The 123,619-nt window shown below is 47.4% G+C and overlaps 1 protein-coding gene across 1 annotated transcript; it reads left to right on the forward strand.

The window, feature by feature from the left end:
- Positions 1–947: 947 nt before the first annotated feature.
- LOC119406379 (protein tyrosine phosphatase domain-containing protein 1) lies at positions 948–91,683 on the forward strand. The gene is made up of 11 exons (XM_049420070.1): positions 948–1,152; positions 50,629–50,775; positions 53,458–53,538; positions 63,756–63,871; positions 80,800–80,821; positions 84,757–85,041; positions 86,184–86,283; positions 87,943–88,048; positions 88,788–89,407; positions 89,985–90,284; positions 91,268–91,683. Exons 1-11 carry the CDS (start codon positions 1,067–1,069, stop codon positions 91,631–91,633), a joined length of 2,229 nt encoding a protein of 742 aa, XP_049276027.1. The 5' UTR covers positions 948–1,066; the 3' UTR covers positions 91,634–91,683.
- Positions 91,684–123,619: the final 31,936 nt, after the last annotated feature.

Raw genomic sequence — 123,619 nt, forward strand, 5'->3', positions numbered from 1 at the left:
GGAGAGAGAGAGAGAGAGCCTCGTTTTGAAACGAAATAGAACAAGAAAGCCTACGCGTCGATATATACGCGTCCAAACGTTGCGACGCTCTACACAAAAGAAGGTTGCCCCTGGTAACCGTTGTAAAGGGGGGAGGGGGGAGGTTACGGCCGCGCGCGTTGTGGCGTCAACGAACCACGTGGTTCCAGCCAACGGTGTTTCACTTTCCCGTCGCCCTTGGGAGACGAAAGGAAAAAATGGAAAAGAAAAAAAAGGGTAGCTGGCCACGCGGATGAGAGGGTTGGTAGGGAAGAAGGGGAGTCAGTATAGATGTTTGGGAGGGAGCGCGCGCTCAAGTCCGAGCACGCCGCAGTCGCCACTGCCGTCAGGGAGGCGCGTGTACCGGCGGGAGGTGGCCATAGCGTCGTCGTTTGCAGGATCGTCGCTTTGTGCAGAGATCCTTGTGCGGTGGTGTATGCATCGTGTTGTGTGCTAGAAAAGAGCAGAACCGTCACACTCGCCTTTCCGGGACGTGTGTCTTAAAAGCTCGTCACCAAGGTCTAGTTGTCGTAGACCTGGACCGAAGGAGGACTGCTGGACGGACGGAACAAAGTCCTGGTGCTTGGACTGCCTTTGAAGCTGGACACCCGGCGAACTGTCACTGAGGAAACGTTGGATGCTTGAGCCTTGACGACGTCGCTAGTAACCCTGACGCTCTCCAGAGATCCCATCGGAACGCTGTCGACTAAGAGCTCGTCCGTGAGTGTCAAAACCTTCAAGAGCTGTCCCCGGTCGCGGGGAGGATGGTGTAAATTGAACGCGGTCATCTGTGCTCCGAGTGAGTGTTTATTGACACCAGCAAGACAACAACAACAAAAGAACGAGGCATCGGCTCGACTGGTATCGTCGGGTAGGTCCAGAAGCCGTACGCGCCTCCTGTCCTGGACCTGCCGACAACCAGAGACGTTGTTTGGTCGGCGGAGGCAGTGGGCGGTGTGGAAGATGCCCGCATAGGCTGCGCAGTCGTCATGCCGGCCTTTCGTGGCCGACGATGCCGAACCGCCGACCGGCACAGCTCTAGTATGCCATGAGCGAGGACTTGGAGGCTGCCCTGCCGCCTACAGACGCAGAGGGCCAGAACTGCATCAGCTACGGAAACCCGTTGCCATCGCGGTGAGTTAACCCTTGCAAAAATCGTGCTTGGCATTCGGTTACGTCACAACAGAAAGAATATTGAGGACAACGAGGCGCTCAGTGGAGACAACATAATTGCTGTATGGCATTTTTGTAGAGTTGCGTCTGCTTCGATTGGTGTTATAAATGTTAGTAACATTCTACAAGCCGATGTTATAAACGCTGAAACAGAAAAGGCGTGAGTAAATACAAAACTTAAGTTACAAAAAAAGAAAAAAAGGTTTACACAGAACGACCTCAAATTATAGCCGCGGAACAATTCAATAGAGCGGTTACATTGCCGAAAAACAACGAAACTAACTACGGGAGGCTGCACAACTAAAACAGATGAAGCAATATGAGAAGCTTGTAATATATATATATATATATATATGGATGATGAAAAATAAAAAAAAGAAAGTTCCACAACCTCGCGGTAATCTGCACGATTCAGTGTTTTGCTGCGGATATTTTATTTGGGTCTCACTGCAAAGACCTCAAAATGGCCGTTCGCATACTTTCTAGAACATAGCTGGGAGTTACCCTTCAAGATTTTTTTTGCAAGTCATCAGTCTTTTTCAGTTTGCAGAAAGAACGCGACCAGATGACAGAAGCTAAAAAATAAACGCACACCACCCACACGAAGTGAGTCAAGTTAACAGCTAAAAACTGTTTACTAGCCGCAAGCACTGTGTATACCTACGTTTAGAGACCAGTTAACTCTCCTGCCATCCTACGTTTACAGATCTATATCACCGAAAAAATAACGCGGTTAAGCCCGGACTGTTTTTTTTTTTGTCGCTACTGAGGCTGCAACTTCATTTTTGCGTGTGAGGTAAGCAAACAAGAAATTCAGCTTTTCAGTGTTTGTTCCTGCGGTATGTTTGCACAACCCGTGCTGTTCAGAAGAAGCTTAAATGAGCGGTCCATGTGAATTTTTGTTTGAATCGAGATAGATGGCAACTGCAGAGGTGCTTCCATATGACCGCTTAACCATTCTGAGTCAGGCGTGCTGCAAAATACTAACATACACAAACTGCAGCGGCAGCACTAATCTTGACATAGGCCTCATATTGTTTGGAGAGGTCGAAAATTGGTAAATAAAATAGATAAGCAAAGGCAGAAAATTTACATCTGTAACCAAGAACCAAAAAACACATATCGCACTTTTGCAAACAGTATCTGTTACAGAACACATGAGAGGGTAAGTCAGGTATGGAGTTGCGGTTTGGGTGAAATTGTCACAATGCTTGCGAGGGCGTTGCGAAAGACGTATTATGTTTGTGGTATATTTCACAGTGATGTTCGGTGCATCATTTTTGATCGCTCTAGTTGTTTGTATACTGATGAAGCTAACAAAATTGTGACATTGTTTTTTGTTGCTTAATTAGAGTTATATCCTTTTAATACTTTTTTATAGTGTCGCAATCATTTACAAACCTTTGTGAAGAGATGACTGGTGTGTATGATGGCTTTATTCTTAAATTTTCTGCTATGTACCATTTTGTTTCAATTAAATAAATCTAATCAAAGTTGATGCATTAGATGTCATCAATACTGATTTCTTCCTTCTGCATTTGAATAGGAGTTTTCATGCCAAAGGTTTTTTATAAGCAGCGTTTCACGCCAAATGTTTTTATGACTCGTCAAAGGTTTTATAAGCCGTGCCGAAGGTTTTTGTAAGCATGTCAAGGCTCGAACCAGCTGTACTAGTGTGTTCCAGTTTGTGCAAATGTCGTCGAAAGCTAGGCCTAATCTATATGCCGCAAATAAGTTGTAACGCATCAGTTAATTATTTAATACATCATCCACTTGTTCAACTGCAATAAATCGCACGATAATGCGTGCGATTCGGCTCACACAGCAAGCGAAAGCGCGACTGCGCATGCGCCGCATGCACAGTTCCTTAGCCTATACCCTTATAACTGCGTCCAGTCGGTGAGAGATGGTTCCACTCACCCCATAAAATATGTGACGTTTTTTTTTCTTCAAGAAGAGCCAACTCCAGGAACCGAAACTGCGCTAAATTTCACGGGAGCATAAAGAGCGCATAAGTATCCTTCACTTTTAAAACAATTGTAAACAAAATGGGGCAATACGTCATTGTAATGTGAACTCAAAAAGACAGTTCCCAATAAAAAATGAGCCAAATGCTGCATCTGCTCGAAAAAAACTGAGCAAGATCCATTAAAACAGCGCTGCGTCGACAATCGGGACCAAAACAACCAACATAGACGCATCCTAATAATAATATCTGGGGTTTAACGTCCCAAAACCACGATATGATTATGAGAGACGCCGTAGTGGAGGGCTACGGAAATTTCGACCACCTGGGGTTCTTTAACGTGCACCTAAATCTAAGTACACGGGCCCCAGACATTTTCGCCTCCATCGAAAATGCAGCCGCCGCGGCCGGGATTCGATCCCGCGACCTTCGGGTCAGCAGTCGAGCGCCATAACCACTAGACCACCGTGGCGGGGCATGGCCGCATCCTATCTGTTTCATTTGTGTCCTAGTAGTTGCTTTCCTATTGTGCTTTCGTTCCGCAGTTAGTTTTTCTTGGGCGAGTTGGTACTTACTTAAGGACAGGATGCTGCAGGACATAAATCGAATATAAAGAATAAGATGCCGACTTTCCTACTTGTTTCTACTTTTAGTGTTTCCTTTCGAGTTTTGCTCTACAGTAGCATGTCCTTCTTTCGCTCCAAGATGGTATACTTGAAATAGAAGACAAATTAAGATATTCGGCACGGATATATTCCTTGAAGAAGAAAAGGCGATCCGGAACGGCGCGTCATGAAACTAGCTAAGAAGAAGAAGAAGAGCTGAAACATTTTCTGAAGGCCTCCAATAGATGCCAAGAACGAGAAAACGCTGCCTACAGTCCAGAATGGTGCGCCTCTTGCCTGGGAGGACCACTCGCTCTACAAGTACAGTTACCGCCATTACGCCCATGCAACAAATGACTGAACCGACGGAAGCACAATGGGGACATTATTTTTGCCGCAAAATATTGCTATATCGTTCATCCGGTCTGACTTACACTTCTTTTGCGAGCTAATTTAAGCCCAAATTAAATGTTACAATCTATAAAAGCCAAGTCCAAATTTCACTCCCGAATACCGATGATAGTTGGCTGATAGATTTTAGCCGCAATAAAGTTTTGAGGTATATTGGTGGCATGAATACACTGGCAAAAAATTGTTGGAGCAGGATCCACCACATTGTCAGTCGCAAAAAAACTGCTTATTTCTCAGTTTGAGTTAAAATGGACTTGGCTCTTTTAGAAAAAAAAAAAAAAAACACCACCACATATGATGTATGTTCGCTGTCAAGTGCCGTCCTTCTTGGGTGAGTTGGCATATAGTTAAATATGTGACATAAAAAGAAAACGTGAATTTCATGGCCCGAGCGTCTTTTTTTTTTTCTTTTCGTCCAAATATTGCAGCCTTCTCACGTACTCTAACTGATCAGATAAGCATGCCGAGTAAACAGAGATTGCTTCCGTGCATAATGTGTTTAACTGAGAGCCCCAGGTCTATATACATACTGTGTTGCTTTAAGATGCGGCTTAAAATTTTTTAAAGCACATCAAGCGCTGTGCCGCGGAAACTTTAATGAAGTGAATGAAGAAAAAAACTTGAAATTAAAGGCAATTCAGGAACCGCAACCCTGTTCACGCGCTGGCAATGTCAACAAGAAAACAGTTTGTCGAAACACGATATCTGCAAATACACTGCTAGGTTGAGAACATTCAGGAGACAAGAAACATGGAGTGCAACGACATAATTATAATAAACGCACATTTACTTGTGCCCGATATTTTTCAACAACATGCCACATCTCGTGCGAATTAACGGCTGTCAGACACTTCTTTAACGGCCGATTTTTGTGCGAATCTACAAGTAGCTACCGTACGCCGATTTTCCCATACGTTTGGTTACTGGCGTTCAAAACTGAGGCGTAAATACCTGGCGCGCAACTTCCAATTACCGAACACACGCCACTCTGATTACACAAATCAGCCAGCCAAATCAATCAATAAACCAGCTAAAGAGCGAGCAAGGTGCGGAAGCAAGGTATGATTCAACGATCAGTTGAGAGAATGCAACCGAGTGCTATGAACTTCAACCTGAACCCCAACTGTGCGTTCAAGAGACTGCAAAGCTAGCGCAAACACACAAGATTCGTCGAGTGTCCAAGTAAATGGCTCCTTATTCGATGTCACTGAGCGCGTGAGACTATGTTTTACGGCGTCGGATTTAGCGAACACACGTGTGACACGAAACGAGACCGATGGAGCAGTGAAGAGTTCGCGAGTACACGGCGACAATTGCCACGCATTTCGTTCGCGGTTACGACGCTTACCACGCGCTCCATTCATACCATCGATGACTCGAAGTCCCTTCCAATGTATTAACGCGATAGCGTTAAAGAACTTGTTTCGCAGAAATTCCGGTGTCGGCGTCGTTGTCCGTGAGTGAAAATTCGAGACCAGATGCAAATTAAGAAATAATAAAGAAATCTTCAATTTCAGTGGGAATCAAACATGACTTCTGCGTGCAAGCAGGCGTTCTACCACAGAGCCACGCCCGTGCTCGAAATTGCTACGAAAAATAAAACACTATATGAATATTATATATGTTGTGCGAGGAGCGTCGTTGAACACATGCATGTAATATTGCCTGGCAGAAGCTTAGAATCACACCAGGCGTCAGAACATGTGAACTGCGCACCGACTGGTTGGGCTGAAGGCCCACCGATTACAAAACACACAGGTATAATTAGTTATCATTATGAACAACAGCATCAACAACGCGTGCAGCTTCGCAAGTGCGCCTGTTGCCTTACGGACGCGTAGTGGGCACCTCGCCAAATCGCAAAAGGAAGAACTATGTGTTGGTGGGCACTTCGCGACTGTACTTGCAGTAGACATTCTAGGATAGCTTGAAACCGCCAGTTTACAGGTGCACACAGACGTTCCTTTACTTGCGTCACGGTTTAGGTGTCCATCCAGGAGCGAAGCAAGGCTAGCGATTGAGAAGATGATGCGTACAGGGTCGGATTACTCTATCGCGTTCTACTCTTGAAGGCGAAGCTCAAGCGTCGCCTTCAATCTTCCATTTCCAATGAGTGTAACACGGCATCGAGGTGGGAAGATTGGTCTCCTCTCAACGCACACCAGCAACGCGCCGGACGGCCCGGAAGAGAAATGGCCGCGGCCACCCAATGTTGCCGGCACGCAGCCAACCTTTGCGGTACCGTGAATTGTATTCCAGTGACTGTAGCGCGCGCGCGATGCGAGCGTCGCAGCGAGAGCGGAGGGAGCGCCGCACGGTACGCGCGGGCGCAGCGAGTGAGGTAACCCGTTCCTCAAGTGATACGAAGGGTACAGTACGCTATACTGTAGTTTCCTGTTGTAGATGTACCTACACCCCAAACCATGTCTCCGCAGCATTATTTGCAGCCAAGCTATAGGAATTGTACGGTCTAATGAGACCCTTAATTAATCCTAACTATACTCGGGGACAACTTTCTGTGGCAATGAAGGGAAAGCTACGGGGGCGGAGCGTCTGCACAAGTACTGCTACGCGAAGTAGTCCGGTTTGGCGCGCGTCTCGTAACGCCGTGGAAAGTGATGGCTAGCGTTGCATTTCGACGCAAACGCTGCTTAGCGTCTAAGGTACGGGTAAAAGGCGCGACTTTTAGGGGCGAAGCTCCTTATAGCGGCACCCGTTCGTCCCTCGTAGCGTAGTATGTAACCAGTCTTACGCTTTGACCTGCAAGGTGGTGCCGGTGGGAGATTTTTCCTGTGCGTTGTTGAGCAATAAAAAATTCGCAGCGTTAGCTAAAAGCCGACTTCTTCTGTCTCTCATTCCCATTAGCAGCCATTCTTTACCTCCAAGGTAGTACCTGGTGAGATTTCTCCTGTGCGTGATTAAACAATAAAAATTTTGTTCAAAACGCCGTTGATTGATGAAATAAACCAACAAAAGACGCCAGATGTTTTGTAAAAGCAAAACGAAAGAACGCCAGATGTTTCTAAAGCAAAACGAAAAGACGCCAGCTGCTTAACGAAAGACGCCAGATGTTTTATAAGCAATGGTTTTCTAAACAATGAAAATTCACAGCGTACATGTAAAATTAAAGTGCGCTTCAAGTCGTCATAACTCATCGAACCTTTAGTATAAACGCGCCCGATCTCACGTCGGTGATGATGTACTGGGCAGAATTCACGGAAGATTCACGGTTTACCGATGAACCTCCGCAGCTTCGCCCACTCATCATCATTCACTCCGTGGATATGCTGTGATTTTTCACGCACGCAAAAACGCAAAGTGACAGCGTATAAAGTAAAAGAAATACAAATATCTCGCTTGTGTGCGCTGCGTTTCGTCTCAAAAAGGTACATGTAGAAAATGAAGGAGTATTTTATATATCTCACGCAGAAAATACGGACGCAATTGTGGGACTACATTCATTAGCGGTGGGATACGTGCATTGTGGCTCTGTAGCTTTCCCTTCATTGCCACAGAAATACTGCACGGGGCAAGTGAACTCCTTCTAATAAGCGAACACTTGACCCACTAAACGTTCTTTTCCTATGCTCCCTTAAAGGGCCCCTCACCAGGTGACCTAACGAATTTTAGTTAGACATTGCACGTTGTTGCGAGCCCAATAAAGAGCATTTTGCCACAAGAATTTTTCTAATCGGTTGGTTAGAAGCTGAGAAAAACAATAATTTGTAGCGGCGCGAAACCATGATGCGAGGAGGCGAGCTGCAAACCCTTGCCGCTCGCTCCGTGTAGCCTTCGCAAGCCAAATCCCTTCCCTGCCCTCTTCGGCACGCGAGCAGAAGGATCACATAACGCATACGCATGAACACGTCATGCGCACAAAATGTCACGAGCGCATGACGTGCCCGAACCAGCCCGAACCCCCGAGACGCGAGCGGTGTTGTGGAGGCGTTCTTTGCGCTTCATCTCTGCAAGTTATGCCGAATGCGCCCTCGCAGATCACTTGGCTTTTAACCTATTACTGAGCACGAAAGCTTCAACATTTGTACGGACGCGAGACTAGCGGTGTGCCGCATGAACATCTAGTTAGACACGGGAAGATAAATGAGCCTAATGAGCGCTGGAACGCGGTAGAAAATTAGTTTCTTTGCAACGGGTGGCGTCTGCACGATGCGCAAAGCGCGAGAACACGAACGCGTGCGAAACGGAGGTAGATTAGTCTCGAATCTCGCTGCGATTCGCAGTAAAAATTAAAAAAAAGAAAACGCTCACATTTCGTTTGTGTGTTTTATTATTGCTCTCAAGTTTTATTCATCCATTCAAGCAACAAATTACGCAAACTACACGTCGTGTCAAATAATTATCGCAGTGTCACGTGCTACTGTTGGCACGTCAGAGCACAGTCGTCTACGTAGAGGAGCGACGTCACAGCACTACCATCTACATAGGGGCCGTTTTCTCATGTACGTCATCCCCTCATTCTCTGGGCGCGCGGACGCGAGAAGAAGGGAAAGCAGCGTTCAGCTTGAAATTTGACCCATTTACGCGGCGCGTAGCGTTGCAAATTTTGGCAGACGTAATCATGAACGCCCAGTGCATGCATTGCGCTCGTCAGCTCAAAATTGTCAAACCTGGTGAGGGGCCCTTTAAGCAGATATATGGGCACTTTTCTGTGCTTCATGGTATAAGTAGCCCTTATAATTGGCTTCATGGGGCTACTGATACCTTGTATGGGTACACGTAAGGGTTACTACAGCTCTCAAGAATAGCACGCGTGATAGCTCTTTTTCCTATCGACAACCAGCCACCTTGTACATCGTTCACAGCAATTCCATCGCGTACCTATTCCATTAAAATTTTCAAAGAACCTAAAGCTTCGAAAGAAGTGAAAATAATTTTGCTGGGAGCGTGGAACCTTTAACCTATTCGGTCTTGAACGCATGAACGAGATCAGAATGGAAAGAGTCAGCTCTGAATATTGGCTGGCCGGGATGAAGACTAGAGCACTGCACGGGCTCGGGCCTACCCGAAAACCCGGGCCCGGCCCGGCCCGTGGGCCGGGCCGGGCCGGGTAAAGTAGCTTTCACGGCGGGCCCGGGCCGGGCTCGGGCCTGAAGCTCCGGGCTTAGGGCCGGGCCCGGGTTTGAAGTGGCGGGCTCGGGTCGGGCCGGGCTTGGACTTTGCTCCGTTCTTAAAGGGTCGCTAAAGTGAAACACTGAATCGGTTTAGACCGATAAAGTGTACTCTGAGAACCCGAACGTCATTAATTTGACCATCAATGAGTTCATTAATAAATAAGAAAATCAAGGTCAAAGTTCCATTTTGAAATTTCGCGCTGAAATCTCTGCACGTGACGTCACGGATTTCAAACTGTATTCGTCGCATTTTGGGGACATTGGCTCAACGAAATTTCCAGAAACTTGGTATGTTAAGTCTATGACCCCCTCAGAGGTCAATGAACTTCATTTTTACCCACTATAAACTACATAGGGCCCAGTAGATGCCGTCAGAATCTATGGCGTCATGGCGTTTGCTGCGTGAATTTCAAGTTGGTGTCGTTACCTGCATTTTCCTACGAGTTTTCTTTCTTACCAAGAGTCTTGTCGCGGCGAGCGTGGTGCTTTTGGATTGGTAAAAGAGTAATTTACTGACAATAGAAAAATCGTTTTGTGCATACATATAAGTCCCACATTTTATCTCGAAAAAACGCTTTTTCTATGTGGGGTAAGCTCTTTGGAGAAGTTTTATGAGGGATAAGTACTGAACTGATTGTTCTTCTTGCATATGAGCTACTTGATTTATCTGAAACGGACGAGCTAAAGGTAAATAGACCAGTCGCTTATATGTAACATCTCGCTATTCCGTGCTAGATTTGCTTTCGTTATTATTTTATTTCCCAAATGTTACTCTGTAATCGCAGTAATAAATGTAATATAATAAAATTATACTTATGAGATGTCATCGCAAGAGCGATCACAGAGCTACAAAGCGGGGAAACGTTGTTGAAAGTTAGAGCCCCCTTCTAAAACGAAAGGACTGCATGGAGTCTCTCTCCGTGCACATAGAATCCCTCTGCACATAGAATCCCTCTAAAGACGCATTCTTTTTCTGTGACTCTGTGACGGCTCCCAGTGGTCATGTGGCGCGAGATGGACATGCACAACCTGCTTCTTGTGGCCACACTGTTAATGTCTGAGCTTTCGTCTTGTTCCGCCATATCAGGGGTCTCAAACTCACCTCAACTAACGGGCCGCATTCACGAAAGTTTACTCCCGCAAGGGCTAGGGCAATGACGAAGGTAGGAGCGTGGGAGGGGGAACAGGTTATAAAGCTACCGTCATTTCACAGCAGACCTTTCCCATATCTCATATACGGGATCATTTCTGAAGGGGATTTGGCGGCAGGAGTCCCACAACATATCGATGCCCATTGTTGCAAAATAGTGCGGAACGGAGCAGCTTGGAGCGTGCCAGACTATATCGAAGAAGAGGAAACCGAGGGGCACTGAGGGCACGTGCACGTGGCCGGGCAGCAGTTCGCCTTTAGTATTGCCATTAAACGGACGTCTCTCTTTCACGTCTGGGGAACCAGTCATTTCGTATCACCCATAATGACTAAAATCTCGACGCCGATTCTGAAATATAGCTCCTGTTTCACGGTTATGTATCAACACACGGTGACCGTAGGGGGCGCCTTACAAAAAATATCCTTTCGATCTGTGATGCCTGTGTATCTCAAGAACATACTTATAAAGAAAAAAAAAACATGATTGATCCCTCTGTTATAGGAATCGGTATAACACGAAAGTAAAACGTGTCTTCACAGACGTAGTTGAGCGTTTGTTGTGCATTGTTTCGCCCCGAGGGCGAAGGAATGAATGCTATAGCAACAAGTTGTAATGTCACGCGAAGAACGGCAAGCAGCTCGAAACTTCCAACACGTTGCTCAAGCACAAAGGACGCACGGAACGAACATGCACAGGATGAGCGCGAACTAACAACGGTCACAGCTCGACAGTTAAAGCGCGCTGGTCAAATACAAAGGAGGACGCACGAAACGAACGCACAAGTATACACAGGATGAGCGCGAATTGTCACAGTTGTAACTTACTTGTTTGTGAGCAGCGCGCCCCTTTCGCAAAAGCGGCCGCTGCAGTGTGCGAAATGACCTTCGTGCTCTCTGTAACTTGAACGCAAAGTTGCGGTGAGAGGGCAAGACGTACAAGATAAGCGCGCGCGCAGGAGCTACCACGCCCTGTAGAGGCATACGCTCATCTCAACGCGGAGGGCGACGACACTTAAAGCGCGCTGTTCGAACCCTTCGCGCCATCTCGCTAATGATAACGAAAACACGCTGATGTACCCTGATCTCTGAGTACCGCTACTGGTGAATGGTGTATATAAATAGCACGCCGTTAGTATGACGAAGAACATGCCGTTTGTGGCGGAGTCGTTTCGCGCTGTGCGCTGGGGATCAAGAGGTCGTGAGTTCGATTCCAGGTGACGGAACTTTTTCTTCTAGTTTTTCTTTGCCATATGTTAGTCTTTATATCTTTATATTTTAGAACGTCATATCCGTGACGGAAATGCGTCAGTGAAGCCGTGGTGGACCCCGGCATAAAACACTTTCGTGTTAAAAAATGGGATCAAGGCAGTCATGTGCGGGCGACGGGCCGCTAGCGAGAGGTCCGCGAGCCGCGTGTTTGAGGCCCTATATAGTGCGCTATATAGTGCGAGAGCTACATGATACTGCCGCAACAGCGTTGGAATGTGCAGGAACAGAATAGGTCCATTAAAGAAGGCGTGGGGTGAAGTATATTCGCTTGACAAAATATCTGGCTTGAAAAAGGACAATGACAGATTTCGTGCCGGGTGATGTCCCTTTAACTCGAACCATATGCATCTAATGAGTTAGCTTCGAGAAGCTTAGTCGCGCCTTTATTACCAAACTCGAACGAACCCCGAAAATATATCGAAATCGCGTCGTCCACTTCCTGCCAGTCCTAACCGCGTAGTCCAATGGCCACCTTCTACCGGTACAACATCGCTGGGAAGGCATAAGCCATTATATTATGAAAAAAAAAAAAAACGAGCACGGTGCAAACCGTGCATAACATACTCTGCTGAAATTTGCAAGGAGAAGCCCTCAAAGAGGAGGTTTATAGATGAGAAATAGTTTTTTTTTCTTCCTTTCGGCTGCTTATACGCATACACGTGGTGCGAGCGGTTCCATACCTTTACCTAGATTAGTGTATTTGCAACAACGGTCACAAATTTCGTTTTTTCCTTCTGTTTCTCTTGCTGTGGCAAGGCGCTACAATGGTGAAAACAGGTGGTACATATCGAGAAGGGTGCACGCTGGGCTTTGTGGTTACAGCATGCTATACATTTCAATAGGCTATAGAGTGCAATAAAAACAAAGTGAAGTGAGCGTTTTGTTCTCTGCCAAGCTAATCTAGAACACATGCTCTGGCGGTGCTCCGTGTTACGTGGCGGCGAAGTCATCACGCGGTCCAAATGGGAGGCTTCTATTACCAGCTCTGCGCTAGAACAGCTATATGGGCAGTCCAACGGGCCTGCGACGCAGCAGAGAGACTTGGTCTTTCTGTTCCGATGTCGGAGCGGCCCGCAACGTGCTAGAGCGCGTTCCGATGGACCATAATAAAGTTTATCCATCTATCAATCCATCCTTTGTTGTTATTGCGCTCCCTATCGAAAGTGAACTCGTGCTGCAAATCACTTTCGTTGCTATAATGTCTGCTACAAAACGCCCTTCATGATCCCCAGTGTATTTGTAGAAAAAATGGGTACGGTATACAACTGCCGAACAAACAATCATTGTATCCAATATGTCCCCTCATCTGTTTGCACCGTGAGCCCCTTTTTACCAGAAATTACCGTATGGTAAAGTATAATTGTTAGCGAAACATACGCCAACAAAGCGTAGATATTTGCCACTTAAAACACCTTGCTGTCGATTCCATGTTCGGGCAACACCACCTAGATTACTGGGTCGGGCCTCAGTCGGGCCTCATCTGTGGTCGGGCCGGGCCGGGCCGGGTAGGCGCAATTTTTTCTCGGGTTCGGGCCGGGCCCGGGTATCATCTTGAGTCACCGGGCCGGGTTCGGGCGGGTAAATTTGAACTAGTTCCGGGCCCGGGCCGAGAATTACGGCCCGTGCAGTGCTCTAATGAAGACAGCACGTCAGACGGGGCTGAGGAAGGTCCTCAGGCGCGACTCTGCGTTTGTCCACTCTGCCACCTTATAATAGGTAGTTTTAGAATAGGGTACGCAAAGATGGCGTTCTTTGGGTACGTACCCAAAGAACCTCTTCCGTCACTTAACGCAAGAAGATAGCGTACGACGCATGCGCAGTGGCGATGAACGCTAACGCAAAGCTTTGCGTACCTTATTCTAAAGGAAGGAACACAAAAGGGAGAAGGCAGTGCCTGATGTCTAATGCAACGTTCGGGTGATTGTTGCAGAGCGCTCCGGAGGCTCTGAAAAAATGATGTAAACGACCAACGTTGCGGTACTACTAAAATAAGCGGGCCAATACATGATAAGGAAGGAGTAACATGCATATCTGCTTGTTCTTGTCCTAGAGCTTTCAAGCTGTTGAATTCACCCCTTTAAAACACGGTTAGAGCACACTCAAGTGACCACCCGAATGTGCCATAAGGATTCTTTAGCGAATATCCAGTCAAAATCTCTAAGCGAAAAAGCGGGACAACCTGTATCTGCAAAATAACTTCGTAATTGATCAAGCTAAGGCGTGTGGTCATAGTACTGCAATACCTTTTTTAAAAGTTGGAACCATTCCACTTAGTGTCGCACTGTCTGTGGGATAGGCACACCTTTGACCAGCCCATGATGTAAAGTGATGACGTCATCATGTGACGTCATCGTTCGCTCGGAGGAGGGCGTCGCAAAATAGACCAGGTGGGCCATTTACAGTTCCGCTGTAAAAATACGTAGGGCTCCATAAAATACACTTGACACATATAGTCGTACATAGAGAATAATGAATAAAACCCACGGCTTACCGAGGGCGTCAGGGCTCGAACCCTCGACCTTCTGAGCATGTGGAGTACCGAAACATGCACATCTGAATTGTATATATGGCCTTGAATCCCGAATCAACCAAGTTCATTGGAGTTTCTGCATAATTTCTTTTTCATTGAGCGATCGGGGCTATGTAAAGATTATTTGTAGCCGAAACAACCAGGAGTTTTGCTATGACTACAGTGGCAACTATTTGTGAAACATTGACTGCATATATGTCGTAAAATGTACGTAGTAACGGTAATGGTAGTAACTTTACTACCTCTTAAAGGTTGCGACGTTGCCATGGAACCCACAAAAAGGTCGTAACCGTTACCAACGCGTTCGTTGTGCCATATTCATTCACGTTCTGTACATAATGGTCATAGTGACCAGTAACAACATTGTACAGTACACAGTTTTGTTTAATTCAACAGAGGGAGTCATGACAGGACGTTAAGTGAACCCCCATACACGACAACGAATACTCTACGCGATGCCTGGTTCAGGCTTATTAAGTCGTGGCAAGAGTAACCGAGTGACTGTTGTTTCTCTTCCAAGCACTTCCGGTCGAGCATTACTTCCAGTTTTCCGAATATTCAGAAAATGTTTTAAAAAAAATAGAACTGATACGAAGCCGATTGTTCTGGTTGAAGTTACATTGGCTACATGTGACATCGGAGCATAAGTTTACTTACAGTAAGGGCTAATTAACTGTCAAGATAATTAATGAAAATTGTCTGATGAGTTCATTGAAAGATCAGACGCTTTTCTTGTGAGCAGCTGCATGGTGTCGCTGCGCTCGTGGGATCGCACTAGTGACTGTCTCACGCAGGTGTGTCACGGGTTCTTCGTTTGTTTTCAAATGCGGGCGAATGACTGCGTTCCCATACTCCGCATACTTACCGCGAGGTTTGAAAACGCTGTTCGTGGTAACCGAGTTTAAGGGAATCGAGGAGTCACTGGAATATATGGAGCTTCGTATAGAATCCGAAAACTGTAACACACAGTCGCACCCCGTGAGACACGGCTATACACTTCGGAAGGTGGGACGTACAATGGTTTCATCGCTTCTCACAGCTCGCTCCGCGCGTTTCCCACGCATCCCCACGCACTGCTACCACCAAAAACGTAAACAAACAATGCTTCGAAAGCTCCTACTCCTGACAGTGCCACCGCAATCGCTTACGACACTAAAGAACCATCGCTCTCATCAGCGAAAGCAACATCATTTGCGCTACGCTTACGACAGTGTACAGTTTGTAGCCCCGTGGGGATGGACTGCGCAATCGAATAGACAACGCTTAAAGCTCACTCGCAGCAGGCCGTGCAACGACTTTGACGGCGATATAAGAGCTCGACAGTTGTGTTGCGCGGGAATGGGACGTCCGATAGCGAGTATGGCGCGCCGTATACGTGATGACAGGGACCGTTTCCATTAAAACGACCGTTCGACGTGCCTGCGCGCAAGAGGCCAGCTTCGCGACTCTGCGTTGTGTGTTGTTTCTATATGTGGTGATATACTGAGAGGGTCGTATAATCCGTAGGCATACACGTTGCGTGGGCCGGGCCGCGTAATTGATTTCCCACGCCTGCGGAAGGCCGAAAAGAGATGATGAAGCGCTTTCGAAGGGCGTGCGAAAGAAACAGTTTGAGATAATCATCGCTGTCGACTGCGTCGGCGCAACGCGCTCGATATCGTCCAGGGGAATTTCGGTCCGCACGTTACGGTGCGAAGTTCGAGCTGCTATGTGCTGCGGGTCGATTGCAGGGTGTATATATGGCGTGTGAAAGTCGGGAAATGAACGCCGGTTGGCAACAGTGTTTGGTGGATGCATGCAAACTCCTGCATCACCGGGGTTGCAATAGTAAATTTCTGGAGGCCGTAACAGCTGTGCGAACTATGCTCTTGCACAGTAAGGAGAGGGTGTTGCACACAGATTAACAGGTAGCCGCTCGATTTTCTCAGAAGAGACGTTTGGTTATCGGTGGCGACTTACTTTAGCCTATACCGTTTGCATGAGCGCCCGAGCGCGTTCACTACATTATATGTGGTTATGGACAGCTGTAATAGTCACATGCATATTGCATGGTTATTGACAGCATCTGGACAGACGCTTGCGTTAGCAAATTTCATGCTGGTGATAACATTGCCACATAGCCGCGTCATGCAGTTTAAGTGCATAACTCTTAAGCAGCGTGGGGGTATTACTGGCTTTTTTTCTTTCTTTGTGCAGGTATGTTATAGTTCAACCACAATTGCTTGTGTGTGAGGTTAGGTTAGCTTAGGCTTAGTCAATGAAGGCTGCAGGTCGTCGCGAGTAAATATTGTCATCGTTTTCGCTACTCTCTATGAAAGCGGGTATGGCTTGAAGCGCGCGCTGATCGGAAATAGTTGAATGAAAATTACGAAAAAAAAGTAAAAATAACAAAAGCTTTTTCGGGGAGAGTGGGAAACCATGCGAGAAGTCGACGTCACAAATCTTCTGCTCCAGAAATGATTGTGTATTGGAAACTGACCCTGTAGCTTCGCAGATATTTTGTAAATGCATGATGCGCTTGCCGGCATTATTTGTGATTGCGTTTATTATCGCGCACGCGCATAACACGTGCTGCCGTTTTAATTGCTTCTAAGCAACGTTAGCTGTTTATGAGCTCTATACTTTGGTCCCTGTGAGCCCTGCGAGGAGATGAACACATTCTATGCCACTGCTCATCATACCAGGCTCAACGACGTAGTATGGAAGCCAAGCTCCGTCACCTGGATTCAAGACCACTTACAGAAAAAAAGATCGTGGGACCTTGGCCTACGGTATCGCATATGCGCAAGGCCACGAAAGCCCTCTTGTGTTTCTTGAGGACTTCACGAGCGCCTGTGAACTAACAGCGCGAATTCGTGTCGTGTCGCTTCGAGCTAACTGTTCATCCATCTCTCTCTTATTCTTCTTCTTTCTTACTCTTACCCTTTCCTTTCTATTATTCCCCCTTCCCCCACCCCAAGTGTAGGGTAGCCAACCGAGCCAAAACTTGGTTAACTTCCCTGCCTTTCCTCTTCATATATCTCTCTCTCTACTCACGTCGATGTTTATTTTTTCCGCGCTTTTTCAAAATATACTTCCAATCATGAACCAATTCGCCCCAAAAACACGCCTTCACTTCAAAATATTTGCACCCTTTTAGGGCGTGCTTTTCGACGCACAACAATAATCGCCATCCGGCTTGCTTGAGTTTCTTTTCTTGAAAAAAAAAAGAAAAAAAAAACTGAATTTGCTACTTTCTTGACAAGAATGTTTTAACACGCTGATAGCGCGCACGCCGTTCGCGACCCGCCACGTAGCGTCAAAGCAAGGAAATGCACGCATTAAAGACGATTATTTTTGGGTGAAAAATGTACATTTTAAATGATGTAAACTGTTTTTAGACTGTTGATAGGCGATAGAACAGTGGTACACGTGTCTACGAGTTTACAGTTTCGGGAAAGCGTTATCCAAGTGAAAGTGTTTCTCCTCTTTTTCTTTTCTGAGAAGTGTTATGTGAACATTATAGCTAACACCGCTCCCGCTGTTCTTTCTAGAAAGCTGGAAGCCCACTCTGGTTTATTTATTTATGTATTTATTTATTTATTTTATTGATATATACATACTGCAGCGCAATGTGTGCTATGGCAGGAGTGAGTATACAAGGACACACGAAATTTTAATAAACAACAATGAAAATTGCGCAAACAGATAGTGTGGTTGTACAAGGGTAAAAGTACACAGACATGTGCTGAACACCAATGAAAATTGAACAAACAAACAAACAAACAAACAAACAAACAAACAAACAAACAAACAAACAAACAAACAAACAAACAAACAAACAAACAAACAAACAAACAAACAAACAAACAAACAAACAAACAAACAAACAAACAAACAAACAAACAAACAAAGACAACTTAAAAGCTAATACCTATAATTCAAGCTTGACTGCAAGCTATAAAGGAAAAATGTTATGCCGCAAATAGTGTCACGAAAAGTACTGTACAATTACGTAGCCTATTATTTGTAACCTTGCATGAAAACTCAGTTGCTAAATCGTTTTATCATTGTTCACTATAGCGCCCCTTGTAATGGTGCAACACTACGTAACCAGCGCCATTCAAAATAGTAATATCATGTTTATCGATTTTATGAGCTTGAGCACCGGCCGTAGGCATATCAGTACCTCCCTTCTCGTAAATCATGTGAGGACGTGTGAGATGTGGTCGTGACAACTTATCAGCTTTCTTATCGTATAAAAGTAAAAGAAGGTAATTCCTGGCTGTTTTAGACTCTCATCACACTGTCTTGACTGATCACACATGCTAATTGCAGAGACTGACGAGAAGCTTTCTAATTGGTGCGAGTGTGCATAAAACGCTGCTAAGTTGTGCGTGAAAGTGACTGCCGTTACAGTTACTTGCTTGGAAGAAACATTAGAAGAAGCTACACTATAAAGAAAAAGAAAGCACTTATTAGCCTTGATTGCCGTCCTACGACTTGAACGAACGATTAGAAAGATTACAGCCAAACGTTAAACAAGATGCCAGGATTTACTCTTCAGTGGGATGGTCAAGAGCCCCGTCTTCTCGCTGTAATACAGCTCGTCAAAGAGAACCATGAGGATCCTTCAAAGAAATTTAATGAGGGCAGAGACCTGTGGACTTCCTATAAAGAGAGCAGCGAACCCTGAATCAACACATCTCGCCTTTCTTCGCATTGCGCACTCAAAAACTTTAACAATCAGATAAGAATAACGTCAACAACAAAAAGCTTGCATTCTATTCGGACCTGTCGACATTGTCAGCGCGGAAAAAGTCGTCAGAACGCCTGATCCAGCGGGCGGTGGCGCCGCCGCCAGGAGAACGACGGCTCGCTAAAGCTCGCTAAAGTGCTTTTTGCCGGTCGTTAAACACCGTACAAACATACGGACTCTATTGTTCTTCCCTTCCGCCTCATTCCGAGCGTTCGCTTTCGTTTATACGAATTTCGTTCTTTCGAGGCCCTCGCTGTTTCGAGGCTGTTGCATCGTGCTGCTTTTGTACCCAGTATAATGTTTCTTTGTTTTTTTTTTCACGGGTTAACGACCACCACCTACGCGAAACCGAAAAAGCTGAGATCTACATAAGAAGAATAGAAACGTGGAGAAAAAGAACGCGTTAAGCAACTCAGCAAAGCGTTCCGAAGAGAAGAGTCGAGTCTCGAAGAAGGTGAGAAGTCGCCGAGACGACGAGAGAAAAAAAGAGAGCGGCTCTCTCGCGCAGCTTTTCGTCAAATGTGCTTTTCGCGAGTCTGTCCATATAATGGAGGTTAGACCATCAAGGATAGCCCGAAGCCGGTACTTTCCTAAAGCCGGCTATAAAGTAAAGGGTAGAACGAAATTTACAGGTAAAAGAAAGCGAAATAAAGTAAAAATCAAATTTTCAACGTTGCCTTTCGGGACTGTAGTGACCGGGAAATACATCTTCGCGGCGGGTGAATAGAGTGTCGCTCGCGTTACTGCAGTTTTCGTTCACGGTTCACCGACCACAGTACGTATACGTCGAGGCGTGATTTTCTTGCTCCATATAGGACACGTGTTTAAAGGACAGGTTTTCCACACTAAAAAACGAAGGAGTGCAAGGAGGAAGCTACGGGGGGAGGGGAGGGTGTGTCGTTTGTAGTTCGGTTTTTCGCAGGTGTATAGGCCCAGCGTGGGACACATGTCGGAACTTCGCGACAGAAACTACCGGGTTGTGTCTTTTACTTCGCGGTGTCGAATCAGTGGTTAGCGCGCTTTTACAACTCCCGCGGCTGTCTCCGAAGGACTAAAGAAAAGAGAGAGAGAGGAGGAGGAGAGGACAATAAAATGGAGGGAAAACAGAAGTGGAACAGTCGTCTTCGACGTCGTTGGCCCAGTGAACGGCCGAGCGTACAGTGCGCTGTGTGGGTCGTTTAAGAGAAAAGGCGTTGTCTTTCAATACGGGGCTTTGCCCGCTATAAGTCGACACAAATCCTTGCGCGGCAATCGTTTTGTGGTCGTTATGGCCCGAGGAGAGTAGGTCGGTCAGGCAGCGCCGGAAGCGGTGTTTGTCAGTCTTACGGAACACAATTGGCATTGTTCGCACGAAAACAGGCACTACTTTATGGAACGAGACAAGAAGGAGTGCGCAGACAAGGCTCTATAGCTGATATCCGACGCTGCAAAGCCCGACTGTCGACCCTTCGCAACTGCAGGCCTTGCTTGTGATAGTGGTGCAGTGCCGTAATAGATCGACGGGGATGCCGTGGTAAGGTATATTGTTACGAGTACTATAGCTCTCTTTTCATTTTGATAGTGTGTCACTTGCTAAAATCAAGTGGTGTCGTTCGACTCAGGCCAAGAGAGATTGCGTCGAAACTTTCACGACTGTTTTAGAATGTTCTGATAAGGTTGCGCGCACGACGCGACTAGATGAGTTTGTTAAGAAATGGTGGGCTCGCCATTACTTGATTTTCTGAACTCAACTTCACCCAGTGAACGGTTTCGTCTTTAGCAGTCTGGGTACCGCCTTCTTCTCCGTCACAACCCCGTGACAACATAGTGGTGGCGACAGCTGGCGTAGCGGGCTACTTGACATTTAATGGCAAACTAAAACCTATACAAGTGGTATTCAGACGGCGCAACGTAAGCCGTATTGCTGACCTATTCACATCAACCGCTGCTGCTCTGCTTGAGTTCAGCGAACCAAGATATATAGCCGAACCTCGTTATAACGAACGCTGATATAGCGAATTATCGGATATAGCGAAATAAACAAGAAACTTGGTTGGTCACGCTTCATTTCAGTGAAATTCATTCTTTCTTTAACGAAACCGAAAACGCGAGAGCCGCCGCGATATCTGCTGTAACGAAGAAATACTTGGTTCGAGCGAGGATCGAAATTTGTAAGGCAGCACAAAAAGCGAAATAAATATTGAAAGACAATTCACAACCACATTTCTTTTTAATGCGCAGCGCTCAGTGTTCTGAAAACGCGCAGTGCTGTGAAAAGAGTCGAGACGAAGTTCACAACCTCCTTCAAATAAATGTTAACGCAGTCATGCTTTGTCGAACAAATTTAGTTCCGTTGTAATTTCACCTTCTCATATTCTGGCATGCTTAGTTTGCAATGCCACAAGGAGACGGGCAAGGATTACCTCGCCCATAGGGATTATGAAGCTTAGAATAATGCCCTAGGATAATGAATAGGAATAATGCTCCTTTTGTACCTAGGATTTTTGAGCGAGCCAGATTGCCGATTTGTTAGAGCCAATTTTTATCTCTACTGTTACAACGAACATCTGATATAGCGAACTAATATATGTTCCCGATGCTACTTCGCTATAACGAGGGCCGACTCTTTACCGTGCTGGCATTACAGCAAGCAACATGGCGTCATCAGTGACGTCAGTGCATGCCTCGTATATTCAAACAGTGCTAGAAACCAGAAAACAGTGAGGGTGTAAATCTACAAGGAAAATTTCCGAAGGGTTGATCAAGGAGGCGACGTGGAGTAAAAAGACATAACAATAAATAAAAAGAAGAAATATCGAATGAGATACGTGGTGTAAGCGCTCTTGGTAATTTTTTTAGTGAGGACCCGTACTTTATGAACTGTTTGTAATGTTGTTATAAGAAACAATAATGTGTAATGACATGAATGTTTCTTTTCATCACGTCGTACTAACGCATGTATCTCACAGTCATTTTGTCTGCAAGTGCACATTTGTTGGGCGTACAATCCCCGCGGCAAGAAAGGCCTATTACCTTATCAAAGTGCCCTTTCGAAAGTTATAAAAAGAAGCATAGCAACCACGTGCTTGAAAGCAGCTCTTCAGAAATCGTGCGTTCATCAAGTGAAAGCCAGCGCCGGTGCACAGCTCAATCGGTTAAGGGAAGCTGGATACCCTTCGGGTTTGATTTAAATGGTTTCAGCAGCCTGATGGCAACGCATTGCAAGGTGCGTGGATGCTACTGCAAGCTCAGTGAAGCAAAGTTTATAGGCACAGAAAAAAAAAAAGAACGGAGAGAGAAGTAATAGAGGCGTATTACATAAGGCAAAGGGGCGACGCCTGGGTCAGCACGGCTGCACCGCAAAATAAAGAGCTAAGTTTTCTCCGCAGCATCTTGCGGTGCCTTGGTTGTTAAGAGAGAGAGAAAAAAAAAAACTGACGCGTGCGCACATGAGCGTGTGTTCCAGTAAAACTCGTTCTTGGCCTAGTGTGTTCGATATGCTCGAAAATAAAAGGTTGCGCGAAAATAAGACACGTTCACAAGCGAGGGCACAGGGACAAGCGCCATCTCTTACGCTTCTCTTGCGCTTGTCCTTGTGCCCTCGCTTGTGAACGTGTCTTATTTTCGCGCAACCTTTTATTTTCAAGCATGAGCATGTGTATTGACTGTGCTATGACATCTTCTTTCCACTGTGGAATAAAATCAGTACGAAGTTGGCGCCCGTCTTGTTCCTTAGGAGGGGTGTCGTCATGATTTCTTTACTGGGTGGGCACCCACGACAAGTGAGTTCCTTCAGGGGGGCAAGGAGGCGGGGAACTTATGCGTTGTGTTTTGACTATGTTTACACTTGGGGGGGCAAAGGGGGGGGGGGGGGGGGCAGGCGAGAATGTTGGGGGGGGGGTTCCTCAGTTTCAACAGTCTTAGCACCACTAGTGCGTATCTGGCCCAATTTTTTATCATATTTTTTTGGGCCTCACACGACTTCGGAACACGAAAGAACGACGTGTGAGGTCGTGTGAGGTCCCCCTTGGTTCTTGTTACGTGAAACACCCTCTTTATTGTTACAAATGTGATGGGGTTTTTGTTTACAGTGAGATCAAGGAAACGGCACACTGAAGCCAGGGAACGATCAGAAGCTACCGATTACCGATCCGCCGCCATCGTCCATTTTCCTTTTTCTTATTTCACACACTTTCGGTGCAGCGTTGCAATCTTATCTTCTGTGATAATTCAATCGAACAGCGGGCTTCCACACGAAGATCCCTTTGTGACGACTTCCTTGTAATACACCGCCCCCCCCCCCAAAAAAAAAAAAAATAAAAATTAACGAGCCCTTTTCCTACCGGGAAGATAGTGACAAGCGAAGCTTTGCGTGTGCATGCCTGACCTACTGCTTTTCTTTCTTTCTTTCTTTCTTTCTTTCTTTCTTTCTTTCTTTCTTTCTTTCTTTCTTTCTTTCTTTCTTTCTTTCTTTCTTTCTTTCTTTCTTTCTTTCTTTCTTTCTTTCTTTCTTTCTTTCTTTCTTTCTTTCTTCCTTTCGTTGTTTCTTTCTTTCGTTGTTTCTTTGTTTCGTTGTTTCTTTCCCTCTTTTTTATTTCTTTCTCCCTTTCCTTCTTCCTTTCATTCTTTCTCTCTTTCTCTATTTCTATTTCTTTATTTATTTATTTCTGTCTTTCAGCCTTTCCTCCTTTCTCTCCTTTCTTTATTTATTTATTTCTGTCTTTCAGCCTTTCCTCCTTTCTCTCCTTTCTTTATTTTCTTTCGTTCTATCCTTCTTTCTCTCTTTCTTTCTCCTTTTCGTTATTTCTTTCTCTCTTTCTTTATTTTTCTTTCTTCCTTTCCTCCTTTCTTTATTTCTTTCCTTCTTTCTCCCTTTCCTCCTTTCTTTCTCTCTTTATTTTGCTTTCTCCCTTTTTTTCTTTTTTTTCTTTCTTTCGAATTGCGCAATGCTCCCTCCTAACTTTTTTTCCTTCCTCCATGCCGGGAATCATACCTTCATCCACGGGCTCATCAGCGCAACACTTCTGCTGCTACAGGCAACAACGAACTTCATGCATTCATATACAGGCAACAATGAGATGTGCCAACGTCGAACGACAAGTCACCTCGATAAAATATGAAATTGCCACATCAGCCACGGCTGATGGCCGACAAGCCCACCATCGAGAGAGCATCAATTTTTGGAAAACGGCGCATACAGATACGCATGAGACCGGCGTACCTTCGAGTGCTGAACTTATTATGTACACTCGCCAGCGCCGGGTTTTTCGCCGCCACCGAAATGTGTAGCTCAAAAGGTTTGCTTGAACAACAACAACAACAATAACGACAACGACGACGACAACAACAACAACAACGACGACGACGACAACAACAACAACAACAACGACGACGACGACAACAACAACAACAACTGCAGTAGAGTTGCCGGGTTCTGCCATGTTCTGTTCTGGCTGGTTCGAATCCACAACAACAATTTGATAGCAAACCCGACAATACCCGCGTTACAAGAGACATCTTTATAATAAGAAATGTACTTATTACTTATAATAGACTGCAATGTAAACGCGTCACAAACGCCCTCTGTACACGCCTTCCACATTGCGGCGGGAAGCAAAGGACCGCCACAGAGATCACGTGGGGCCATCTCTGATATCGCCACAATTATTTCCGCTTTCCATTCTCGGCCCTTCCTAATCGCCCAAACAGGGCCTTCTCTTCTACATCTCGCCCGCTCCTACCTCCTTCCGCTTGATAACCGGTTGACGTCACCGCCTCAATTGTATGTCTGTGCTTATACCCCTTCCATCTGTATATATGTATCTATCTGTATATATATACATGAGCAGCCATTGTGGGGCTTGTCTGGCACAGCGGTGCTCTCCCGCTAATTGACCTTGACACGACACCGAGGGCAAGTGCGATGTACGCTTCCTTCTCGGTGCTGCGCAGTCTTTGTTTGTTTTGCGCCTCGGACGTTATATCGCCGACCTATTTTCGGGTGCGTGCGTGTGTGTGTGTGTGTGTGTGTGTGTGTGAGCGCGTGTGTGTGCGTGTGCGCAATGTGCCTCGTTTCTTTGTGCGTGTGTGTGTATGTGTGCGTGTGCAATGTGCCTCGTTTCCTTACGCGTGCGTGTGTGTGTCTGTGCGTGTGAGCGCGTATGTATGTGAGTGCGCGCTATGTGCTTCGTTTCTTTGTGTGCGTGTGTGCGTGCGAGGGCGAGGGGGTGAGTAGGAGAGAAGGAAGCCAGGCTTTTAATGATCACCGTTGAGGTCAGCCGTCCGTGCAATTATTTCAGGTAGAGCATCGCGTGGCTGCTTGCAGGCTGTAACAAAAGCCGGCCGTGCCCTCTGCCCGAAGAAAGCACTTTCTCGCTTCTCCGCCAGTGCGCTGCCGGAATTGTTAATGTCCATGCTGTGGCAATACAATGGTATAACTCGGTGTATTAAAAAAAAAAAAGCAAAAAAGAAAGCTAACGAAACAATTATAATTGCTCGTTAGAAGCGTCGCTTAGACGGACGGTATCAGTAGTTTTAGTTCAAGGTGAGTCATTTTAATAGCTCCGGCCACGTTAATTAGGCTACGTGCCTGCGCGTTGATTTTATTGTGTTTGAAGTTGCCTTTCTTTCGTTCTTCTGCATAGTTTATTTCACTTTAACAATAAGGTTCTTTCTCTCTTTCTCGCGCTACCTTATAAGTGGACGCAAATGATCCTTTGCGGTTTAAGATGGCTGCTGCTGGAAGTATAGGGCGATGCGTTCCTGGTTGCCTGTTGGGCCTGCTTAAGTATTCACGACTGATTGATTGATTGATTTATTGACTGATTTAACATAGCAAAGAGACACTTGGGTATAGGAGATGTAGTAATACTAATAATAATACAATAATTGTTGGGGTTTAACGTCCCAAAACCACGATATGATTATGAGGGACGCCGTAGTGGAGGGCTCCGGAAATTTCGACCACCTGGGGTTTGTTAACGTGCACGTAAATCTAAGCACACGGGCCTCAAACATTTTCGCCTCCAACGAAAATGCAGCCGCCGCGGCCGGGATTCGATCCCGCGACCTTGGGAGTCGAGCGCCATAACCACTAGACTACCGGGCGGGGGCCAACAGAAGAAAGGCCCAAGGTACTAGAAAAACACTTCAAGTCAACTTAAAGTCACATTTGAAGTCAACTTTTGTTGCACTCGACAATAAAATTTACGGGCAAAGGCAGGGTCCTTGCATACGTTCGTGCATTGCATCTATTTCAAGTGATTTGTTTCTAGCTCGATGTGATCAGGCTGTTTCCGCGCGGCTGGGTGATAATGTGTTTTAACGCGACAGGGTTAAAAAAGAGCTCGTTTCGCAGAAATTCAGGTGTCGGCGTCAGCGGCGGTGTCGGCGTCGTTGGCTGTGAGCGAAAAATCAGCTTTGTCCGTGACCAAAAAATCGAGAAAGATGCAAATAAGATAAATAACAAAAACCTTCGGTTCGAGTGAGAATCGAACCCAGACATACTGCGTGGCAAGCAGGCATTCTACCACAGAGCCACGCCATTGTCTTTTTTCTTTATTACAGAGAAGGAAACCGTTGCACATAGTAATATTACAAAAATTAGTAATCAGGCATGTTTAAACACAAATCAAACACAGGAAACCACCCTAGAGCGTCACTAGAACGTTCATAATCACTCGTTCCTGGAATATGTTTGCTGTTAATCGCGGAGGCTCAGCATTTCTGTCAAGCAGTCTTGCTCTCCAGAGACTATGCAGACCAATAAGAAAGATTAGGTCATGGGGTATTGTCCTATCCTTTGTCACATCAAGGTACCTAATGTCATAATGTTTACAGGGTTGATTTCAAAGTCTTTTTGCAGTGCTCGCTGCAGAACATGCCAAAAGAAGACTGAATCACAACAATCAATAAAACAATGATCAGTCTCAAGCAATGGCGTGGCTCCGACCTTTTTGCATGTGCAAAAAGCTGGTGCCACGCCATTGCTTGAAACTTCTTCGAAAAAAAAAAAAACACTATAGGAATGTCATCTAGTGGGAGGAGTCTCTTTAACGAATGTAATATTGCGTGGCAGAAGCGTAGAATCGCGCCAAGCGTCAAAACATGTGAATTGCGAAACGAGTGGGTGTTTTAAAGGCACTCCCATTACAAAGCACTCAGATATATTTAATCATCATTAGCAGCAAAAGCATCAACAAAGTGAACAGATGCGTAGGCTAGCATGTTGCCTTACGGACGCGTAGTGGATCCTTCGCTGATTCGCAAAAAAAAGAATGGCTTAGTGGGCACTTCGCAACTGTACTTGCAGTAGGCATTCTAGAATAGCTTGAAACAGCCAATGTTACGCGCACAGTCGTTCGTTTCTTTACGGCACGGTTGAGGAATGCACCGAGAACCGAAGCGAGGCTAGCACTTGAGAAGGCGATGCGCACGGGGCCCGATTACGCTATCGCGTTTCGCTCTTGAAGGCGAAGCTCAAGAGTCCTCCAAGTTTAAATTTTAAAGGTTTTTCGGTACGTAGGTGACTGCTTAGTTTTCTTTAGTTAGATCAATTTTGGAACCTGTGGTCAGCACTCTTGTATAATATTGTTTAGATTGCAGTAAGCCGGTCGTCGCGCCCATTCTCGCCTCTTTTAACCAGTGTTTTAGGGAACTCAGTTTCATTGCGGCATTTGCCGTACAGCATAGTATTAGGTTTTTTTTTATTTGTGGCTTCATTTTAAAGATCAAGACTTGGCGCCCACCTTAGATTATTATTGGGGAGGTGGGGGTGCCACCCCTTCCCTCCCTGCCCCAATGTTGTCACGGCTATATGCTCAGCAAGCATCGTTGCCATAGGCACTCAGGCACAACTGCGGGTGAATTCTAGCACTCCAACACGGTATTCCCAGAGGGGCTGCACTATAATGCGTTAGAAAACCATGTGCACCACCACACGCAGCAAGTGTAGTACACGCGAAACCACAAACGCACACGAAGCGCTGTGCCGCGACGTGTGCATCTCTCCGAGGAAGGATGTAGCAGTTACGGCGCTGTGGCGGTCACGTACGCATAGGAAACGGTGAGGTAAACCCTAATTCAGACTGCAACCATGCAGCAGGATGAGGCAACGCGCGAAACACCCCCATGCGCAGTGTGTCGTGTACTAATTAATTCACACCGCATATTCGTTTGTTATACCGGTATTTTCGTTTGTGCTTAATGACACCTCCATGCATGCGTACTGGGCGCTTGATTCGGCAGGACAAGGTAGAGGTCGAATGACCATTCATCATGCTCACTCTTTTAGGCGTTTTCGTTTGTTTGCCAGTAGCGTGCCGTTCTGCGAAGCTCTGCCGCGTGGAAAGTGACACGCCGCGGTCACGCTTCTGTACAGGACGCTTTCCATCGATCTTCGTTGGTGTGGTATTCTTCGAGGTCATGGTCACTTTGACTGCAAATATTTTTTTTCTGCGAAAAAAAAAAAAGCAAAGTGTACGCACAGTGTAAAGTGTCAGCACATAGGTGCAGCACTTCACACTGTTGTTCGAGCGTGAATGCTGCTACCACGGTGTTAGAACACCGTGGCTGCTACTATGTACAAAGCACAAAAAAAAGAGAGACGTTTTGCAGTATCACTTCGCATACCACAGTTCTCACCGGCAGGTGCTCTAAGAAAAAAAGAGAGTCGTGTTGCCACGTACGTGACTGTCTTTAATGAGACTCGTTGACTCTCTTTTGGGTCCCACTACTCTCAAACGAGAGTATAGTGATCTCCAAATAGAGATCACGTATATCTTTAAAGAGAGTCACATACGAGTATGTGGCTAGTCAGGACTGACAAGAAAGAGTCAAATGACCCTTCTTCTTCTTCTTTTCTTTTTTTTAGAATGTGGAGTGGCATGTTATAGCATATTGATGCGGCTGAGCTTCTTGCAAACTTGTGCGCAGAACTCTCTCCTTCCTATTTTTGTTTGTTTCCTTCGACCCTTTCACTTGTGTAGGGTAGCAGACCGAACGTACGTCTAGTAATTTTCCTCCCCCCTCTCTCTTTCCCTTCAGTTTTCGATCAAAAGCTCAGGTTCTCTCTACGTTGACAAACGCGGTCTGTTTTCGTTCACAAAATGCTCTGTACCGCGCTCCATAAAGACTCCGTGAAATATGAACGCCGCCTGATCGCGAGGAACGGCGCATGCGCGCGGAATGCGGAGCAGCGCTCCGCCCACCATCGCTGCCTCTCTCGATCTCGCGGCAGCGTAAAAAAAAAAACAAAAAAAAAAACGCTCTTCTGAAACTCGCTACTGTTTATCAAGATAAGCAAGCGACCCCCGCGGAAGCCGAAGCCGAAGCCAAAGCCGAGGAGCCGGTCCGTTCGCGTTGTGCGCCGGAATGAAAAAGAGAAAAAAAAGGAAGGAACCGGCTGCAGACTGCGTCGACACGGGCTTGGGGGAAGGCAGGCTTTGGCGGTCATATCCACGATGGAGCGTTGTGGGGGCCGCTTCGATGTAGCAGTGGCGGCAGCGCCGCGCCTCGTCGCGAGTGGTCACGCTCGAGCTCCCATCTCGCGGAGCGGGGATCGCGGAGCCCGGAATACCAATGCGTGCGCGCCCGCACTCGGCACATACAAACATATAAAAACACGCACGCTGGGCAGCAGCCGACACTTTCGCACCGAGGCTCCCGCGTGTGAGACCGGCCGCTGAGGCGCGGTTAGATTGAAGAAGAGTCGGTACGGAGAGGAGGACGTTGCGCGGGGGTCGTCGAGGTGCAGGCGTGCGTGCGGAGGACACCTCGGCATCAAGCGTGGCGAAGAAGAAGAGATGTCGCATTTCCCCGTTTGTAATCCGCTACACTGTGTATGCATAGTCTAATCGGACACATTACAGCTTGAAGCCAAGTTGTTGTTCTCCGTATATTTTGGCATCTTCAGAAACGAATTTCGGCTGAAGATAACCTGTGCGGTTGATTTTAGTATGCCATTTGATACGGTGATAGGTTACAGGGCCGGGCTTCGTTTGATAAAATCTAGCAAACTTAAATGCTTATACCAACCTATGCCATCGAAGGCCCCACAACGAAATCACCCGTGTAACGGAGAACTTGTTACGTTGCTACAATGGAAGCACTACCCGTCGCGACCGTTACAAAGAAATAACCAGCAACGATGTGCCATGAAGGTTACGAAGGTGTTTCAACACCGCAAAATTCCAACGTTCGTTGTACTAAGCGTGCGGACTATAGCCCTCGATATACGGTACGTACCGGGATTTTGTTTACTTGCCGTGTTATGAAGGGGAGAGAGTGGGAAAGAGTAGAGTAAGAGAGGGTAATGTAGAGTCATTATTACTTGCTGAGATGATGATGATGACGATGTAAGGAAGAGGAGCTTACGCTTGACGGCGGCGGCGCGGCTTGCAAAGCGTGGCGATTCTAGTCTACACCGACCTCGGGACAACGACGCGTCTGCCTACACCCTTTCTCATACACCTTCTCTCCTACACTTGGGTGTATTAGAGTTTGGCGGTGAGCTTTTTTTTTTTTTTTTAGGAAATGGGATGGCGGCGCGCCGGTCATGGGGCGAAGCGCTTCGACTAATGAATGTGCGATGAGTGTCACTAATGAAGTTTCTTTCTTTACCTTACCTATTGTTGTTGTTCTTTGGTTCTCTGGCGACGTCTATTCAATTGGAGGGCAAAGGCGTGTACGGCGGAATTGCTCAAGCACGTTTGTTCAACGGTACCTCGTAATTGATGCTTTGTTTAGCGAACGCAAGATACCCGGAATAACGCATAAAACGGGACGAGGGTTGATTAACTTCTTGGTAATTTCTGTCGGCTAAGGGATGTATTGCAGCAAATTGCTTGCGCGTGATGATCGGTTCACGCAGTTGTTTTTCAAGAGCAAGCACCTTAAGGCCGAAGCATGTCCGTCCGTGTGGCGTCCGTGTCCGTGCTTACACACCTACTCGCCCACTCGTCACGATTCACTTCGTGGATATGCGTGGTTTTAACAATAGGTTTAACAACAGGCGAACAACAATCGTAATTTCCACAAAACAATATAAAACACCTACAAGCACAAACCCTTTATACTAGTCAGCGACTTCAACGTAGACATTATGGACCTTAGGACCTAGCTTTGTCGTCGACTCTTTATGTCACTTTATGTCACTTTATGTCACTCAATTTACATTATATGGGGCAACGCTCGGGTAACGTACGGTTACTCACCCATACGATACCCAGAGCGTCGCCCACTCGTCATGATCCACTTCGTGGAGATGCGTGGATTTTTTTCATTTAGATGGGAAACAAGGTATTAGGGTGGCCGCGTTAGAGACGGATTATCAAAGAATCAGGACTATTATACTGACCTAACGAACGGCCAAGAAAAAAAAAAGTGATCAAAAACGATATGCACGCGCACATTCGACAGCGTACAAAGAATGCCCCTCCAGACGGAGTCCTAAACATAGAGGGCAGGTCGCCCATAACACCGTCTAAGGTCACCGTGAGATGCGTACATTCAGAACACAATGTGACAAAAAGAAACAGTTACGCGAGTTACAGTCAATTAGGCTTGTGTCCGCTTAAATATTGCAGGCAGCAAACACACGATGCTTAATTTGGGGGTGAGATCACGGTCCAAGCACTCCGATAAGTGTGAAGGGTCGTCTATCGAGGATGTGCAACCGATCATGCATTCAAATACGCTGTTTTCCGTACTAATAATAATATCTGGGGTTTTACGTGCCAGAAGCAAGATATGATTGAGGCGAGCCGTAGTGGAGGGCTCGGAAAATTTCGACCATCTGGTGTTCTTTAACGTGCACTGACATCGCACAGTAGACGGGCCTCTAGCATTTCGCCTACATCGAAATGCGACTGCTGCGGCCGGGATTGAACCCGCGACCTTCGGGTCAGCAGCCGAGCACCGCAACCACTGTACCACCGAGGCGGACGCTGTTCTCTATACCGCTGGTCCTCTGTTATAATATGTTTCGCTGATGTGTAGAAATCATCACACTTCAGTGCACTGCGAACAGACTCCTACGTTTCGTTGAAGCATTCCGATTAGCATCATTCGATAGCTCTGCTACGTCGATGCTTGTTATGTTCCTCGATATGAGGACGTTTGTGAAGAGTTAAGAGATGCTCGATTGTTTTTTGGTCACGACCAATACGAAGGGACAGGCGATTCCCCGCCCTGATGTCCTTTTTCTTCATTAGGCTGTGACTATATTTACATTATACACAACTTGCGTGTCCGCTGCTTCTCGCCACGGAAGAATATGGTTATCCCTGTCATATTTTACATTGAGAGCCTACAATGGCGGCGTGCACAGTCTTAATATTATTACTTTACATTCAATATTGAGAGCACCAGCCACTCCTACAAACAGCAGGCATGCTTTAGGTTATTTATAGATGGCTTGCACGTGACGTCATGGACGCAGCTTCTGAAAGGAACTGGGATTCCGCGATGGAAGATTTAATGACAAACAAGTTGCGTCTATGTGAAAACGACGGGGCAGGAACGTCTGTGTGCGTGAATAATGAATGAACATGCATGTGATGTTTTGATAACATTAATGTGACATCGGAAACGTCGCGTCCCCACATGCTGGTGCTCCAACACGGCACTTTCAGTGACGTCAGTGCAATCCATCTATATGGGTGTGCGCGAGTGAGGGAGAGAGAGAGAGAGAGAGAGAAACGCAGTTCAGTTATATACTGCGCGTCTTCAACGGAATTATTCAGACCCGCAAGGGACGACAAACGAGAAAGGAGTGGTTGTAATGACTTTTAGGGGCGAAGCTCCTCTTAGTCTAACCTTGTCACGTCTCCGTTGTCCGGCGTAACTACCTTTGCAAACTGCCCACTCCTTCGTCTTTGCAAACATCCCACTACGACCTATCACCGATCCTTTGCAAACTACCCACTACTTCGTCTTTGCAAACATCCCACTACGGTCCATCACCGATCCATCACTTAAGCGACCATAAAGCCGTTATAATGAAGGGGGAACGGAAGCCACGTCTAGCCACCACTTACGATTAATAAAATTTCTTGTATAAATATGTACAGTGTGTGTCGCGTCTTTGATGATGTACTGGGCTTTCGCTTTGATTACTTCTGGGCGAAACCACTGAAGATTTCACGGTGTAACCATGATTGCTTCAGGAGCTTCGCCCAAGCTCTTCATCATTCACCCGTGGATATGCTGTGAATTTTTTTAGTTCTGACTAAACTATGTGAGTGTTATTGTTGTTACGTGAGTACCCCACATCACCTTTATGGCCTTAAGCTACGGAGCGGGAATGAATTTAGAAATAACGAGGTGTCTTGGTAGTGTTCTTACTACCTATATATTACTGCACTAGAGAAGTTAGACTGAAAAAGAAAAGTCAAAATAAATTTTACGCCATGCCGGCGAGTGCTAGCAATACCCATGAGTTTTGGAGCATTACCTCTTCCATCTGTCCAACTTCACAGCTGGGTCATTCCATGCCAAACGTCCCAGACATTGATCTCGACACTCTTAGATTCTGTTCTAAATAATCGCGGGCAATCGTTTTAGTGCGCTACTTGCCCGCCTAGGCTATTTTTGCACGAAATTTTTTTTTCTGTCCTTTAGAGTGATTTGAATGTTGCCGTAGTTCACGAAACTCACGCTGCCAAAAAAAAAAAGCCATAATAAATACAGTACTGCAGGGAGCGCCTTAAGTCTCTGCTGGTCACTATAGGAAAGAAACGACGCTTTCTTATTTTCTCCGATTGATGTCAGCTAGTTCGTCTCGCGATGTGCTTTGTGGTGAAGCAATACAAGGATTCTGCGCCCATTTTGAAAATTAAGATTCTATTAAGTTTACAAGCACATTACATGGCTGGTTAGTTGGCAGTAAGCGTGTCAAAAAAGTATTGAGGTTGATGACCGAGCAGTTTCGAAGAGGAAAGGGCACAAACAATGAAAAATTGTGTGAAATGTCTCATGTTCAGGCGGTTCCTTAGCTCCGTAATCCTATGCCGCAGTCTGAAATCAGCTCCGATTCGACGCCAACGCGATGCCTTCAGCTAATCGTTAGGCGGCACTAAATTGATTTTCTACAATTTTTTAGAAAATAATCGGAGAGGGTCGACCGCAGCGTTTGGAACGTTTGACATGGTATGACCCAGCAATACATTGTCGTCCGGATTTGCCCCACTGCAGCACGCCTGAATCAGATGGTAGTTTTGGCCTGTGGAAACCCAAACGTCAAGCGATCCGAGTGACCCTCTACTTTGGTCTGTGGTTTATTATCGAGTATGAAATCACTACAGCTTGGGTAGTGCAGAAATACCCCGTCATCAAGCAGATAGCGAAAACGCAAAGCCGATCACAGCAGTCAGTGCCGTCTATAGAATAGAGTGGAAGCCCACGGGGCCATAACGAAAGCACCAGCGCCATTATTGGGAACGTGACCAGCAGCGCTGAAGATAGCATTACCGACCCTTGCGTAAGTGTAGGACTGCTAACCTTGGTGACATCCCCTTATCCGTTTGTTTATTCTTTACTATAGCGAATACATAGCTCCGCTTGAGCCCTGTACCGCGGTATAGGCTACCTTACGGATGAGTTTCGGTGTCGCCATGTTGGGCTGTTAACTTTGCCGTTTTGTATATTTAACAACTAAACGAACAGTGTCACGGTGGACGCATACACATGAAAATGGTTGGCTTGGTGCATTCGATGTTTCGCGGCCTTGTTGACACGTCACTAGATATACAAAAACGAGAAAACATTCGTTTGACATCCCAAGAAGGCGGCGCAAATGTGTCGAATTCAAGGTAGTCTGTACGCAACGCATTCTATTCTTCTATAAATGCTCAAATTGCGAAAATTGCGCAAAGCTCTACCACGTGACATGGGCATGTGCAAGTACATTACTCACCAGCGCTCTTCGGGATAGGTCCAACCGCTGGAGTGTTGCTGGAGTGAACGGAACCTTAATTCTCAGAACCCGCCCGGCTGATCAAACGCAGCCGTAAGAACTACTCTAGCAAAACCTGCGAGTTTTATTTTTTCAAGTACTTCGACAACTTGTGATCGATAAGAACGGCGAGGACGTTATTTTAAAGTGTTCCCGCCATGAGAAGAATAATTTCAATTTAACTTGTCGGAAGCGAGTTCTAGGAAGGCAGTAACACAACATTATGCGTCAAGTTTTTCCATAACGCGTTTGAGAAAATTTTCCTTCAGAGCAGCCTTATGCCTTGCCCAGGTAGTCGAGTCGTCGAGTGAGCCCGTTCCCTGATCACGCCGTCATGGAGAGTTCCGAGCATAGGTCGGCAAACTCACGCATGAGCCGGCTCACTCAGACTCACTCAGATCGAGCCGTGAGTCTGAGTCTGGGCGAGCAAAATTTTGTTGAGTATGAGTGCGAGTGAGTCCGGTTGAGAAAAATTTTAGTTTGGTTGACAAAAAGTTGGTGAATCTGAGTTCCGAGAGAGCCCGAAGCGCGAAATACATTTCTTGAGTGAGTCTGAGTGAGCTCCATTTTTTTTGCCGACTTATGGTTCTGAGTACATCTTTGACAAGGAAAGTTAGAAGGTACGCGTCAGCATGCGCCGCGCTAGTAGTTTCCCTTGGTAATGCGGACATAACGCTTCCTACACTCTATCCTACTATTTCACCCGATCTCTGGTTTCAACACATACAGCACATCCGAAGTAAAGATGAGAGCCAACTGACAGAACAGAGACACAGCTACAGTTTCCGTTGCTTTCCCCCACAGATTGACGCTTAAGCCCTAACCACACGTACGCGTTACAACGCGTCAGCGCGTAGCATGCCCTCTCCTTATGCGCGCACTCTCCCTCTAGAGAGAGAGAGAGAGAAAGGGCGCGCAACTTCGTGGAGCCGCGTGTCCTCTCCCTCCATAGGGAGAGCGCTCGGCGCTGAGTCTACACGCCACGCGCTGACGCGTTGTAACGCATACGTGTGGTTAGGGCTTTAAACGCGATGGCTGCATTTCGGTGTAGCGGGCCGGTTACATAAAAAGAGAAAAAACTTTTTTGTCCTTGCGTAGTGTTGCGCTAACCCAAGATGAATAGAATAAGAAGCGGCGTGGCGCGCGCGCGCGCGCACACACACACACACACACACACACACACACACACACACACACACACACACACACACACACACACACACACACACACACACACACACACACACACACACACACACACACACACACACACACACACACACACACTTTTCTTGTTTTGTAATTAATAATTTGTTAATTATGCGTATTTAACCATTGCTAAATATTGACTTTAGGCAAGAAACGGGATTTCCAAGTTCGAGAACGTCTTGCATTATTTGCGATAAAGTATCACGTGTACCATATTTTCCAAGCTGCAAAGAAAGCCCGCGAAAAAAAAAAATGACCACGTGACTAGCGCATTCGCGCGCCGCGATCGCGCTGCTCTCAAGCCCAAACCCCATATACGCGAAAATGCACGCGACAGCGATGAGCGATGCTATGAGCGACGAAACGAGCCGTTCGCGCGACGTGTCGGGTGGTCGATTTCGCGCGATCGCTCGGTTTTTCAGATTTGGAATCCGTCGCTCGTCGCCCGGAAGTGCTCTGCTCAAGCAGCCAATAGCAAAACACCGGAACAAGATGCATCAGTGACGTAATGCTGATTGTCGCCGCTTTCTTATCGACGCGCATCAACAACAACGTTCATCAACATGGCCAACGGCGACGAGCGCAACGTTGACGTTGTTGAACGCGAACGTGCCCTCATGGACGGGAACTACAAGTCCCGCGCCGTCTGTGACGCGGCTTGGCGGCACGTAGCAGCAGTGATGGGATCGAAAAAAATGCTGCAAGACAATGATAAACATTTTGTGTACCATTATTCTAGCCACTGTAGTACCATTAAGCAACAAAACATCGTATTTTACATTGCATACCGCTGACTACGGGCCACTTTTGGCACGAGTAAACGCCCTCATGCCAGCAACAGTGGAGATCGCTCGCTGAAGCCGTCGCGTGAATCTACGTCGCGTCGCTCGTCGCTGTCGCGTGCATTTTCGCGTGTATGGGGTTTGGCCTTCAACCGTGGTTTGAGCGAACGAAATCAGCTGCGGCAGCGACTCGCCGGCTCCGTTGCAGCGGTCGGCCGATATGTCGGCGGTGGTTCCTTGGCCCGCGCTCGCTACAGCTTACACCCGTCACGCGCGCCAACTGGCTTATATATAATATATATGTGTATGTATGTCTTGGCGGTTATAGTACAAACCAGAGCTCTCCGTGACGGGCATATCTTTGCACGTAAAAACCACAAGCGTACCAGTGTCGGACAAACCAGCGCAGCCCGTGAGCGTTATAGTTAACCACGCCTGAGCACCGAGAGAGTAACGTATATAGCTCAAATAATCTCGCTAACAAATGCCAGGCCTTCCCAGCACCTCTTTTTTGTCACCAAGGTCGCCCAAGCCTGCGACAAACAGTGTCCCTTCCTGTGTTATAAGTTGGGCAGGACTTCTCTTCTCCCCCGTCCACTCTCACCACGGTCACCGCCGCTGCGGTCGGCTTCCCCGCACGGCATACGGCACGCACCTCACGTCTGCGGTTTGCGCCGCCACGCGCAGCGTATACGTGTCGTTAGTACAGAAAAAGCGCACGCGCGGGCGCACGCACGCACGCACGCACGCACGCACGAATGCGAGAGCTTATACACGCTGGCTCGAGGTTTCGAGGAGCCAAGTATACCGCTTTTACGCGGTTACAGCCTCCTACCTCGTCTAGAGAGAGAGAGACAAAGGCTGAATAAAAGGCATGCAGGTTAACCAGGAAAAAATTATCCGGTTTGCTACATTGCTTTGGGTAAGTGCGGAGAGAAAGGTTAGGAAGAAAAGGAAAAGTAGAGAAAGGGTTAAAAATGCAAAGGAAGGAGTCTACGTACATTTTTTATGTATATGGTATCGTGAAGACCGCTCACGTGTGCAAGACTTGTGTTACGTCCTTGCGTCTCTTGTGTAACTTGCGGGTGACTTAAGGGTGTAACTGTAACTTACGGATGATCGCTAGAGGCTTCGTGAACCGAAATATACCGAATTTGCCTGGTTACAGCGGACCTTGTCTACACAGTTTTTGTACAGACGGGTCCACTGTTAAAGGGAACACTTGCGCGCATGGCATGTTTGGATTTCGTTCTCTTGCAAAAGCATATTGGCTTGGATATCCATAAGATTACTGGTGGTTGACAGTTCTGAGTTCTTTTGACAGACTAGTGCAGTGTATCAACAATGTTGCTTTACCCCCTAGCTGCTAGAGGGCCAGCAATTTGAAAGGTGCTCATTCGAGTGTCCCCTTTAACAGTGGACCGTACTGAACAGTATCGCGGAAACTGACGAGGTGCGTAGAACTATTGTGCTACAGAGTTTTGGCCTGGCACTATGCGCTGTGGAAATGAAATGAGTTCGCCATATACGAGATCACCGATTAAAAGACAAACAATTATTATTATTATTATTATTATTATTATTATTATTATTATTATTATTATTATTATTATTATTATTATTATTATTATTATGCGCGCGTGATCGGACAATAAAGTTTAATTCTCTCTCTCTATTATTGTTGTTCTTATTGTTATGAAGTTCTGCCCAGGGTGTCACATGGGACATGTTTTTGTCTTTGCTGCTAAATAAGTGACCAAAATTGATGGCCGATCTCCCGGAGCAGATCGGAGTCATTTTTGGTCGTTGAAGAGAACAACAACATCAGCATTAACATCATCGTCATCAAATAAACATCATCATCATAATCAATAACAACAACACAACATCATAAGAAGTAGAAGACTAACACCGACCAAAAAAGAATAAGAAAAAGACGTTTCGGCTCCCCAGACGGCAGTCATGTTCACAAACTTCTTCACAAATTTCATTGTGAACAAGGCTCCCGTCGGGGCAGCCAGAACGTCTTATTCCTATTCTTTTGTGGTTGGTGTTCATATTTTACTTTATATGACGTTACTTCCCGACCAGACAGGATTCCGTCAACTTCAACAACACAACAAGATCAACATCATCAACAACATGACATGCTCCTTTGACAGTCGTATGCAAACCAGTGTACTTCATACACGGAATATTTCGCTGCTACAGCGAGCTGCGATGTTGCGGTCCCGGGTTGGCCGGATTGCGTGTCGAAGCAAACACGCACGCGACGTCTCTGTCTCGCCGCTACGAGCACCGCAACGACTTTGGTGACGTGCTGGAGACCATCGAACACGTAGTCCAGCTGCGCAGAGTTATCGAGGCACTGAGAAACGAGCTCCTTGAGCTGCTGCCGTGGAGCAAGCGTTCTCCGCCTGCAGCACCGAAATGCTCGAAAGGCCACACGGTCATCTGGCACGCGGGTGGCAACCCGTGAAACACTGCACGCACCATCCTCGAGCAGTCCGGCCTCGCAAACAGGATAACAGAGCCGTTGTGTGGGGCCCACGCGATGATGTCACTTCAAAAGAAAAAAAAAACAAGAAAAAAAACTGCTAGGTCCACTCCGTGAAAGCCGTTGAAACGGAGAAGCTAATGGCCCCCTTTCTTCAGGCTATTGCTCTTCTATGTTTTTTTTTGCGAGTCTTTCTAAGTATTTCTATGTTTTTAGAGCATTTATAAGTATTTCTGTATTGTATCATTGCTCTTTATTTGACACTATGTTTAAGCTACGGGGCGACGACATGCTCAATCACGGCCGCGCTGGAACGCTGGTAGCGTTCCAGCGCGGCCGTGATTGAGCATGCTGGTAGCGTTCCAGTACGGCCGTAGCACACACACGCCCATTCTCCCAAAAAGGCGTCTTACTATCGTGACTGCGCTGGTACGCAAGTAGCATTGCAGCAAGCGCTGCTGCTGTACGTGACATGCCCGCGTTACGCCAACGGAAGGCGAAGGGTCGACTAAGAACAAACTTCGCTGTTAGAACTCACTCCACAAACCAATGATAGATAACCTTTACCTAGTTGCTCTGTTGTACGTGTCTAAATACTTCCCCCTTCTACGTTCGCTGCTATCCTATTTCCCCGTCGCGTTTACTCCGAAGACCAGTGTGTAAATCTTGCTGGCAAAGTCAAGTTCTCGGGTATCTGGGTTACAACGAGAAAATCCAGTTGGCGGGCTGCTCAGGAGCGCACGGTGTGGCGTCTCTGACTAACTTTACGACTCACATTACTGTGGAGAAGAGGATGCTTTCGAAAGCGAATTGCTGCGTTCCGAAGGCACCACTTAATTACTAAGGTGAATGCCTTAAATGCCTCATCAAACGCGAAATTTGACCGTCGGCGTCCCGCGTGAGCGTTCCGTGGCGTCGGGGGCGAGTAATGCAAACAATCACGTGATTACGGCACCATATGACGTCACAGATCGCCAATATTTGTGATGTCATCCTCACGTCATTGTGACGTCACGTGACCTAACGTCACATCATGACGCCATCACATGACATCGTCCCTTGGTCGTAAGTGGTCCGATCACGAAGGCTATGCAAAGCCAGGTGAGGTGACTACGGTCTTGGATGCAGCGCAAAACCACGTTAGGTGCAGAAAGCTTTCGAAGGGTGGCGGGGCAGCATCAATACAAAGGACTGAGAAGAAAAAATTGGCCGCGTATCTGCGTGCTTCACTGCAAATGTCGTCGAAAAACGATAGAGGAGCGCTGCGTTAGAGTGACTGTATATGCTACCTTTGGGTAGCGGAGTTGCGCATAGGTCTGGCTAGCAACCATGGCTATGTCGCGAAGATCGTCCGCCGGCCGCCACAGCGGCGCTGCCCATCGCGCTTGGCTTCGGTGTAGAGGGCGGAGAGCTGCGGAAGGTGGTGGAGGTGACGAAGAGGCGCCTTGAGTACTGGTGGCGGCGCGGAGCGCTACGTGTTTAGTGGCAGCTTGTTAGTGGCACCCTTTTTGTGTGGGTGTTTTTTTTTTTTTTTTTTGGTCACGCCGGTTTTGGATACTAAACTACGGCGACCCGTTAAAAAGGGCGAGACCACCAACATCATCATCATCATCATCTCACTCCGTTTTTGCAGGCGACGTGCCTACCGGGTCACCGGTCGACATGTTTGGCGTGTCGAAGACCGGTGATTTACTTTAATGTGAATGACTAGTGTCAATCCATTTAGCTGCAGCGGCGCCATCGAGAAATACAAAACTTGGCCCCAGCGTCAGCTTCTCCGCAACGCGTGGTTGCTAGCGGCGTTTGGAAGACAGATGCGCAACTCTTCTACCTGAAGGTAGCGTATGCAGTAACTACGCTCTACGTCGGGAAACGAGCTTGTGCAGAGGGCACGGAGAGGAAGGTTCTTCCCTTCCTACGTGGGCAGAGGGCTTTCGTCGGCGCGTCGCGTGTTCAGCGCATCCGCATTTTCAGCGCAGCTTAAGAAACTAGGGTCTTTAGAATTATGTATCTATATATTTTATATTAAAGGAACACACCATCTAATACTTATCTAGTGATGTTGCGCCTCAGATGCGCGTAATATTTACTTTTTGATCGACAACGTTCACAAGTATGAACAGCCGTACCAGTTCAAGCTGGGTGGGCGGTAAGCAAGTGGTTCAACTTTGGCCGGGAGGCGGAATCGAGTGACGTGCCGACAAACAGAAAGACAGACAGACCAAAATTTCTTCGTTTAAGTATCCCAAGAAAGACTATCGTCTTTAAAATAATACGGCTTTCACCTTCCAGTCGTCTTAAGTGAATGCATACGGGACCCTGTGAGTTTTCAGTCGGCCACTGAGGCCGGCGTTTTTTAAACAGTACCTTAGTGCACGGATAGCTTTTTGATGAATGTTGCCACGAAATTCAAGAATTTTTGTTTAAAAAAAAAAGTCCTGTCAGACAGAGTCCATCGACTTGGCGCGCTCTGCAAAGAGACGCGCTGGATGTCATTTTAACTCGGGATTGCTCGTGTATCGATCTCAATGAACGAAATAACGAAAAACATAAAACGAACGAAACGAACGAGTGACCACCACGCCGTCACCGATGCGCGCGCTTAGTTGATGTGCAGAACATGGCCGTTCATTGCATCAACTAGTCGCAATTTGTCACCTGGCTTTAGATTTACAACGACCCTGCGCGCGGTGGTATAGCGGTTATGGTGCTTGATTGCGGACCCGAAGATCGCGGGATCGAATCCCGCCACGGCGGCCACATTTCGATGGAGGCAAAATGCTAGAGGTCCGTCTGCTTAGATTTAGGCACACGTAAAGAACCCCAGGTGGTCGAAATTTGCGCAGCCCACGGCGTCCCTCATACTCATGTCATGGCTCTGAGACTGAAAACACGAATAATTATTAAATTTAAAACGATTTTCATGTTAGCAAGCTATCATTGAGCTTACGGCCGTATCGCCAACGTCACAATTATGGCAATCATTAATCCCGCAGTAATCAAAGTTTTAATTTCTGTTCCATTTCATCTGTACAGCTAAGCTTCTTCCAAACCGCTTGTAACACGCTAAAAAGAGAAGAGAGGGCATGCTGTTTAAAGGAAATTCTGATATTTCTCCCGCAAGAACAATGTGAATAGCTCATTAGCCAAAAAGAAGGCTTACCGACGGCGTTCTTCTAGATGTTTTGTGTCAAAGAAGTGAAAAGAAGCACGGAGTCCTCTCAACTTAGAGGAAAACTTCATTAGCGTTCAAGCCGGTATCGCTTCAACACTTCATCGGGGGAAAAAACTTAGACGGCGCCTGACTAGGATGTCAATAAACGAAATTGTTTGCTGAGTATTAAGCTAGGTAAACATTGGCTGTCACGAGGTCTTAAAATCTGACGGTGTTCTCCCCGGCACCCCACACCACACATTTCAACTAGGTTCTTGTCTCCTACGTATCACTCGAATTACCGCTTAGGGCGTCAACGCTCAGGCCTTACCTGGCATCTGCAATTAACGTATCTAGCAGTACCACGACGGAGCCAAACACGGCTCTGTCGAGTGAACGGCCACCTGGCGACAGCGGCCAACCGATCCGTGAAAGGCCTATGGCTGTAAACGCTAAGTACGCCAAATGACCAGCAATTCAAAAGTTATTGCGCTGGCCGAAAAGGAGTTTTGTAGGCCATACGTCGAGCTTAACTGGCACGACGGTCGTGCATCGATCTTATTTTTCCTTGCGCGACCTTCGTCGGCTTTCTTTCGTGGTGCATTCAGAGAGGACAGTGCTCCACGGTATAGTAATAGTAATGGACAACAGTAGTAATAGTATATCCTCAAAACTTGTGGCACATACCCACTCTGGTGGGTGGGCGACGCCGCTGGGACGCTCGTGTCTTTTTTCTTTTTGTTGCCAGTGCCATTCGTCGCCTTCGCGCTCCAATTTCTAAAGAGACGTTGTACACTGATTTGCAAAACAACCGCTCCTATACAACTCGTCAGAAAAGGCTGCTAAATATGCGAAAACAAGAGAAAGAAGAAGAAGAAAAAAAGGAAAACTACCAGTATCACCCAGAACTGCTGTCGTTTGGTCAGTACTGCGGGCAGAGGCAACCAAAATTACACGCTCCACGCTCGCTGCCCGCCCAAGCGAGATATGCGTCTTGTTAACTCGTTCTGAAGTACACAAGTAAAACACATGAAATAAATACGAAAGCGTGGAAATTGGAACGTAAGAGTGGAAAAAGAGAAAAGAAGGAAAGAAGAGCACACTCCTAATCTCGACTTACAAAAGTAGCGTTCCAGAAAAAAAAAGAAACGAAAAGAAAGAAAAAAGGAGCCCTTGTCATATCGGGAAAATGGGAACAAACGAAGCTTGGCGTGTGCATGTCTAACGTACTGATTTCTTTCTTTCTTTCTTTCTTTCTTTCTTTCTTTCTTTCTTTCTTTCTTTCTTTCTTTCTTTCTTTCTTTCTTTCTTTCTTTCTTTCTTTCTTTCTTTCTTTCTTTCTTTCTTTCTATCGCATTGCGCAATGCTCCCACCTAACTATTTCCTTCCCCCATGCCTGGAATTGGATCTTCCTCCACGTGCTCAGCAGCGCAACACTTCAGTTGCTACATGCAGCAACTGACGGCCTCGCGTTCGCATTCAGGCAACAATGAAATGTGGCCTTTATAAAAAAAAGATCAGATTGCCATATCAGAAACGGCCGATCGTCGACAAGTCCACGATCGAGAGCGCATCAATTATTGGAAAACGGCACATACAGATACTAGTGTGACCGGCGCACCTTCGGAGGACCCATTTCTGTACGCTTGCCCGCGCCGAGTTTTTCACATACGCCGCCGCCGAAATCTGAGTTGAAAAGGCTACGCTCGAAAACAACACCTTCTATGGTTACTGAGCGGGGTCGGCATAATGCCACTTAGCGCGAGGTTTCAGGTTCGATTGATTTGAGGAGTGGATTGAAAAAAAAAAAAGAACAAGAAAAAAAAACTTTCTTGCATCGTAATTTGAGCATCCATATAGAAAATTGTCCTCAAGGCGTAAATATATCAGACTATGTGTTTTCTGCAACATAATAAATGACAAATCCGGCATCGATAAAAATAAATGCATCAAACCACCACTCTACATCTCATCACGACGTGACCATTCTTTAAAAGTACGCGAATATAAGTGCCAAGCAAGTACTTTTGCAAATACCTTTTTCCCGAAAACCATACACGAATGGAATAGTCTTCCGTCGAGTATTGTTACCTCTCCCAACACAGCGTTCCCTTCAATTTTAAAAGAGTATGTTGTTACGAATATCGTCTATTGTTAACGTTTTTTTTTATTTAGCAAAGGCGGAAATGTCCTGCCCATGTTTTTTGTGCATGTATTGTATTCGGGGATTTACCCATTTGGATTTGTTTTTGTTTTGTTTTGTACCGCGCAATTTCTTTTCTTTGACGTGTACGTACTTTTGATTTGTTAACCCCCCTACAACAATGCCCCTAGACGGCGCTGTAGGTACATGCATAAATAAATAAAGAAACAGCGTTAGCGCAAATTAATCCAGATCTCCCGACTTCGTTGTCCTCCACAATACACCTTGACTGTCAGTGCCGTTAAGCCCCGCATTATAATTAAGGATAAGAGCCCGAAATAACGAGCAAATCGACGGTCTTATCATCGCGACAGTGCTGCTTACGACACCTTCGTACTCTGCTTTGTATAGACCTCCCCCCCCCTTTTTTTTCTTTCTTTCCACAGTGTTTTATCTACGCCCACTGCGTACAACTTTCACTGCGCGACCGATTTTAATTAGTGGGCGGTCGGTGCAGCGTTGGGTCGTTGTGTTCTATGGGAACGTATACTTTCTCTCTGCCGTCGTTTCAAGCTCTCTACCAACGCACATTTGCGAAGTGGGGCGGAATAGGGGGGCGTGGTCGAGACAGCTACGGCCATGGACCGGCCATGCCTCTAAAGCATTCACAGCGACGGCCCGCTTATTAAACAACGCCGTTTTCGCAACTATCCAAATCTCTTCGCATGGGTATACAGAGCGGCGCCGGCGAGGAAGCCAGGCATAGCGCGAATCGACGTGGTGTTTTGTACAGGCGCACTTCTTTTTCTAGGTCGGGCTCGCCCCGCGCAATTTTCTCTCTCTCCCTCTCTCTCTCTCTCTCTCTCTCTCCCTCTCACTGTCTCTCTGTGCCCACGTGCACTGCGTCGCACGCTAAAGAGGCAACAGCGTTACGAAGGGCGCCACCCGGACACAAGATCACCTCGGGAAGCCGTGCGCGAGAAAAAGAAGAAAAAAGAACCGAGTGCACTCAGGAACACTAATAACGGTGACGTCATCACTTTCACGCGGTAACTCGGCCATATGGGATTCGGAGAACACGTGCCTGGTTAACGGCCATGTTCGCGCTTGCATAAAAAAATGTACGCTGTGGTGGTGATCATTTCGTGTGGCACTCGACGTCACATAGTTGCGTTGTTTGTACACAGGTAAGCAACGGACAGGGCTTTCTAACGTCACAGCAGGAGACTTAGCTAAATAAAGGGTTCGAATCCCTGCGTTCTAAGTTGGCTTTATAGAATGCGATGTGAACCACGTCTATAACTTCACTGCGTTTCTCATAGTTTATGGTGTTGACTCGGGATGCTACAGTAATATAAATGACAGAGCTTATATCAATCAATCAATCAATCAATCAATCAATCAATCAATCAATCAATCAATCAATCAATCAATCAATCAATCAATCAATCAATCAATCAATCAATCAATCAATCAATCTTACAGAAACTAAAGCGGTGAGTCGATGGTAATCATTCTTTAAAATCAATCAATTTTTAAAACGATTTGTATAGTCATCAGAGACCACATTGTCCGTTGCGTGCGTCTGATCAGTGTGTTTGAACAGGGGCAGAATTCTCAGCTTGTGCATGTTCTAATAATTTGAACTTCCGGGGTTTTACGTGCCAAAACAGCGATATGATTGAGAGGCATGTCGTAGTGAAGGCCTCCGGAAATTTTGAACCATCTGGTGTTCTTTAACTTGCACTGACATAGCACGCACAGTACACGGGCCTCTATAGTCAGATATAACTTTAGAAGGCAGGAGAGGCCCCGCTCAGACGACTGAAGCGCGGCAGCCGATCGCCTCCGCGACTAAAGAAATAGTCCCGCTCATGCACGCGCCGATGTTCCCCGAAGGTGGAGCCCCCGGCCGTCCCGCTCATGACGTCATCTGGAGCGCTCACCCGTTGGTGAATGCATCGTGTGTATCCACCTTTGAGGAGGAAATGCTGCGGACTTTTAAAGTTGTATCCGACTATAGCAGGGGTCCCAAGCTCACCTGAGCTAGCGGGCCGCGGTCACGAAATTTAAGCTTGCGAGAACCGGAAAGTGATGGAGGTGGGAAAGGGGGGGGGGGGGGGGAGGTAGCCAAATGTTTGCTAACGTTGATATTTGAAAAGGGCCTTTCCCATTCGTAATACATTGGTAATTTCTAAAAGGGCACTTGGCATCAGGATTCGAGCACGCATCGATACCGTTCTCCGGGATGAGTAAAATCTGGACGCCGATTCTGAAATCGAGTTTTTGTTCCACGGTTACGTTTCAACACATGGCGATCGAAAGGGGAGCCTCAGAAAAAGATTCTTGAGACTGGTCTCGTCTGTGTAGCTTCCCGTACACAGCGTTATTCATGGCAATATGCGAGTATGAGCATACCATTCAGAAATCACAACACTTTATTCCTTGTGAAGCGCAAAGTAGCGGCTAAAGTTCTAAACACGCTGACTCGATGCCTGACAACGCTTAGCTGCGACAAGAGAAGAAATGTCCACGTTACCTTCTTGTGCGCAGACGATTCTCATGCTCGATCGCAGGTGTTATCAGTCATTTTAAACCTGAGAACTGACTTGCTCACCTTTAGCACGGACAACAGGTGTTCGCACAAGTAGGTACTTCTGAACCTGGTGGTGACACTAGTAGCCTGTCAACAAAGAGCCAGGAAACATGTATCGCGAAGAAACTCATGGATGTCTCATGATAAACGGAAGGGCGCGATAATACGGTACACAATGAAGAAGATGGACACGGGACGACGCGCTCGTCCCGTGTCCCGTGTCCCGTGTCGTCCCGTGTCCCGTGTCGTCCCGTGTCCATCTTCTTCATTGTGTACCGTATTATCGCGCCCTTCCGTTTATCATGAACCAACACCAACTCGCCCAACTTTTTATCTTACATGGATGTCTGCCACACCCGGAAAAGTAATGTGCGGGCGCCGGCCACTAGCGGTAGGCTCGCGGGCCGCGTGTTTGAGAACCCTGGATGGAAGCGAGAAGGCGGTGGTCGCATTCTCGCTTCCATTGAAATGCGACCACCGCAGCAGGGATCGAACCGGTCTCTTTCGAGTCAGAAGCCGAGCACCGTAACCACCGTACCACCGCGGCGGCCTTCTGCGCGTTCTTTCATTCTAGTTTGACGAACAAGAAGTGTAAGGTTGAATTCACTGCAAATGAGAATTTGTGTGGTTAAGGGATCGTTAAATAAAAATTTAAAAAATCTCGTTCATTTCTCAGATGTTCTTGTTATCTTGAACGCATGTTCACACTCTAAGTTACAGCAACTTCATTAAAGTCGAGATCCTGAACGCAACGCACACAAAAGCAAACCTGCGAGAATGTTCCCATTTCGTTCCGCTAGCGCCACATTGCGGTTCACTGCGCGGTACTGACCAAATCGCGCCGTAGGGCTAACTCTTTTTTTTTTTTCTTTCAAAAGAGTTTCGCCGTGTAGCGAGGGGGAAAGGCTATTTTCGAGGTCGAGTTGCTGGCACTCGTTTATTGCTTCATTGTCTGAAACGAACACGTAACGGTTGGCCGGCCCGCTCGTTCGTCGTGAAAACAAACCGCCCCATCTCGGGGCGATTCGCTTTGCGATGTAATCAGCTAACCAAACTTTTTTTTTGTATATTCAGAAAGTTGGCTTTCTCCCTCTCTAAACGTTTATACCCCTCCCTCCTTTGGCAGATCTCCATTCATAACAGACAGAAACAAACAAGGAAATAGAAGATACCCTTGCTTCTCTAATTCTTTTTTTTTGCTCATGACGTACTCAAATGCTCGTTTCAGAACTCACCAGCAAAACTAAGAAGTTCGGTGTAACACAGTACCTAATTTTTAGCGTTAGCATGAACGAGCTCTGACGACAATTATTTAGCCGTATTAACCGCGTAGTAATGTAACATAAAATGATTTTGAAACAATAGCTTTCTAAATGGCTAGAGCTATTTTTAACTATACTTTAGATTATATAGCTATAGCAATATAGCTATTAATTTAAAGCTTAATATGTCTTTAGGGTGTATTTTGAATATAAAGTGTGCACTTCGCACTTTTCTAGTAGATCTTTGTACCTACGAAAAAAACATTACAAAGAGAAGAAAAAAAAAAAAAACAGGCTATCAAGCGTTTCCCGGGAAGGACTCTGTGGCCACCCATTAGTAGAGGAAATATAAAAAAAATTTACATGAGAAATAGACTAGAAGAAAAAAAAAACATGAAAATGCGGAAACAGCAATAAAAAATCAGTTTCCCCGGAAGGGAAAACCAATGAATGCGACAGCAACAAATTGTAATGTTATACGAAGTAAGGCTGGCCGCTAACTCTTTTGGATCCGATCTCGCGTAACTCTACAAAACGCTGGTGTAGGAGAATACAGCCGCTCCAGGGAGAGGTGCGGTTTTCGCAGTCTCTTCGTGTTGAGAGCACAACACGTAGAAGGGTATACGAACCGTCTGCTGGCGCCTGCCGAGATAGCGCACGCGCCAGCGATCGCGACCGTGCCCTTAGAATCAAAGTCCGCAGTTGCCGCTCGAGCGACACCCCCCCCCCCCCCGTGTTCCTTCATGCTCCTTCAAGACGGGCGAGGCGTTTCCTCTCCGCTTGAGTAGCAATCGATGGCAGGACTCGCACGCGGGGTGATGTTATCGCATGCACCCTCCGTGCGACGGAGATGGGTAGGGTCATTTAATCTCTGTTTCAGCCACGTTCGTCGCCCCCGCTCGCGTGCCCTCAGGTGGGACATATGACGTGCGGGAGGGGGGGGGGGGGAGAGTTATCGATTTGGACCTTATACAGAACATGACGGCGATGGTGACGCCGACGGCAAAAACCCGTCGACAGTGTCCATATAACTACTATCGAAATAAAAGTTTGGCAGCATGTTACACTCTCAGCAGCATTTGAAGGCGAAAGCCGGCTGCGAAAATGGTGATGAATTAAGTTATACATTCGGAGATCAGACTTCTTTCAAGACATAAGGAGCCGCAGTGTGAGAGACACGCATGAAATTACCTGGAAGTTCCCAGTGGACTGCGTTGTTCCTCCTCTCCACAGAAGCTTTCTGCGCCTTACGCGGTGTTGCGCGACCTCCGGGATCGAGGCGCCTTTGACCAGGCACCTTTGATGACGTCATAATGAGGCGTCACATGATGACGTCATGATGACATCACAGGTTTACGCTATCTGTGACGTCATTACGACATCACACGATCATGTCATATAAGTTACGTAGGTCAAGTGTGCTTTTTTACCATTTCATTCGCCTGCGTGTTTCGCTGAAGGGGCCGCTCAAGGAGAACCTTGAGGCATTTGCCTTAAAGAGAGCTCGGCGTGTGCGTGGCATTGTATAACGTAGAGTAAACGCAGAGCACGAACATTACAGACGAGAACCAAGTGCAGTGGTGGATAAAAATTACAACACAGCCTCGTACCTAGTCAATGCACAAACATTTCAAAATAAGTAATTATTGAGCGCTGTTCGAGGAAGATAAAGTGTACTTTGCTGAGCAGAACAACTTTTTCAGCGTGGTCTGTCCGTTCCAAGACAAGTCTGATTCGACAATAAAAAAAAAGAAAGAAAATGATTTACAGAGTTATGTCAGGAATTCAGCCGATAGACAAAGTCGTGACAAGTCTGATTCTACAATAAAAAAAAAGAAAGAAAATGATTTACAGAGTTATGTCAGGAATTCAGCCGATAGACAAAGTCGTAACAGGGTACGCTGTCACTTCTTTCAGTCTGCAAGTTAACTTGAACTGATCGTCGCGAGTACATGATGCTTCATGTTGCGCCCGTCATTTCTGCTGCCGCCTACACGAATTTAAAATAACGGGAATGAACATTAAATTAGCTTCCTTTCCTTTATTTTTCTTCGTCGCGCAGCTACTCCAAGATCTCGGAACGCATTCGACGCAGCGCACCAGGGGAGTTCCAGTGTCAGGTGTTCTGCGGCGGCGCCCAGTGCAAGTACGAGGCGGGCGCCGATTGGCCGGCACAGGACTGCGCCATTACCGGGCTCTACTCTCATTGGTAAGCATGACGTGTGACGTCATGTCACACTGACACCAGCATCGCACTGTCTTTCCTATGTTGTTGGCGGTAAAAAGAGGTGTGCGAATATTCGAAAATTTTGAATAACGAATCGAATAGCGTTCTATTCGATTCGGTGCTCGAATAAAATAGCGCATATACGAAATACCGAATATTTTATGAATATTTTTCGAATAATCACCAGCGACAAAAAATGCTCGAATGAACGAGACGTTGGAACAGCAAGGCATAACTTTTCTCGTTTTCATCGCCCAATGGATGCAGCCTGTGTACATACGAGACTATCGACGCAATATTGATCACAGAATGAAAGCGTTTTTGCTTAAAACTTCTGTGCAGCCGAAGAGAAATGTCATGACATCAATGCATTACCATGCCATCCATGACAATTTTAACTCATGAAACTTGCTTAATATTTATGTAACACTTATTTAAAAGTTGTTGACAAATTACCAACTTCAATACTGTAGCCACTGCTATCTTCAACCTGCAGTTATAAAACATGTCGAAGGCTCTAATTGCTGCTGTTTACGAGCTTGCCTCAGTTTAAATAATCCGCTGTGTTTTTGGCTGAAGTACTTCAGGCAAAAACACAGCGGTATGTAAGTAGTGAATATAATAACAACACGAACAAGTTCCAATTTAGCTATATATAAACTTCTATCGTATAGGCTCATCGCGCATTTAAGCCCTCGCACAAAAGCCCGAGCGACCTGTTCAGAGATTTCGATCGCGCAGACTGCTCCGAGAGAACTGCGTGAATAATGCATGAATAACGCGTGTAGCGAGTACTCATCGAAAACACTTACGCGGCATTCGCATACAATTCCTTCTCAAAGCCCAATGTACATCCGATGAATCGGACGATGACTTGTATGCCAATACTTAAACGAGCAACGAAGCGGTTTTCTTTTTTTCTTTCCCTTGTTTGCTAGCTCAATATAACTCTTCGCTGTATGCAAGGAAGAAACGAATGACGGTGCGTAAGATTGTCAACCCGATGAAAGAAGCAATCGTACCCTGAATAAATTGTGGTACAGGAGTGATTAGTTTACATATTATCAGTGACAACGTTGCGATTTGTTTCACTGTAGTCTGATAACGTATCGAATCCAAGACACACAGACAAGCGAGCCAGAGCGAGAGGCCTAATACATAGATAAACGATAAAGGTATCTGTGTAATTTCAAAGCATGCAATGTTCGTAGAGCGCGCCATATTAGGTATACACTCGACACTCAATATTCACTACGGCTAGACAGAGTAGTTGAGGCTGTGTCAACAATTTTATTGGCTATTGCGATGGTTAAAAACAAAGTCCAAGTGAAGAAAAAGTGGACAATAGTTGGTCAATGTGCAAACCAAACATACTGTTGAATCAACCGTGCTGTATTATTTAAACAGGGAACTTCCTTTTCATGTGAACGCGGTACGTGAAGACATTGAGCATACAAATGAAGGTGAGATGTTCCCACCGATGGCGCATAGTGTCAGCGCAAATAGATCGAAAGAGAACTGCGCAAAAGTTCTGCGTGCTCGTTCGAAAAGTGATGACCCCCAAGAAGACGACGTGTTTCTGCGATCCATTCGTGATCTTTTGTGTCTTTTGCTTGGTCTGACGTAAAATACCAAATATCTTCAATGGTACCAAGTCGAGCACGAATGCTCTGTCGATGCATTCGATCCGTAAAACATCTGCTCTTCCGTCTGTTCGCGAACGGTCGCTTAGAATGTACGCTGGGCGCATCAAGCTGAGATTTAGTTGATATCGCTAAGTGTGACTGATTGTTGGGAGTAGTTGATGAAGTTATTGATTGCTGGGAGAAGCTGAAAAAAGACTGCTTATCATGGTGCAGGTGAGCTGGAATGAGCTTGCAAATCGATTGACCGCTAGGACCACTGCAGGTTGACCGCAGATTGATTGACCGCTAAGAGACGACCGCTAAGGACACGTTCACTCGGGACCAGCCCATAACGAGCCCTCTGTGACCGAGTTTCTTGTCACCTTAGTCGTTGTTCTCTTGCAGCATGCCGCAACAAACTTGGGCCACACAGCCGCGCTGTACTCAAGAACATTGCAGACCGAGTTCACGCAAATAAAAATCGGTTCCCTAAATTATATTTTGCACCTGTAAGAAGCAGTCGGTGCACTGATTGCTGGCAGAGTGCCACATAATGTTTAATCATGAACTGTTTCTCGAACTACGGAACCAACAAGAAAAGAGTGCGATCTTTAAATAGTGAACCAGTGACTAACTCACAAGGCCCCTTTGCATTCCCCTAAGACGACTCGAAGGCGAAAGCCATCTCCTTTTTCTTCTCAGTGGATGTATTGATCCTCGCCCGCCCATACGAAAGCTTTCTACACCTAAAGTGGTTTTGAACTGCCTCCGTGATGAGCCCATCTTTGACCTAGTGATGATGGCACGTGATGACACCATCATGGGACATAATAGTGACGTCACGATGACGTCACATTTTATTGATGTGTGACGACATGATGTCATTACGTGACAATTTTTGCTTTACTTGTGTTGACGCCGCCGACGCCGACGGTCAATTTTCGCGTTTGATGAGGCATCTAAGGTTTTCAACTTAAAGGGTGCGATCTTTAAACAGCCAACCAGTGACTAACTTTGCTGTTTACGTTGCACTTTTCAGGATCACGGACGACATTCTAGCGATGGCGAGGCCAAACACAGAAGCCATCTTGCGCTACAACATCATTCAACAGTTCCATGAGTGAGTACTCCTGCTCGATGTCAGAGATGAGGCGGCTGGCTTGTAAGTATAGTGTTTTGTGGGAGTCGTACGCATACGGGTACAACGCGATAATTGCCATCTGCATAGCCAAACAGACCAACCGTTGAGGTACCTGATCGCAATTTTTGCACTGAAAGATGTCCAGTTGCGTTTAAATAAAAGGTAACTGCGAAAACAAGGAAAACACCTTCAAGAACACATCCCTAACACTAAGGAAGTTTCGCTAACAGTTTCGACCGGGATGGCTTGGTTTATGTGAGTGTACAGATGATCAGATCGTGGGTGCATAGTTGACCATAAGAGAAACGATCAAGCAAATATAAACAGCGATTATATCTGAGGCTTTACTATCCTACGACTCACTCACTCACTCACTCACTCACTCACTCACTCACTCACTCACTCACTCACTCACTCACTCACTCACTCACTCACTCACTCACTCACTCACTCACTCACTCACTCACTCACTCACTCACTCACTCACTCACTCACTCACTCACTCACTCACTCACTCACTCACTCACTCACTCACTCACTCACTCACTCACTCACTCACTCACTCACTCACTCACTCACTCACTCACTCACTCTCACCTACATTCCCCACCGGAAGCAGGTAATACGCGTCAAATCCGTTGACGAAGTTCGTCTTGCATCACAATGCGAACAGTTTGCCCGCCGTTAAAAGCCGGATACTCCATAACGGCAGCAGGAAGCGCGGTACGGAAAGCCTGCCTTGCTTCCGGGATCCGGGACAAGTGAACAGAGGCCACGCGTTGCTTCGTGATACGCCGCACTTCGTCTTAGTCAGCCATGTGAAACCCCGTAAAAGAGCTCAGAGCGATCGATAAACTCCTTCGGTGAATAAGACGGCACGTGGAGAGAGACTTGATGCATGTACATGACACTCCGTAATGATGTCGACGTTCTAACATGCCCGTACACTCAAGAACGCGCATAGCAACACACTACTTAGTAGTATGCCCATTCGCCATTACAAGTACAGTTTCGCCGCCCTAATGCATTCGCCTGGCCCCTTTCCCTAGGTGGTTCAGTAGTACTTCCTTGCTGGGCACGCTTTAATGTATTCCCTGAAGACCATTTTCTTAGGGGACCATTGGTATAGTACCTTCCTTTCTGGCTCGTACTGGCCCGTTTGCGAAGTTTCGAATGGTACATTCTGCATTGATTTTGCACTAAGTGGTTTTCGTAAGTTGTTATTGCATGAGATTTAGCTCACACACAAAAAAAAAAGAAAAAGAAAAAGGAAGAAAACGCGACGCCTGTTACTCTTCTTGGTGAGCCCCAACTTGCGACATATACAGTAAAATTCGTTAATTCGACACTCGTTAATTCGGAAAATCGGATGATTCGGACATGCTCTGTGATCACGGCCGCCATGTATACATTGTTTAATTGCATCAAACTCTCGTTAATTCGGCCACATTCGGCCGCAACCCGGTTAATTCGGACGATACTCGGGGCGCATCCGAGTGCGAAGCGCCGCAAATGCGCGACGCCGTTGTATGCCGCTATATGCGAACGCCGTTTAACGGCGTTCGCATACAGCCGAAAAGGCCACTGGCTTTCAGAAAGGCGTGGTCGCCATCCACAATCGCGTCGTCGGTACGTAATAAGGTAGTGAGTTCAGAACACGTTTCGGATTAAGATATGGAGATGGGGGGGGGGGGGGGGGGGGGGGGGTATTGACCGCGCTCACATGGTGAACTAATTCGCAAATGAAGAAAATTGCGGCTTTTACACTGCTTTTATGCAAAATAATTACTGGATTTGCGTATTCCCCCCAAAATTGAAAGGGCATTGACGTAATAGATATTTACTTATTGTTTTCTCAGTATTTTCGATAATACGGCATTCGGTTAATTCGGATAGCTTTTCCGGTCCCGTGAAATCCCAATTAACGAGCTGTTACTGAATAACTCTAAAGATACGTGTCAGCGTTCTTTAGAGAGTCGCACCTCCTACGACTCACCAAAGAGGGTATAATGTTCTTCAGAAGAGAGTTAGCGTGCACTTTGAAAGACACATATATTTAGGAACTCAGGACTCCCCAAATAGAGTAAAGATACTTTTTTTTGTTCTTAGAGTGCGCGTGGACCAATTTTTACCATTTGAGATTGTTTAACATGCGCACAATAACCGCTACACGCCGCGTGTTTTTCAAGTCTTTTTTTTTTTTTTTTGCATATCACTGTCGTTATAATACGGCTGCCGCTGCTGGTATTGTACTCGCACAGCAACAAGACTCGATAATAGCCACTGAGCAGTTGCGACCGGTGTCCGTATGAATACAGCGAAAGTTTCGTACCCAATGCTTTAGCTCGAGAGGCACCATGAACGAATTTATGCACGTCTATTTAATTGAACGTGCTTCAGTGCACTAAGGACGAAGACGAACCATATGAGAGACACCATATATGTAGTCCGGGGCCCCAATATATTATTCTGCCAACCATGTATGTACATATAATATGCCCAAATCAATGAACACGAGCCTGTTTGATCGAAAAAAAAAATGGCTATGGAGTGATGGACAAATGAGCCCATTGAGTGAACGATGCCAGGGCGACGTAATTCAGCTGGAACACTGTCTCGTTTTGTGGCGATTTGGCTGCATATACGTCATTGCCTCGTCTCGGAATGAACCGTGAATTTGCTTATACGACTGAATCTGTATCTCTAACCTTATACTAAAATTATATTCTGGGGTTTTACTCGCTAAAACCCCGATATTCTTTCTTGCTTGTTTGTCATTACATGCTTGTTTGCTGTGCTTCGGAGTAAAGTGTGTTGGCTATCCACCCATTGCTTAATTTTTCTTATATCCTATTTATAGATTATTCGTATAGGATGAGCTTTAGTTTTAGAGTATGTATGTTTTCTTTTTTTTTCAACCAGGGTAATAGCCCGAATGGGGCTGACAGTACAATAAAACGAAAAAAAAAAGTGAATATGAGAAAACGTTATAGCAGGATCCCTGGGTTAAATTTGACCACCAGGGGTTCTTTAACGTGGAAGTAAGTCTAAGTACCCGGGCGTGCTCCACATTTCGTCCATATCTAAATGCGACCACCGTGGCTGCGGGAATCGAACCCGCGTCCTCGAGCATAGCAGCGCCACAGCTCACCCGCTGGGCCACCACCCGTTGGTCTAACGCTAGTTGAAGGACCACAGGTCGGTGCATTCAGCAAAAATGACCCACAGTGACCGGCAGAATCGCCAAAAGTGAAGTCTGATCTTTTCGTGACGACGTCAACACGGACCATCTTGGCATGCGCGAGTTTGCGAGCAAGGAGCGGGAACAAAGACTTGCGCAGCGAGGGCACTTCGATCCGTACCAATGTTTTTTTTTTTTTGCATTGCCGCACGCTAGACGTAGATTATCGAAATTAAAGCAAGTGCAGAAGATAAGGAAGCGGCGACATGCCTTTTGTATACATGACGTAATTTCGGGGATCATTAAAGGGCGTGCTTCCACGAAGACATATGTATGTTTATATATATAGTCTTTTCTTTATAACAGGCCACGGGTCTGTAAGCTCTAGCCCCCGTCAGCACTTCGCTAACGACTGTTTCTCCCAGCCTGTTGTGACACTGCGCACTTCAATCGCCGGCTGATGAATCGATAGAACACGTCCGTGAGAGCATGCTTTTCGACCGCTCGCGTTTTCCGTTCAGTGACACAGAAGGGTAGGTAGCACGAAGGCAAGAGGCAGTGTACGACACATCGTTTCTTTCGTCCGCTCACTCTCTTCTTTGCCTACGTTGTGTTTCGTACGCCTGCCCCACTTTTTCAATACGCACTAAAGCACGAAATGACGTGTTTTCGTGGGCGTACCGAAGGACACGGCCTTTTTTTGGACCGGCAGGCAGCTCAAAACTTGGGAAGACCTGTCGTTGGAAAATTGGCAGGTGGATTGAAGATAGGAAGTGGGAAGGAGTACGGTCGCTGGGGGAGAGGGAAGAAACCAGGGGCTCAGAATAAGAAGGAGCCATCGACGCCACCGGTTCCCCTCCCCGCCCGGGAAACACAGTAATCGGAAGTGACTTTGGACCCGGCCGGCCTAAGCTTACTTGGTGGCAGGGGGTCCGGTCGATGATTTCTTTTTTTTTTTTACCTCAGCTAGAGTCTTCGTTCGTGCTCTCACGCCGCCGTTTCTTGTATGACGGAAACGAAACAATACAAAACAAAACAACGAAAGAACAAGCTGGCGATTCGCCTTGCTGGCTGGCTAGCTGGCCGGGCCCGTTCGTATGACTGTAGCCCGGTCTATCGATCAAACGCGTTGGCTAGCGGCACCGGAACAAGGATCTACACTTCTCTCCTTCCAAAACCTTCGCTGTGCGCGTCACGCTTTAGGTGAAGGTCAGCAGGTCGATCCTCGCCGCTGGTTTCGTATCCTCGATGACATCTTTTCCGTTTGCTACGTTTTGTTTAACGCTTCCTTGCGTTTTCGAACCCGTGTCGGTAATGTTTTTGAAACCGTCGCTTAATCGGGGCTCGGACGTCAGACAAGGGGGTGAGAGACCGGACGTGGAAGGTTTGTTTTGTTTACCCGGACGTCTGTGTTTGGCCGCTAGCTCTAATATTTATTCCTTAAGTATTCGTAGCGTTCTATTGAAAACCCGAAGCAGCTAGGCCTACGTGAGCCGCTTACGCGCATTGAAGTTTCATTTAGAGCCTGTGGCTTTGTTTTTATATACTTCGATATCTTGCCATCGTAATGTACAGACCAAGGCATGTAGGTCTCGGGCATTAGTCTGCGTGTGCGTATCATTACGGTTCATTATATCTTCCTTTTTTTCTTCTTTTTTTGCGTCTGCGTCGGTGTCTTGCCAGGCGACCGTTTCTCCAAAGAAAGAGTTGGAATTGAACTTCAGCTGTTCTTATACAGAAAAATAGAACAGGTAAAATGAAAAAAAAAATTCGGCAGATCCCACGTACCGTGGGTGTCGATGTTATGCGAAGCATGCGGCGGGAAGGTGACTGTGGCGTAATTTTTTTTATTGAGCGACACGTCACAAAATGACGCTAAAGATTTGTATAAATTTTATACGCACACGTATATGTTGAACAGCCGCACATGTGTTATATAACCAGTTGTTTATGGTTGGGTAACGCTCCCAACGGCAACGAGGGTATAACCAACACCAGAAGCGGTAAGCTGATATGTAGCGCTTATACTTGTCCCTTATGATGGAGAACGCACGCATGTTTCACGAACCCCTCTGCATGTGCGGAAGTTATTGACAGTTCTTGAACAAGGCCATCACCGTGATCAGTGAGCACCAGTAGCTGGTCATGACGTGTTATAGGATCCGGTCGTGATCGCGGTGACGAGGGGTCCATGTGTAGTGAAGTATGTGGTATAGAAGAGCTTTTGGAATTCGTGGATGCCTCGGTCATTTCGTCGATAAATTGTAAGTCGATAGAGCCGGTGACATGTCGGAACCTGAGGCCACCCTTCGCGTTGGTGAGGTATAGGCCGTCGAGGCTGGTAGGCCTGGATAGTGCTACGTTGACCAACATCAGTGGGTGGCGGTTGTCGTATTCGTAGACTACCTGGGCGTATGTGGCCTACCTTGCCTAGTCTACAAAGCGGCTGTCAATCAATCTGGCGTCATTCTCGGTCAGCATGAGGCCATCGCCCAGCCTCGTAAGAAATGAAGAGAACACTGCTTCATTCTGTAGGACGAAGTGCACTTTACGGTGCGGTGATGTGGATATCATATGTAACTTTCGTTAATGCATTCCCCCGGGGTCAAACAATGCTCCACTATAGCTTGCTGAATCATAGGAATACAAATGTAGTGTTTATTAGACTGCTATAAAAGCGGAGCCAACACTGGAAACACATACGTTAATCTGATATGACGCCTCTATCGTAGGAGTACACATCGTAGGAGTATCATGTAGCTTTCTTGTAAAAAAGGTAGCAAGCACAACAACCACAATTGACGTTGCACCGCTAGTACGCCTGCGTAGACTGTTTTTCCAAAGCAGTTTACAGACTTGACGTGGCTCAGTGGTAGAATACCTGAGTGCCACACAGGAGGCTTGGGTTCGATTCCTGCTGGGATCCTAATTTTCATTCTCTCCATTTGTCAAGTCAACGCTGCCGATGTTGGTTTTTCTTAACGCTCTCGCATTTAAGTTCCCAATGCTTGTTCTCGCCGTTCTTGGGTAGACATGAACAGTCAATCACCTGTGGCGCATACCCGTACACCACGGACCGTGGCCAACGGGTATGTGCCACACGTGTCTAGTGGAAAGGGTTTGACGACGTACCCGACAGGATTTTCAGATTATTCATGCCATGACCCGACAATCACATTCGTCAAATCCTATTACCCTCCGACGTAAATTTTGGTGTACACTAGGTTATGGAGGCGATCATGAGAGCACCCAGACGTAGGCGGCTAGATAGATAGATAGATAGATAGATAGATAGATAGATAGATACGTAGATAGAAACGCTCAAAGTGCCAGAGGTTCGCTAAGAAATGCTTCGCATTTAAAAGAAACGCAACTGCTCTAACAGTCGCTCAGTACGTTCCCGCTCGAAAGTTCGGGCCATAAATTGTGTAGAACGAAATCAACTTGCCACCGACGTGTAGTATAGGGTGGTAACTTTAGAATCATACGCGTGATCACTCAGGTATCTGTGGAGCACACATAAGAAAACGGCTCGACACGTCCGTCTAGCGCCGAAGCCTAAAACCAACTAACTTTTTCTTTATTTTTCTGCGCCCCTCGCGCCAGCCATGCTGCCGCGCCGCACGAGGTCACGTCCGACCTCTTCTTTCTTCACTGTGCCATCCCGTCGATGTCAGTGGCGCTACATAGCTCCTTCCCCTAGAGAGCAGCATGGTCTGCGAACGAAATCAGCACTGCCAGGAAACTCTGCGGATTGAAGTAGTGTCCGCAGCGACGGGAACGGAGACACGTGGAACTGGATTGAACCAGGCGACTGTGGGAGTCGTCTCACAGTAGGCTGGCTTCAGGCGCTCCAGTGCGATGGTGTCAGGTTTGCCATGAACATCTACGACATATGTCGACTCGCGTTTCTCCAGTACTGGAAAGGGCCCGAGGTAGTGAGGGTGGAGAGCAGGCCGAATAGGTGCAAAGCGCACGAAAGCGTGGGTTGCATTGGTCAGGTCGGATGTAATGTATGGTGTGCGGTCTGGAGTAGGACGTGTCGGACAGGGTTTAAGATCCCGGAAGAGGTCCCTAAGAAGGTGTACGTATTCGTGAGTAGACAGAGCTGCCGAGGGTGGTTCTGGGGAGAAGAAATCGCAGGGCAGACGGAGCGGAGTGCCGTAGACGAGCTCCGCACTCGAGCACCCGAAGTCCGATTTCAAGGCGCAGCGGATACCCAGAAGTACCAGTGGCAGACGTTGAACCCATTGCGATGGCGTGCCATGGGCCATCAGAGCTGCCTTGAGCTGTCGATGGAAGCGTTCTACGAGGCCATTGGTCTGGGGGTGGTAGGCAGCCGTGCGAAGACGATGCGTGCCAAGCAAGCGTAGGAGCTCGTGAAAGAGGGCAGACTCGAATTGCTGTCCTCTGTCAGTCACGATCTTGGTAGGGCATCCGAAGCGGGCAACCCATGTTGTGACGAATGCTGCTGCGACGGTTGCAGCGGAGCTGTCTGGAAGCGGGGTCGCTTCTGGCCATCGAGTAAATCTGTCGACAGCTGTGAGCAGGTAGCGAAATCCGTCACACGGTGGTAGTGGTCCGACGATGTCGATGTGGACAATATGGAAACGATGGTCAGGCTGGAGAAACTGGCGTGTTGGGGGAACAGGGTACCTGTGGACTTTGGCACGTTGGCAGGGTGTACATGCACGTACCCAGTCGCGTACGTCTGCGTTCATCCGGGGCCATACGTAACGCGATGAAACAAGGCGTTGCGAGGCACGAACGCCGGGGTGAGCGAGCTGGTGCAGCGTGTCGAAAAGCTGCTTGCGTAACGTGCGAGGGACAAATGGTCTGGGTGTGCCTGTAGAAGTGTCACAGACGAGGTTGGCGCCATCAAGCAGGATATCGTGCAATCGCAGTGCTGTTTTAGATGAGCGCAGGTGTATGAGCTCGGGATCATTAGCTTGGTGTGCTGCGAGCGTCGGCACATCGAGTGGCGCAGGAGTTGCAGGTGATGTCACGGCGTCCACACGGCTGAGAGTGTCAGCAGGTATGTTCTGGTAGCCGCTGACGTGTCGGATGTCGGTGGCGCTACATATCCATGGTTATTCGTGGCAACTCACGGTAGCCATGGTGACCCACAGTAACCAGTCATGGTAACCAGTTACTCGTGATAACAACACCCATGGTTACACACTCATAGACTTAAAGGGGTACTGACACGACAATTTTCAATTGCCGTTTTCTTGTGTCGAATGAATAGCCAAGCCCTCAAGAGCCTAGAACACGCCCTGGTAAGCGTGAGTTCGCCCTGAAAAATGAATTATAACGTGTTTTTAAAAGTTGGTTTCGGTTCCTACTGTACCCTGATGTCACAACCCGGTATGCGCTTCCCGTCACGTGCTCGAGCAAGATATCGGGAAGTTTATACGGCCGCTCCGCTCCGTGGTTCTGTTGGTGACGCACAGGTGGCCATTTTGTATGTTTTGGTGCCTGACGTCACCACAATTGAGCGTAGTGGTGCGTGATGTCACCAGAATTAACTGATTAGAAATTTGGACACTATGTACTTTATGTTTATGAACCCTATGTACTCCAAGAGCTAAGGAGTAGCCAGCGCCTTATTTGTGCACCAACATCTCCTTACATCATGTCAAAAAAAAAAAAACAAAAAAAAAAAACACTGTAGCCTGAAGTCAGGCTAGTGAGGATGTCGGTAGGCGCGCCTTGGGAAAATTGACTTTAATGTCAGAATAAAGTATCTGCATTTCCCGAGCTTCACACTTACTCGGAGTCAGAGCCGTCTTTGTATACAGAAGATTTGTATGACGGAATAAACTCAGCTTCGAAAATTATTGTCAGTACCCCTTTAACATGGCAAGCAAAGAACAGGCAAATTAAGCGCATTGCATTATGGGACAACGAGCTACACGCGCGGCAGTAACGAAATCTTTCAAATAAATCTGAGTGTTAGGCGATTTTGGCGATTGTTTCCTCTTCTTGCCTCCTCTACTGCTTGTGCGGTTCTGTTCGTGTCACAACGTCCGCGTTCAACTTCTATCAGGTTATTTGTTTTAAGTATAAATCTGCTGAGAGCAGCTTGTTGCGAGCGCTGGTTAACTTTGGGAGATTGCTGTAACGTTAGTGACAAGGCCGGAAATTCGAATTAAAAAAAATTAAATGAGTTTAAGGAGAGGTTGGTGCCTATAGGTGTGGCTCTGGCTACATCCCGTTCTCTTACATAATAGTTTTCATTGTGAAATGTCAATAATCACAAAACAGTACAAAATTGACACATGAACGGACATTCAGGCACCTAATCCCAGTAAAATAAGATTTGTGCATCTATGGAGATTCACATACCTAATCCCAGTACTACGACTTAATTGTCCAAGCGACAGGAACGTTCACACGTCACAAATGTTCACACACACGGAACGTCCACGCTTCACAGAAGCATTCATCAAGGTGATTACAACACAGTCACTGCGCACTTGCCCGCACCTTAAACGCAACTGTCATGATCGCAGAAACAAATGTAGACAGGCACGAAAACACGAGAAACATACGAAAACACGAGAAACATGGGACCAGGAGTACCGGATTATCTGTTTATCTAATGATCGTGCAATAATAGCGCAAGGGACGGGAACTGTGAGAGGTAGGGAACGGATTACAAGACACTTTGTCGAAGTTGACGACACTCTTTTTGATAAATGAGTAAAGAATCGTTCAGCTTTTCTTCTTCACAAAACAAAAGCAGACATCTGCGCATAGTGCAAACTGTGCCCTTGGCGCTGTGAACGTCAACGTAATTTAATGCGCATCTCTTACGGTGCGGCTCGTTCAGTCGTGTAAGAAGTGTGGTCCCCCGATTGTAAAACCTATGGATTACCAAAAATGAATGTGTCTATCGTTATCGCCGACATGTCGAAATATTTTCGACTAATTTTCGGTCCTTTTCTTTTACTGCACGTACCCAACCCCCCTGTGCATCGTGTTTCCATGACGACGGATGGACTCTGGACAGCAACGGCATTAGGTCCGTCTTCAACCTGCAGCTGCCGGGGGAGCACGCCCACTGCGGTAACCCTCTCGAGAGCGGAGGCTTCTCATACGACCCGCAAGACTTCATGGACAATGGAGGTACGTATGTACGTCTCGCTTGTCGGCGCTCCACTAGCCCGCCATGAGAGACGTTCCTTGCGTTACCTGCCTTAAGAATAACGAAAGAATGGGAATTTAAGGGCACGTTTTCTTTGTTCTAATAAAGAAAATGAGCCCTGAAGTTCCCATTCTTTCATTCATTTATAGCGAGGGTCTCATTCTGACAGACTTCATGCGTTCAGGTGGTATGCGAGAGATTATTTGTCACCTGTCAGTTCGTATAAAGATCACGTGCTACGTGACGCCAACAGGCAAAAAAAAAGTGTTCCACAATCGCCGTCACGGCTAGGAGCGGCGCTGATTAACAATCCCAAGTTTAAATACACAGATATACCCCGTAAAGTGGATGGTGGGACGACCGCCGCCGTAGCTCAATTGGTGTTGAGCATCGGACGCGTTATTCGAAGGTTGCAGGTTCGGTCCCTGCCGGCGGCAAGTTGTCTTTTCGCTCATTTCTTCATATTTATACATGATAATTAATACAAATAACGTCCCCCATACTTTCCTTGGCTTGATTATCAGTTGGTTCTCATTAAAAGCTGCCTCAAGGAGAGTCTGGGACGAATACAATAACATTATAACGCTCCGCTGGTTAGCTATAAGGGAAGGCTCTTATACTTTAAAAGGGCTTGAACTGGAGCTTGTTGGCACGGCTTCATAACAGGAAACAGCGCGGGCAAACGGGACAACTGTTTTGTGCGTATATCGTATTTAGCCTGTATACTAAGGGTCTCAAACACGCCGCCCGCACACATTTCGCTAGCGGCCCGGCCCGCACATAACTGCCTTCGCCCTATTTTTAGGGGCGAAGCTCCTCTTAGTCTAACCTTGTCACGCGTCCGGCGTAAGGCGTAACGGGCCCATCACCGATCCTTTGCAAACTGCCCACTACTTCGTCTTTGCAAACATCCCACTACGATCCATCCCCGATCCATTACTTCACCGACCGTAAAGCCGTTATAATGAAGGGGGAACGGAAGCCACGTCTAGCTACCACTTACGATTATTAAAATTTCTTGTATAAATATATACGGTGTTTATCACGTCTTTGATGATGTACTGGGCTATTGCTTTGATTACTGCTGGGCGAAACCACTGAAGATTTCACGGTGTAACCATGATTGCTTCAGGAGCTTCGCCCAAGCTCTTCATCATTCACCCGTGGGTATGCTGTGAATTTTTTAAAAATTTTCTTAGCAAGTATCTTCACGAGCAACACAGACGGGCCTAGTCTCAAGCTTTTGTTTTCGTAAGGCACACCATGCGGTCACTATGAGTTGAAACTAAACGTGGAACAAAAACTATTTCAGAATCGGCGTCCAGATTTTAGTCATTCAGGAGATCGGCGTCGACATGTTTCTCGACACCTCCCTCAGAAATGACCCATATAAGAGATATGTGAAAGGCCTTCTTTTAACTGGTAACGCTCGCTGACATCTTGTTCAAGCTCAACCCCCTCCCCCCTCCCCCTCCCTCCCTTTTGCTCTAACCTTCTTCATTGTCCCGGCCATTGCGGGACGAAATTTCATGAGAGCGGCCCGCTAGCTGAGGTGAGTTTGAGACCCTTGATGTATACAATGCGTGCTGTGATGTCCGCGTATAGAGTAATATGCGCCGCATAAGATCCCTCATCCATGCGGCGGCACTGCATGGTTGCCGACTATACCACGAGAACGCGCCCGTACAGCGACCGTGCCTTGTTGTTCGGTGGCACGAATGCCGGTTAAACCCGGTGCTGGCCGCGTGTTTCCACTGAGGATTTATGCGCAGCTATCCGACGGCTGTGAGGAGCGGCAGTGCACCGCTGTGCACTTACGCTATAAACTGTAAGAGTTATGGCTCACTCTAAGCAAGAAAAAAAAATATTACGTGTTACTCTTTTTTGGTTCGTCTTTCCACATACATAACTATCTTCAAAGACACGTGTTAACTCTCTTTTGGAGAATTGCGCCTCCCATAACCTTCCAAAAGAAAATCGAAGTGTGTCTTTAAAGTGAAACGATGAATCGGTGTATATTGATAAAGTGTGCTCCGAGAACTCTGATGTCGTTATGTAACCATCGTAGGTTTATTAATAGAGAGGAAGACGAAGGTCAAAGTTCAATTCTTAAATTCCGTGCCTAAAATCTCCGCGCATGACGTCACAGATTTCAAAGTGTATTTGTCGTATTTTGGCGGCATTATCTCAATGAATCCTCCTGAAACTTGGTATATTTAACTCTATAGCCCCCTCAGAGGTCAATGTACTTCATATTTAGCCATTCGAAACTACGTGGATCCTAGTAGACGTCGTCAAAATCTATGACGCCACGGGGTTCGGTGCGGGAATATCATGGTGATGTCACCACGCGCATTTTCTCTTTGAGCGTTTTCTCGCTTACCAAGCGACTTCTTGCGGTAAGCGTGGTGATTTTGGAATAGGGAAAGAGTAATTTACCAATAATAGAAAAATCGTTGTTTTTTTTATTAGATGTGTTGAAGGAGAGATTGGTGCCTATACATGGCTCCGGCTACTCCTCTTCCCTGACTTATTGATTAGCGTCACGAACTTATAAATAAAAGTAGACTCACTCACGGCAATGTCCTTTTAAAAGGAATGTTCACACGTCATGCACAATGTCCACGTGATGACAACAATTTTCACACACAAGAATCGTTCGCACTTTGCCGAAGAGTTCAACTCACAGTCCTTTGTAGAATGCGATCTCATCACACAAAAGTCACTGGGCATTGCCCATGCTTTAAACACAGCTGTCTTAAATCACAAGAGGCAACGCGAAATATGTGACCAGAAGTATGTCAACGTGACTCAATATCTTTCTGATATTCCTGACTCTTCTAAAAACTGTACTAAGGCGCGTGCAGCAATGTTTTGAAGAGTTTCTGTTGGCCATGGACCCAATACTTCTGCTAATGATAGCGGCCGTCTGTCCAATCTGTTTAGTTTTTGTAAAAATTTTTCTACGGGAAACAGCATAATTTTTGCAGAGTAGAAGGAGGTGTTCTATGTCTTCTTCTGCCTCTTCACATCTTTTTAGTGTTCCGTACTTAGATTTAGGTGCACGTTAAAGAACCCCAGGTGGTCGAAATTTCCTAAGCCGACCACTCCGGCGTCTCTCATAATGATATCGTGGTTTTCGGACGTTAAACTCCAACAATTACTAATTTGTAGTGTTCCTTCAAGGAGAGATATATGTGGCGAGTCAAAACTCACCGAAAAGCGTAACAGGCAGTTTTTGTTTCCTTAGAGTTTTGGTTAAGGTTCGGAGAACAGTGTTCACCTCATGGAACCATTAAAGACGCATGCACTGACAGAACGACAGAACCACAGCTGGAATATTACAGCGAAGCACGTTGAAATCTGTGACGACACAGTGACGTGTCGGTGTTGTAGTACGATAGCTCAGTTCGCAAAATGGAAGTTTATCATCGATTGCCTTTCTTGCAAAGGAACGTCTTTTTTTCGCTAACTTATCGTTGCCGAAGTTTCGAGAAGAACTCTCAACGCGTCTAAACTGATTCAGTAGAATGACGTGACGTGGAAAGGTCGCTAATTGATTGAGGGGCGGATCGAGAGTCTCGTTAAAATGAGGCGAGCTTGGGGCCGCCAGCGCACCCGCTATAATTAAGTAGCGCCTATACGATACTTCTATACTAGTGGACAACTTTTCTTGACAACGAAGCGAACGCTACAGAGCCAAATCGGGCGCATTCTACAGCTAATGAATGTCATTACACAATTACGTCCTTGTTTTCTACGCCAGATATGAGAGGCTACTCCTTTATTAGATGTGAAGCATCTTATAACGGAGTTCAATCCGGTGGTGGTGGTGGTGGTGGTGTGCGGCGTGACCACCCTTAATGCGCATGCGCGAGCCCTCTCCACATACCTCCTCTCCCTCTCTATTCTCCCTCTCCCATCCCCCTCTCCACTACCCATTTCCCCTACCCTTTCCCTCTTACCCTCTCCCCTCCCCTCCTCCTCTCTCCCTCCCCTCTCCACTATCCCTCTCCCCTTTGCCTCTCTCCCCTCCCCTCTCCACTCCCCCTCTGAAACGCGGGCTCTACATGCGGAAACGCTGCTTCGCATCGCCTCAGGTCCCCTTTAGCAGGAGAGAGAGAGAGAGAGAGTAAAACGTCTTTATTGATGTTTGCATGGCAAAGAAGCGCGTGGGAGGAACCCCTAGTCCGGGGTCCCTAAGATGACTCCAGCGACGAGTCGGGCCCGCTGTATTACAGCAGATGGTGTGATTTTTTCTACATGTAGCTCTTTGAGACAGGACACAACGCACACGAGTGAGATGTTTGTACTTATTTCACCTTATACGTCGTGACTTTGTGTTTTTGCACGTATGAAAAAGTCCCGCGTTTCAAGTGTACCTCAAACGCTAAGAGGCATCTGCGTCGGTATGCAACGCCTATTGAGCGCAGCCATCACTCGCCACAGCTGTACGAGACGCGCGCCAAACCGGAATACTTCTCGTAGGAATACATATTGTAGCGGGGTTGCAGCTATGACTATGGTGAGGTGTGCGAAGAAGAGGCAGACGACGTGTCGGTGTGCTGGAAGTAACAACCGCCATCTTGACTGCTGGACCATCCTACACTGTAAATAAGTTATAAATATATTCGCAACATTTTGGTGGTGGTGCTGGGTACTACGCAAGACGGAACTCCGCAGCGGACGTATCCTGGACAGCCGCAATATGTCAACAGAAAGCAACTCTGCTGCTGCCGCTTCGACCGCGCCTCCGGTACAGCCGGTACAGCCGGTCGTATTGACTCAACCCCGCGATCCCGGTAACTTCTGCGGCACCGACCACGTTGACGTCGATGACTGGATCGCGAAGTATGAGCGGTTTGCAGCGGTCTACCGGTGGGACCCTACAATGATGCTTGCCAACGTTGACTTCTATCTCTGCGGAACAGCAGGTACGTGGTTTCAGGCTCATGAAGCTGACATAACCAGTTGGGATGCCTGTAAACAGAAGCTTCGTGACCTATTTGGTAGAGCCGTCGGACGCCAGCGGGCCGCTTCTAAAGAACTCTCCTGTCGGGCACAATCTTCGACCGAATCGTATGTCTCCTACATCCTTGACGTCCTGGCCCTTTGCCGACGTGTCGACACCAACATGTCAGAGGGTGACAAAGTAAGCCACTTGCTCAAGGGAATTGCGGATGATGCTTTCAATTTACTAGTGTCTAAAGACTGCTCCACCGTGGACGACATCATCAAAGAGTGCCGCCGGTTCGAAGAACTGAAGAGTCGCCGCATTGCCCAGCATTTCGTGCGACTTCCGAACACGGCCGCTACATCATCTTGCGAGGACCTTCAGCCGCCATGCGGTCAACCGCCTACCAACGAGAGCGTAGTTCGCATCGTGCGCCGAGAAATCGAGGCGGCGTCGCCACCATCTTTCCTGACGCGGCCATCTGATGATCCTCGACCAACGATCTCGTTGATCCAGCAGGTTGTGAGGGAAGAGCTTGCAAATGTCGGACTGCAGCCGGTGTGTTCGTTGACGGAACCTCGTGTCAGTTCCATAACGCCTCCTCGTGCACCGGAAATGTTTCGCCGCTATCGTGACCCTGCCCAGTGGAGAACGCAGGACGACAAGCCGATCTGCTTTCGTTGCCACGGTGTAGGACATATTTCTCGCTACTGTCGTTCTCGCACCTTTCCATCTCGCTCGTTTTCTGGCTATCGACGTGACGACAACCACCGGCCCCTGCAGTTTCCCGCTCGTGACGGTGGGCCATACGCTGAGGCTCCTGCGACATCGGTCCGACGCTCCAGCCGTTCGCCGTCCCCAAGCGATCGTCGCTCCCGGTCACCTCAGCCCCGTCGCCATTCGTCGCCCCGCCCTACTGGACGCCCATACTCGGAAAACTGAGCAATGCAGCTCCCGGAGGTGACGCTGCATTCGACCCCCGACCTGAAAACCCTCTGCTGACCCTTACTACGGACCAGAACCTGCTTGCTGTGGAAGTGGATGGCCTACCTGTTACTGCCCTCATTGATACCGGCGCACATATTTCTATTATGAGCTCTGATCTCCGTGCAAGATTAAAAAAGGTCCTTACGCCGCCCGAGTCCCTATTTGTACGTGTCGCTAGTGGAGGAACTCCGGCTGTACTCGGAATGTGCACGGCACGTGTGAGGTTCTCCGACCGCCAGACGTCCGTTCTGTTTCATGTTCTCGCTCATTGTCCACATGATGTCATCCTCGGACTCGATTTCTTGTCTGACCACTCTGCTGTCATTGACTGCTCGGCCGGTGTTGTACAACTTGACTTGCCTGCGTCCGCCGACGTGTCGGAGGTGGTTCAGACCAAACTTTCGTGTGCCGAGGCTATTCGTCTGCCACCACAAGCCCTAACTTGCGTCGCTGTTGAACCCTATCCCAATGTACCGGATGGTGATTACGTGGTTTCTCCTTCTCCCAGTGTTCTACTGGCCCGCAGCATCTCCTCTCCGTACACAGTTGTAACTGTTACAGCGAACAAGACGTGCCTTCCTCTTCTGAACTTCGGATTGAGCCCTCAAGTCCTACCACAAGGCATTGCTCTTGCTACTCTGTCACCGTCGCACGAGTGCCAGATCTCATCGGTGTCACCTGAACTGCCCGTTGTCGTCTCTCCGAACCCGCATAGAGTCGACGCAGTCACCTCTCCTACACTGCACAACAACATCTCCAAGATGATTGCCTCAGAACTTTTGCCCTCTCAAGTTAAAGACCTCACTGATCTCCTTATGATCTACTCTGACATATTTGACTTCGACGGTAGGCCCTTAGGCCAAACCTCGCAAGTCAAGCACCGCATAGATACCGGTGATGCAGCTCCAATTCACAGGCGTCCTTACCGAGTTTCACCATCAGAGCGCCAAGTTATTCAACAGGAGGTCGACAAGATGCTCACAAAAGGCATTATTGAGCCTTCTTCGAGTCCGTGGGCTTCCCCTGTAGTCTTAGTTAAAAAGAAAGACAACACCTGGCGTTTCTGCGTAGATTATCGGCATTTAAACAAGATCACCAAAAAGGATGTCTACCCGCTTCCTCGTATCGACGATGCCCTGGACTGCCTTCATGGTGCTACCTATTTTTCTTCGATAGACCTACGCTCTGGTTACTGGCAAATCGCCGTAGACGACCTCGACCGTGAGAAGACTGCCTTTGTAACGCCTGACGGTCTCTACCAATTCAGAGTCATGCCGTTCGGCTTGTGCAATGCGCCGGCCACGTTCGAGCGGATGATGGACACGCTTCTGCGCAGCTTTAAATGGTCTATCTGCCTGTGTTACCTGGACGACGTCATTGTATTTGCCCCCACCTTTGAGTCTCACCTCGACCGACTTTCGTCCATCCTTTCAGTGTTTCGTGCGGCTGGGCTACAACTTAATTAATCGAAATGCCACTTTGGCCATCGCCAAGTTGCTATTCTCGGGCATCTCGTTGACTCATCTGGCATCCGACCCGATCCCGACAAAGTTCGCGCTGTCCTCGATTTTCCCGTACCAACTTGTGCCAAAGACGTTCGAAGTTTTGTGGGCCTATGCTCATATTTCCGACGATTCGTCAGAAACTTCGCAGATATTGCCCGCCCCCTCACTGATCTTCTCAAGAAAGATGTGCCATTTTGGTGGGGTCCTGACCAAGCCAGTGCTTTTTCCCGCCTCATTACGCTGCTCACCACACCGCCGATCCTCGCCCACTTCGACCCGTCTGCTCCAACCGAGGTACGCACAGACGCTAGTGGTTACGGCATTGGCGCTGTGTTAGCCCAGCGTCAATCCGGTCATGATAGAGTCCTTGCGTATGCCAGCCGGCTCCTCTCCCCTGCCGAACGCAATTACTCTATTACTGAGCGCGAGTGCCTGGCGCTTGTATGGGCAGTTGGTAAATTCCGCCCCTATTTATATGGTCGACCTTTCACCGTTACCACAGACCACCACGCTCTATGCTGGCTTTCAGCACTCAAAGATCCAACAGGGCGCCTAGCTCGTTGGGCTCTGCGCCTCCAGGAATTCACGTACACAGTGGTCTACAAGTCCGGCCGTCTACATCAAGACGCCGACTGCCTTTCTCGGTACCCCGTTGACGATCCAGACCACGTAACGGATGACACGTCCATCTGTATCTCCTCGCTCTCTGCTTTCGGCAACATCGGTGACGAGCAACAGCGTGACGCGTCCCTACGAGATCTAATCACCCGCCTGAATACTGACTCGACGGACAGTTCGCTTCGCATGTTCGTCATCATAGACGGTATCTTATACCGCCGGAACATGCGCCCAGTGGGACAGGAACTACTAGTTGTAGTACCCACTCATCTCCGCTCGACCGTACTTCAGCAACTACATGATGTACCAACGGCCGGCCACCTTGGTGTTGCCAGAACGTACGACCGTGTCCGCCGACGCTTTTTCTGGCCCGGCCTCTACCGTTCCGTACATCGTTATGTCGCTTCTTGCGAGTCGTGCCAACGCCGGAAAGGCCAGCTGTACACCCCGCCGGGCTCCTTCAACCCATAGACATACCTGCTGAGCCTTTTTTTCGTGTTGGCCTCGACCTTCTGGGACCTTTCCCACTTTCTCACAACGGTAACAGATGGGTCGCCGTCGCTACGGATTATTCTACCCGTTTTGCCATTACGAGACCTCTCCCGAGCAGCTGCGCTACAGACGTCGCCGACTTTTTGATACAAGACGTCATCTTACATCACGGCGCTCCTCGTCAACTCATCACAGACCGAGGCCGCTACTTTTTATCCAAGGTAATCGAGGACCTACTTCGCTCTTGTGCAACCAAGCACAAGCTTACAACGGCCTATCATCCCCAAACGAACGGACTCACAGAACGTTTGAATCGCACGATCACTGACATGCTCGCCATGTATGTCTCGACTGATCATCGCGACTGGGACATTGCTCTACCCTTTGTCACTTTCGCCTACAACAGCTCGCGCCACGATACTGCTGGATATTCTCCCTTTTACCTTTTGTATGGAAGAGAACCGACCTTGCCGTTCGACACGCTCGTACCCATCCCTGACCACATCTCCACCGAATATGCTCGCCACGCTATCAGCACAGCCGAAAAGGCCCGCCAGATCGCCCATCGACGCCTTTCGGACTCTCAACTCAGCCTGAAACATAGATACGACAGTTGCCACCGGAACGTTCGCTTCAATCCGGGTGACCTCGTTCTCCTGTGGTCTCCGTCTCGGCATGTTGGCCTGGCCGAAAAACTTCTGCCCAAATACTCCGGCCCCTACCGTGTGCTACGCCAGGTGACTGAGGTTACCTATGACATCGCCCCTCTGGACCCTACGGCGCCCTCTACGTCTTCAAACGTCGTCCACGTCGCTCGCCTGAAGCCGTACCTTTCGCCCACCACCTGCTAACAGGCGCCGAGTCGGCGCTTTCGCCGCCGGAGGTCGATGTAGCGGGGTTGCAGCTATGACTATGGTGAGGTGTGCGAAGAAGAGGCAGACGACGTGTCGGTGTGCTGGAAGTAACAACCGCCATCTTGACTGCTGGACCATCCTACACTGTAAATAAGTTATAAATATATTCGCAACAATATGAAGAAGCTGGGCCCCGCAGCTTTCCCTTCATTGCCACGGAAAGCTGTCCACGAGTGTACCGTGGCCTCCGCGATTAGCTCCGGCAGCGCGCGGCGTGTTGCTGGAGCTAATCGCGGAGGCCACACTTCTACAGAGCCTCAAAGAATGTCGAGTACGCGCGCAAATAATTCCGTAAGTAGTGTCCGAGTATCTTCCAGGATCATTACGGTACGAATTCGCACATAAACCATGCGCAAACACTCCAGGAAACACAAGACCTCGTATCGTCGAATTAAAAGCCAGGTTCAATGTGTAACAACATCAGCGGTGGCTTTAACGTTGACTCCCTTCGAAGCTAGCCTGCAGATTTAAGACGGAAGACTGCGGTTAGAATACCGGGTACATGTACGGAGTCGCCACTGATCTATAGGCTTGTAAGGACCTCCAAGCAGCTTAACTTTGTAAGCATATCATCCGGGTGTACATTCTCATTCTATTGACAACTGGGGCTGTGTTATTAGGGACAGCTGCTTACGGTTCCCCCCCCCCCTCCTCGAGTGCACGGTGCTCTAAAGGCTCGTTCACACATGCAAATAGCACCAGCCGCGCGACCAAGTTAGTTGCAAAGCGACTGCTTTGGCTCACTCGCTCGATGTTCGATTTTTGGTCGCCTTTACAAAAATAGATTTAGATAGTCTATAGACTGTCTAAATCTATTTTCGTAAGGGGCGGGACTGCAATCGCAAACCTCTGAACCAATCAGATGTGCAGGAACCGGAAGTCACATCAGCTTATTTTACGGGCAATAGCAAAGAGACCGGACATGGATTCAGTGTGGCGACGGGTATAGGTCGCACGCAGGTGTGAACATCGGTCGCGTGGAGTCACTTTTTGGTCACCAGTCGCAAACGGTCGCGCGACCGGTGCTAGTCGCAGGGGTGAATGAGCCTTTAGTAGATCACGCTTTTTTTTAAACACGATGTGAGATCACTGTGTAAATTTAAGTAAGCTGCAGTGGCCAATAGGGATCATGGTATATGAATCAGCGGCACTTGCTCTTTACTTGATAGGTCCTTGATCCACATTCGTATGAAAAGCTGACTGGCTCGCAATATTGAAAATCTATAGGCGTTCGTCTATATATTAATAGCGGAAGTGTCAGTCAATGTAATTCTAAACGAAACGCTGCACTCATGTCTAAAGAAATTACATAGTTAAAAGAAAAGTTTGTACAGTAAGCAGTGTTTCTAAGCGTACACTAAATATAAATTTCATAGGATAGGTATTAGCCGAAGCTAAGGACGGCACAAGACGAGACAAATTAACAAACAAAAAAAAAAGCCACACCCAAGCTTCTAGGCTTTCACAAGTGGGAGAGCGCAAGGTTGCAGTTATGCACTCGTTACAACATAATAAGAATTTCTTGGGTCTTACAACCGAAAACCACCATATGATTATAAGGCACGCCGTAGTGGAGGCCTCCGGAAATTTCGACCATCTGGCGTTTGACGCCCACTGACATCGCGCAGTAGGTGAATCTCTAGCATTTCGCCTCCATCAAAATGCGGGATCGAACCTGCGACCTTCGGGTCAGCAGCCGAGCACCGTAACCACTGTACCACCGCGGCGGACCACTCATTATAACATTATAACATATATTACTGTTGTAGAAAATGTATAGTTCCCGGCATCGCTAAGTGTAACAGGGCCTAATAAAGGAATGCCTGTCATCGGCTTGAGTTGTTCCGCAAACAACTGAAGCGAATGCTAAACTGGTCGACAAGCAAAGAAAAAAAAAGAACTCACAGGGACACTTATGCAATCACCTAAGACGACTAGAAGGCGAAAGACGTCTTCTTCTCAGTCAATGTATTGATCACGTCTCGCCACCGCCTGAAAGCCATGTGCCCCTAACGTCATTTTGCACTGACTCTAGGATCAGAGGCACCTCGGCTAGTTTTGCACTGCCTCCGTGATCGGCCCACCTTTGATCAAGCAAGGATGTCACGTGATGACTTCACCAGGCGACGTCACGTCACTATGAAGTCCCGATGAGGCATAATGATGTCCCAAATTTCAGTGATCTGTGACGTCATGATGACGTCATATGGTGACGTCATCACGTAATGAGGACTTTTTGCGGGAGTCGTGTTGACGCCGCCGACGGGGGACGCCGGTCAATTTTCGCGTTTGATGAGGCATCGAAGGCTTTCTCATTAAAAAAAAGGTAGACAGCTCAGTCGCAGGATTGTGCTTCAGTCACGGCATTGTGACAGTGATGGTGTTAGAAGAGGCAATAGCCAATATGAGCCGCCATTTAGCCATACTTAACCAAAATAATTTAGCACTAGCCAACGTTAGTCATCATTAACCACATTTTGGCAAACATTGTTCTAAACTAGGCGACATGAGCCATCAACTAGCCGAATAATATAGCCGGTGCTAAGCAGCGCGGGTTGTACGCAAGTAAATGCGATAGTCGAAAACACGCAATTTAGCATGACGCTCTGTTAGACCTCACTGCCTTCGGGATCGGCCCATATTTTGTATTAAAAATCTGTTATCGCACATCGGACAACGCACATACACCGTTGAAGAATGTGTGTAAAAAAGACATAGGAGGGCACTATCTTACAAGAGCTATGCTTCAGTGCACTAGAACTAGTTCACTGTAGCTATGCCTACATACCTTTTCAACGAAGGCTTCCTGGGTGCCGCCATAATCCCCTATGAGTGGTGGTAACTGCGTGACCCCCCAAAAATGCACTGCCGAAGCAGCGACGTCATTCTTTGTACTCCCATGGTACTTAGCCTGAAAGGAGGTGCTCCCCGACTCCGTTGACAGAGAGGGAGCACCTATTTTCTGGGCTGTTGCAAGATAGTACAAAAGCCGACGTCGCTACCTCGGCAGTGCATTTCTGGCGGGGAGGGGGTCAGGCATATTTACCACAGCTCATAGGGAATTAGAGCGGCACCCAGGGAGCCTTCATTGGAAAGATGCGTAGGTTAACGGGTATTCAGACGGGGGAGAAATGCTCCGGGGATAAAGGCGGAGCCTAGTGACGTCAGCTCGCGAGGAGAAATCTCCACAAATGCCCCCCACTCACACGGACGAGGCGAACGGAGGGGGAGACCAGTGTTACTAGACTACTCTAGTGGCTTGCACCACCCGTTTGACGAGCTGCTGACGACGAGCTGCAGACGACCATGCAGCTGCAGACTGTACACCGGCGGCCGCTCTGTGCAGGAGCAAGTGCAACGATGTGGCCAAACAAGAGCTCGAAATTTCGCCATATCCCCCACCGCCGGGGGATTGTTTGTCCTTTCGGGGAAAAGGTCCCCGTTTCCCCCGAGGAGGCGCGAGGGGGTCACGCCCACTCGCTAATCCGTGACGTCGCGGTCACATGATCCGCAATCCCCCCGTCTCCTCCGAGCATTTCTCCCCCGTCTGAATACCCCTTTAGAGACGCAATAAGTATCTTTATTTTGAAAATGGATCTTCGGAGAGGCGTCTTTAGAGTGGTACGTACGTTCAAAATTTGATGGAGTCCCGTGGAGCGAGAAAAGGAGGTGCTCTGTCAACCGTGAGAAGAACAAAATCGGAGACAGATTGGACCACAGCAAGGAGTGTGGACAGCGGCTGCTTAGGAGGGTCGATTTGCGGCGCCGACTGCGAGGCTAAACATTGCCTTTGGAAACACAACCACCACCACCGCAACCTAATTACGTCGGGTCCCCGACGTTAATTAAACTACCGCGCCATCAAGAAAGGCAAGGCACGCGAAACAGTCCGGACACGTGTGTACCGACAGCCCTTAGGTTAAATTAGTGTAAAGGTTCGAGTCCTGTCTATGTTAGCGAATGTCTTTTTTCCCTTCCACATATACGACACGTCATAGACGCCAGATAACCAAAAGGCCCTTTTGTTTCTATATAAAGACTGTCCTAAACATTATTTACTTTCTTTGCCGCAGGTAGTCTAATCAGTGACATTGTCCAAACAGGTTCCTTATCTTTGTCTTCATCCTACCTCGGCAACTGAAACATGGTTTGTCGCATTTGCAGCGTGATATGCCTTTTTGAATATGTAGCACTGGTTTTGTCTATATACCTGTATAACGTAAATTGTGTCAGCTGCGCTTTTTTTCTGTCATGTTGTACTTGCTATTACGTTGATGCAAGCTGAATGAAAACCAACAGACAATGAAGCCATTCGTAATGAAACCATATTGTAATTACTACAATACAGTTAAAACAGTACAACTAACGCCCCCTATACTTTCACTGGCTCCATTATCTGTTGGTTTTCATAAAGGTTGTATCAACAAAGAAACTAGCCCTCAAAATTCTCTTCTTTCTGTTACGTTGCATCTTACACTGCTAACACACTGGTAATGGCTGTTCCAGTACAATTGAATAAATAGGTGAATGAATGAATGAATGAATGAATGAATGAATGAATGAATGAATTCAAGCTACAGAAAGCTAACCATATCTAAGGCGGTGAAAACAGTGGGACTGCCGCGCCGGAGTAAGCACGATACTGAGCTCCCGAGTTTGTGAACAAGCAATCAGTGTCGGCGTACGATCGACAACAAAGGCAGCTGCTTCTGCGGCACGAACTCAATTCATCTCCTCCGCTGGGGCAGCATAGAGTCCGCCTTTCGGTCGTGCTGCGAGGAGTGATGAGGAGGTGGAGAGGGGTGTAGCAGATAAGAGAAGATCTCCTGCGAGGAGGTCGTTATATATAAGCCTGGAATGGATACGGAGACCCTAATGGACTCCGTATATATATAGAGTCCGTGCGGGCGAGATGCACAATGCTGGCTGCCGTTGTGCACAACGCATGCGCCGACCATATTGGCTCGTTCCTTGCGGGTCAAGCGTAAGAGGCGAGTGTGGTTTTTAGAAGAATCGCTTCAACAGAAGAACGAGACAGAGAGAGAGAGAGGAAGGAGAAGAGAAACGTGGTAATGTAGGTTATGAATGCATGTGAGTCGTGCAGAAAGACTTCCGGATGCTGATTAATTTTCATGAATGCGGTCACAACTTGAAAGGATGCTGAGATGATGAGCCCTGTGCCGATGTTGTATAGAGTAAGGGGGGCATGAAGTGTGTTTTGATGGGGCTCGGGACGGAAGCTGTTGTTGCAAAATGTTTAAGTGTCATGCGACTCACGCCCTTACGATGGTAAGAAAGGGTTTCGCCTGTGGGACCTCTTGCACGTCATGAAAAGAACGTCCCCCTCAGCGGGCAAAGTGATCGAATCAACCTACGATAATGATAAACGTGACGTCAGCACCTTTGGCAATATTTCAGTGGTCACTGCGTATGAGTGACCTTGTGTGTTATATCTTTCCATACGTTGTGCTTATTTTTTTCTGCTTTTTGATTTTGATTGTCTTCACGTTGCGGTGGTGCTCTCCTTTTGCGGACATGGTTACGTGGAAATATAGGTTCTGCGAATACGTATACACGCTAACGGAGTTGTGTACGCTGCTCAAGGCAAAGGGTGTGGGTGACTGGACCACAAAAGTGATGTGATCGGTAATCGTGCCGGGTAGTGTACCGTGCTTGCTGTGGTGTACTCGTTGATTTATAACGACACCACGTGTGAACTTGGCAGTTGTGCTGTTGTCTGCTGTGCGTGTTGATTTACTGCGCGTCTTGTCGCGCGAAGAGTGGTGCTTTCGGTCCTGAGAAATTGTGGTTTACTTATACGAAAAAATTGTTCCTAAGTGCGTAGCACTTTAGGGGCCCGGCTTGTCGCCCCTCCATAGATCGCATGTGGCGTGTTCACGCTCAAAATCAAGTGGTCAATACAGCCCTAAAACAATGCTAGCAATGCCCAAAACCGGGTTAAAATAAAAGAACGTAGGTTTAAAATGATATTAACAGAAATAACCAAGAAGTAATTGCGATAATTAACTTAAAATTGCTAAAATCGCGTCGGAAACACGCGGCTGACACCCGTGCCACGCAACAGAGGGCGCCACCACCTCGACAAGCGCACGATTGCTGCTCCCACCGGCGCTTCTCCGGCGCTATATCTGAATGGGGGACACAACCTGAGGGAACTCGCTGCAGACGACACGTATCCAAACTGCCGTAGCCAGCAGGAAGTCAGTAAAGCGTAGCAAAAGGTAGCGCACACGTCACACACTGAGCTTGCGAATCTCCCTAACAAGATTCTACTCGCGCCGGGGAAACCCTACATTCTTACCTCGAAGATTGACGTCATCGACGGTTTGGTAAACGGAGTTCTGGGAACTCTACGAACGGGAATCGCTGGGTGCGCGTGCTACAGTCTTCCTCAGGTTTCACAGTAGGGGAGCTGCATTTAGCGCAGGATTTAGAACTACGCCGATCGCTAGACAAGTTTTTTGTCTTTAATGTTCCTTTAAGCAAGGACGCCGCTTAAAGCGTAGTAGTATTAACCCTTTGCGTAGTAGTACTAACCCTTTGCGACGCGCAGTATGATCGACTGTCTATAAATGCATGCAATTGACATAATTTGGTGCCAATGTTCTGGAGACCAAATTTAAAGCAAGTGAAAGTGTTAGAACAAATTATAGTGTATTTCACAAAATCTAATTATAATTATAACGTAAATAATTATCTCATTACTGTAGAGTGCGTCATGCTGTATTTCTTCTTAAAACGAAATTCATGCTGCAACATGTGCCTACCGTAGGGAAGTTGGGCCCTTGTCAGGTGTATTAACACACCTTTAGCTCAATTTCCTCGGTATACAGTGTTCGCTGTACACCGGAATAAAATTTGATTTGATTTGATTTGAATTCAACGCTCCACTTTAGTTACACGCGATAGTTGTCTGCTGGCAGCGAGCATTCTTAAAAAGGTAAAAAATATTTTGAAATTCCTGCCGAAACGCCCCACGTCCAACGCCTCATTAAAGGCGGTACTGTTTTCACCAAGCCGATCATGCGTAGCAAAATATTTCAACCAGAAATGGTATAAGGGAACTTTAAGCAACAAGTGCGCTTCATTTACCCTTAGCTCAGTGTTCGGGGTCTCGTCCGTGCCAATAGTGCACAGATATAAAAGTCGCTGCTCCGAATGAGGACGCCGTGTCGCAATGGGTTAAAAGAAAGCCAGGTTAGAATTCTGGCACCCTCGGTTTTCACAGGGCTCGACCACTTGTCATTTTGTATGTGTATCAGGAGCGAGGCTTAAGGTACCAAATCATTTTTGGGCCGATTGCGCTTCCAGGAAGGGTGAATTGTAGCCAGCACCATAATCGTCATTCGCTCACTAATTGCTCCTGGTTTTCTCTTTTTTCTCCCTCATCAACATGACCAACCCGGTGGACTGCGCAGTCTTCTTCTACAACTTCGGATGGTAAGCGTAATTTTAAATCGCATGCTTTTTCTCTCGGCGCCTTTAGGAACTGTTACAGATATATAGTTGTTTTACATGGGTGCCTTTACTGGATAATAAAAGAACTAATAATAAAAACTTACAGGGTCCCTTATGCACTCACCCAAGACGACTGGAAGGCGCAGGCTATCTTCTTCTTCTTCTCAGTCGATTGAATTGATCCTGCCCCGCGACCCTCCAAAAGCTTTCTGCACCTAACGTTGTTTTCCACTGCCTCCAGGATCGGAGGCTTCTCACCTGGTTTTGCACTGCCTCCGTGATCGGCCCACCTCTGACCAAGCTACGATATCATGTGATGACGTCATCACGTGACGTTACGTCACGATGACGTCACGAAAATTTGGCCATATGTGACGTCACGATGACGTCATGTGGTAATTTCATCACGTGATGGCCGTCACGTGGTGACCGTCGTCCCTACTCGGGACGACGGTCAACTTTCGCGTTTGATGAGGCATCTAAGGCTTTTGCCCTCATAATTGTTGGAGTTTTACATCCCAGAACCACGATATGAAAACCACGCGGTAGGGCAGGGCTCAGGCACGTAGCCAGGATTTTTTTGTGGGGTGGGGGGGCAAGGCCTAATTGTTCGAAAGAAAGTCTTCCTACTTGTACTTGTTCTTCTATACTCTTGCGTTAATGGCCGACTGGACGAACTTCGGGGGGGGGGACCCCTTGCACCACCCCCTTGCTCACGTGCCTGGAAGGGCTCCAGAAATTTAGACCACCTGGGTTTTTTTAACGTGAACCTAAGTCTGAGTATACGGTCCTCTAGCATTTTGACTCCTCCGAAATGTGGCCGCCGAAGCCGGGATTCGTTCCCGCGACCTTCGGGGCAGCAGTCGAGCACCATAACCACTACATCACCGTGGCGGGTTTACCATTTAGTGCTGTTATGTAGTTGTATAAGTGCCCTCGTATAAGTGCTGCTCACGAGACTCTCTTGTGCAATTTATATTGCATTGCGGCACATGAGTGCCTTAAGGCATTTTATTTACGCATACGTGAGTCTTAGCGAATGTTTTCAAGTGCGGAGCACTTTAGGGGCCCGGCTTGTCGTCCATACATGGATCTCATGTGGCATGGTCATGGTCAATGCTCAAAACCAGGTTAAAATGAACGAACAAGCTCTAACATAATATGATTAACAGAAATAACCAAGAAGTAATAGCAACAATTAACTTAAAATAGCTAAACACGCTTCGGAAACATGAAGTTGACTCCGACACCGGGCAAGAGAGGGCGCCACCGCCTCGCAGAGCGCATGATTTCTCCTCTCACCGGCTCTCCACGGCGCTCCATCTGAAGGGAGAAAAAACCTGACGTAACTCGCTGCAGACGACACGTATCTCAACTGCTGTGACAAGCAGGAAGTCAATAAAGCGCAGCAAAAAGTAGCGCGCATGTCGCACACCGAGTTTGGGAATCTCCCCAACAAGATTCTATACTCGTGCCGGGGAATCCCTACACGCTTACCTCAAACATTGTCGTCATCGACGGTTTGGTAAACGGAGCAGTGGGAGCCCTACGAACGGGAATCGCTGGGTTCCCGTGCTACGCACTTCCTCAGGTTTCGCAGTAGTGGAGCTGCCGGATTTTTTTTTTACTCTCTTGTGTTTTTTTATAGTTTCAGCCTTTGTTCGCGCTTTTAGACATGTTTCTTTTCGGAGGATGAGTAGCCGGCAGCAGAAAAGGCATCAGCGTCTTCCACAGACCATATCGATAAAGAAAAAAAAAAATGGGTGAGGTAAGCAAGCGAGGCAATGGAAGAGGAAGAGACAGAAATACATATATAAAGTATCGGGAAAAGTTTTGGAAAAATAGGTTTTTTAGAAATATTGCTACAATGTCTCAAAAGTCTTTAGACTACATCCCTTGAGCGTCGACAGACTTTTGCCAACGGCTTTTCCACGAATGGAAGGCTTCCAGGTAGGCGGATTCCGGGCAAGCTTCTTCGACAGCACTTAGGGTTCCATGGTGGTGCCTTTTGAGGGAGGATTTTACTTTTGGGAATATGAAACAGTCTGCTAGTGCCAAGTAGGAGCTGTAAGAGGTTTGGGGAATCGTCGCGATGTCGTTTAACGACAGGTATCGTCAGGCCAACGCGAAACGTGATGTCGTTCAATCGCTGTATACATCATTTGCACCGAGTCACTAGAAAGGGGTCCACTAAAAACGCGATCTAGTCTGAACGACTGGCGACTGGCGCTTGGTAAACCTTTAAGGTCACATCCCCCACCACAGCGCATGCGCGGTGTGAGCGCGCTACGACTTACAGTCACGTCAGGAAAAGATTGTTCCCGATACTTTTTATACACACCCTGTACTATCAGACATTTATGGGAAGGCCGCGACACTTTTGAGCCGAGTGCAAGTGTAATTCGTTTTGGTCTCTCATATTTGATTATTATAAAATTAACTTCTTTAAGACTTCCTTACTTTATGTCGGACGTTCACGTCCCTCATCTACAGGCACTGTGCAACAACTCCTACTGCTTTCTGGACGGACGACTTGTAAGGCCAGGATTCAAGGACCTGTTTATGTAACGCATAAATAATCCAGTCCCCTCAACCCCCACACTGCGAGGTAGTTTGTCGAAACGGGAACATTGGCAGAGGCGGTGATCGATGGTCTCTTCACACCTGCACCGATCGCTTAAGAGTGTGTCCGCCATTACAATGTGACAGGCGTACGAATTAGTCAAGGCTACACTCCGACCCACATAAGACGCAATAATGTTTTTTTTTTCGCCCCTAGATAGTTGACCGCAGCTGCCATTATGACGAATTCAGGCTGTATAAGCGTTGGTTGGAGTCGAGCTGGCTTGATATTAAGGTGAAAGCCTTAGATGCCTCATCAAACGCAAAAATTGACCATCGGCGGCGTCAGCTACACGCGGCGTCAACGTGAGTGATGCAAAAAGTAATCATCACGTGATGACGCCGTCATATGACGTGATCATGAGGGCACATGATAACACCATCACATGACATCGTCGCTTGGTCAAACATGTACCGATCACGGAGGCAGTGTAAAACCAGGTGAGATGCAGAAAGCATGCAGCGCCTCCGAACCTGGATGCAGGGCAAAACCACGTTAGGTGCAGAAATCTTTCGGAGGGTGGCTAGGCAGGATCATTATACCGACCGAGAAGAAAAAGAAAACGAAGATGGCTTTCGCCTTCGAGTCGTCTTAGGCAAGTGCATTAGGGACCCTGCGAGTTTTGTAGCGTTAGCTACAATGGCCTAGCCGAGCCAGTTTCGTGTGCCTCCTCAAGGGCCGTGCTGCGCATGCGCGAGGATCAGTGATGTCACGCACCGGAGCTGGCATCTCCCGCGCAATCCGCCGTCGCCGCGCGCGACTCGCCGCCGCCGGTCTGCGCTTTCCAGAGGAGTGACGTCGTAGCCGTGGCAGACGTATTGGCGCCGGCGCGCGCGCAGCTATTCACCTTCGCTGTGCAGTCGCCGTTTGACACTGCGCTGGAGCCGCTTGATAGCGCCTCTGACTAGCGTTTGCCAGTGTGGTTTAGCCATGAAGGAGAGCCCAAATGCTGCTCAACAGCGCAGAAGAGCGGAGAAGCTTAACTAATCGGATCCCGTAGTAGTTGCCTGGCAAAATAAATATACATGTGCCACATAATACGTATACCGTGTGTGTGTCATTGGAGCAGCAGTAAGCATAATCATCATGCTAATCCTAGACAACCAGGAAAGCTGAGAATAATCAGCTGAACCTTTGCTAACGCTACGTTATCCTGGCATAGCCGAACTAAGCCACTGCAACTTTTTTCATACGTCATTTCCTCTCCTATAGAACAGAGTAGGTAATACGAAATTTGCTCTGGTTGATCTCCCCGTCTTGATTTCCTTTGCTTTTCCCTCTGACTCTCTTGTAGGCGTGACTACGGCACCCCAAGCAGCCTGGCACTGCTAGACATGGTAAAGGTGATGTCGTTTGCCCTCACCGAGGGCAAGGTGGCCGTCCACTGCCACGCGGGACTCGGCCGGACGGGCGTATTGGTGGCCAGCTACCTGGTGTTCGCGTTGCGGTGTCGGCCCAACGACGCCGTGCGCTTCGTTCGACTCAAGCGTCGCGGTTCGGTGCAGACGCAGAGCCAGATCGACTGCGTCCAGAAGTTCGCGCAGTTCGTGCTGCCGCTGCTTGTCGTCTACCCCATCGTGTGAGTCGAACGGCTGCCACCAGGAGGCGAAGTTATGTTACTATATCGAAGGAAGCTTCACGTATATATCTACGCATACGCTCAGGCGTTAGGCATACCTGTGAAAGGCCTTCCCCTAGCTAGGTGTATGTACACCCCTCAAGAACTGTCGGAAACGTACAACTTAAAGAAGTGCTGGAGATCACTGCTGATGGGTGATTGGCCATTCGTGGGGATTTGCAAGAGGCGTTTTGAAGTATCAGTAAAAAATGAGGTAAGAAATGGGATGGCCTACAGACCTTTTCAACGGAGAGGGAGAGCTACTGGAAGACGATGACTGTTTTGAACTACTAAATCACAGACTACGTTGAGACGATGACTGCGTTGAACAAACTAAATCTCAAGACCACTTTGAGAGCAAATACTCTTTTGATAAATGTCCTACGCGTCACAGACTATCGAAGCGACGCGAGAATTGCTGCGATTTTTGAAATCGACTGACCTCGGTGATAGACTGTCAGCGTACTTGACAATCACGCATGTTCGCACTAGGAGAACCATCCTCCACCGTCTCATCTCCTCCGTTCTTGAGAATACTAACGATGAGCTATTTAAATACACCATTTACCGTTGGCGGTACTCAGATATCGGTGACCCTTCAGCGTGTTTTCGTTATCACTAGCGAGGTGGCGCCTTTTCCATCTCTAGGACAGCTAGCCGAATACACGTCTGATTAACCGTCCTGCCTTCTCCTCCGTAGTGAATGGCTCTTTTAGTGTTACGCTTCAATGACGTAACGCTAATAACGTACTCGCACCTTATCTCCCGCAGGTACACAAGCAGAAAACCGACCAAAGTGGACAAGTACAGGTAAGCTGGTTGCTGAACTCCCTACCTACGCAATTAGCGTTCTCCTTTAAATGCACGTAAATTGAGCTAACCATCTCATTGAGTTCGTATACACAATTCACTTGTTTGTTGTAACGTCATTCAACAGTCCTATAGCGCATCAATGTAGTACAGGTATGACGGCTACGTACAAAAGGCAAAATAAACGAAAATTCTGTGGCGTAATCTGTTACTCAAATCCACAGGCATACAAAACAGTAGCAGAGAGGTTCCGTAAAGTTCGAATAATTTATGATCACCCTTTCCCGCTGCAGGCCTACCAAGGCTACAGATTTCACCCTCATTCAGTACCTGGCCAAACAGCGAAAAGTCATGCATGGCACGGAGGCGAGACACTTGAGATACATTCCAAAGGTAAGCCAGCTCACCACAATACTTTCCCTTCGCAGGAATCACTGTCAGCTTGTTGTACACAATTCCATCGTTTGGGTGCGAATGACTGCGGTTTAGCTTAACTATAAATATCCAGCACCAAGAGCGGCGCAGTGCGCGCTCACTGTGGCATGTCCACTGTGGCATGGGTGACATTTGCTTCAGCTTTTTTTCAGTTTTATGATTGGTTGTGCTCGGCTTCCAATGTGAAGTATTCGAAAACTATTATTCTATGAAGTATTCGAAAACTAATAGTGACTAGTTGAGTCCAGGACCCGTATCCAATCGGATCCTTCACTAATCATATTTGAGAGTGTTCGATCCGAAAGTTTCAAATACTAACAGATCTCTGCACATATAGGGCGGAGGTTTAGGGGCAGATAGAAGCTTGGAGAGATGAAAAATAGTTGTACAGGGGGGTGTCGCTAAGACGCGACGTTTCGGCAAGTGGTCTTGTCTTCTTCAAGGCAGCAAGACCACATGTCGAAACGTTGACAAAACCACTAGTGGAAACGCTGGCTCGAGCCACATCCCCTGTTCCAGAATTTTTCATCTCATCACACCCCTAACTAGAAGCTTGCGTAGAGCGTTTTTACTGTACATATTCTGTCTGAGTTTGCTTCCCAAGTTAGCGAGCGTTACTACTCAAAAGATGCTTGCTTTCTTACGATATCATGTAGAGGAAAATCTGGCGCCGCGTTTATCGGAGTTTTCCGATGGTAGCAGCAACGCCGAGGGATGGTAGCGATCAGGATTGTAGTAGGAAATTTATTTAACGACAGGGGGATGTAGGGTTCGACCCCCACACCCTCCTTCCCGTTATGTACGTGCGTGTGTGTGTTCGTATGCCTGCGGGTATAAAGATAAATAAAAAATTAAGGCAACTTCGCATTAGTGGTGCCAAGCCTGAAGGAAGTGCAGAGCTGGGCGGCCTGCCCTGTTTCTCTTTATTTCTCTCTTTAATTCTTCCTCTCTTTCTTTATTTTTCCCTCTTCTCACTGTTTTTTCTCTCTTTTTTGTCTCTATTTCTATTTCTTTCTTTCTCTCTCTATTTCTTTCTCTTTCTCGCTCTTTCAATCTTTCTTTCCCTTTCTCTCTCTCTCTCTCTATTTCTCGCTTCCTCTTTCTTCTTATCTCTATTGTCCCCTCTCTCTATGCTCGATGTCTCGCCCATCAGAGTTATTGCATCCCACGCCGGACAAATCGGCGCACGTGCTCTGGAAGCGAAGCTGAAGACGAAGAGGACGAAGAGAGCACGTGTCGGTTCATGAGGATAATTTTTGTTCGCAACGAACCGAGATTCTTCAAGCTTAAACAGTTCCGCAATAAACTTCAGCGGGAAATTACCGCCCCGCAACCCCCCTTCCACCTCCTCCCACGCCACCTTCGTTTGCTGAACCTCCCCTCTGGCTACGCCAGTGATAAGGATGTAACGAAGCAATGACTTCAGAATAGCCGACTGTTACGTAGTCAACCTGCCCATGTTAACACATCGATAACTAAATAAAAATAAGGTATGTGTTGTCTTTTCTGTGTAGTGAATTGTGGTGCACTTCGCGCTGTTGAAAAAGTCGTTTCGAAAGCGACGCAACGTGTAGGCATGTGAGCCTTTGTCATTGAACTTTCCTCTTCCATTTGCAGATCCTGTACGTACTATGCGAGAGGCTGCTCAGGCTTAGTCAGTCCAAGGGAACGCTAGGCACAAGCAGCGTGAAGAGCTCCTCAAGTAGCAGCATCAGCAGCCGGAGCAGGTACTTGAACTGGGATTCATTTTACATACAGCCAGATCCGTAAGGGCTGGTTAAAATAATGTGTGGCAATTATAATAAACATTAGAATCGCCGCATACGCTTTCCACGACCAAACGCGTTCAGGAACACAAGCGCGTGTCCCATTCATCTTGAAAATCTCTCAGCTGACTGTCTAAACAATACTGTGAATGCTTAGCCCAGAAACTGAGCAGATGACGCTGTGAAGGGGGATTGAAAGCCCCGTGATGCACGAAAGGGTATCATTCGAAATATTGCACTACCAGAACTGCTGACGCCGACACTACATCCCCTATAGCTTCCGAAACAATGTCATAGGTGGCTTTTGTTCCGTACATTTGTTTTCCTGTTGACAAAATTTCCGTGTTCACTGAACAACGCCGGGACGAACGGATTTTGAAAATGAGTGCGGCTAACTACTATGGCACAAACTCTCTTGTAAGCCATTGACAAGGCAATGTTGTATGTCATGCCACTCGATTAAAAATGAAAAAAAAAAGCAACGCTTTTCTAATTTTATTGTGTGGCCTTTCTTAGCTCTTCCATAGATCGTTCACAAAAGCCATTTCTGGAAAGAACTTTACAAGCAAAGAAAGATGGAAAAGGCGCTAAAAGCTCTTTATTATCTCTCTGTCTCAGTTTTGTGATAAAAAAAAATTGTCCAACAAGTGATGTCGCTAGAGCCAACGTATCGACACGTAGACTTGTCTTCGTCAGGGAATCAACTGGCTGCCCTGGCGAAGACAACTCCACGTGTCGAAACGTCGGCTCCAGCGACATTCCCTGCTAAACGATCTTTCCATCACTACAACCCTCCTACATCTTCCCCGGAACTTCGGTCTTCTCTGAATATCTCACTCCTCGTGATTCAACGTTACAGCACAACGGCCGGTTCCACGTCCAGCACCGGAAGCACGGTGCGCTGTCCGAGCTTCGAGCTGACCGAGCTGGACCCTTTCTGGAACTACTTCCTCTCTTCCTCCGTGAGCCACGACCGATGGCGACCCACGGCGCTGAGCGAGCGCGGCGACTCGGCGGCCACCAGCGGCTCCTCCGTGACCACGAGCGTGGAGGACATTCTCTCGCCGTCTCCCGACGACGACGACGATGAGGACGAAGAACCATCGGACACCGACGCGGTCCTGGACTCCCTCCTGATCGCCGGACTCGCCGGCCTCTTCGCGTCGACGCCCAACAGCCCGGAGTTCAGCAGTTACGAGGACGAAGAGTTCGAGGCCAGCGAAGCCGGCGGCAGCAGTCAGGACGATGAGACCCTGACCGAGAACGCCTGCTTCAAGGAGCTGTCGTCGCAGAAGGAACTGCGGGCACGTCGTGAGGTACGCAGATCGTGAGGCAATGAAGTCGAGTGTGCCTTCTTTAATAATATGGTTCAAGTAGATGTGAACAGGTTCATCATATATATGCACGCTAAAGGGCCCCTAAACCACCAACAGACGTTCGCGTGCTCCCCTCCGTGCCTTTCCGCTATCCGCAGCGGCCGTCGTGATGTCACCTGTCCGATTAGGTGACGTCACGAGCACACGAGCAACAGACGCTGTCGAGGGCATGAACAAGAACCTGTTTGTCTGCTAGCAGGGGCGCGCTCCCTCCTCTTTTTTCGGAGAGGAGGAGCTTTCGGAGAGGAGGAGAAACAAGCCGACGAACGCAGCGAAAAGGAGCAAAACGAGCAAGGGCCAAACGCGTGACTTCCACTTGCGTTCTTGTTGACTTGTGCACAACTGCAACGCCATAGCTAAATTTCCTCCTCTCGATGGTTTGTGGGCCCTTTAAAGAACCCCAGGTGGTCAAACTTAATCCGCCGGACTATACGGCGCGCATCATGATCACACCGTGGCTTCTGCATGTAAAGCACTGCGGTGTTTAACTAAAATATTGAAAATTAACTCTGCTCAGGATGAGGCCGCCTGCTCGTCGGTGGCCCTGTCTCCTTCGGACATAGCCTCGGCGCTGCTCCTGGAGCACAAGCTGCTGGGAGCCGTGTACCTGGCTCGGCTGCGGAAGTACCAGCGCGAGCTGAACACCAGGGGTGCCGCGTGGGATAAAGTGAACGTCGAAGAGGACCCAGTGATACTGGCCGGACTTCTCTGGTACTGGCTAGATGAACTGAAGGAGCCGGTGCTCAGCAAACAGGACCTGACAGCTGTCGTCGTGCGGCCGACGAACCCTGTCGCCGTTCTTCAGAAGCTGAACAAGGTATCGTCTCTTTGTTGAAGACAGTGCCCTTCTGGACCTTTTCAACTCACCTTCTACAACAGATTGTGATGATGTCTACAATGCCGACGATAATTTAGGACCGAGTTCAACTAGTCTAGTGTAGAGGACTCCCTCAGCTAGTTACCGTGTTCACTCCCAGACCACCGGTACCGTCTAATTCTGGGTGTGTGATCATAACGAGGACAATCGCTTGCGCATGTCGCCTCTGCTTTTTTTCGTCCGTTTCTGTGCCTTTGGTGAACTATGTCTGACTAGCACATGTTCACACCCTGCACGGTAGGACGTACGGGGTCCGGAAACTTTTTGCAGAGGCTGTATGCATTGCAGTAGAACGGCGAGTTGGGCAAGCTGGTACTAACTCGTAATACTTCATTACAATGGCGAGACAGTGCATCGTCGGTATTCTATTTGCAGGGGCGTAGCCAGAAATTTTTTCGGGGGGGGGGGGGGTTCAACCATACATTATGTATGTTCGTGCGTGCGTTTGTATGTGTGCGTGTATATATACCCAAGCAAAACTGAAATATTTCGGGGGGGGGGGTCTGAACCCCCCAACCCCCCCCCCCTTGGCTACGCCCCTGTCTATTTGGTACCTGTCATGTCTTGGGGTATTAAATGAAATGAAAAATCCGTGACCAGGTGGTGTCGCTCGAGCGAACATTTCAACCGAGTGATCTTATCTTTCTTAAGGCAGCAAATCCCTTCATTAGCTGAGTGTATCTGTTGTCTTCTTCAAGGCTGCAACTATGTTCCTTAGCTGATTGCATAAAAGTGCATATGCACTCATCTAAGGAACAGAGTTGCAGCCTTGAAGAAGACAAGACCACTTGCGAGACGTTGGCTCCAGCGACACTGACTGTTCAAGGAATTTTCATCTTTTCCAACCTCCATCTTCCCTTGAACTTCTGCGGTACTAAAAGAGGTATTGCGAATACACTGCTTCTCGTCCTCACTGCATGCAGGCAACCCGCTTCACGACCGAGTACCTGGTTAGGTTCGTGGCGCGTCTGAACCTGCCCACTCCCACCGAAAGGCGTAACGTTATACGGCGACTGACGAGCGCCCTCTGCCACCAGACGCTGTCCATCGACGGCATCCAGCGGCCGGCTGTGGCCGGCTGGGCCAAGATGCGCCAGGGCACGGCGGCGCGGGCCACCGAGTTCATGGAGGTGCTGCACGACGCCGTGAGTGCGGACGCGGCGCCCTCGGTCAGCCAGCGAGACGGCACGCAGAAGCATAACGGGACTGCCCTCACCAACGGTGCTTCCACTTCGAGGGACAAGAACTTTCGCGGTATCAACATCATGGCGTCGGCCATCGCCAGGTAGCGACAGACAGAGAGCTGCACAGTTCGGTGTACGATTGGCCGAGATGGGCCGAGAATTTTTAGGAACCGACGCACTTTCCCGGTCCTGGTTTGAAGAACCTTGGCCTCCGGAAACTATGTCATTGGACCATGGATTGTCGAAGCGAGTGCTCTAAGACACGAATGAACGTGCATTCCTTTGCTTGGCGATGAAGGTTTCGAGCTAACAGAGATATTGGTATCTGGTTTTGGGAGGGACCAGTGTCTTGTTGCAATGTTCACGGGGAGAGTCGTTCAGGTGGGAAACCTTGTACGCGAACTTCCGAAAATCAGTGAGTTCGGGACGATGTCTCAAGTAGCTTCGTTCTCGACCTGCCGCGATGATGACTACATGCGTTTGTGTGTCCTCGTAGATTCCCTTTTCATGTGACCACTCTTGTGAAAAGCAAAATATTTGTTTTCATAAAAAATACGTCTACAGTTGTACTTAATCTTCCGAAAACGTGTACTGCGGGCAATCTAGAAATGAGGTGCGCAGTTTATGGAACGTTACAAAGAATGTTGCGTGGGGTTTCCTTCAGGTTAGTTCGGGACAGAAGCTGTACTTATTCGCGGTATTTATTTGAATACTGTCGCACTGCTTTTTTGTTTGTTGTTCTCTTACAAGTAGTCGCGGATCTCGAAGCCTAAGTTTTTACTACACAACGCAGAGAAGTCTACGTGCGCCGTTTATTATCTTACAGAAACGAGGGCGCAGTTAAGAGTACGATCTCCCCTACCGTACGTGAACGTACTCTGAATTGCTTATTTCCGCTTAATTAGCAGCCTTTCATTTAAGATGGCAGATGAAACGAGCCAGGTGCGTCAGTAATGAGGGAGAAGAGGTGATCAGAGCTTTGGGTATATCGACTAATGGAAGAGCTAATTTTAATTTAATCCGTGTTTTCGTCGCGCAATTTCTTTGACGTCATGGATCACCAACTAGCCCGAAATGCTGCTCTCATTAAGCTAATTTAGACTACAAATACATCGCCCTGGTTGGTCTAAGTCGATTGAGTCTTCTGTTATCCTTTCACTTCAGATTGACAAGCGCTACTCATACACTGCAGAGTTCCCATCAGGTGGCAGAGTGCCTTGGTGGATATACTCAGAAGCCTCGGAGCTACGAAAGGGTCACGCACTCACGGCTTTTGCTAGAGTCGCGTGTACTGCGTGTGTTCACTGGACCGTTGCGTGTCATGTTGGTGACATTGCGCAAACACGTGTACCAAAGATGACCATGACGGTAACGCCAGAAAGAGAAGAAGCAGGCCCTGATAAGCGCCTGCAGCTGGTGTAGATGGTCTACGAAGAGAGAATCGTGTACATATATTGTTTTGGCACATACTGGCGAGTCTAACCATGCTTGAAGAAAGTCTTTGAAGAGTATAATCGACTTCAGCTGTGGACTTTGAGGGTTTTTACCTGTGCTCGAAAAGATGTGTATTACGGTCATTGAAGCCTTCTGCCTGTAGCTTCATGCTCAAATGCTCGTTACCCATCACGATAGTTTGATCCTTCTAGTTACTGAAGTTCTGCAAGTCGTTCACAGTGTTTCGTTGCTCTTATTTTAAAAGCAGCAGCGACATGCGTACCCCACGCATATTTTGCTCCCATGTGTTCTCTATTTGCTTGATTTCGGTATATGCCTGGCAGTGAAGCCGTTCGCTTCAAGTTACACCACGTAAATAAATATAAAAAGAAAGAGCTTGGACGCCTAAACAGGCGCAAAAGATTAACCTTTGTTGAAAGCTTCCGCATGTGACAAAATCGAGTTAGGCCTGCGAGTGCTGTGGCAGTAGAAAGCCCGACTAGCAATAAACACAGAACTCGCAAAATCGCTGCAAGCGCGGCGGTTCACTCTCGCGCTGTTTTGGTAACCACTTATGGAGGAACAACAAGTGATCTCCGTTCTAAGAACACGTTCCTGCCAACCATCAAAAGAAGTCATCTTTTCTTCCTGAACTCATTAATTACCAAGCAAACACACAGAATAAGTAGACAGTATAGTAGGTCAAGTTTATTTTTCCCTTTTCCGAAGTGAGATAGGCGACGTTTTCACGTTCTTCCTTGCCTCAACAACTTTACAAGAAGACAACGTTTCCTAGTGCTGCAACGGAAGAGACCACTTCAATTATGACATTTGCTAAACGTCACGGACTTCGCACGAAATAATTTCTGCATGATAAATCAGGGACCGAACATTTATCGAATGGTATTGATATGAAAGAGATCTCTTGAAAAGTGCGAAAAGAGGCCTGAGAGGGGGGATATAGGTGCAAATTCTTTTTTTTTCTTCTGGCTACTACGTTATACGACTCATATCAAAGCAACCTGTCTGAAACTGTACATATGTAATATAACGAATCACTGACCACTCAACCCATGTATATTCTTGGCAATGGTGTATTTCCACCGGGATACATGGAGCTGAACATACGCGCTTTCGACAAGGTAAACCAACCTCTTCTATAACGTTCAATTTCAGTATGCATAAAAATTGTACTGCATCTTGTGCATCGGTCATTCTCTTATACGTATGGCATTATTTTGTGCAGTTGCTATCAGAACCAAAGCTTACCGGATGAGTACCTGCTCACTGATCACGGCGTGGTCCTGTATGTAAGGCTGCTGAAGGTGTAAAAGGTTTTGTAAGGTCGTGAAAAGTGTTTCAATGGTGAAAGCGTACTGAATGACTTGCAATGCCCCCACGGTGGTCCGGCATAAAGGGTCTTGAATGGTGTGAAAGGTTACAAAAAGTTTTGAAATGTTCATTGGTACAGAGGCAGTGATTCCAGCACAAGGGAGAGAGAGAGAGAGAGAGAGAGAGAGAGAGAGAGAGAGAGAGAGAGAGAGAGAGAGAGAGAGAGAGAGAGAGAACTGTTTTAATGAAAAGCTGGAGATGTTAGCCTGGCTGTTCGCCTGACATGCTACTCCAGGTGCTGTGTTCACAATGCAGCCGCTGACATGCGCTGGCGAAGACTGACATTTGGTGATTACAGGTTTCACTGCAAAAGCAACCATTCCTGTATTTTTGAGCATAACCATGGTGTTCTGTTTGAAAATGTCGCGAGGGTACGTCGTGGTGTATTTAAAGGGACTAAAAGAAAATATTAAGTTGAGCTAGACTGAAATGTCAGGCTTGTGTAATATAACCAATTCATCATTCGTGGCGAGAACAGAGCATTTGTAAGCAAGACAGCGGTGAAATTGAGAAATAGGAGTGGCGCCCTCAGTCATGCCCTGTGGGTACCTCATCAAATGACGTCAGATACTCTATTTTGATTACTCAAGGTACGTCTTACAGATGAGAAGTGAGTTACATACATTTCGACACTAAAGTTAGCGTGCAGCGAGCCAGAATTATTGCTACATGTTACGGCCGCGGAGCTCTCGGACGCCCACTGATTCACAGACATCGGCAGCCGAGGTGGTGACGTCAAGTCCTCCATTTGGCGCAGGCACTTCAAAAAAGAGCAGCGGCACCGGGGAATTTCGGTTGATTTCTCGACGCAGAAAATTCGTTTATTGGCGCGCAGAAAGCGGTGATACACTCCAACGCAGGTAAAAAAAAAAATCAATCTAACTCAACTTAATATTTTTCCTTTAGTGCAACTTTATGGACAAGAAAACAATGAGCTCACTCTTCAATGTGTCGCCTCAGTGACGGTACCTTGAAGTAACTGGCCACAAAGAAAGCTGTGAGCGGTACTTTCGGTCATATAATTTCATATAGATACACTAGAGGGAACTCTGGCGCTAGTGTCTGTGGGAGCTGCAACGCATGGCGCTTCAGCCAGCATGGGAATGATGGGTAGTACACGGATTTGGCTAAACTTCGTTCTTTCGGCTCCGTTTGGCTCCGCGTCACCTGCATCCTCTTTGTCGCAAAATAAAGTTCAGCAATAGTCAGCAGTTCCACTTCACCACTTTAACGTTTTTAGGCTCACCAATTCAAATCTGGTCACGAAGTTCACTACGATCCATTCTTTTATCCGAAAGAAAACCAAAACACAGCAATAAACAAAGCCACAGGGGCGTTCGAAGCTCGCAAGTACGAAGACTATGCGAATCCGTGTACTACCCATCATTCCCATGGTGGCTGAACGATCGCAGCGCCAGAGTCCCCTCTAGTTAATTTTAGGAAACTCTATGCTTTCGGTCATGAAGGCTGGTAGTAATGAAGTTCCGAGTTTATGGAAGGAAATGAGTAGTACTTCGAAGCACGTTTGGGTCCGTTCGAACAAATTTACTGCGTTGCCTTAGGTGCACGATTTCAGTTTTCGCGTTTGTACAGCTACGTTGCTAGGCCTGTAACTCGTGCTCAAATATAACGATCCCCAATTTTAACGAGACTCGACGTTCTAGATGTATGCTTCCACGAGATGTGTCTGTAAAATATTCATAACGTTTCACTTTCCACATTCAGTGACTATCGATGTACTATCGTCTACAGCTTGTACAGAACGTTCCAGCGAACCTATATGTTCTTCCTTCAAGTGGCTGTTCCAAATAAAGGCAACAACAAAAAAAATGAATTCACGTAAAAATGACTGGCTCATTGTGATTGTGAATGAACAAATCGACGCGACTACCACTCCATATGCCGTGGGAGATCTACAGCTATTAATCGAAGCTCACGACAACAGCAGTTCAAATGAAGAGGTAACTTTCCACGAGGCTAGAGTAATTTGAATGAAACACGGCACCATGCGTGTTAGCCGTTGTTTTCTATCAAGAAATCATCATTAAAACTTCGCACCGAGTCGATCGCGCCTCTAGAACCTTTTAGGAAGGCACAAAGGTAATAAGGTACACAGTCGATGATCATAGGACGCATTAATAGAGAAGTAGCCGTCTATTCATTCAGACGACTTTCTATAGGTGCAAGATACGGGCGGCTACTATGAGCCTATAGCCAAGGAGCTCACCACGCGGGTGAAACAAACACGAATGACGCGAGTGGTTTGCTCACAAGCAAAGCACTTAACCAGCTAGTATGTTCTCATTGCTTACCGCCCTTGAGCCACACTTGTCGTCCCATATATAGACTAGCGTGCCGTCACTGTATTAATGAGAGGCTTACTTAGGCTACAAAATAGATGGCCACCGTTGCAGCTGCCAGTCGTTGGCGTCTCCCTGTATTCAGGTATACGCTCGGTAGTCGTAAGGTAAAAGAAAAAAAATAAACACTCCGAAAACGTGGCCCAGTTATTACCGCCCGTTCGATACACTGTGCATTTCTGCGCTCGAAGAACAGGCCTCGCGTGTACGTGCATCGATCGGCAAACGTCCCGATACAAGCGTCTGCGCGCATAGCTTGTGTATGAGGCTTTCGTTTCGCTCTTCAGCTACGCTTCTCTCGGATGCTTCTGTATCTTTTAACCTACGGCTGTCATCGTAGAATCAATAGAAGACGCTTATAGCCCATAATAATAATAAAAAAGAAGTACGGAAGGGCCTCCCACAAACAAGTTTATTTGTCCCAGGTAGGAACATACATCCACCAAAACAGTGCCAGTCTGTTGTGTTGTTTCTCGGTAACGAAGACCTATACTAAGCGAACTTGTTTCAGTGGCTTGTAGTGTCACGCTAGATGAATGACCTCATCCAGCTCTTCAGTCTTGTCTTAGAGTCATTGATCCTTCAAAGGGCCTCTAAAGTGTCATTGATCCTTCAAAGGGCCTCTAAAGTACATACGATATCTTTTTTAAACATTTCAAGTAAACGCGTGCATTCAGTTCCGAGTGCTGTCACGATAAACATTGACAAACTCGATAGTGCTACGCGCCCGAGGTTCTTCCTGGGCCTTTCGGTATCTCCAGCGTTGGCCGTGACGTCACCACAAGAATATGGTCGCGTCAGCAGCAGAAAGAGATTGCCGCAGGTATGCGCGCACCCTGCTTATCTTCCTCGAGCGGAGAGGAAGAACAGTCGGCCAGGAGAACAGTCGAGGCAACGAACGGAGCGTAGCGAAGGAAAGAGCGAAACGAGCGAGGGCCGCATGTTGATCATCAAAAGCGTATAACTTCGCTTTTAAGTTTAAGTGACTCTGATTCCTGTAGATTTACGTGCTGAAACGCCGCTGTGGCTATGAGACGAGCCTGGGTGGTAGACCTTACGAAAGAACCTTAGCCATCCAAGTTCCCTTAGCCTGTGTCAAAATCTAAGTACATAACACAAGGCATTTTTTTTCTGAATTACGAAAAGGAAGGAAGAGGAAAGTAAATCTGTCCTCGTGCCGCAATCTTTCATTCAATCCAAGCTTTTCAAAAATGACACCAAAATTACAGTTTAGACTGACGACAGCCGAGATCAGAGCCTCATAACTCTGGTTTCTCGAAGGAAACGGTTTGCAGTTTTGTCGAGCACGGTGCTGAGAATCTACGGGCAGTGAAGCGGTGAAAATCGCAACACAAGGTGCTCCATCGTGCATTTGCACCCACGCACTTGACAATCTGGACTTCTTCCCATTCCGATGACGTAAGAACAGGCTATATGCACCATGCCGTAGCTGGACGACTGATGACAGTTACCTCCCGTCAAGGCAAGCCACTCAAAAGCCGGAACTTTACACCTGTCTGCAGTCCTTACAATATCCACGTGCAGGGACTATTAGTTGCGCTGGAAGTTATTGTTCTGACGTCCACTCGAGTTCACGTATCCTTAAAGGGGCACTGACACCGATTTCCGAAGCTGATTTTACTCAGCCATACAAATCTCCTGTACACAGAGACGGCTCTGAACAAGGGTGAAGCTCAGTGAATGCTCATAAGGTATATTATCATGACATTAAAGTCGGCATAACGCACCTACTGACATCGACAATACCGCGACGTCAGGTTAAAGATAGTCAATATGGTGACTTCACGCACCTGCATGACCAGCTGAGGTGACGTCGGGCACCGAAACGTTCAAAATAGCCGCTTGTGCGTCACCAACGGAGCCACGGAGCGGAGCAGCCGGGGAACCGTCACGATATCTTGCGCGCGCAAGTGACGAGAAACTCATGCCGTGTTGTGACGTCAGGGTAGAGTAGGAACCGAAACAATGTTAGTAAGGCGATGATTAGGGCTAGTTGGTTCATGTCGAAGTCTTGATTATGCGCTATTTTATGAAAACACTACCGACGAAGAAGACGTAGAGACGAACAGAAGTAGACGAGACACTGACGAGACAATGCGCTTTGTCTCGTCTACTTCTGTTCATCTCTACGTCTTCTTCGTCGGTAGTGTTTTCATAAAATGGCGCATTATCAAGACTTCAACCGAAACAAACTTTTAAAAACATACTGTAATTGGTTGTTCGATGAATTCACGCTTACCAGTATGCCTTCCAGGCTCTTGAAGGCTAGATATTTCATTTGACGCAAAAAAAGAAAAACGACAACTGAAAATTTTCGTGTAAGTGCCCCTTTAACTATTGAGCTTCATGCTATTGCTCAGATTTTAATATAGGAGGTAACTAACAACGTCCTGATGTTGCACACAATACGACATAAAGAGCATGACCTTCCTGCAGCTGCATCTATGCGTAAGAGCCTATAAGATGTTCTCTATCGTATTACGGAACAAGAGAAAACAATGACAAAAATTATGGCAGCTTCGCGCTAGTTGTTCCAAGCCTGAAGGAAGTGCGGAGCTGGGCAGCCTTCTTTGTTTCTCTTCGGTTTTCTCTTTCTTTCCTCCTGTCTTTCTTTCTTTTTCTCTTTTCCAGTTTTTTCTCTCTTTTTCTCTCTTTATTTCTACTTATTTCTATTTTTATTCCTATTTTTTCCCTTTCTTTCTCTTTCTATTTCTCGCTTGCTTCCTCTCTTTCTGTATTTTTATACGTGGTTTTGCCTGCGTTACGCCAAGCGACGACAGCATACGACAGCATGCGACAGCATACGACAGCCCGGCCCCCTAAAGTGTTCCGCACCTGGTATCATCATCAAGGCGCTCGAAGAAGAAGAGGAAGAAGACTTATCCTTGGCGCGAGCGAGCGCTCGATATGCTACAGATGGCTATGCTATACGTGGTTTTGCCAGCCTTACCCCAAGCTACGTGAGAGGCCGACAGCATACGAGAGCATACGACAGCCCGGGCCCCTGAAGTGCTCCGCACTTAAAAAGGCAACAACGCGACGACAACCCGGATGGTTCGTAGACGCCTTCTCCACCTCTTCCTTCTTGTGTCCGTGTTTACTTGGCCTCTGCGCGCCCGCAACCTCGTATTTACGGCTTCACGGACCAGATTAGCGGGCCCAGCACGCGTGCGAAAGAAGCCTCGTTGTATATATGACCGCGGGCGCACCGTGTCCCACTCCAGTTTTGTCCGCATCACCGAGTTCCTTCTCTCTGCGTCTACTCACATTTTCTTGTCTCTCTCTCTCTCTCTCTCTCTCACTCTTTCAATGTTACGCTCTCTTCCTCTCTTTCTTTTTTTTTTTGTTTTTTCTTTCCTTTCTTTCCAGCGGTAAAGTTCAGCACAATCTGTGTTTCGTTCACATCTGCAGCTATGACGAGCCTCAAAAGTGCCGTAAAAACGGTCCTTAAGCGGCTTACTCATTCCCGGAAGAAGAGCACGCACAAAAGTCTCCGAAGCAAAAAGAAAGACAAGATAGAGACAACGAATAAAACGGCTTTAGTGTTGAGCTGCGCGAGCGCTTGTAGCTTGCGTTATAACACGCATGAATACTCCGTATAACCCAAGGGCAGCCGTGTAAATTTTTGCCAGCTGTTCAAACGCCATTATAACCAACTGCTTGTCGGGGCCTTCAAGATACTTAATGGACAGCGCGAGAAAATAACGAGATACAAGAAGAACAAGAACATGGGACGAGCACTAGTCCAGTGTTGTTCCTTTTGTCTCCTGAAGCCTGCAGAAGTATCATGGTTCCTCCTCTGCAGACCTTCCGTAAAGAAGTCAAACAAGCGCCGATTTTACAATGGAATCCCCGAGGCCTCAAAACCCGCATTTCGGATATTCGACCGTTTGTGTTCAAGAACCAATTCCCCGTCATCGCTATTTGCGAGCCCCGCCTTCACAATGCAATACGGTTATCTAGGTGCGAAGCCTTGAAGTCTGCTACCTGCAACGAGCAGAGTAAAGTCGTCGTTTATATGAGATGCGAGCATCCCTGTGTCGAGCACTCAGTGATACCTGGTGATAATAACCAGCACGTCTGCCTGACAGTAAAACGCAGGGACTGCCCTTTCACGCTATCAGTTGCATATATTTCACCTGCAAGCCGTTTTGACACTGCGAGACTAAGCACAATTTTATCAGCGACACCTGGGCCATGGATTATTACAGGTGATTGCAACGCTCACCACCCACTATGGGGGAGTCAGAAGATGGATCGTCGCGGAAAAGTTTTCTCCTTTGCGTCGGATCAGGAGCTGCGCTTTATAAACGACGGCAGTACAACGTTTCTACGGGGATCGACATACAGCAGCTGCCTCGACCTAACGTTTGTGCCACGAAGCCCAAGTGACAAGGTGCAGTGGTCTGCAGATAATGAAACCCATGGGAGTGACCACATTCCGGATTATTTAAAAATCAAGGGCCTGAGAAAACCACAAAATTTCACCGCTTCGCCTCGCATCGAATGACCAAAGTTCAGGTCCCTATTAGAAGAGCGGCGTCATGAAAATGAAGCGCGTCCTCTTGAAAATCTGGAGGGTATGATCAGAGATGCTGCTAAAGAAGCTACTGATAATTTTGAACCTACATCAGAATTTTGCGAGTATGAAGCGGACTTGAAGCGCTTCAGAGCAATCCGTCGTCGTGCCGAACGACGCTATAGGCGCACTAAATCAATTTACGACTTGAGGGAGGCAAGACATCTGCAGAAGAAGATTCAGCGTCGAATCAAGTCGCTCCAGTCTTTTAGGTGGAAATGTTTATGCGAGTCGCTTGATCCACACAAGCCTCTATATCGCAAATATGGAGGATTGTTCGCGGCCGATGAACATCGCCGCCCCAACATTGCCCCTTCAAATGTCTTGCAAATGTCTTGAAGATTTCTGCGTGAAGATTGCCGGTCAGGGGTCTGCGCCCACCACGCGTTACCTAGGAAACGCGCCAGTCACAAAAGATTCGAGAATGGACAATCTGTTCTATCTACAGGAACTTCAGGCAGCCTTGACAGCATGCAGTAAGCGGGCACGCTATCAGTTATGAGAAGACCCACCGCTTTCTGGGAGTCATAATTTACCGCGACCTGTCCTGGAGCCCTCACATCGCCTCACGAAGAAGAAATTGACCGTGAACACCCAGGTGCCAAGGTTTCTTGCGGAAAAATCATGTGGTGCATCTGTGCGAGCGATGCTTCTACACCGTTCTGTTCCTCGGTTTCATGCGCTACAGCTTACCTGTGCTTTGCAAAACCCAAAGAGCAAACGTACGTGTCTTCCAGTCGCTTCAAGCTCAAGCACTGAGGATATGCCTTGGCCTTCCGAGATGCGCATCTACAGCAGCGACTGTCACCATCAAGCGTGACTATGCAGTCACTACAATCATCCGCGTCAATGCTTTGAGAATGCACATCAGGCATTTCGCTCGGATTCCATTGCACCACCTCGCCTCACTTCATACTTCTAGGCCGCACTCTGCGTTCAGCGGTACTGTAGCATCGCATCGCGCAGTGCTTCCCTCGAACCTCACGCATGCAGCATGACCGCCGTTACCATTCTGCTGCCTACACCCACTCGAGGCCCATGTAACCATTCCCGGAATCCAAAAGAAAAAAAAAAACAGTTGTTATAATAAGCCCTACAACAGGTCACGCTGCTGTACCTGCATGAGAAACACAACGGACGCCTTTGCATTTACACGGATGGTTCTGTTTCTTCTGCGAGCTCAGCAGGGACAGTGGTTATTCCCGCGAAGTACGCCACCATAAAATTCAAGACATCGCATTTGATTTATATCATCGACGGCTACAGAACTCGCCGCCATCCGTGCAACAGTAGAGTTTGTAGTTAAAGAACCTTCGCAATCTTGGTCCATCTTCTCCGACTCCAAGGCAGCTTTTCAATGTCTTATTTCGCCATTTCGTTATGGACCTAATGAGCACTTAGTTGCTGATATAAGGCTCCTTCACCACAATGCAATCGAGAAACAACACAGCATAGCGCACCAGTGGATACCGGGTCATTGTGGTATATACGGTAACGACCGTGCGGATGAGGCCACCCGATCTGCACATGACAGTGCCCACACCGCAGATATGCCGTTCTCCAGAACCGATGCAGCTGCAAAGCTTCATTTGCTGGCACGTGAACGCACACTTGCACAGTGGAACTAAGCGGACTTCACGAATGCTCGTCTACACAGCTTGGATCCCAATGTTCAGCTCCGTCATCCGTCAGGAATATCTCAAGCTGAGGAGACGATTCTGTGCCGCCTGTGGCTTGGCGTGGCCTTTACGAATTCCTACTCCTGTCGGGTTGGAATGGCCAACAACTCTACGTGCGATAACTGCAGTTGCGAAGAAAAGATAGCGCATCTTCTGTGTGAGTCTCCCCGTTTCAGTGCGCCAAGAGAAGAACTTCCCGATGCGTTAGATAGACTTGATAACAGCCCTTTGTCAGAACAAAGGGTTGTGGGACACTGGCCGAGTCCGTCCTCAGTACAGAAGGCATTGAAAGCATCATTTCGTTTCTTGCGGACAACTGGTCTTAGAGAAAGACTTTAAGCAGTGTTGTATTCTTCTTTCTTTTTTTCCTTTTCCTGTTCTTTTTTTTGTGACATCTCTATTCTATAATCTTCTATCCCCCTTACCCCTTCCCCCAGCACAGGATAGCCAGCTGGTCTAAGAACGGGCTAACCTCCCTGTCTTTCCGCTTGTTCCATCCTTCCTTCCTTGTGTCAATTTGTTTTTCATCGCGGTGTCCACTAAGTATGCAACCATAAGCCATTGAACCATAAGCCATTGAAAACGTCCTGCACCGCCACGCTCGCACAAGTGACAGTCCCTAGCTAACGCCAAGGAGGGAACAGGCAAAAGCAAATACTATCAGGAGACGCTCATTAAGTTATATTGACTTTCTCAGTCAACTGTATCGTACCACCACCCATACACCCATTCCTGGCGATTTCTGCGCCTCACCCGATGTTGCATTACCTCTGGTACTGACGCACCTTTGACACCTTCAACCACGATGTCACGTGCCGCAAAATCTTCAAATAAGTCATAACATGAAGGGATGAAAAAAAAATTGGCCGCCATCCCGCCCTGCGAAAGCGAATGTCCAGCGAAGCTGTATCAAGCACCGCACATGCTGACGGGAGGGGTGGGGTGGGGGGAGGTAATGTTTAGTTAGTTGTTGGGGTTTAACGTCCCAAAACCACGATATGATTATGACAGATGCCGTTGTGGAGGGCTCCGGAAATTTCGATCACCGGGGGTTCTTTAACGTGCACCTAAATCTAAGTAAACGGGCAGGGGGGGTATGTTTGATTATTACTTTAGAGTAACGATAGTGATAACCGCTTTGTGGTCGCTTTGGTAGAACGTGATTGACTCAGCGACCGTTTTCAGCAAGACGAATTGGTTCCATTGGTCGAGCATTCTATTCACGCTGTTTTACTGGTGTATTTAATTTCAGTGGTCTAGCCACGGCAGTTTTAGAATGAACTGAATGAGTTGCTAGACGGGTCTCCCATTTATATATGAAAGTGGGAAACACACACGAGGAGTAAGGGTCGTTTGACGTCATTCAAAGCCCTCGCGTGAAGTGAAAAGTTGCGGCAACCTAATCTTTACCGGGACCGCGGGGGAAGGTGTTCCCATTGTTCACAGGTGCCTTATCATCCAGCATGCGGTTTTGATGCTTGTTTTGTGGTTTTCTTTATTGAAACGAATACTGAGCGCTATGCTGTATGACTGATTACAAATAAAGATATGTCGTTTGCCTTCAATTGTTAAAGGGCCCCTAAACTACCCATAGGTCGAAATTTAATTGTTGCGTTGCAGTTGTGCATGAGTCTACAGCAAACGAGTTCGTCGGCTCGTCTGTCCACCTCTCCGAATGCCCTTCCTCAGCGTCCCAAGTGAAAACGCAACGAGCGCGCACATCTGCTAGCAAAGGAGCACGCGAGCTCGAGCGTGTGTTGGTGGTTTAAGGGCCTGGCGTTTTGTTTTCAGTCCACGGAGACAGAATCATCGCGGGGTAGAGGTATACAGCTTCGGTGTAAAATCCGTCGACACGAGGAGCCGCTAGAGTCGACGTATCCACAAGTGGACTTGTCTACTTCAAGGCTGCAACTTCACAACACGAAGTCATTGATGCCGACACAACACACGTTCATTGATTACGTCATGACGACATCATGACATGACACCATCGATGATGGTCTGTGACATTTTGCTTTGAGCATCATGTGATGTGTATGTGACATCATGCGACTTTTCGGCCTTTCGTGTTTACGCCGCCGGCGGTCGGCGACGCCAAACACCGCATTCTTTGTACTCATGATTAGAGACCGGATTTTAGGCAAATACCTATTTTGTTCCTTAAAGGGACACTAAAGGCAAATATTAAGTCGACGTTGATTGTTGAAATAGCGGTCCAGAAACCTCGTAGTGCTGCTTTTGTGCCAAGGAAGTGCTTATTTTGAAATAAAATCACGTTTTTAGTGGTCCGCATCGCGTTAGCGCGCTTCAAATTTCCCGCCTGAAAATACGACTCTCATACGTCACTGCTGCCGTGCCCAACGTTGCCCGCTTTTACTGCGCGGCCGCCGACACTAGTAGCAGCCGAGCGGAAGTAGCGGGAACCACAGTAGCAACAGCGGCGCTGCGGCAAAGACTTGCTCGGATGGACACATTCAAAGCCGTCACAAAGTTGCGGTTGGTCTCGTAATCCTCAGTACGAAAGTGCAGCGAGCACACACGCAGAGGATTTGACTGTTTAGCACACTGGCGCAATGGCATGGCACTAAGCCACTTCGAGCGTAAGGGTTCATTCCGCGGCACCCAGTGAAAAGACACACCGGTTTCCTTGCTGCAGCACTGGCGTTGTGCACCATTCGGGCATCCGGCAATGCATGCGGCATTTTGTCGAAGTTTCTGTCAGAGCGACTTTCACGAGCGCGCAAAACACGCACGGCAGTACGCGATCCCGAAACTACTACTGAGACGGGCGAGGCACAGTTCGGCGAAAACGAAACCTTTGAACCATGTTTGAACCACGCGCGCCGTTCCCCATGGCAACGCCACGGAGGTTTTGTTTTCCATGAATCAAGCGGAAACGAACAAACAGCATTTTATTACGTCTCTTGTTGCTCGGAATGTCCTTTTTTTACTGCTGCTAGTTTGATTACTAGTGATTTATTGTAGGCCGACTTCCCTACGTCATCGGGATCACTTCGAAAATGTGCACTCGTGGCGCTCATCATGTGATACATTTAGCTTAATTTCTCGGTAAGTAGGGCACTGCTGTTGATAATATTGCCGTTTTAGAAGTTGTCATACATTGGGCTTTCACTCTGACATAAATTGTTATTTGCCTTTAGTGTCCCTTTAATGAGTAATGATATATATGAAGCTTTCGGCATAATATAGACTCAACGTAAAAAAAAGAGTATTCGTTACACAGGTCATGCCTATGTAGACGAGTTCCTCGTAGAGGAGTTCGAGTCTATGTTCTACATTTACTGCACCGACTGGGAGTGGAGGACATGCCCCTTGTTTGTTTCTTTTTGTTTGCGACGCTACAATGGCATATGGCGTTCCGAGCGAGTCACGACTGCAGTTTAGAGGCCGTCAGAGTCGTGCCAGTTTTTAGATGCGAAGTATCTTAAGGCGGAGCTCAATCCGGTGGTGGTGGTGTGCGGCGTGACCACCCTTACTGCGCATGCGCATACCCTCTCCACACACCTCCTCTCCACTCCCCCTCTCCCCTTTCCCTCTCCACTTTCCCTCCCCTCTCCCCTCCCCTTTCCACTCTTCCTCTGAAACGCGGGCTAGACATGCCGAAATTCTCTCCTGCGCAACGCCGCGATGAGCTCGAGCGCATGCGCGTCCCCTCCGCTTCTCTCTCCTCTTCCACGCTGCCCCCCTCTCGCCCGCCTGTCGACCGCGTTCCCCGCTCGCCCTGTGAGAATTAACGGCCAGGCTAGATGGAAGATACGACGCGCGTAGCGTCCCTCTTCGCGTTCCACGACGCGAGGTCGGTAGCATGCCCAACGAACGCCAACGGAACGCGATCGTGCAAGTGCTCCGGCTTCGCATCGCCTCATGGTCCCCTTTAGCGGGAGATGGTGTAATTTTCTTTACTGTCAATCTTTATTGTGGACTTTGTAAATGGTTGCCTTCCAGTTCTCAAACACAGACAAGGGCATTGGGTGAAGCACGCACGAACATTATTAGAAGTTTATTTTTTGCCAAAACTTAAGTGAGCTCCTAAACAATCTCTGAAAGTACGAAGAACGAACGCGTTATTCTCTCCTGGCGTTTTCAGTCTTTTCGGCACAATTCGTGACGCCAACAGATGATGATGATAACTTTATTGTTCCATCAGATAAGGAGGTTCCTATTCCCTTTGTATGGAACATGACGGCGACGGCAAAAAGCCGTCGAGAGTGTCCATATAGTGGCGGTCGCAATAATATAAGAAGACAAAACCGGAGCTACTCCCCGTCGTGAAAGATCAAAAGTCGAGTACTGCAAAAGTTACTGCATTCGCGGTAATGGTTGACAATATCTGTCCCTTGAGTTGTAACGCGTACAGTGAACTCAGCGTCTCGCGGTCGAACCCTGTGCTTGCTCTCTGACAAACCGTATAAAGACGTCATTTGAATATACGCAACTATATCGTATATGTACATACATCGCCCAGGCTTTCCAGGCCACGATACAATTTAATCTTTCGATGACAAGCCTTGTTGCCGCTGCATTTCGCAAGTTGGTGTGCACGCTGGCGTGGCTTATTACATTGCTGCACATGCATCTACGCCATACGCAACTTCATTTTCAGAATGGACACGCTTGCATTAGCCTTCCATTTTTGTTGGCGTTCCATTTTTGTATATATGCACGTGCATGCATGCGTAAGAGAGTGTGTGTGCGTTCTTCACTATCGAACTGTACACGTAAGAATCAATATGATCCGACTGGCGATCGAGCAAAGTGCCCGGCGCCGTATTCGGCCCCTGCTGAAGTCGCTGATAAGAAAGGTATACAACACGGAGCCAAGTGCAGAGAAAAAAAAAAGAAACGCTACGAGTACTCGGTCAATGAGGAATAAATGAATAGTGTCAGCGATAAGAAAGGCCGACACGTCATCTCGATCCGTGTGAGAAAAAAAAAAGAGTGAGGTGATTGCTTTACGGCATTGGTGCTTACGATTCAATTGATCGCTTGCGTTTTCATTTAACGCGATTGTTAGTGTGTATGAGAACGATAGAGGGAGAGAGAAAAAAAAGATGATAGATAGATAGATAGATAGATAGATAGATAGATAGATAGATAGATAGATAGATAGATAGATAGATAGATAGATAGATAGATAGATAGATAGATAGATAGATAGATAGATAGATAGATAGAAAATATGCATTGCGTTTGCATTCACCTCTCGACCAGTGACATGTCATGAAGCCGTCATCACATAACGTGACGTCACAAGATGACATCCCATAAGATCGTCGCTTGGCCAAAGGTGGGCAATCCCGGAGGCACTGCAAAACCACGTGAGGTGTAGAAACCTTTCGAGGGGGGGGGGGGGAGGGGGATAAAGACAATCTCCTGAAAATAAAAATAAGATGGCTTTCGCCTTCGAGTCGTCTTAGGCGAATGATGCATGAGGAATCGTGCGACGCTCTGCATTAAGGTCGAAGTCTGGGTCACTTGGTACATGGCGCTGAGGCAAAAACCAGTCGAAAAGACGCCGAACAAGGGATAGAAGTTACACACACAACGACTGGACTAGTAACTGTGCTTTATTAGCTGACAGCAACTCCCAGAAGAACCATGCGCTGTTCACGAAAAAAAAAAAAAAACCATGAAGCCACGTTCTGCATTTCGCCCCACGCCCCATCGAAATGCAGCCGCGGTGGTCGGGAATCGAACTCACGACCTAGAGCTTAGCAGTGCAACAGCTCCGCTTGCTAAGCTTCCTCCGTTCGCTCGTCGTGATGTTTGAACGCGTAAGGCGACGGCCTTGCAGGCCACAAAGCGGTCAGCAGTTCTGTAAGCAACCATGTCCGTATCGTCGGTTCATAACCCCGAGTAAGAGCGCACCGTGAACCGCTATTGCCACCTCGGCCTCTGTAAAAACCCATAAACTCCTTTTATACCACCTACTACGATTTCTTTTCCTTCATAAATCTCTCATCGGCAACCATATTCCCTGCGTGTTCTACCGTACCGCCTTTACATTTTATTGCCTCGTCAAAAGCATCCCGCTCCCATCCTTAATCCGCGCTGCAACGCCGGGTTGTAAACGAACGGTGCTCCGCTTGGTCAGTCTGGCCGATTCAAGAGGCTCTTCACGGGCAGACTCGATTTAAAGCAAGAGCGTTCGTGACTGGACAGGCGTGGCGCTTGAGTACACCGAAGCGAGTCGTCCTATTGTACACGAAGGAACCGCGCCGTATATCTATATATAGGTCGGCACAGACTCTCTCGCTCATTCCCATCAATACACGCTCACACTTTGTTTCTTATTTTGTTATTTCTATATACACGCACGCGAGCTTCAGGCTTGTTAAAACCTCGCGAGAAAGAACAAAGCTGTAGGCTTAACACCGAACTCACGAGGGCGCGTCTATCAAGAGGGACGCACGGATGACCGCACACCCGTATGTACATACACACACAAAAAGGTTTTCCAGAGCGATAAGTGAAACGCGTCCAGCCGTTTTGTGTGCGCGCACTCAGGAATGGCTTTGGGCTTGAAGCAACTTCAGAAGTGGTCACTGGCGTAGTACGTCGAGCGTGCAAAGGGTCGATCGTTACTTTTTTGTTTATGTATAGTTTAGTTGCTTGTTGAACAACCTTGGCTGTATAAACACCGAGGGAAAAAAGAACGAGTTTGGTCGCCACGTACACGTGCAGATTTAACGGTACTGAGGTTTGTTCGCTTCAGTGAAGCGCAGTATGCAGTAAGGCCATTTCATTTCGCTGCCCGTTCGCCGGCGAGCTGATTGGATAGACTGTAAATAGATATGATGGAATTGGTGATTCCTGCCTAGATCCAGAGAGAGTCTGCACCGATATGAAGCAAGGGGAAAGCCTAAACTTAGTGGCGATGGTTAGTTAAGGAGTCCTCGTCAGGTTTTTTTAGCCTGGAGTCTTTTCCTCCTGCCGGAAATGTTTTTATTCTTCCCGCGAAATTAAACGTTCAATGGACAGCGGGTTTAAACTGCTGTTCAGGGCTGGTAATCAACGAATGTTTCTTAATTTCTTTTTTCTATGTATTCGCCCATGCTTACGCTGAGCTGTGCCGCACAGTGGGGAGTGTGGCTGGAAGTGAAAGATAGAAGAGAGAGCACAGTAAAAGCCACTTCAAGAGATAACTATCCATGCACCGCCAAGCCAAGCGCAGGTAGGGGTACAGACAGCCCTCTCCTTCATAAAAAAACCGGTGAGTGTCCGACAGTTCTGGAGCTCGAGTCTTCGACCCGGTATCTCTCGCATTAGAGGTGAACGCTCTGCTGGTTCACCACCGCTGTAGTTCCCGGATGATACGCTACTCTTCTCTTTCACCCCCTCCTTTTCTTTCTTTTTCAGCGTATCGCAGCGGAGATGTTATACGCCTCACCAAACATTCCTAGCACCACCGAGGGAGCAGGTGTGTATTTTGAAGCATTAAAGTTTGAAGACCCTGGCATTAAAGCTACTGGCACTGATGTCAGTGTAAGGTCACAGGCATTGAAGCATTAAAGTGTAAAGTGTAAAGTCCCGCTGCAGTGACCTTATTGAAGTGGAACCTCTTGCACCCTCTGTGGAGTGGCGTAAGAAACTAATGCGTTAGAAAAAAAAAATTAGCCGCGTATCTGCGTGCTTCGCTGTAAATGTCGTCGAAAGACGATTCTTCTGCCATTTATGTTTTGCCTTCCTTCAGACAGCGCCTCTATGGTGAATAGGCCGCCTCTGGCTGGAATTGATAAAATAGAGGAAGCAAGCGTGAGATATGGACGCCATCTGGCAGTGGTGTCGGGAAACATGAGCTTGTGCAGAACCGTAGTTTCTCTGGACCATAATAAAGTTCTTGCCATGCCATGTCATGTGCAGAACCCAGGGCCACTGCCAGGTGGCAGCACCATATCGTCGGCAGAGGGCTTTTTCGTGCATAGCGTCGCATTTTCAGCGCAGCCTAAGAAACTCTGGCAGAAGGCTTTTTCGTGCGTAGGGTCGCATTTCTAGCGCAGCCTAAGAAACACTATGGTCTTTAGAATTACGTATCTATGTATTTTCTAGTAAAGGAACACACCACCTAATACTTACGTATTGATGCTGCGCCTCAGATATGCGTAAGTGCTTTTTGATCGACAGTGTTCACAAGTATGGACGCAGCTACTACTTCAAGATGGCTGGGCGTTCAGCAAGTGCTTAAACTTTGGCCGGGTGACTGAATCGTGTGACAGACAGACAGACCAAAATTTCTGCGTTCAAGTATCCCAAGAAAGACTATCGTCTTTAAAAAACCTACTTATATGCGATCATTCCTTAGAAAACTCCCAAAGAAGACTTTGCGCCCGTCAGTTCTGCTGGTCACCCAGCTTTACAATGTGGAATAGCTCTGAGTTTTTTTAAATCCCTAATCTGTTTTTTTCTTGTGCAGGGCAGCAAACCAATACGCATGTTATTGACCTCCCTGTCTTTCCCTTTCGTGCTCTGTCTCTCACTCTTTCTTTTTAAGATTAACTTTCCACGGGTTAGATCGCTCGCCATTGTTGGTTCGCGCCGCCGCCAAAAAGGAACACCTCCTCCGGAAGGCGAGCCCGGAAATTGAAGCAAGCCGCGGCAGGTGTGTTGTGAGCGGGTTACACGACCCCTGGGTATTACACTCCTTCTCTGTAGGTGCACGCCGAAAGCCCGACGTATACACAAGAAGGCCAGGTGCTCGGGAACTGCGGATTACCATACCGCGGTCTCTTCCGACGCGTGCATGCGGGCACGGGGTGTATTCATTCGCAGTCGACCGAAGACCGCAGACAGAGCGGCGGTGTTCGCGTAACAAAAGCGACCTCGGAAGGGTGAAAAGAAAGAACTAGGAAGTGAAAAAAGAAATGAAGGAACGAACAAAGTACAAATAGCAAACACCACAAGTGGACGTACGCAAGAACCGAACAACAGAACCGACTAGTCTGCACCTAGCAGCGAACATGAAGGAAGGAAAGAAAAGGGGAAAAAAAAAACGAATAGCGATAGAGAGATGAAGTGAGTGAATGAATGAAGGAAGGAAGGAAGGAAGCAAGAAAGGTAGATGGAAAGAAGGAAAGAAGAGAAGAGAGAAAATCGTGTCTCGCTCGCGCATCTTCTGGCGCGAGAATTTCCCTCATGCGTCCGCGGACCACTTCTCGATCAATGTCGTGACAACCGTGCGCCGCTTCGCCCTCGCTGGCCTGAATGTATAAACGCTCGAAATGCGATAGACGGACCGACGCGGCTTAACCCGGCTTCGACTTCGGCTTCGGCTTCTGAAGCCGAGGAAGGCCAGAGGCAGTCGCGTGTGGCGCGTTGTTTGCGGGTCTTCCCGTACATAACGCTGCGATGCCGTTACATTCTGATGCGGGCCCTCTGCACCAGGGGGCACACCGGTCAATAAAGCGAGGAACCTGCAATCGATGGGTTAGTGCATACACGAAATATGCATTTTTTTTTTATATGAGCGCCAGTGGTGGTTTGCGTGCAGCCGTGGCTGTCGTGAGCGCCGCATTCGAAAAAAAAAAAAAGAAAAGAAGCGTGGCACACTACACACATATCGCTGGACTTTCGTCCGTGGTGTTGCGTGATATAGGAGTATCGCGTGAAGAGTCGTTTGTTTGGTTTCGTGGTGGGACTGTTTCCGTATATGCGTTTCGCGTATTTTGTAGTTTTTGTCGGCAGTCTCGTTCGCTGCGTTTACTGGGTCATGGGTGGTCCACGGATGACTCATACGTTGCGGTGCGTGAAATATCGAACACAACCACCCAAAGCGACAACAACAAATAAAAAAAGCGTTTTGATGAAAGGCGAAAAAAAAAAAAAAGCACTCGTAATGAACACGTTCAACTAAGCGTGTTGGCTATACCGAAAATACGGCCCGTAAATAATGTCTATAAGCGTCGTGTGAGTCCCATTTCAAATGGAAATATAGAGGAAAGTTAATATAATTATAGAGGCAATTGGGAATGCTGCAAAGGTTATAGTGATGTGACCTCGTGGGAAGCTTTTCACTTGTGGCCAGTGCCTACGAATTTGTGCTGCGTGTCGATTGAAAGCGTGCTCGAAAAAAATGGGCGCAGAAATGCACATCGCTTTAGCACTTCATAAAATGACGATACAGGAAATCTCGTACACACAGGCTCTCGCTCGCTCGCTCGCTAACTAACTAACTAACTAACTAACTAACTAACTAACTAACTAACTAACTAACTAACTAACTAACTAACTAACTAACTAACTAACTAACTAACTAACTAACTAACTAACTAACTAACTAACTAACTAACTAACTAACTAACTAACTAACTAACTAACTAACTAACTAACTAACTAACTAACTAACTAACTAACTAACTAACTAACTAACTAACTAACTAACTAACTAACTAACTAACTAACTAACTAACTAACTAACTAACTAACTAACTAACTAACTAACAGGCGCGCTTGTTTTCTTTAACAGAGTAAGGGCACATTTCACGTAGTGCCACTCTTTGTTGAACCGAGGTGAACTTGCACTGTTTCGGAGCAACATCAAGCGCACGGTGTACTCTCTTTCATCAAACCAGCTGCAATGTGTGAGTGTCTGAACCCTTCTGGTAAAGGCACATTGCATACGCGCTGACCTTGGAATGCCCGGGAAAGTGGAACTGTAATGGCATGGTAACCTACAACGATCCACAAGCTCTAACGGTTGCACAGTCTGCCTCAACATTAGCGTTGTTCTTCTGAATGGACCGCGCTCCCTAACAGACAGGGGCGATGTCGATTTCCTAATGGCCTTGTCGTAACAAATGACACGCTGGGCATAAGTGCACAGCACCCTCGCTGCGCATACAGCGTTATACGTATATAGGCATTGCAAGGGGAGCGTATATTTGCGACTATATCCGCAAGTGATTAGATGTCCCGCGCAAACATGAAGGGTGCATCGAGTCACTGTGTATTGGCGTGCCTACCACGAACGACATCTAGCTGCTGCTTTTACTTTTCTGCTTCAACAGTTCTGCACGGCCGACCGTGTCGTTGGTAATAATAACAACGCCCTCGAAATGTGTTTGTGTTGTGTCGAAGGCTTCGTTTTCAATGCGCTGTTATTATTAACCGCGAACCGAATGTGAGCTTGCCACAGTTTTTTATCCTCTTCAGGCAATGTTTGCAGCTGCAGAACTGACTGAAAAAAAAAATATATATATATATATATATATATATATATATATATATATATATATATATATATATATATATGTATAGTGTGCGGAGAGATCTCTTCTTTTTCTGTTCGTGCAAAGCACGAACATACCCCCCATATCCCAGCCTGCAGTAGCCAACCGGACTCTTAAAGGGACACTAAAGAGAAGCGATGAATCGGCCTAGATCAATAAATTGTGCTCTGAGAACTCTAATGTCGTTAATTTCGCCATCATAGTTTTATTAACAGAGGAGAAAATCAAGTTCAAATTTTCTTTTTTAAATTTCGCGTCGAAACTCCCCGCGTGACGTCATGGATTTATCGTATTTTCGCGCCATGGGCGCAACAAATTTAATTACCCCAAACTTAGTATGTTAAGTCTATGGCCTCCTCAGAGGACAATGTACTTCATTTTTACCGATTAGGAACTACGTAGTCCCTCGTAGGCGCCGTCAAAACATGTGACGTCACGGCGAATGGTGCGGAAACTGCAAGGGGGCGTCGCCACCCACATTTTGTTTTTGCGTGTTTTCTCGCTTACTAAGCGTCTTCTCTTAGCAAGCGTCGTGTTTTTGGTATAGTGAAAGAGTGCTTTACTAATCGTTTTGCTCTTTAGTGTCCCTTTAATTTTTAGTGGACCAGTGAGGTGAGTAGTGGGATTTGCCCAATTTCTGTGGCATTTACGCGCTATAGGAGTTTTGCAGAAGAGCTCTTATGGTCGAGGAGTGAAAAAGATAGAAAGCGAGAGAACGACTACACAGATGGATAAAGAAGCACATAGAAAGAAAGAGAAAAAAGAAAACGAATGGGAAGAAAGACACAGAAAGATAGAAAACAATAGAAACAAATAGACATAGAGAAAGAAATAGAAAAACACAAACTAAAAAAAAAAAACAGCAAGCATAGCCATGTATAGTACAGTATAGCAAGGAATGGGAAACAAACAGGTGAAAGGGTAAAAGTCTAGCCAAGCCATGCGACCATGCCTATCCATGCCTAGCCAAGCCTAGCCAAGCCATGCTAGGTGTCCACCTGCTCTGCTGTGACCCAGTCTTGCGTGACTTAGTGCAAGCTACGCAATTTTTTTGTTTCTTTTTCTTTCTCTCTTAGCTCACTCACTTATTTAATCAGGTACGCTCAGCTTCGACGTCACGAAAAGGGCGTCGTCAAATGCCGCGACGTCACCACGAGGCGAGGCTATGACGCAAAAAGAAAAGAAGCTTCGCCGCAAAGGCGAAGCAATGAATGCGACAGCAACAAATTGGAATATCACGCAAGGTAAGGTTAGCAGCTAACTGCTTTAGGATCCCATCTGGCGTAACCCTACAAAACGCTGGCACAAAGAAACGCGGCATCTGCATCGAGCGAAGCCATCCTTCGCGCTGTCTATCGCTTGAACGCAAACTGAGCAGTGACCGTAAGGCACGTACAAAGGTACGAGCAGTCTGCTGATCCCCGTCAAGATAGGGGCCCGCGCGAACGCTCAAAATACACTCAAAGTACGCAGTTCCTGCCGGATCCGCGCAGCACCCCTTCCGGGTGCACCCATGCGCCTTTCGCGCTGCGGAAGACGGCCGGTGCGTTTCCCCTCCACTTAAACCGCAGTCGTCGACTGCCCTCGCCAGCTTTCACTCGCGCATAGAGCATTCACCTGAATCATTCTTGATAAATTTGATTCACTTTAATGCGTGTTCGTTCACCCTTTATTCGTTTTATTGTACTTTTACTCCCTCTTGATTCACTTGATTTACTATAATGTACTTTTACTCCCTCTTGATGTTGATTCATTTCTGATTAACACTCAAGTCGCTCCTTTCATTCTTGATTCACGCTTTGGGATTCATTCTTATTTCATACTTAGTTCGCTCGACGTACTCTTGGTTTAATGTGCGCTGATTGTTCACTTTAATAACAAACATTGTTGTGGGTAAACGTCCCAAAACCACGATATGATTATGAGAGACGCCGTAGTGGAGGGCTCCGGAAATTTCAACCACCTGGGGTTCTTTATCGAGCCCCTAAATCTAAGTACGCGGGCCTCAAACATTTTTGCCTCCGTCGAAAATGCGGCCGCCACGGCCGGGATTCGAACACGCGACCTGCGGGTCAGCAATCGAGCGCCATAACCACTATAGACAACCACCACCGGGGCGGGTTCAAATTCGCTTTAATTTGTGCTTCTAATCAAGCGGCATATCTGTATTTAAGGACACGGGAATTCTAGTACCATTCGTGTTCACGACGCGACCGGACGCCGCCGCAGTACTTCGGATTTTCAGTCCTATGAGCCATATAAGGCTTTCGACTTCAAATATGCATATTACAAAACGGAATCGCTTCCGGGATGGGCCCCACAGTCCCAGACATCAGCGCGTACGAGTTCAGTCAACGTACGCCCCTCCCAAAGCTGCATGGCTGTCGCTCTGACCGTTTCCCACAGCCAGCTGTGTGACGTGCCTCGAGTACTCGAGGCCGTAGTGGAAGGAATGGCCGGGACGCGGAAGGCGATGTGGCGCCTTGCTTTGACCGCTCACAGCGAATGGGGCGTAGTCGGCAGAGGGAGATGAATTATTGCCCGCGGCGGGCGAAACGCGCAACCCGATAGCAAACAAAAGAAACAAAACATCCTCCTGCGGCGCAGAACGTCTACTACAGCAGAAGTAGTAGCGGCGGCAGCTTTAGTGCGAAGCTACTTCTCCTGGAAATACGCAAGCCATGAAACTGGTTGGCGCTGCCTTTCCAGCGGAGTTGTAGAGCACTCTGGTTGAAGAAATCGAAACCGCATTCGCTCCGACAATGTCCTCCAAGATTTAAATCGACGCGGGAGACTAGGACGTCATTGACGGAGGCAATGCTTTGACATATTCGATCGGAGGGTTTTTTTCTTCGGGGTTCCGAAATTGGCTGCTTGGGGCCGACAGCGTAGGACTCACGTTTTGTGGGGAGGGGGGAAGGTTGGCAAGGACACACGGGTGAGAGTGGCCCTGGTGTGAAAAAAAGAAAGCATTCCATAAAATTTTACATAGTCATGTGCAACGTATGCGATAGGCGAAAAAAAAGGGGGAGGGTGCGCCTAGAGAACAAGGAGGTAGAGAAAGAAGTATGGTTGAGGGCCGACGAACAGGTTCCGGATGTGACGCTTTTGTAATGCTTGACGACAAGGATAAAATGACCTCGTAATGTTGTCGGATGTAACTAATTGCTCGAAGATCGTTTGAGAGCATTTCTACATCGCATGCTTACAGGTCGATAACCAGGCTCAAATACGACATCCTTTTTTTCGTTGGTTGGCAATCGAAGCACCATGTAAGTTAAATATTTGACTTCAAATCACCCGCTAACCTTGTCCACCAAATGTTAATTTGTACTTACATGACTGCAGTTGGAAACGTTGACACAACTACTTTTAATCACGATGCGCTGATCTGAAGCGTAATTAGCTGTATGCATTAAGATTGAATGTCAGAAGCAGTTTATCAACCGACGCTTGACTCGACGTACGCCGGGTTCTCCATTTCGGGGTGGGAGGGGGGGGGGGGCAATGTTTCACCGAACCGCACAGTGCTCGAAGCCACGCTCTGCGAGCCCTACGTCTCGACGCTCTAGGTGCACATTCCTCGGCAAAGGGGCCAGGCGTAAGTTGACCCAGTCCGAAGGATCAAGCTCCTCGAGCTTCTTGCCCATGCGCTGTGGGTAGGGCGGTATGCCAATTCTCTTTTTAGGAAAAAAAAAGATTATACGCCTAAGCACCACCAGAAGAAAGACGAAGCACCAGAAATGAGCGTATAATTTTTTCCCCCTCAAAGTTATGTACCAACTAGCCCAGCAACAAGTTCTTCCAAGTTACAACCCTCTTTAATATGTCTCTGCCTGCTGCGGTCCGGCTGGGTCTCATAGTCTTAGTTATCAGAGTCGCCGTAGTGAGTGAAATAGACTGTGAATGGCTAGCGCGAGTAATTTTTCTATTGATGTGCTTTGGGAAGACTGAGTGCTGTTTTGTAAGCTGTTCTAATTATTGTGTTAAGCGTCGTTATGGACGTAATGGTGAAAATGAAACAGCGACGTACTGCTCACAATGGCCCGCCTTTGGTCGCTGGCTTTACAGTGTGTAAAGTGGGAAGTCAAATGTTCTTTGAATGAAACATCAGTGGTCCCCGGCGGCCATTATACATAGCTTGCACGTGACGTCATGAACGCACAACTGGGCTCCAACATGGCGGCTTAGATGACGTCAATGCAGTATAAGCACGCGGCGATTAACCTGCTTTAGTGCGATAACGACGTCGCTAGAACGTTATTGGGCACCTGTGGTTGAATAACGAAGGAACCAGCATGTGAGGTACTGATAAAAGAACGTGACGTCACAGAGTTTGCGTCCCGCCATGGGTGCTCTAACCTGGCTGTTTCAGTGACGTCAATGAAGCCATCTATAGTAAATAACCTGCGTGGCTATAACCCTGGACATTTTACATAATGACGGAACGGGCCCAACTGAGCAAATATATAGGGCTGACTTGGCACCCCCTTTCCCTGATTAGTATGTGTGTGGGGGAGAGAAGGTGTGGTGGCTGACGACCCACTTCCATGATTAAGGGTAAAGTTTGGGGGGTGGGCCGGCTACATATTTGAACTTGCGTGCTGTGATGACGGTTTACACGAGTTCATACGGCAAAGTGTGGCAAATTACATGTGTGACGACACGCTTTAACTGACAAATTGAATTTTGCGAAAGCTTGCATTGAGTACGAAGACACATCGAAGAAGCTTCTTTTTTGCTGTTGGAATTAGAGTTGTAGGGAGAGACGGACAGATTACGTGGATGAGCGTTCGCACTATCTCACTGAAAGGACACAGGACTCTTGCAGTGCCCTTTCGGAAACGAATTCTTAGAAAACGGGTCAAAGGAGCGTAGTTGCAGCTAGCACTCTTTCTGTCTTCATGTCTCTTTGCAAGATTTTGAGCTTAACCTCTACGTTAATGCAGAACTACCATCGGAACGAAACCTCTGCGTTTACTAAAGAAAATGCTTACATTCCTAGACCATAGTTCAACCTTCCCCTCACTTCCTCTTCGCTGAAGCTTCAGAGAAACCATACGGGACGCCTGGAAATAAAATTTCTCTTGCAGGACTCTGCTGCGAGTTCGTTGGTTCATGATCTCGGAGCAACCTTTTTTTTTTGCCAGCGCTAAACAGACGAGACGCAAGACCAAGAAACGAAGAAAAAGCGCTCGTCTCTGTTTGCTCCACTTGCTTCAAGAACATTTCGCAGTTGAAGAAAAATTTGTCCTGGTTCGGGTTTTCTTTCGATTCAATGTCGCACCAGAACATCAGCTTAGACATAGCGCGTATTCTCTCCTCGTCTCACTTTTCTTTCTGAGACTGACCTAGATCCGCCCCATGGGCCTGTCTTACTTGCACGACACGCGCAACAAATTAACTTTCGTAAACGTCTTGGACTTAAGCAGCTCGAACCTACTACGCCGAGTACGACACGCCAAGCGAGCACAATCCTCCTTTGCGATGCTAAGGAGTCTTTACTGAAAGCTGTCACATCCGGACCTTGACGAATTCGCTAATTACAACAGTGGTAAATTTCCCAGTTCACGCACGAACAGAATTCGGACGCCGTTTCGTATATAGTGTAATACGGATATGCATTACAGCCTATGGCAGCGTACGCCGGGTGAAAGGACGACACGAAACAAAAGGACATACGCATACATTCGTGTCGTGCTTTCGCGCCGTGCACGCGCTGCCATGCGCGGTAATGATCCACCAACTCGCCCACCAGTACATTTTAAAGGGGCCATGACACGGTCGCCCACAGATTTGTGGTTTTCAGCGAAAACTAGAAGTAGAGGGTCTATTATGAATATACAGATTTCAAAAGTGGGCCGTAAAAGAATATTTCAGTGCAAAACAAGCCCTGGAAGTCGCCGGCTGTAAACTCCGCCCAGCGCCGGCGACCGCCATTTTGCCATGGCGCGTGTGACGTCATGTGCCGCACGGAACGGAGCCGTCGTCTTTTACCAACGTTTCGGCCACTGCAAATCGTTCAATTTCATGGCCAAGCTGAAGAAAGCTAAAATATCTTGATATCACGTCTACAGCTGACCACGGAACAATATCGTTCGCCGCAATGCAGACGCTTGCAATCTAGGTGCTTGTTACGTCACGGCTCGCGAGTGCACCAGTGTTGCCTCATTCAGGCCGCTCGCGTGTTTATAAAAATATTCGATTATAAATTAAGTGCTTGACCAAATGCGCTAAGATTTCGCCAGCTTATTTGTGAATACATAAGGATTAATCCACATAGCACAGATTATGATCGAAAATTGGTGTGATGGCCCCTCTAAGGATATGAATTCAGCGTTTGAGGTGCTGAGCTGATCCAGCAACACCGTCACAATGGGACCGAAGTGTCCTTCCAAGATGCCATCTACGTTTGCGAAACGCCACGCCGCTGCCCATGTCACTCTTTAAATGACTAGTCATTAGCAAATTAAGCGTAGACGCTAAGACGTAACAAAGCAGACGACGGCAAACGTCAACGTGTGTTCTACTCACCGCCCACTGTCCAGCATCTTTACCGGCGGTTCGCACGCTTCCTCTTTTAACGAACACGATGTCACCTCCGCGCAACTCTTCTCTGCGAAGTCGCAAACCGGCCTGGCGTGGTACATGTCTCACGTTCGCTCGAACAGTTCACCAGAACAAGCGACTTCCTATGATGCGGAAAGCACTCGGGGCATCGGCACTAACGGCTGCTGCGTTCCCAAACAGCGCACTTTCAGTTTCCGTCGCTCTTGCGTACCAATACTCCACTTCGTTCTACGGATCACCGTTTCTGCAGGACCTACCAAGCCATTCTTGCGCGCAAACGGTACAACAAGCGGTGCAGGCGAATGTAGGGGTTGCCACTTGATGTCGCATTTCATAGCGAGACGGCAAAAGCTACGCCGAAGGAGGCTGGGAATTCACAAAACATGAATGGTCGACGAAGAGGCCGGCTCAAAGTGCCTTAGGAGCAAGCTCAGTCTTCCCATACCGGTAAGGCACCTAAACCACTCCGAGATCAAAGGCGAGACAGTGGTTTCTTTCTCGCCTTAGCTACCCTTCCTACAGGTGTCTCGTCCTCGCCACTTATTCCTTCATTAAACACGTGGACAATACCAGAGCTAAGCGTTGATCTTATCAATGTTTCGCTCTTTTCAGCTACTCGCTGTTATCTCCGCTTGCGCCGTTGAAAACGCACAACACGAAGTGAAATCATCTGACAGCGCACGATACTCATGCGAGACAAGGCAGAACGGTTGTGCGACTGCATCGCAAAGAAGGGTAGGAGACATTTCACAACTGACACCCCACCTATATTGACCAATCGGAGCCTATTTCCTCATAACATCACGCGAACAGACTGTTGGCGTCATTAATTGCTTCGAAAGTACCCTAAACGCCAGGAGAGAATAACGCGCCCGTTGTTTGTATTTTCGAACGCTGTTTAGGGGCTCTTTACCGCAGACTTGCGAGTGGAGGAAAGATTTATCAGTAACGTATCAGGCTCATCTTGAGGAACGCGTGCCCAGCGTATTACATGCTAGAACGTAAAAAAAGCGCGCGCTTCTTGCTACACGCATGACCATGGGCAAAGCTTCGCCAGGCGCATCTGTCTAAAACAAGCGTTGATGAGGACCACGTCTTTTGTCGTTAATGAATTCAATATCATTCTCGTGGTCTCCCAGCCCGATGCTGTCAGCATATTTTAGCAGCGCACTCTAATCGCTGTAACTGGCCAGCACTAGTATAATTCATGTCGATTGCTGGGTTAGTTTGTGAAATGGTCAATCAATCAATCAATCAATCAATCAATCAATCAATCAATCAATCAATCAATCAATCAATCAATCATGTTTAGTCACGTCGTAAATACCGTAATCGAAATGCTAAAGGTCGCTTCGCAACGCTGCACAAAAAAGCAATTCCTTTTTAGTGTCACGAGCCTCGAGTGACGCTCTTGTTTCTCCTCCAGACACTTCCGGTCGAGACTTACTTCCGGTTTTAGGATTATTCATAAAAATTATTCTAAAGATGGTTCTGTTTCAAGTTAACAGTTACATAGGATATATATGATATCGCAGCATAACTTTACTTAAGGGCCAGTTGACTGTTAGAATAACTAATAGATATTAATTGGCTGAGTTCATCGACAGAACACAGAGAACTAAGCATTTGGTTGGTCTTTCAAATGAGAAGATCAGCGGTGGGACTGTGAGCAGCTGGAATTGTTGCGTCACCTGGCGGAACAGATCTCATCCCCACGCTTCCTTCTGCGTGGCCTCCGAGATCTGCTCCGGCAGCTCGCGAAAAACAGCGTTGAAGGCCAACTCCAGCGATTTTTCGAGGTCGATGGATCTCAATGAAATTCGATGGGTACGTTCCTTTTGCACGTTTCCGTCATTTATGCCAGATTACAGGCTTGAGACATGCGCAGATTGTTTGCAAATGAATTTTAAAGATTGTCTGCAAACGCCCTCCTGGCTTCCCACAATTATTGGCAAAATCGCGTTTGTGACGTCTGTATTGGGAAGGCGGCGGAAGTGACGCAGCCGAGGACACCGCTAACTTCGGCGCTTCGGGCGCTACAGCAAGCGTCTGCTTTGCACAAGGCGACAGACAGCGTTGGTTTGGCCGGCGCTTCGCTGGTCGTCCCGGCTGTCACAGTTTTCATGCTCCGCGCCGGCGTGACCGGCATGCCTTGCACGATTTCCGGTTCGTTCGTAACAACGTCTACGTCATACGTAGACAGTACACTCGGTTGGGTTTCGGTTTCGGTGTTGCGCTTTTTTGCTTATTTAAAATTATTCTCCAATTTGCCGAGTATTTCTACTATCGGGCCCGTAACAGGAGCTTCTCAGGAACATAAAAGCACCATTACTTTGACATGGCCAAAAAATCGCCGGAGTTGGCCTTTAACCCAAGGATTACACCAGGGCACACGAACGCCGACGTGCATTTTTAGATGCGAAGCAGCTTTTGCGCTGGGCCTTGTCCGTAGTTCCATTGGCGACCGTCCGTTTTCTAAAACCTACCATAGCCATCTGTAACATATTGAGCGCGCGCTCGCGCCATGAAGTCTTCTTCGTCTTGTTCTTCGATCGCCTTGATGATGGTACGTGCAGAGCACTTTAGGGGCCCTAGCTGCCGTATGCTGTCCTAGCTTGGCGTAACACAGACAAAACCACGTGTGCTGGCGCGCGCTAGCACGTTCGGGCCTGTGTAAGGGGCTGGATAAGACGCCGTGGCCTCTCCCCCTTACACTCTCTCAGCAATCATGTGATGGCGTCGGCGAACAAGATTCTGCAGACGCGCGATGAACCAACGCGTTGTATCCTATTCAGAACGCGCTGGCATGC

This window comes from Rhipicephalus sanguineus, chromosome 10, assembly GCF_013339695.2.
Source record: "Rhipicephalus sanguineus isolate Rsan-2018 chromosome 10, BIME_Rsan_1.4, whole genome shotgun sequence".
Classification (NCBI taxonomy): domain Eukaryota; kingdom Metazoa; phylum Arthropoda; class Arachnida; order Ixodida; family Ixodidae; genus Rhipicephalus; species Rhipicephalus sanguineus.

Coding starts and splice junctions, on each gene's coding strand:
- LOC119406379 (XM_049420070.1), top strand. CDS start 1,067: ATGAGCGAGGACTTGGAGGCTGCCCTGCCGCCTACAGACGCAGAGGGC. Junction 1,153..50,628: donor GGAAACCCGTTGCCATCGCG/GTGAGTTAACCC, acceptor TTCGTCGCGCAG/CTACTCCAAGATCTCGGAAC. Junction 85,042..86,183: donor CTTGTCGTCTACCCCATCGT/GTGAGTCGAACG, acceptor TTCCCGCTGCAG/GCCTACCAAGGCTACAGATT.